General features: G+C 44.1%; 1 protein-coding gene and 2 pseudogenes across 4 annotated transcripts; 1 reads left to right on the top strand and 2 right to left on the bottom strand.

Annotated features, from left to right (window-relative positions):
• Positions 1 to 381: 381 nt before the first annotated feature.
• On the bottom strand, positions 382 to 15,922 carry LOC121584980 (annotated as a pseudogene).
• On the top strand, positions 15,363 to 40,110 carry vdac3 (voltage-dependent anion channel 3). 4 transcript variants are annotated; one of them, XM_041901261.2, is made up of 11 exons: positions 20,431 to 20,535; positions 28,286 to 28,401; positions 29,976 to 30,047; positions 30,561 to 30,610; positions 37,477 to 37,479; positions 38,025 to 38,177; positions 38,585 to 38,637; positions 38,855 to 39,082; positions 39,251 to 39,401; positions 39,534 to 39,591; positions 39,763 to 40,110. In XM_041901261.2, exons 2-11 carry the CDS (start codon positions 28,290 to 28,292, stop codon positions 39,852 to 39,854), a joined length of 972 nt encoding a protein of 323 aa, XP_041757195.1. In that variant the 5' UTR covers positions 20,431 to 20,535; positions 28,286 to 28,289; the 3' UTR covers positions 39,855 to 40,110. The 4 variants fall into 4 exon arrangements, with proteins under 4 accessions (XP_041757197.1, XP_041757196.1, XP_041757195.1 ...); XM_041901263.1 differs by lacking the exons at positions 20,431 to 20,535; positions 28,286 to 28,401 and adding an exon at positions 15,363 to 15,387; XM_041901262.1 differs by lacking the exon at positions 28,286 to 28,401 and having other exon boundaries at positions 20,429 to 20,535.
• A 1,240-nt stretch (positions 40,111 to 41,350) lies between these two features.
• Positions 41,351 to 82,330, bottom strand: LOC121583995 (annotated as a pseudogene).
• Positions 82,331 to 107,732: the final 25,402 nt, after the last annotated feature.

A 107,732-nucleotide genomic window follows, 5' to 3' on the forward strand; every position in this document is an offset into this window, starting at 1 on the left:
AATACTTATGTAAATAAGGTATTTCTATAATTTTCGCTTTGTCATTATGGGGCATTGTATGTAGATTGATGAGGATTATTTTAGAATATGGCTGTAACGTAACAAAATGTGGAAAAAGGGAAGGGGTCTGAATACCTTCCGAAAGCAATGTATTTTTGTTTAAATATGTATACCCCTGTGTATAAAGTAAATGGTTTTGTATACTGTGTTGTAAAGTATGACTGCATATTATGTTATTTGTTAATAAAACAAGTTATAATCACAGTCAGTTAACAGTAGTTTATGAGAAAATAATAATAATAATATGCCATTTAGCAGACGCTTTTATCCAAAGCGACTTACAGTCATGCGTGCATACATTTTTTATTTGTGTATGGGTGGTCCCGGGGTTCGAACACACTACCTTGGTGTTACAAGCGCCGTGCTCTACCAGCTGAGCTACAGAGGACCACAGACAACAAACACGGTTTGGACGGACGTAGGTCAGAAACATCACATTTTAGCCAGTTCCATAGATTAAGTTGATATGATTCCGAGTCAGCTAAGATGGGCATTACACACACACACACCACTACAAACTATCTGACTACAGTGAAGTAGATGTACATTCTCTGCCAACAGAGGTGCTTGGTTTACGGTAGGGCTGCCTATTGTCCTCCTAAAGATGGTCATTGGTTCTGCAGGGGTGTGTCAGAGAGTGATACATTCAGTAGTAGGCCATTAGTAGTCAAGCACCAGTGAATGCATCCTGCTTAGTGTCACAGGGGAAATAATTACTTCATTACAATCTCCCTTTTTGTAAATTCCCATCTGAGACTGATAAGAACTCAAGACTATTTCCCATTAATCTCTCGGACTGTAGGATCTCATTCAGCAGGCACAAATGGGAGAAACGTTTTCAAATGGAAAACAAAAGGAGTTCAAAAAGTGCCTCCCAGACCATTTCAGAACATTTTCTCCCATGATCTTGCCTATTGAACGGGACCCAGGCAGCCCTCCTCTATCTAAGTTAGGAGTCAGTCCTGATGTAGACTTTGTCTCTGGAGAAGATCTTGATGGCCTCCTCCACCTCAGACAACCTGCGGTCCAGCTGAGCACGACGGGAATGGACACCCAGAGAGTCGGCTCTGACTGGAAGTGACAGCACCTCACTCACCAGAGCCTGATGGGCTGGAGGAGGAAAGAGAGGGGTAAAAGAGAGAGAGTGAACAAATTAATGAATGAGAGCATCTTGATCTGAAGGTCAACAGAAATATACACCATCTTTTCTATATATTTCAGCTGATATACACTGCATTCAGAAAGTATTCAGACCCCTTGACTTTTTCCACATTTTGTTACGTTACAGCCTTATTCTAAAATTAATTAAATAAAATAAATGTACACACAATACCCCATAATGACAAAGTGAAAACAGGTTTTTGGAAATGTTTGCAAAATTATTACAAATAAAAAACAGAAATACCTTATTTACTTATGTCCTCAGACCCTTTGCTATGAGACTCGAAATTGAGCTCAGGTGCCTCCTGTTTCCATTGATCATCCTTGAGATGTTTCTACAACTTGATTGGAGTCCACCTTTGGTAAATTCAATTGATTGGACATGATTTGGAAATTCACACACCTGTCTATGTAAGGTCCCAAAGATGACAGTGCATGACCGGACTAAAGAAACATGATATGAAGAAAATGTAGTCTATTTCAGAAGAACAGAATAGCATACTCTGAGTCGTCCTTATGTTAGGCCCTGATCAGGCTATGCCATATGGCTGTGGGCTACACAAGTTCATTTAGCAGACAGGATTTTCTTAGAATTCCGTGGCATTCTTTTATATTATTTTATAGTATGAAGAATACAATTGAACATAGCTGAATAAAATTGAAAGGGTATTTTCTCCAAACGATGAGGGAGTGCGCACATGCGGCTATTCTGTGTTGAGCGGTTAACAAAGAAACAGCTACTCCTATATGCTTAATTTAGAGTTATTTATGTCACTTTAGTTGTGATACAAATGTTGGGATATATGTTTGGATTTTTTATACATTCTAAGGCTGCATGATGCGGCTATAATGATGATTTGAAAAAAGTTGCATGAAAGGCATGAGCTCTGCTTTGTTTTTTTTGCACAGGCTGTACACACTTAATCAGTCTCTCATTCACAATTTGACCAGCACTTAATAATGCTTTGAATTTCCCGGCCGCATCCCCTTTGTGTGGCCGTAATGCCCCCTAAAAAAATCCATGCCTTTTGCGGCCAGTGGCCGTTGTGCCCTTAGGCTGAATATTATAATTATAATTCCCTTCTCCCAGCTGCGTGCCGAAGCACCTCTCACTCACATGGCTCCCAGTCACGTAATCGGGTCTTTCTCACAAGCTACAAGTGACGAGAGACACATTGGGGACGCAACTGCGTGCGTGCTTATCCAATTCCAAGGCGCATATTGAAGATATTGGAAGAACTGTCCACATTTATTTTTCGTCAGCCAACAAGACGCAACCTAACGAACAGCAAAAGCACTAGCCTATGTCAATCTACTATCCCCCATAGTACAAAAGTTGACCTATTCTATTCTGTACGAGAAATAAATATTCCAAACATAGTCCGGGACAGTTGTGGGATGCTAAAGATCCCAAATGAATACAACCACTAGCATCGAAAAACCTGTTTTAAGCAATGAGCCTGACGCAACAGATGAGAACGTTTAGCTTAAAATGTTGATAAACTATTAGGCTACTTCTTCATTATAAGCACAGCAATGCGCACACGGCAGTAGGCTATAAGCGCGAATGTTCCATTTGCAGGAAAACACCATTCTCAAAAGTGACCACAAATGCGATAATGCATGTAATGCTTTTATTATAAAGGTGCATTTTTATTGTGAAAATTATCTTCCCCAAACTTGAAACTCACGCACTGCGTATGTATGCCAGTTAGGCTCTCCACCCGTTGTAAAGCGGATTAATGTGCTTCATTTTAAGAAGTAATTTGGCCACTTTAGTTGTGATACAAACCTTATCAAAACATATAGGTCTATGGGCTAGGCTACATGAGGTGTGCGACAATGATTTGAAAAAGTCACAAAAAAAAGCATGCAATGTTTGCCTTAAGCTGAGCATCATTCACAAGTGATAGGCTAATATTGTCACCCATCACACTATTCTTGATTTAATCTTGTCTTTACATATACTCAATAATATATGTGTGAAATTTGTTTTGATTTAGAATGGACCATTATCATGCACCTGTCTCGAAACAGGGGCAGTGGAAAAAAATACATGTAATCTATGCACTTAAATAGCGAATGGAGGACGCTTTTCCCTTGGTTCATTTTCTTGACAGCCAGGTAGGCTATACTCCTGTTTTAAAGAGAAGCAATGTGCTTAATATTAGGAAAATTGAGAAATAAATACAGTTGAAGTCGGAAGTTTACATTCACTTAGGTTGGAGTCATTAAAACTCATTTTTCAACCACTCCACACATTTCTTGTTAACAAACGATAGTTTTGGCAAGTTGGTTATGACATCTACTAATCTAATTGTTTACAGAGATTATTTCACTTATAATTCACTGTATCACAATTCCAGTGGGTCAGAAGTTTACATACACTAAGTTGACAGTGCCTTTAAACAGCTTGGAGAATTCCAGAAAATGATGTCATGGCTTTAGAAACTTCTGATAGGCTAATTGACATCATTTGAGTCAATTGGAGGTGTACCTGTGGATGTATTTCAAAGCCTACCTTCAAACTCAGTGCCTCTTTGCTTGACATCATGGGAAAATCAAAAGAAATCAGCCAGGACCTCAGAAAAAAATTGTAGACCTCCACAAGTCTGGTTCATCCTTGGGAGCAATTTCCAAACGCCTGAAGGTACCACGTTCATCTGTACAAACAATAGTACGCAAGTATAAACACCATGGGATCACGCAGCCGTCATACCGCAAATCAATCCCAGAACAACAGCAAAGGACCTTGTGAAGATGCTGGAGGAAACAGGTACAAAAGTATCTATATCCACAGTAAAACGAGTCCTTTATCGACATAACCTGAAAGGCCGCTCAGCAAGGAAGAAGCCACTGCTCCAAAACCGCCATAAAAAAGCCAGACTACGGTTTGCAACTGCACATGGGGACAAAGATTGTGCTTTTTGGAGAAATGTCCTCTGGTCTGATGAAACATAATGACCATCGTTATGTTTGGATTAAAAAGGGGGAGGCTTGCAAACCGAAGAACATCATCCCAACCGTGAAGCACAGGGGTGGCAGCATCATGCTGTGGGGGTGCTTTGCTGCAGGAGGGACTGGTGAACTTCACAAAATAGATGGCATCATGAGGAAGGAAAATTATGTGGATATATTGAAGTAACATCAAGACATCAGTCAGGAAGTTAAAGCTTGGTCGCAAATGGGTCTTCCAAATGGACAATGACCCCAAGCATACTTCCAAAGTTGTGGCAAAATGGCTTAAGGACAACAAAGTCAAGGTATTGTAGTGGCCATCCCAAAGCCCTGACCTCATCCTATAGAAAATGTGTGGGCAGAACTGAAAAAGCGTGTGCGAGCAAGGAGGCCTACAAACCTGACTCAGTTACACCAGCTCTGTCAGGAGGAATGGGTCAAAATTCACCCAACTTATTGTGGGAAGCTTGTGGAAGGCTACCCGAAACGTTTGATCCAAGTTAAACAATTTAAAGGCAATGCTACCAAATACTAATTGAGTGTATGTAAACTTCTGACCCACTGGGAATGTGATGAAAGAAATAAAACCTGAAATAAATCATTCTCTCTACTATTATTCTGACATTTCACATTCTTAAAATAAAGTGGTGATCCTAACTGACCTAAGACAGGGAATTTTTACTAGGATTAATGTCAGCAATTGTGAAAAACTGAGTTTAAATGTATTTGGCTAAGGTAAACTTCCGACTTCAACTGTATAGTAGGCCTAGCCTATAGAAAGCTGATGGGATCCTCCTCTTTTTAATAGAGGCCATCACTCTGTTTTCGCACGCAATTGCATAGCCTATAGAAATGTTGCGCAACATGAGCTCATGGGCTCTCATGAAGTGATTGATATGATTTTTTATTACATTTGCATTGATGTCAGAGTGATTAGAGGGACAATAGAGTGCTGAGTACCAGGCAGTTAGCAAGTTTGGTAGGCTACTAATGACCACCAGCAGCATCAGAGCTTGGAGAAAGCTAATTACCGTGACTAAAGGTCAAGTGGAATTTGACTGCCGTCATGACTCGTGACCACCGGTGTGGCGGTAATATGTTCACCATAACAGCCCTAACCACGTCTGGAGGAAACCTGGCACCATCCCTACGGTGAAGTATGGTGGTGGCAGCATCATGCTGTGGGGATGTTTTTCAGGATCGAGGGAAAGATGAACGGAGCAAAGTACAGCGAGATCTTTGATGAAAAACTGCTTATTTTTAATTTGACCCTACTTCCCTCTCCCCTAGTTGGAGGACTTGGTGGAAAACATTTAAAATTCAATATACTGTATATATATATATATATAAAGTGTTCGGCCAATCAACCAATCCCTCTAATCTTAATTCCAACCCTCAGATGTCCACAGACTAATCCATCTTTCCCAGTAATCTACCATTTTACCATTTCCCTTTGCAATGCATCATTCTATTTTACTGTGATGTCTTACGAGGGTCTTGAACCTCTCTATTTGTACCATTTCTACCGAGATTGCATAAATACTTTACCTAAGAGTATAAACATATTTCCCATTGATTGATATAGGTTTTTCAGATCTTCTAATGTTACTGTTTGTAGGTCCATCTGAACACAGACATTATGACTTAACAACCACTCCTGGACCTGACTCCAAAAGCGAGAAACCGAGGGACAGTCCCAAAAGAGATTATCTATTGATTCTGAGCTGACTGTTCAATGCCCCATATATTGAGCAATCTTTTTGTACTAGTCATTTTAAGCCATGCATGGTTTTTCATTGGAGGCAGACAAACCAATTAATTCCTTTCTCATTTGAAAATCAGGTTCATTTTCGGTTCAGAATGAAAGTTAAAAAAAATTCATTTACAGACATTGAAAATACATATTTTTTGGTAATTGATTCTACATCCAAATTTCAACTGCACATACATTCTCAATGAAGTAAGCATTATATCACGATACTTATTTTTACATCTATTTAATAAAGGAAAGAGGAGCCAACTGAAGATTGCAACATAGAACATTTATTATTGCTCCCATCTGTCACATGCACTTATGTTAGCTTTTTCAAAAGCTTTAAAACTGGCAGCGATGATGTTAAAAGTAGTCCAACTGACAATCAGTGTTGCCAACTATTTTTCAGTGAGATCTGCTATTAGCTCCTTGATTTGTCACTAGAAGTCACTAGATTACGTTTTGTCACCGCACCAATTTGCCTTGCTGTGACACAGATGCAGTCCCTGACATAGATTTTCTCCCCCTTTTCCACAGCACACCCCCTTCCCTTGTGATTATATGCCTGTGTGTGCACAGTGATCATCAAGGACATTAACCACCCGAGCCACGGCCTGTTCACCCCGCTATCATTCAGAAGGCGAGGTCAGTACAGGTGGATCAAAGCTGGCACCGAGAGACTGAAAAACAGCTTCTATCTCAAGGCCATCAGACTGTTAAATAGCCATCACTAGCCAGCCTCCACTCAGTACCCTCCCCTGAACTTAGTCACTGTCACTAGCCGGCTACCACCAGTTTACTCAACCCTGCACCTTAGAGGCTGCTGCCCTATGTACATAGATATGGAATCACTGGTCACTTTAACAATGTTTACATACTGTTTTACTAATTTCATATGTATATACTGTATTCTATCAATTCCACTCCAACATTGATTGTCCTAATATTTATATATTTCTTAATTCCATTATTTTACTTTGAGATGTGTGTATTGTTGTGAATCGTTAGATACTACTGCATTGTTGGAGCTAGGAACACAAGCATTTCACTACACCCGCAATAACTGCTAAATGCTAAATATAAATTATTTGATTTTGACTTCTGTTGCACAGACAGTTTCTCCCTCTCTTGTTAGCAGCAGAATTGAGTGGGAAACATCACTAAATGCTATCAAAACCATAGAAACCCTTGGTATCAAAATTCCCCTAATGTAGTCTGAAAAGTAGCTGAATTTCTCGCTAGAATCTTTCACCAATGAAAGTCCCTGGAGGGGTATGAAAACTCGCTAAAAATAACAACAAAGTCGCTAAATTGGCATCACTGGACAGAATAAACCAACAGACCACTTACATTTACATCATTTAGCAGACGCTCTTATCCAGAGCGACTTACAAATTGGTGCATTTAACTTATGATAGCAAGTGGGACAACCACTTTTTTTTCTTCTTTTTTTATGGGGGGTGTGTGGGGGTAGAAGGATTACTTTATACTATTCCAGGTATTCCTTAAAGAGGTAGGGTTTCAAGTGTCTCCGGAAGGTGGTCAGTGACTCCGCTGTCCTGGCGTCGTGGGGGAGCTTGTTCCACCATTGGGGTGCCAGAGCAGCAAATAGCTTTGACTGGGCTGAGCGGGAACTGTGCTCTCGTTTGGGTGTAGGGTCTGATCAGAGCCTGAACGTAAGGAGGTGCCATTCCCCTCACAGCTCCGTAGGCAAGCACCATGGTCACCATGGTCTTGTAGTAGATGCGAGCATCAACTGGAAGCCAGTGGAGTGTGCGGAGGAGCGGGGTGACATGAGAGAACTTGGGAAGGTCGAACACCAGACGGGCTGCGGAGTTCTGGATAAGTTGTAGGGGTTTAATGGCACAGGCAGGGAGCCCAGCCAACAGCGAGTTGCAGTAATCCAGACGGGAGATGACAAGTGCCTGGATTAGGACCTGTGCCGCAGCAGCGGAAGCCGCGGCAGCGGCATCTCCAGTCTCGCCTGAGACAACGCGGGAACCCCGCCTACCACCTCCGGAGCGGTACGATGGACGTCCAGAGGGTTGCAGGGAACTCCTCACCCAGTGTTCCCTGGTATTCAGAGCAGGGCCGGGTGGCCTACATTATCACTCTGTTGACGGGTCGGGCCCTTTCCTGGGCTACCGCGGAGTGGGAGAGCCAAACTCCGGCATGCTCCGACTCCTACCAATTCACCCAGGAGCTACGCAAGGTGTTCGACACCTCTCGGGTGGTGTCGGGGCACGAGGCTGGGAAGCGGCTCACGGCCTGTCGGCAGGGTGATCGTTCGGTGGCTGGCTACTCCGTGGAGTTCCGGACCCGGGCTCGAGAGGCAGGATGGGAGGAGGCCGCCCTGGTCGTCCTTTACGCGCAGGGGCTATCGGAGGGGATGAAGGACAAACTCTCCTTCAGGGAGCAGCCTGAGTGACTGGACGGCCTCGTCGACCTCTCAGTGCGGGTAGACAATCGGCGTCGTGAGAGGGCGCACGAGAGAGGGATGACGCAAGGCGCACTTGTCCAGGATGGAGAAGCAGAGACGTCTGTGCCAGGGACGTTGCCTGTACTGCGGCCAGACAGGTTAACACTGCGACTCATGCCCGGAGAAGCCGGAAAACGGGAGGGCTCGCTAATAGCCGGAACCGAAACCCCAACCCCAGAGACTCCCGGACATTACTCCCCGTCAGGGTTCAGTGGGCCCGCACTGCGCGTCGGGCACATGCACTGGTGGATTCGGGGGCCGCGGGAAACCTGATGGACGTGGGTCTGGCCCAAGGGTGGAGCGTTCCGTTACTCTCCCTCTCTGAGCCGGTCCGGTCATGGGCCTGGACGGCCGGCCGTTGGGGTCGGGCTTCATCACCCGGTGCACTGTCGCCGTGCGTGTCCGGGTGGCAGGGGGGCTATGGGAGGATATCCAGTTTTTCATTGTGGATTCTCCGGAGTGTCCCCTCGTCCTCAGGCACCCCTGGCTCGTCGCCCACAAACCCCGGATACTCATCAGCCCAAACCACCGTCCCAGACCACCTACCAGTCCTCACCTCTTCCCAAGGTCCCCCACTCCGACCCGCCTACCGCCCCAGCGGCAGTTGCCACCGGGAGGACGGCGGTTACAGACTCCATCACCGGCCCAGACCTGGCAGGCGTTCCCCAGGAGTATTGGGATCTGGGGGAGATGTTTAGTAAGAGGCGGCCAAGGGCCTACCTCCTCACAGGCCATACGACTGCGCTATCGATCTCCTGCCGGGCGCCATGCCCACACGAGCGATTGTTTTCCTTGTCCCGGCCGGAGACGCTGGCCATGAGGGAGTATATCGACGAGACACTCGTCGAGGGTCACACCCGCCCATCTACCTCACCCGCGGGCACGGGCTTCTTCTTCGTGGGGAAAAAGGACGGTGGGCAGCGGCCGTGCATTGATTACCAGGCGCTCAACGACATCACTGTTAAGAACCGCTACCCACTCCCCCTGATGACGACGGCATTCGAGTCGCTGCAGGGAGCCCCGGTCTTCACCAAGCTGGACTTACGAAATGCCTACAACCTGGTGAGGATTCGGGAGTGGAAGACGGCTTTTAACACACCCAGTGGGCATTACGAGTACCAAGTCATGCCTTTCAGTCTAGCCAATGCGCCTGCGGTGATCCAGGCGTTGGTCAATAACGTGCTCCGGGACCTCCTCGACTACAGCGTCTTCGTGTATTTGAATGACATCCTAATATTTTCAAAGGACATTAGTGAACACCAGCAGCACGTTCGGCAGGTCCTCCAACGCCTTCTACCTCACCAGCTCTACTTCAAGGTGGAGAAGTGCGTGTTCCACACAGAGACAGTCTCCTTCCTGGGGTTCATCGTCACCCAGGGGGACCTACGGATGCACCCAGCCAAGGTCAGCGCGGTACTGGATTGGCCCAAGCCCTCATCCCTCAAGCAACTACAACGGTTTTTATGTTTTGCTAATTTTTATAGGCTATTTATTCGCAATTTTAGCTCCCTAGCCGCTCCCCTGACAGCCCACACCCAGACGAGCGTGCGCCCCTTCGCCTGGATCCTGGAAGCAGGGAACACATTTGATGTGCTTAAGCGCTGTTTTACATCGCCCCGGTCCTAGGGCATCCTGATCTGTCCCTGCCATTCATTGTGGAGGTGGATGCTTCAGACGTTGTGGTGGGAGCAACCCCTGCGCGTTTTTCTCCCGTCGGCTATCCCCGGCGGAGTGGAATTACGACGTGGGGAACCATGAGCTGCTAGCGGTCAAGCTCGCCATGGGGGAGTGGAGGCATTGGCTAGATGGGGCCACCCATCCATTCGTCGTATGGACTGACCATAAGAACTAAGCCTACATTCAGGGGGCCAAGAGGCTCAACTTGCGCCAGGCCAGGTGGGCGTTGTTCTTCACCAGGTTCCGGTTCACAATCTCATACCGTCCGGGGTCAAAGAACACCAAGCCAGACGCGCTCTCCCGGCAGTTCGGCCCTGTGGACCTGGTGGAGAGGGACAACCCCATTGTCTCAAATGCCCTGATTGCTGCCCCAGTTTCGTGGGGAATCGATAGGCTGGTCAGAGCAGCGCTACGGCGGAGGTCCATCGGGGAGGATGTACGTACCCAAGGCTGCGCGCTCGCGACTGCTTCAGTGGGCGCACACGTCCGACCTCACCAGCCATCCGGGGGGCGCCAGGACGTTGGAGTTCCTGCGTAGGAGGTTCTCGTGGCCATCAGCTGAGAGGGATATGCGCGCCTTCGTGGCGGCTTGCCCGGTGTGTGCGCGCACGAAGAGCTCACGTCAGCCCGCGGCAGGGCTGCTCCGACCCCTGCCTTTCCCCAAGCGCCCCTGGTCCCACATCTCGCTGGATTTCATTTCCGCCCTACCCCCCTCTGATGGATACACAGTCATCCTGGTCGTTGTGGATCGGTTTTCAAAGGCTGCCCACTTCATTTCCCTTCTCAAACTCCCGTCGGCCCGGGAGACAGCTAAGTTGGTGGTGCAGCACGTTTTCCGGGTCCACGGCCTTCCCCAAGATGTGGTGTCGGATCAGGGTCCTCAATTCGCCTCCAGGTTCTGGAAGGCGTTCGCCACCTGCCTCGGCGCCTCCATCAGCTTGTCTTCCGGCTTCCATCCCCAGTCGAATGGGCAGACGGAGCGCATCAACCAGGATCTGGAGCGGGTGCTGAGGTGCAGGAGGGGGTTGCAGTTCCGGAGCGACCCACTAGGTGTCATCCTCCGATAACCTTAGGCACCTCCTCACTCACAGTCTGGACTAATCATTATCCTATTGGTGTCACCTGTGTCTACCTGTTCACCTGTGTATTTCACTTCCCTTTGTTCCCTTGCTCTGTTTTCTCTGCTAGTTTCTCGATGCCAAATTGTACTAATCAGTGTCTGATCGCGAGACGTATGTACAGGTACTTGAGAAGTGTTCTCCGTTTCATTGTTGTTTTCAGTCGTAGTTATTATTTCGTATGTTTCCTGTCAGCCTGTTTTTGGAGACCAATTTGCTCCTCCTTTATTTTATCTTGACAAGTCTGTTATTTTGTATCCTGGTTTTGGGACCACCAGTAAATATCCTTGTTTCACCATCTCTGCCTACTGTCTATCCTGCACCGCACCTGGGTCACACCTCACACCAACCCTTACAGTTAATGCCAGTTGGCTTTTCATAACCAGGCATTCTGAGAATCAAGGTCGAAACAGCAGGTCAGAGCGAGAGAGAGACATTTATGTTCAACATGGTCCTTATTGGAAACAGAGAGTACACAAGACATGCTCAGCCACATTTGGAGGAAAATGGAAGATGAATAATATGCGTCTCTTTGTTATCAAAAACCTTCAGCTGTGGAGGTAGATGTGCCAATACACAGCTAATATCCTCATTGGAGGAATACATGTTTACATTTGAGCTGGAGTCAAAGTCCATCCATTCATTCATTCAATCAGTCAGGCTATTTCAAGGTGCCTATCTCACCTGTAAACCCTGGTTCCCTGAATGGTTTTGGGAGGCTGGACGAAGTGAGGGGGACGGGGACGGGGCACGGCTTCGTCTTGGGGAGGGTGAGAGGGCACGCTTTGGTCTCGGAGGGCCAGCAGAGCCACAGATCACATATGCCTTCAAAAGGTTTTGGTGTGGAAGCCCCCAGTGCACTAAACAAAGGGCTGCCCATCTCCCAGCCCCTTCACCTGTAGCTGGGCCATGACCCTGGAGGGAATGTCCTGGTATTTAGGGGAGCTCCACTGGACTTTGGCGGGGACGGGAGTGCTCGCTCTGTGCCTCCTGCTCTCTGCAGCGTTTCTGGATCTCCCTCAGCCGACGCACGTTCTCTTTTCCGTAGTCACGCACCAGCTGCTCTGTGGGACAAACAGAGAATACATGGAATGTGAGAGAGGGAACACAGTCTAATAGTGTCTGTTTAACCTTTTGAATGTATTTTCCTGTATAGTAAAAGACAACCACCACATTTGCATATAATGTACTACAATGAGATCAAGTCTAACTAGTCTCTACTCTCCCGAGTGGCGCAGTGCTAGCTGTGCCACTAGAGATCCTGGTTCGAATCCAGGCTCTGTCGTAGCCGGCCGCAACCGGGAGACCCATGGGGCGGCGCACAATTGGCCCAGCGTCGTCCAGTGTAGGGGAGGGAATGGCCGGCAGGGATGTAGCTCAGTTGGTAGAGCATGGCGTTTGCAACGCCAGGGTTATGGGTTTGATTCCCACGGGGGGCCAGTATGAAAAAAAATAATGTATGCACTCACTAACTGTAAGTCTGCTAAATGACTAAAATGTAAATGTAGTCTAACCATGCACTCCAACCACATATGTGGCTTTGAATTTGACAAGGAAAGTGGCAGACAGAGTTGACCTGTGGTCACCATGAGACATTAGGCGTTGGACTTACAGTGCTTTGAGGAGTTGGGAAAGAGGGAGATCCCCTCCAGTTTGAGCAGGGCCCCCACCACCCCTCTCTTGCCCCTCTCCAGGATGTGTGTGGCGTTAGGGGTGCTGTAGCAGCCTGAGTACAACACAGGGTCCAAGGTAAGGGGACCAGAGAGAAAGGCTGGAGTCCCATCAGCGTTCCCCTCCAGACGACCCCTAGCTGGGATAAGATTCATCCATAGAAGGATGGGAGTGTAAGGAAGTAAGGAAGACAATGAACAGTAAGACACTGGGTGACATGTTGAACCAACAATTATTGGGATTTTTTAAAAAAGCTGTACATGTTAGCTATCTTACCAGAGACGGGACGTTTGTAGAATTCGGGGAAAAGGGTGTGATCTGGGGGTATGGGCCCAGATATCATGGAGGGACCCTCGCACATCACTGAACACCTGTTGCAAGACAGAGACCAACACAGAAATTCTAAATTGGGTTAGCTAGCTAGATAGATACTCTGAGAGGTTTTTCACTAACTTCACATTTCAGAAAGTAACGTTATCATGTCAGCAAAAAAGTAGCTAGCTAGCCAGCTAGCCAGTTAGAAAAAAAACACACTGACCATGACCTGCTGTTCGAGAAAATGCGGTTGTTAGCTAGCTTCTTAAACGTTAAGTCTGCTATTTAGGAGACTTTGAGGGGTTTTTGTGTACTGAGCACTATGTGAACCGCGCAACATCAATTTATTTAACAGCTATAAGTTAAGAGAGGTGAAATATTATGTCATTTATAATTTGATTGTTACTATATTTAAAAATCATTTCAATCATTACAAGCCCTATTCCACCACTTTAGTTGAATAGGAAAAAAAGAATATATGATTTTTCATATATTATCATATTTGTACCGTGTACTTGAGCTTGTCGTCAAACGTGACTACACCATCCTCAGCAATTTACAGTGGGGCAAAAAAGTATTTAGTCAGCCACCAATTGTGCAAGTTCTCCCACTTAAAAAGATGAGAGAGGCCTGTAATTTTCATTATAGGTACACGTCAACTATGACAGACAAAATGAGAGAAAAAATTTCCAGAAAATCACATTGTAGGATTTTTAATGAATTTATTTGCAAATTATGGTGGAAAATAAGTATTTGGTCACCTACAAACAAGCAAGATTTCTGGCTCTCACAGACCTGTAACTTCTTCTTTAAGAGTCTCCTCTGTCCTCCACTCGTTACCTGTATTAATGGCACCTGTTTGAACTTGTTATCAGTATAAAAGACACCTGTCCACAACCTCAAACAGTCACACTCCAAACTCCACTATGGCCAAGACCAAAGAGCTGTCAAAGGACACCAGAAACAAAATTGTAGACCTGCACCAGGCTGGGAAGACTGAATCTGCAATAGGTAAGCAGCTTGGTTTGAAGAAATCAACTGTGGGAGCAATTATTAGGAAATGGAAGACATACAAGAACACTGATAATCTCCCTCGATCTGGGGCTCCACGCAAGATCTCACTCCGTGGGGTCAAAATGATCACAAGAACGGTGAGCAAAAATCCCAGAACCACACGGGGGGACCTAGTGAATGACCTGCAGAGAGCTGGGACCAAAGTAACAAAGCCTACCATCAGTAACACACTACGCCACCAGGGACTCAAATACTGCAGTGCAAGACGTGTCTCCCTGCTTAAGCCAGTACATGTCCAGGCCCGTCTGAAGTTTGCTAGAGTGCATTTGGATAATCCAGAAGAGGATTGGGAGAATGTGATATGGTCAGATGAAACCAAAATATAACTTTTTGGCAAAAACTCAACTCGTCGTGTTTGGAGGACAAAGAATGCTGAGTTGCATCCAAAGAACACCATACCTACTGTGAAGCATGGGGGTAGAAACATCATGCTTTGGGGCTGTTTTTCTGCAAAGGGACCAGGACGACTGATCCATGTAAAGGAAAGAATGAATGGGGCCATGTATCGTGAGATTTTGAGTGAAAACCTCCTTCCATCAGCAAGGGCATTGAAGATGAAACGTGGCTGGGTCTTTTAGCATGACAATGATCCCAAACACACCACCCGGGCAACGAAGGAGTGGCTTCGTAAGAAGCATTTCAAGGTCCTGGAGTGGCCTAGCCAGTCTCCAGATCTCAACCCCATAGAAAATCTTTGGAGGGAGTTGAAAGTCCGTGTTGCCCAGCGACAGCCCCAAAACATCACTGCTCTAGAGGAGATCTGCATGGAGGAATGGGCCAAAATACCAGCAACAGTGTGTGAAAACCTTGTGAAGACTTACAGAAAACGTTTGACCTGTGTCATTGCCAACAAAGGGAATATAACAAAGTATTGAGAAACTTTTGTTATTGACCAAATACTTATTTTCCACCATAATTTTCAAATAAATTCATTAAAAATCCTACAATGTGATTTTCTGCATTTTTTTTTCTCATTTTGTCTGTCATAGTTGACGTGTACCTATGATGAAAATTACAGGCCTCTCTCATCTTTTTAAGTGGGAGAACTTGCACAATTGGTGGCTGACTAAATACTTTTTTCCCCCACTGTAGCTATTTTTTTGACTATTTTGTCCAGAAAGGTAAGAGATTTTAATATTTCTGGTAGTATAATCATTACTATGTATTGTTTAAGGCCCTCTCATGATAATTAATTACTTTTGCGTATGTCTATTTAGGCAGAAATCTAAATTTTGACATAACATTTCATCTGTAGGCTAATAGCTTGGCTAGTAGCTAGCAACATATATCGAATCATTAATTGACGACTGACTGATAACTAGGCTTACTGTTCCTAAAATACTAAATATAAATAAACACATATTTATGCAAACACAATAGTTACTATCGGTTTTACAGTTTTGTGCCAAATATTACCTTTATAAAATACTCCAGACTTCAAACAAACTGTAGCTAGCCAGCTAGCACTTGCATGCCAGTCAACTACAAGCACGCAGCAGTCAGTGATGACGCAGACAGTGACAACAGTGCTCAAACCAAATCCCCCACCATGGCAACAGTGTAACCATTCCTACTGCAGATAACAAGTAGCTTTAAAGTTTGACAGACAGGGAAAGTGGGTAATCACTAGTGGCAGTGAACGTGGACCTGTCGTCAGTCATCTGTGGTCATCATGAGACGGTAGATGTTGAACAGTTATTTAATGCAGATATATAATTGTGGAAATTTAACAAACATAAAAACTACTAATATATGCTTACAACCAAATATATGCCTATAACAAATATTATAGCATCCACGACATGAGGACAAAAACTGCCAGACAGTGGCATTCTCAAACTCAAAACAAACATAGAGGTTACTTTCGTTTACTTAAAAGAGTAGGTATTTTCGCACAACTATGGAACGGTCATTATGACGTCACTAACGTTTGACGTAACAAGAACATTTATCCTTTAAATGTAATAATAATATAACTGGTGATGGCAGATATTTGCACCCAAGTTTGATACAATGTAGAAAAGGGGGATTTTAATGTGCAAAGAATGGACCATTGTTTATTTTCTGGATTGGAATGGAAAGTAATAGTCTAGTGACCAGATGTAGACATTTTAGTCATTTAGCAGACGCTCTTATCCAGAGCGACTTACAGTTAGTGAGTGCATACATTTTATATTTATTTTCATACTGGCCCCCCGTGGGAACCGAACCCACAACCCTGGCGTTGCAAACACCATGCTCTACCAACTGAGCTACACGGGACCTAGGCCTAGGCTACATTCTTGATATTGGAAAATGTGTGATAGCACCTTATTTTAATATTGTAACGTTATAATGCTTATTATGATAAATAAAGCCAAGACATGAATGAGCAATTGAGGGCTAATATGAGTTTCATATATGTCATATATAATATGAGTGTCATGAGTCTCTGAGATGGAACTGCTGGGATGGATGGAGCAATCCTGGATGTTGGGCAATATAATAGCAATTCCTGTGCCATAAAGATCCAGACCTCTTAATAGAGTCTGTGCATTCAGGGAGGCTTCTACAGATAGCCTCTTCTGTAAGCCTAGGACTAGCCTAAGTGTGAATTTCGCAATATGGGTATAGCCTAAGCAGGGTTGGGTAGGTTACTTTCTAAATGTAATCTGTTACAGTTAGTTACCAGCTACCTGTACAAAATTGTGATCATTAATGTAACTTTTGGATTACCCAATCTCAGTAATGTAATCAGATTACTTTCAGTTACTTTTAGAATTTTACCAATTGAACGACATCTATCGCAGGATAAATATGCACTATGCGCTATGCAGCTGTTGCAAGAGCACATTTTTCACTGGCTGTCCACTGGTCGCAAAAACAATGTTTGATAGGCAGTTTAAACTACTTAAATTCAACCATTATTGGGTTAAAATACGCATATACCTCAATAAGCCCAACATGAACCCACATAAAGCCCAGCATGGCAACCACATGAGGGGCCAAGGTGGATCCTGAGGACAAAACTTTGTGGGTCCTAAGTGGTTATCCTATTTGGGGCCTACGTGTTAAAACCATTCTTCAAACCATGTAGGCTTAAAACTTGTTGCCCCTGTAGGTAAGAGCACATTTTCCCACTAGGGTCCCTCAAGAAGCCCAAAATGAACCCATGCACATAAAGCCCAACATGTCAACCACATGTGGGGCCAACATGGATGCTGAGGACAAAACATTCTGTGTCCCTGTTGGGTTTCCCTCATGGGGCCCGTGGAACAGCCCTTCATTAACCCATGTGGGCCCCACATGGAAATGTTTGCTGGGTACATTTGTAAACAGCCATCCACAACAACCACAATCCGTAAGGCACAAATAGATTAATGAGAGCGCAGCAGTGTGATTCACACCAATGTGCTACAGTGAGGGAAAAAATTATTTGTTATAAATTGATTTGCATTTTAATGAGGGAAATAAGTATTTGACCCCTCTGCAAAACATGACTTAGTACTTGGTGGCAAAACCCTTGTTGGCAATCACAGAGGTCAGACGTTTCTTGTAGTTGGCCACCAGGTTTGCACACATCCCAGGAGGGATTTTGTCCCACTCCTCTTTGCGGATCTTCTCCAAGTCATTAAGGTTTCGAGGCTGACGTTTGGCAACTCGAACCTTCAGCTCCCGCCACAGATTTTCTATGGGATTAAGGTCTGGAGACTGGCTAGGCCACTCCAGGACCTTAATGTGCTTCTTCTTGAGCCACCCCTTTGTTGCCTTGGTCGTGTGTTTTGGGTCATTGTCATGCTGGAATACCCATCCACGACCCATTTTCAATGCCCTGTTTGAGGTTCTCACCCAAGATTTGACGGTACATGCTCCATCGTCCCTTTGATGCGGTGAAGTTGTCCTGTCCCCTTAGCAGAAAAACACCCCCAAAGCATAATGTTTCCACCTCCATGTTTGACGGTGGGGATGGTGTTCTTGGGGTCATAGGCAGAATTCCTCCTCCTCCAAACACGGCAAGTTGAGTTGATGCCAAAGAGCTCCATTTTGGTCTCATCTGACCACAACACTTTCACCCAGTTCTCCTCTGAATCATTCAGATGTTCATTGGCAAACTTCAGACGGGCCTGTATATGTGCTTTCTTGAGCAGGGGGACCTTGCGTGCGCTGCAGGATTTCAGTCCTTCATGGCGTAATGTGTTACCAATTGTTTTCTTGGTGACTATGGTCCCAGCTTCCTTGAGATCATTGACAAGATCCTCCCGTGTAGTTCTGGGCTGATTCCTCACCGTTCTCATGATCATTGCAACTCCACGAGGTGAGATCTTGCATGGAGCCCCAGGCCGAGGGAGATTGACAGTTCTTTTGTGTTTCTTCCATTTGCGAATAATCGCACCAACTGTTGTCACCTTCTCACCAAGCTGCTTGGCGATGGTCTTGTAGCCCATTCCAGCCTTGTGTAGGTCTACAATCTTGTCCCTGACATCCTTGGAGAGCTCTTTGGTCTTGGCCATGGTGGAGAGTTTGGAATCTGATTGATTGATTGCTTCTGTGGACAGGTGTCTTTTATACAGGTAACAAACTGAGATTAGGAGCACTCCCTTTAAGAGTGTGCTCCTAATCTGAGCTCGTTACCTGTATAAAAGACACCTGGGAGCCAGAAATCTTTCTGATTGAGAGGGGGTCAAATACTTATTTCCCTCATTAAAATGCAAATCAATTTATAACATTTCTTTGTCAGTGGGCAAACGTACAAAATCAGCAGGGGATCAAATACTTTTTTCCCTCACTGTATATAGATATCAATAAAAGTGATATCCGTATCGCCCATAGGCTACACCACTGTTGGCGTCCTTACCTCCGAGCGTTTATTCAAGTTGTATAATCTTTGGATGCCGACAACAGTTGCACCACTGGAAAACATAGCTTGGACTGTAGCCTACAAAAGCCTATCTCTGCTCTTTTCCCGCGATCCATTAAACACATTTGGTGTGTCATCATAGTGGTGTCTGACTTGTGGTCAGACTCGCTCAGGGCTGTAGCTACATATGAGGACACCTTTGCAAAAGCTAATGGGATCCAAGTAAACAAATAAACAAATAAATAAAACACAGAGGTTTCGGGGGGGGGGGGACTCAGTCGTGGTCTCAATTTACTGTTGAGAGTTAGAATAATAAAATACACAAAGTGCAATTTCGAAACTTGGTTGTCCATCAGCAGTTTTCCTCTTGTTATATGTCACTCACCGACAGTCACTCAATTAGCCCATTTCAGTAAATTAGTCTAGTTAGTCTAATCATGGCCGAAATACCAACCAGGCACGCAGGGCACATGGGGGCCCCCATTGATTTTGTTAGTCACTCTCACTCAGATATCATATTAACATGGCAATCATGACAAATTGTGTAGAATTGCAGGAAATTAGCTGTAAAACTGCAACAACAACAAATAGTTATGTCAAGCAAACTTATTTGTTTACCTTTTGTTAATAAAATACTTTTTCTGCTAACAGATCCCTCTGTTTTTAATCCCGGTGCTGAGTTAATATGCAGCGGCTAATTGTATAGCTAATAGGCTATGTGTTTGTAGATCAACTGGAGTGAATGAAGCTACAGCAACCAATGTAATAATGGCTAGGATAATTTTTGCTTGTTTTTGTTGTTCTCCAAATATCATTTTAGGGTTTTTAAATTGTATAGGAATGCAGTAAATGAACTTCAACTTTAACTCTGACTAAGGCCCTGGACTCGCTCAGGAGGAATAAACTTTAGCCTTTTTTCAATGCTGATTTGAATGTCATTGAGAAAACAGAAACTTGTCAAAGAAAGGTGCAATATGCAGAAATCGCTCCACCATTTCCTGGTTGCAAAAATTCTAATAGTTAGCCTAATTTCAGTTTATGGGACAAAACAAGCAATGTATATTGTAGAGAATCATTGTACCATCTAAACCGCTGTGAAATGTATTTTCAATAACCAAAATGATTGTATTTTCAGCTGGTTGATGTCGGTTTACAAAACCGAAAGTAAAAGACAAAAAAATGACATTTATGAACGGGAAGCATAGAAATAGTGCACATAGAACATATCTACCGCTTCTTAGACTTGCTTTCAATGAGAATGACAGATCTATAACTCACATTTCTAGGTGATGACAATCACACAGCGACCCAGCCCTTTGTGTCAGAATGATTGCGCCTGCTCAGTCCGCTCCTCTGTGCTTTCTCCTTCACTGTGCCCTATTGCGCGAGACACAGAGCGTTCTGAAACTTCGCGCATCGCCCCGCAAATAAGGTAGGGAATTCATGACACCTTGAGCGATATTTTATTCTAAAAAGCTCTCACGGAGAAGCCTGTCTATTGGATTGATACTGAAAATATATTTGACTCATTTGATTGTTGTTTAGATGGCTCAGACGCGTAAAGTGTGGAAGCTAGAGTACGGTGTGGTAGGCCACAGGATAGTAGCGGCTGCAGGACATACAGGCCTGTCTGTCTAAAAACGGTATATATCAGAGCACTTTAGGGATATTTAATAATTATTCGGACAAATGAGATCCCTATAGCACTAGACTATGCAGGTTTATTATAGGCTATATCGTTTATTATAGGCTATACAACCTATAATAAACAGATTTGATTGCGAACTAGTGAGCATTACGCACAGTATTTCACTTTTAGTGCCAATTACATGTAGTCTCAGAATTTCAGCTGGTTATTAAAATGGTTAGAGTTATTGTCAATTGTATTGTAGATTTAGTGATTTGTAATTCTTTCGAGAGACTCTCTATAGTTCTAGCGCTATTGATTTTTGCAAACTGAGCAATGCATTGAACTATGAACAATGGAGACCTAGGCTAGCCATTTGTCTATTCCAAAGGAAAATATATGTCAGCCCATAAATTACACCCTATATGATAGTGTCCGTGTTTTTGTAAAATGTTTTGTAAATTTGAAGGCCATTAACAGCATGGTTTGTACCCTAAAAACAAGGAGGGTTAGGTTTGTCTTCGGGTTGGCACAGTGGTCTTTACGCACGCTGGTTCTGATGTAACATGCAGCAAATAAATATACCACTCTCGATTGTTAGAGCCACCTCACCATCTACTACGCTCATTCAAGTTTAGACTCGTTAAAATAATGCTGTTAATCACAATCTAGGCAGTGGTGTAAAGTATTTAAGTAAAAATACTTTAAAGTACTACTTAAGTCGTTTGTTTCGTATCTGTACTTTACTATTTATATTTTTGAAAACTTTTACTTTTACTCCACTACATTCCTAAATAAAATAATGTACTTTTTACTCCATACATTTTCCCTGACACCCAAAAGTACTCTTTACATTTTGAATGCTGAACAGGACAGGGCAATTTTTAAATTCACACACTTAAGAGAACATCCCTGGTCATCCCTACTGCCTCTGATGTGGCGAACTCACTAAACATAAATGCTTCATTTGTAAATGATGTCTGAGTGTTGTCCAGGATTCCATTGGCATGATCAGTGGTTTCAAGTTTGTATCCGTCAATTTTTGACAAGCTGATCGTAGCGAAAAAGAAAATACTTCTGCATTTCCCGCTGTGTAAACACATTGCAGACAGGCTCGCAATAACTCCTGATAAAGTTGGGTAGCTGATATTCAGAGCTTAAATAGCCAAATCGATTAGTCACAGGAATCAGGACTAATAAAGCCAATGCAATGGCCTGTTTTACAAACGGTGGGCCTACCACATGAATGAGCATTCATAAAATGTCAGTGTGGGCCAACATGGTAGGCTACACTCCAGTAAGCACGAGTCGATGTCTTTTGGACATCTTTTTTTGGTCCTGTCTGGATGTCGTTTTTTTGTGATACAAACGGTAGGCTTACCACATAAACTCAATTTCAGGCAACCCTGTAGGCTATAATAAGTATATAGGTTGAGAACTTTTGTGAAAGAGCACAGTTTGGGGTATATGGCATGTAGAGGCAAACCGGATGGACATCATGAAAATGATCGGAGAGGTTGAGGGTAGAGGAAGTTCAGGAGTAAAAACAAGCAAAATAGAATTATTGTAAAATTGACTGTGTCCATAAAATGTATATAGTATGTATAAGCTGGAAGTAGAGGCCTAAGCGTTGTTATTCACTAGTTTACTCCAATTAAGGGAGGGGTGGTGGGGTTGGAAAGTAATAAAGGAAAATACATTTTAAAAAATGATATGTGTATGTATGTATATATATGTATTTACAGTGGCTTGCGAAAGTATTCACCCCCCTTGGCATTTTTCCTATTTTGTTTCCTTACAACCTGGAATTAAAATTGATTTTTTGGGGGGGTTGTATCATTTGATTTACACAACATGCCTACCACTTTGAAGATGCAAAATATTTTGTTGTTGTGAAACAAACAAGAAATAAGACAAAAGAACAGAACTTGATCATGCATAACTATTCACCCCCCCCAAAGTCAATACTTTGTAGAGCCACCTTTTGCAGCAATTACAGCTGCAAGTCTCTTGGGGTATGTCTCTATAAGCTTGGCACATCTAGCCACTGGGATTTTTGCCCATTCTTCAAGGCAAAACTGCTCCAGCTCCTTCAAGTTGGATGGGTTCCGCTGGTGTACAGCAATCTTTAAGTCATACCACAGATTCTCAATTGGATTGAGGTCTGGGCTTTGACTAGGCCATTCCAAGACATGTAAATGTTTCCCCTTAAACCACTCAAGTGTTGCTTTAGCAGTATGCTTAGGGTCATTGTCCTGCTGGAAGGTGAACCACCGTCCCAGTCTCAAATCTCTGGAAGACTGAAACAGGTTTCCCTCAAGAATTTCCCTGTATTTAGCGCCATCCATCATTCCTTCAATTCTGACCAGTTTCCCAGTCCCTGCCGATGAAAAACATGAGGGTGTTCTTGGGGTGATGAGAGGTGTTGGGTTTGCGCCAGACATGTTTTCCTTGATGGCCAAAAAGCTCAATTTTAGTCTCATCTGACCAGAGCACCTTCTTCCATATGTTTGGGGAGTCTCCCACATGCCTTTTTGCTTTTTTTTTTTCTATAAGCAATGGTTTTTTTCTGGCTACTCTTCCGTAAAGCCCAGTTCTGTGGAGTTTACGGCTTAAAGTGGTCCTATGGACAGATACTCCAATCTCCACTGTGGAGCTATGCAGCTCCTTCAGGGTTATCTTTGGTCTCTTTGTTGCCTCTGATTAATGCCCTCCTTGCCTGGTCTGTGAGTTTTGGTGGGCGGCCCTCTTGGCAGGTTTGTTGTGGTGCCATATTCTTTCCATTTTTTTATAATGGATTTAATGGTGCTCCGTGGGATGTTCAAAGTTTCAGATATTTTTTTATAACCCAACCCTGATCTGTACTTCTCCACAACTTTGTCCCTGACCTGTTTGGAGAACTACTTGGTCTTCATGGTGCCGCTTGCTTGGTGGTGCCCCTTGCTAAGTGGTGTTGCAGACTCTGGGGCCTTTCAGAACAGGTGTATATATATATACTGAGATCATGTGACATATCATGTGACACTTAGATTGCACACAGGTGGACTTTATTTAACTAATTATGTGACTTCTGAAGGTAGTAATTGGTTGCACCAGATCTTATTTAGGGGCTTCATAGCAAAGGGAGTGAATACATATGCACGCACCACTTTTCCATTATTAGAATTTTTTTAAACAACTTATTTTTTTCATTTCACTTCACCAATTTGGACTATTTTGTGTATGTCCATTACATGAAATCCAAATAAAAATCCATTTAAATTACAGGTTGTAATGCAACAAAATAGGTAAAACGCCAAGGGGATGAATACTAAAAAAAAGAAGAAAAAAAAAGAAAGGGGGATGAATACTTTTGCAAGGCACTGTATATGTACAGTGGGGGAAAAAAGTATTTAGTCAGCCACCAATTGTGCATGTTCTCCTACTTAAAAATATGAGAGAGGCCTGTACTTTTCATCATAGGTACACGTCAACTATAAAATCACATTGTAGGATTTTTTATGAATTTATTTGCAAATTATGGTGGAAAATAAGTATTTGGTCAATAACAAAAGTTTCTCAATACTTTGTTATATACCCTTTGTTGGCAATGACACAGGTCAAACGTTTTCTGTAAGTCTTCACAAGGTTTTCACACACTGTTGCTGGTATTTTGGCCCATTCCTCCATGCAGATCTCCGCTAGAGCAGTGATGTTTTGGGGCTGTCGCTGGGCAACACAGACTTTCAACTCCCTCCAAAGATGTTCTATGGGGTTGAGATCTGGAGACTGGCTAGGCCACTCCAGGACCTTGAAATGCTTCTTACGAAGCCACTCCTTCGTTGCCCGGGCGGTGTGTTTGGGATCGTTGTCATGCTGAAAGACCCAGCCACGTCTCATCTTCAATGCCCTTGCTGATGGAAGGAGGTTTTCACTCAAAATCTCACGATACATGGCCCCATTAATTATTTCCTTTACACGGATCAGTCATCCTGGTCCCTTTGCAGAAAAACAGCCCCAAAGCATGATGTTTCCACCCCCATGCTTCACAGTAGGTATGGTGTTCTTTGGATGCAACTCAGCATTCTTTGTCCTCCAAACACGACGAGTTGAGTTTTTACCAAAAAGTTCTATTTTGGTTTCATCTGACCATATGACATTCTCCCAATCCTCTTCTGGATCATCCAAATGCACTCTAGCAAACTTCAGACGGGCCTGGACATGTACTGGCTTAAGCAGGGGGACACGTCTGGCACTGCAGGATTTGAGTCCCTGGCGGCGTAGTGTGTTACTGATGGTAGGCTTTGTTACTTTGGTCCCAGCTCTCTGCAGGTCATTCACTAGGTCCCCCCCGTGTGGTTCTGGGATTTTTGCTCACCGTTCTTGTGACCATTTTGACCCCACGGGGTGAGATCTTGCGTGGAGCCCCAGATCGAGGGGAGATTATCAGTGGTCTTGTATGTCTTCCATTTCCTAATAATTGCTCCCACAGTTGATTTCTTCAAACCAAGCTGCTTACCTATTGCAGATTCAGTCTTCCCAGCCTGGTGCAGGTCTACAATTTTGTTTCTGGTGTCCTTTGACAGCTCTTTGGTCTTGGCCATAGTGGAGTTTGGAGTGTGACTGTTTGATGTTGTGGACAGGTGTCTTTTATGCTGATAACAAGTTCAAACAGGTGCCATTAATACAGGTAACGAGTGGAGGACAGAGGAGCCTCTTAAAAAAGAAGTTACAGGTCTGTGAGAGCCAGAAATCTTGCTTGTTTGTAGGTGACCAAATACTTATTGTCCACCATAATTTGCAAATAAATTCATTAAAAATCCTACAATGTGATTTTCTGGATTTTTTCTCCTCAATTTGTCTGTCATAGTTGACATGTACCTATGATGAAAATTACAGGCCTCTCTCATTTTTTTAAGTGGGAGAACTTGCACAATTGGTGGCTGACTAAATACTTTTTTCCCCCACTGTATGTATGTGTATATGTATGTATGTATGTATGTATGTATATTTGCAAAAAAACTACATATGGGGGATTGGAAGGGATGCAGACAATTACATTGATGGAAGTTACAATTTATCTGCAATATTAAAGCTGATCTACCCCCTGAAAAAAAAGGACACAAAAATTTATGAAAAAATATTAAAAATTAATACTAAAAGAAAACTAAACAAAAAAGCACTGTAGGCTACACCTCAGTAAGTACGGGCCGACGCTTTTTGGACATCTTTTTTTGGTGCAATTCCGGACCGGCCTTGATTTCCACATCCACGGACATTGGTCTCGCGTATGGCGGCAGAACGGCAAGGACCGGCCCTGGGTAGCCATAGCTAACCCATGCATTCAGGCTATAAATTCACAAGGTGTAACTTGACTTCCCTCGACCTTATCTCACACATTCCAATACCAACATGCCACATAGGCCCGGCCGGGTTACACTGCATGTGAAGATCTGTTTATTAATTACTGAGCATTATTAGCCTACATCATTTGTTAAACATTGGATTAAAAATAGACCAAGGTATAATGGTTTAAAAAACGGTTACTACTGAGTAACAAGCATATAATAATGGTTTGTAAGCCGTTTTATAAGCAGACCTTAAGTAAAGCGTCACCCTCGCCTGTCCCTAGTCAGTCTCCATCACCAAACCAGTGTCTTTGGGCTGGCATGATAATAACTTTTGCAGCTAACTGATCTCCCCAACAATTATGCTTATTTTGTGTGAATGGTATAAAGACCAAGGACTACTATGGTGAATGATGTCTGGTTGGTAACTACATTTCCCAGGATCCCACTGGATGTGTTATGCCCATCTGGTCATTTGGGGCAGCCATGTTATTGTCTGAGTGTGCAGTTGTTTTCCTGTCCTGTGCGTAGCTGATTTATGAATGTCGTTGTGACCCTAGAGCTCAGTGAATGTGTTTTTGACATTGTTTGGGGGACAGGCTAGTGAAGGGGTCAGAGAGGGGGCTGTGCGTGGGGAGTGGAGAACGGGGGTGGGGAGTCAAGGTAGAGAAAAGTAGGGATCAAGGGAGGAGAGAGGAGTGTGTGAGGTTAGGGTTGCAGGAAGTAGAGGAGTAAAGCACCCATTTCAAAATGGCGTGGCCATATGAGGTATGGTGTCGAGTTCACCTGGGTTATTTATAGAACAGAGGTTAAGGGGTAGGAGAGGGTGAGGAAGCTGGGAAGAAGGGACTGAGTAAGGAGGGAAGAAAGGGGGCAGGGTGTGAGTCTGTATGTGTCGGGGGGGGGGGTGTTGACAAAGACAGATCCCACACCATGCTGAGTCTGCAGAATGCCCCCCTTGCATCAGTCAGCTGACTATCATAAAGCCTTTGAGCATAGACAACAGCACTGAGACAGACATAGAGGACAAGAGGTGCGTGCGTGCGTGTGTGTGTTTGTGCGTGTGTGCTAAATTCCCAGTGACACCAGGGTAACCATCACCACGGAAACCAATCATCCACCTCACCGCTCTGTGTCCCCAAATCACCAGATGCTCTCGGTACCACAGTATTGTTTGTGTGTGTGTGTTACCAGATCACAATGTTCTCATAGGTGGGCGTGTGTTTGTCGTCTATACAGCCTATGGCTTTGGGTGATAAACATGTCAGCCAACATGTCAGTCATACGGGCCATAGAGCAGAGTTTTGACATTTTTTATTTATTTATTTATTTATTTTTGTACTTTTTACCCCTTTTTCTCCCCAATTTTTGTGATATCCAATTGGTAGTTACATTCTTGTCCCATCACTGCAACTCCCGTACGGCCTCGGGAGAGGCGAAGGTCGAGAGCCATGCATCCTCCGAAACACGACCCTGCCAAGCCGCACTGCTTCTTGACACACTGCTCACTTAACCCGGAAGCCAGTCGCACCAATGTGTCGGAGGAAACACCGTACAACTGGAGACCGAAGTCAGCGTGCATGCAGAGTCAATAGAGCCCGATGGGACAAGGACATCCCGGCCTGCCAAACCCTCCCCTAACCCGGACGACGCTGGGCCAATTGTGCGCCGCCTCATGGGTCTCCTGGTCGCGGCCGGCTGCGACACAGCCTGGGATCGAACCCGGGTCTGTAGTGATGCCTTAGACCGCTGCGCCACTCGGGAGGCCCCATAGAGCACTGCTTTATCAGTGTAGAGGACACACCCTTTGGTTCAATATTAGCGTAATAGTTGCAGGCCCTGCCCTGGAGACGTGCACATGGGGAACAGAATGTGTTCTGCCAAATGTGAAGAGCTCAGAGGAAAGGGACAGTTGATATTGTATATCTGATAGTTTGATTGCATACGTGGCTTTAGAGTCACAGTGCTGCATGGACTGTGATGATAACCATGCCAGTATAGGGCATGCAACTAAGAGACCACAAACTTAAAGACTGCTTCGGCTATCCTTTCCAAAACCACTTCCAACAAAAGGTAGCACCTAAAACTCAATACAAATTCACAAAGGTGTCCAGTCCAGTTAAGCCGAAGCAGACCAACTACAGAGTACAGACACCACCAGCATTGTTGTGAAAACAGTGAGAGATTGCATGCCAAAGTCTTCTGTCCTTCCTTCCCCACATGTGAAGAGTCATGTCAGACAAAGGAGGAGAGAAGGCGAGCCTGGTGAGGAAGGAGGGGGAGAGTCCAGCAGCACAGGCCAGTCAGAACAAAGGAGCTCCCTGTGTGCCATGTTGCCACAAGGGTGAGTGAGGGAGGTGGGGGAGTGGGGGAGTGTTGGAGGTGGGGGAGATACGGAGTGGGGGAGTGTGGGAGGTGCGGGAGATACGGAGGTGAGGGAGGTGGGGGAGAGAGGGAGGTGGGGGAGACAAAGATGTTATCAGTCTTTCATTCAGATGTTACAGATGTATAGCACTTATTACAAACACACGTGTCAGAGAGTAGGCTTTGTCCTAACAGTCTTAGATTGCCTTGTCCTTGTCTCTATTCCTTCATGACTTCTGATTTGAAAGGACTTGATTAGTAACATGATATGTTCAATATGACAAGCCACTAATCTGAAAGGTAGGAAGGTATGTAGGAGGGTTAGGACACAGCCCCTGGTCACCAGCAAGAGCAGAAAGAGACACACTGCCATGGCAAAGTCACCTTCATACCCAATGCGCACGCACACACACACACACACACTCTCACACACGCCAGTCATTTATCCTAGCAGAGACACAGGGGACCCTGGTGACATTATAAAAGCTAGCATAGTGCAGTGGTGATAGTTGCTGACCAGCCAAACTCTGGTTTAGGCTTACTGTCGCTCAATAGCACATAGTAGAGCGAGTGCTGTGGCATATATACTGTGATTGCTATATGGCATACATCTTCTTCCACTTCACGCTAACAGTTTCATACCCAGGCAGCTAGCTACTAACAATGCTGACTTAGGCAAAAGAAGTGGCAGGATTTTAAAGGCACAGTTCACCTCAAAATCAAACACACTTTAATCTTACCATGGCCCCATTCAGGCTGTGCCTAATATGGTGCCATGTGGTTTCCTATTTAGAGAGATGATTACCTGGTATACCAGTGGTCAATACCATTAAGTTAAACCATGCTAGCTAGCGGTTCGATAATGGACTGAGTTAAACTAATTGGCTGGGCTTGAGTGGAGATGTATGGGGTAGCTAGAGGCAATTTATCACAGGCCCAGTAGACCAGACCAGGCAGGGCTAGTGTAGCTGGCCTGGCCGTCAGTACTTGACAGTACATTGGCTTTACAAAGCACGCCTTAATAAAGGCTTCAACAAAACTTTGGATACTACTTTAGTATGAAGCAATGTATTGACCATTCATACTAAATAGCCTACTATGCTAGTGTGGATATTATTTAGGACACAGTCAAGGAATGTACGAGGGACTTACCAAGGGTAAGGCATTAGTGGGCCTGTAGATCCTCTAGTTAGTAGATGCTGTGTGGTGTGTATGTTGGTGTGTGTTTGCTTCTGTTGAAAACCTTTCTAGAGCAGTGTGTGGTGTGTGTGTGACTGTGAACACATAGATAGATGCTCGGTGGACACTGTGTGTAGGCCTAGATGCTGTGTGTGTTTGCTTCAGTGCAATGCCACTTCACTAGAACACAGCAGTGTTCTGTGTGAAGTCATAGGTAGGTGCTGTGTTGGACCTTTTCTGCATAGAATGAATGTGATGTTTTGCTTGTGTGCTGGAGGTTGCGCTCCATTTGTACAGCCTTTTGCCTCCTGTGAGTCAGAGAAGTGATGTTGTAGTATCAGAGATACACCCAAACCTGTCTATCTCTCTCCACAGTCGCCATGGCTGTTCCTCCTGCATACTCAGACCTGGGAAAAGCCGCCAAAGACATCTTCAGCAAGGGCTATGGTAAGTCAGTAAATCCCCCTGCTCCCCCCCACCACCACCACCACACGCAAGGAGAAAGGGAGGACACAATTACATATTTCATGTGTCTGTAAGCTCTTAGGCTCTCTCTCTCTCTCTCTCTCTCTCTCTGAGACATAAACCTCAGCTGGTCATGAAGGACTCTGTGACCTCTAACCTTATTTACGACCCCAGGGGTCAGCGGATGGGGGCTGGGACTCAGTGTGTGTGTGTTTTTAGACTTGTTTCATGCTCATCTATAGTGAGTCAAACAGTGCCTCTTGTCATCTTTGTTTCATACCATTAGATCTACTTTTCTGCAAATGTTCTTGTTTCACAACTATAAAGCTTTAAAGCTTGGATGACCCTCAATGAAAACCGTCATGTAAATGATGTATACAATAACGAAGGGCTACAGAGAAGTATCCCAAATCAAAATGTGGTCTGCTTCTCTATTTTGTATGAATAGAGACATGATTTTTCTCTTCCTTCTCCTCTTTCTCTTTTCACCTCCAGGCTTTGGAATCGTGAAACTGGACCTAAAGACCAAGGCCCAGAGTGGAGTTGTAAGTACAATCTCTCTCTCTGTCTCTGTCTCTCTCTCTCTCTCGTCTCTCTCTCTCTCATTTCAATTTAAGGGCTTTATTGGCATGGGAAACACATGTTAACATTGCCAAAGCACGTGAAGTAGATAGTAAACAAAAGTGAAAAAAACTATCAATATTAACAGTAAACATTACACTCAGAAGTTCCAAAAGAAAATACATTTCAAATGTCATATTATGTCTATATACATTGTTGTAACAATGTGCAAATAGTTCAAGTACAAATGGGAAAATAAATAAACATAAATATGGGTTGTATTTACAATGGTGTTTGTTCTTCACTGGTTGCCCTTTTCTTGTGGCAACAGGTCACAAATCTTGCTGCTGTGATTGCACACTGTGGTTTTTCACCCAGTAGATAAGGGAGTTTATCAAAATTGGGTTTGTTTTCGAATTCTTTGTGGATCTCTGTAATCTGAAGGAAATATGTGTCTCTAATATGGTCATACATTTGGCAGGAGGTTAGGAAGTGCAGCTCAGTTTACACCTCCATTTTGTGGGCAGTGTGCACATAGCCTGTCTTCTCTTGAGAGCCAGGTCTGCCTACGGCGGCCTTTCTCAATAGCAAGGCTATGCTCACTGAGTCTGTACATAGTCAAAGTTTTCCTTAATTTTGGGTCAGTCACAGTGGTCAGGTATTCTGCCACTGTGTACTCTCTGTTTAGGGCCAAATAGCATTCTAGTTTGCTCTGTTTTTTTGTTAATTCTTTCCAATGTGTCAAGTAATTCTCTTTTTGTTTTCTCATGATTTGGTTGGGTCTAATTGTGTTGTTGTTGTTGTCCTGGGGCTCTGTGGGGTCTGTCTGTGTTTGTGAACAGAGCCCCAGGACCAGCTTACTTAGGGGACTCTTCTCCAAGTTCATCTCTCTGTAGGTGATGACTTTATTATGGAATGTTTGGGAATCGCTTCCTTTTAAGTGGTTATAGAATTTAACGGCTATTTTCTGGACTTTGATAATTAGCGGGTATCGGCCTAATTCTGCTCTGCATGCATTATTCTGTGTTTTTCATTGTACACAGAGGATATTTTTGCAGAATTCTGCATGCAGTCTCAATTTGGTGTTTGTCCCATTTTGTGAATTCTTGGTTGGTGAGCGGACCACAGACCTCACAACCATAAAGGGCAATGGGTTCTATAACTGATTGAAGTATTTTTAGCCAGATCCTAATTGGTATGTCAAATGTTATGTTCCTTTTGATGGCATAGAAGGCCCTTCTTGCCTTGTCTCTCAGATCGTTCACAGCTTTGTGTAAGTTACCTGTGGCGCTGATGTTTAGGCCGAGGTATGTGTAGTTTTTTGTGTGTTCTAGGGCAACGGTGTCTAGATGGAATTTGTATTTCTGGTCCTGGCAACTAGACCTTTTTTGGAACACCATTATTTTTGTCTTACTGAGATTTACTGTCAGGGCCCAGGTCTGACAGAATCTGTGCAGAAGATCTAGGTGCTGCTGTAGGCCCTCCTTGGTTGGTGACAGAAGCACCAGATCATCAGCAAACAGTAGACATTTTACTTCAGATTCTAGTAGGGTGAGGCCGGGTGCGGCAGACTGTTCTAGTGCCCTCGCCAATTCGTTTATATATATGTTGAAGAGGGTGCGGCTTAAACTGCATTCCTGTCTCACCCCACGGCCCTGTGGAAGCCGCACGCTTGTTGTTTGTGTACATGGATTTTATAATGTTGTATGTTTTTCCCCCAACCCCACTTTCCATCAATTGGTATAGCAGACCCTCATGCTAAATTGAGTCAAACACTTTTTTGAAATCAACAAAGCATGAGAAGACTTTGCCTTTGTTTTGGTTTGTTTGTTTGTCAATTAGGGTATGCAGGGTGAATACGTCGTCTGTCGTACGGTAATTTGGTAAAACGCCAATTTGACATTTGCTCAGTACATTGTTTTCACTGAGGAAATGAACTCTCTCTCTCCCCTCCTCCTCCTCCCCCTCCTCTGTTTTATACGATATACCATATGTTTCTTAGAGCTTGGTGCATACAACCTTCCCACAACATTCTGGGAATGGTGCAGGATACCCAGCTAGCACATAACGTTCTGAGAACCAAATGTTTCTTAGGAGGGAATTTCAGAACTTCAGCATAACATTTTCTGCAGGTTTCCTCATGGTTCTATTTAAAGTCATGTTCTCAGAACATTAAGAAAACTTTCCATAAAAACCACAAGAAAACATTAGTAACGTTCAAAGAATGTTCAAAGAATGTTATTTAAAAACATATACATTCTGTTCTCAGCGTCAACAAAACTCTTTCTATCTTCTATCTTGTGTGTTCAGGTGTGTTGGCCGTGCCCACTAATTGGCCACTCCTGATCTTAATGAGTGTTTGTTTCCTTTGAAATTGGGTCTGTTTGAATAGACTAAAATGAACAGCTTTGTATGAGTAAAAAAAACATGGCATGCTAGCTCCATCCTGGTGGCGCAGAGGACTAATTCCATGGATAGAGAACAGAAGATCATAGGTTCTCAGAACGTTATTTAATTACCGTAAAATAACCTATTAATCCGTTAATAAAACTTCCCAGGAACACTTTCAGGGAACCATATTAAAACATTCTCAGAACGTCCCTGCAACCTAAAAATGAACGTTCCCAGAACAGACAACATTTTCACTTCCGTTCTCAGAATGTTTAAAAAACCTTCAGTTTTACCTGTCAGGAAACTTATGGCTTCGTTCCCAGAACCAATGGGAAACCAAAAACCCACAACTTCCCTAGCTGGGAGTAGACTCCTCTGCCTACAGTATTCAGACCCCTTGACTTTTTCCACATTTTGTTACGTTACAGCCTTATTCTAAAATTGATTAAATAAATAAAAATCATTGATTTGATTTGACAATACCCCATAATGTCAAAGAGAAAACAGGTTTTTAGAATTTTTTGCAAATGTATTACAAATAAAAAAACTGAAAAATTACATTGACATAAGTATTCAGACCCTTTGCTATGAGACTCGAAATTGAGCTCAGGTACATTCTGTTTCTGTTGATCATCCTTGAGATGTTTCTACAACTTGATTGGAGTCCACCTGTGGTAAATTCAATTGATTGGACATGATTTGGAAAGGTACACACATCTATATAAGGTCCCACAGTTGACAGTGCATGTCAGAGCAAGAACCAAGCCATGAGGTCGAAGGAATGGTCCGTAGACCTCCGAGACAAGATTGTGTCGAGGCACAGATCTGGGGAAGGGTACCAACAAAATTCTGCAGCATTGAAGATCCCCAAGAGCACAGTGGCCTCCATCATTCTTAAATGGAAGAAGTTTGGAATCACCAAGACTCTTCCTAGAGCTGGCTGCCTGGCCAAACTGAGCAATCGGGGGAGAAGGGCCTTGGTCAGGGAGGTGACCAAGAACCTGATGGTCACTCTGACAGAGCTCTAGAGTTCCTCTGTGGAGATGGGAGAACCTTCCAGAAGGACAACCATCTCTGCAGAACTCCATCAATCAGGCCTTTATGGTAGTGGCCAGACGGAAGCCACTCCTCAGTAAAAGGCACATGGCAGCCCGCTTGGAGTTTGCCAAAAGGCACCTAAAGACTCTCAGACCATGAGAAACAAAATTCTCTGATCTGATGAAACCAAGATTTAACTCTTTGGCCTGAATGCCAAGCCTGGAGGAAATCTGGCACCATCCCTACGATAAAGCATGGGGGTGGAAGCATCATGCTGTGGGGATGTTTTTCAGGGGCAGGGACTGGGAGACTAGTCAGGACGAGTGAAAGATGAACAGAGCAAAGTACAGAGCGATCCTTGATGAAAACCTGCTCCAGAGCGCTCAGGACCTCAGACTGGGGCGAAGGTTCACCTTCAAACAGGACAACGACCCTAAGCACACAGCCAAAACAACGCAGGAGTGGCGTCGGGACAAGTCTCTGAATGTCCTTGAGTGGCCCAGCCAGAGCCCGGACTTGAACCCGATCTAACATCTCTGGAGAGACCTGAAAATAGCTGTGCAGCAACACTCCCCATCGAACCTGACAGAGCTTGAGAGGATCTGCAGAGAGGAATGGGAGAAACTCCCCAAATACAGGTGTGCCAAGCTTGTAGCGACTCAAGGCTGTAATCGCTGCCAAAGATGCTTCAACAAAGTACTGAGTAAAGGGTCTGAATACTTGTGTAAATGTGATTTTTCAGTTTGTTATTTTTAATACATTAGCGAAAAAATTAAAAAAATAAAAAACTTTTTGCTTTGTCATTATGGGCTATTGTTTGTAGATTGATTCCATTTTTTGTATTTTTTTTGGATCCATTTTAGAATAAGGCTATAAAGTAACAAAATGTGGAAAAAGTCAAGGGGTCTGAATACTTTCCGAATGCACTGTATTTATCTGGAATTGTCCTGCAACACTCAGTGATCAGATGTGTAATATTTGAGAAATACTAACACACACGTCCACATTACATTGTGGTGCTGGGAATGAAATAAACCACGTTTTTCAAATCATTTATCACAGATGTGTAACATTCACATTTAGGCCACTCTCGAACAGAGTGTCCCATGCATTAGTCTGTGTGTGTGTGTGTTTGTGTAGTCTAGCCTTATAAGCTGCATGTCTAGACCCTAACCTCAGGGCTGAACAGTAAAAATGTAAAATGTAACAGGAAAGTCAAAATGGCTGACTCACTGTCTGCTGGCAGTGTGTGTGTGTGTGTGTGTGTCTGCCAGAGAGTCTAACAGGCTGTCTAACCCAGTCAGCTTGGCACGTCACTGTCTGACTACAATCTACCTCTACGTTAGAACAAAATGGATACCGCTCATAGCATTGCTGCTTCCTAAAAACTGTGCATTATCTTCTCTTAAAAGGTGTTAGGGGCAACAATACTGTGTGCAGGATTATGTTGTTTTTTGTCATTATCTTCATCTTCATCTTGTTTCGGCCTGTACACATTTTGGATATGGTCGATTCCAGAGTTATGGACATTACATTTGCAAGCAAAATCACAACTTTAATGTCTCACAGAATGGACAAACAAATTATAAATGTTGATGTGTATGTTTATATTACCCCTTGGGGGGAGTGTATAGCCCCCAGCGAACTTTTAAATATTGTCATGTTGGAGAAATAAAGCAAATAAGAGGCTTTATGGATTCTACATGGAATGGACAAGCATTATGGGGAGACGGAACATAATAGCAAAAGTCTGTGAGGTTGTAAGTCAGGTCAAAACATGGATAGCCATTTCGAAGGAAAGGCTTGGCTGAACACAAAAACGATAATTTTGAAAATATTGTCATTTCCATTATTACTTTAGAGAGGAAAAAACGACTTATGGATGTTACACCCTCCATTATGGATGTTACAGAGTCTGAAATAGACATTCAAATCTTAAAGATTTCATTATCAAAATCTATCATAATTTGTTGTCATTTGGATTGTTTTTAAAAGGACAGCAGAAGGCACAGTACTTTAGCATTGCATAATTACAGGTAGCCTGAATAGTATACAAGGCCAGTCACTACACCCTAACATTGTTTGTTCTCCACTTTATATATATCAAAAGTAACCTTTACCAATTGAATGAAGACATAAATATAAGATTATTTTGTATTACAACTTTTCAGAAATATGCAAATTAGACAATATACATGTTCCTATACTGCCAATCCACCTTTATGGACACTGGATAAAGTCGTTATATTTTGGGGGGATTTCATTTGAAGAAGAAAAAAAACACTCCAGGACTATTCACAGATGTTGAAAAACACTCTTTATCATCATTCTATCTAAACCACTGTACTGCCATGGGTGAGAAATGCATTTCAGCATATATTTTCAGAGAGAATCTTAGCTAGAACACATATTTTTCAAGATAAAGAATTGCTTCAGTAAAAGTCTGAAGAATACATCCCAGAACAAGCACACAAAATGTGGTGAATGCACAATCTTCTGAAGCTAAGATATGATACATCAATATCCATCACATCCACAACCGCAATGGATGTTACGGATATCATAATGCTGAAAAAGGATACTGACAATGAAAAGAGAGAAACCAATTATAGACCATATACAACCTTGAAAGTTATCTTTACAGAGAAAGTTTCAAGATGATCCGATGTAAGGTGCATGTTTTACTAAAACATTTCCTTAAAACGTTATGGATGTTACATTGTCTGTGCCATTCACACCCCTATCTTTACAAGACTGTAGAACAAAAAACACAACTCAAGACACTTCAATTTGGTCTGTAGTGCTTCATTAACATCTCATCTTCACAACTAATACTGGGGGACAGCTGTGAGTGGAAAAACAAGCTACTGAGCTCTTTCTAAAAGCCATGAAATATGATTGACTGAAAAGCCTTTTTTGAGACTTGGCCACCTATGCTGTAAATGGTCAAAATTAAACTTTTCAAATAAAGCCTGAACTCCAACAAGACCTTAAGCATAATTATGAACGTGGTTTCATTTGGAAATGACTGACTTTATTTTGGCATGCTCAGGTTGACCTTCCCACGGAATTGCCCATATCATACAGTATATCACCCATTTGGATAACTAATCTACCTCTCCCTGCGACTGAATTGAATCACAAAGATTTCATGAAATACACTTTACTTGGACTTAATATTTTCCCCCAAAAGTCAACCGTATCCTGTAAATTAGAGGAATCTCTATATCTCTGATTCACAGTTCAAACAAGCTGGTGCAGCTTTGGTGTCTCTGGTACATACAGTATGTTAATTAGAATCTTATTTTCTGAAGGAGTGGAAAAGTGATTAATGTGAATATCTGTATGGTTCTGACCTAACTATATCTTCCTCTCTCTTTCTCTGCCTTTTTTCTGCTTCCTCTCTGGACTTCATTGTCAGATGGTAAGGGTGTGTGTGTGTCTGTGTGTGTATGTGGAGCAGGCTTTTCTTGCAGCAGTGTCCCATCTGATTGATTGATACCATTCCCTTTGCACTGCTAAGGCCATAATGACATTAACTCCTATCCCCGGACACACCTTTAGACTGGTCTAACTGGCCCGGTTACTGGTCTACAGGTTACTGGTCTGCCAGTGACCAGATGACTGGCTTGGGCATCTACCACTACTCAAAACGGTAGCTGCTGACTACATTCAGTCATGCAAACCTGAGAGGAATTGCTTGGCAGAGATGTGGTAGGGGTACTTATCTCTTTCCCTGTCTCTTTCTCTTTATCTCTGTATCCCCCGTCTCTTTCTCTCATCAGTGAGGAGTGTGCTCAGCTCTCTTTAACACTTCCCCTTATTTTCTCTTTTCCATTTTCTCTCCCTTGCTCCAGTTTCTTCTGCTGTGCTCTCTTACTTTTTGCAATTAACCATCCATCATTTCCCTCCTTCTTTAACTCCCCTCTCTCCCTCCTCCTAACCTTCCACTCTCCTTCCATCTCTCAGGAGTTTGCGACCTCAGGCTCCAGTAACACTGACACAGGGAAGGCAGCAGGTAACCTGGAGACCAAATATAAGGTGAAGGAGCTGGGCCTGAGCTTCAACCAGAAATGGAACACAGACAACACCCTGACCACCGAGGTCTCTATGGAGGACCAGGTGAGTTTGAAACCAGTTTAGCCCAAAATCAGGTTACACCGCACCAAACCAGCTCCTGACAGCACTTAATGTTAACTCGTTGAACACCAGTATGTAAATGCATCCAATAGACTATGAACATTAAACCCAGAGTTTAGTCAGTAATATTATTACCCTTATTGTTCTCATTGTTCTGTGTCTGCTGTTCACCAATATCTAATTACAGGAGGCTGCTGAGGGGTGGATGGCTCATAATAATAGCCGGAACGGCGCAAATGGAATGGCATCAAACACCTGGAAACCATGTATTTGATACCATTCCACAAATTCCGCTCCAGACATTACCATGAGCCCATCCTCCCCAATTAAGGTGTCACCAACCTCCTGTGTATGAAATGTATCTCCTTCTCTGTCCTGTGTTTCTGTAGTTGGCTAAGGGCTTGAAGCTGGCTCTGGACACATCATTCGTGCCCAACACTGGGTAAGCTAATCACTCACTGGTCAATTTTTACCTCCCTCCATATGCCTTAGTAGTGCACATGAACATGAAGGATTTTGAAATAAACAGCACCAGTAAAGGCAGTAAAACGGTCACTTGGGCAGTTTTTTTCATCCGTTGTCAAATTGGGGCCCATAATGTCACAGTAATCCTGACACCCTCTCTACTTTCCTCCTGTCCCCTTCCCCTCTGTCTGCAGTAAGAAGAGTGCCAAGCTGAAGACTGGTTACAAGCGGGACTTCATCAACCTGGGCTGTGACCTGGTCTTTGACATGGCCGGCCCCACGGTCCACGCTGCTGCCGTGCTGGGCTATGAGGGCTGGCTGGCTGGGTACCAGATGGCCTTCGACACAGCCAAGTCCAAACTGTCCCAGAACAACTTTGCCCTGGGATACAAGGCTGGGGACTTCCAGCTCCACACCAATGTGTGAGTACCACTACACCTAACCCTAACCACTGTCCAGAAGAGTTTGCTTTGTGTTTGCGCAGAGTTGCTTTCTCCATGCGTATTTATTTTTGTCATGATCCACCAGAAGTTGATTTAAGAGCTATGTAGCACCCTACTGATTAAGCCCATGGTGTTTTGTCCTCTCAGTAACGACGGTACAGAGTTTGGTGGCTCCATCTACCAGAAGGTGAACTGCCACCTGGAGACAGCCATCAACCTGGCCTGGACGGCCGGCAGCAACAACACACGCTTCGGCATCGGAGCCAAATACCAGCTGGACAAGGATGCTTCCCTGTCTGTGGGTTCCACAACCACACATACATAACCACACAGAACCACATACCAGTCCATAGTGCCAGAAACAGAACCACACAACCATCCAAATACATGGTTGTCTCACCTCTCTGTGTCTGTCTGTCTCCTCCTGCAGGCCAAAGTCAACAACGCCAGTCTGATTGGAGTTGGCTACACACAGGCCCTCCGGCCAGGTAACTCAAACTGACCTTTACACCAGATACCTAGCTGCATCTGTCTATATCGACACACCTTGCCTATTAGTACCACAGGAGTTGTGTAGAAGAAAGGAAGAGGTGATGTCTATGCTCTATATATGAAAGGAGCAGTACTTTGTGTGTTAAGACTGGTGTCTCTCTCTGTAGGAGTGAAGCTGACTCTCTCAGCTCTGATCGATGGGAAGAACTTCAACACAGGCGGTCACAAGGTTGGCATGGGCTTTGAGCTGGAGGCATAAGGATGGAGGGAAGAGGAGAAGAGGGGGAAGGGTGAAGGAAGGGAAAGATCCCGGATCTGACAAAACCTCAATGATACCTGGACACATCTCCCCCTTTTTATGCCACACACACACACCTCCTGAGTCTTTTGGCCTTAGCACCCTCTGAGACCTCCAGTACTGTATTAAAATGGACAGACTGTCGAGAACCAAGTAGTTTTTTGGATGTTTTTAGGTTCACCATCTCTCTGTATTATCTCCTTAGCAATACCACGACGTAAACAAACATCTGTCATGCCATGGCACTGGAGCAGACAGTCAGTTGGCAAGTCTCAAATGACACCCTATTCACCAGGAGTTTACTAATTCACGTAGGGCTCTGATCAAAAGTGGTGTACATTTTACATTTTAGTCATTTAGCAGATGCTCTTATCCAGAGCGACTTACAGTTAGTGAGTGCATACATTTTCATGCTGGCCCCCCGTGGGAAACGAACCCACAACCCTGGCATTGCAAGCGCCATGCTCTACCAACTGAGCTACAGGGATATGGTGTTATTTGAAACAAACAAGTCTGAAGTCAACCTTTTGTTCCACTTCCTCCCCATAAGCAGACATATTCTCTTTTCTGTGGGAGCACCTTTTTAGTAGGGTTTGATTGTGTAGTATAATTTCACTTTGCCTGAGATCATGTATTTAATCTAATTTTGACTTGTGACAAAAAAAATTGATTGACAGTAGACTTTTGTTTTGTGTATTTGTGGTACATTCTATTGATTCTATCAAAGCCAGTAGGGAGTTGTTTTCAAGGAATAACTTATTTCTAAATGTCATGATGTTCTGTTGTCCCAGACCTTTTACAGACCTTTTTGTGGATGGATGTCCACTTTCAGTGACACATAAACAGGGACACATTGACACGAGCATACTGCAACAAAATGGGCGGCTTAGAACTTTAAATGAGACCGACCGGTTGATTTTCTGTTTCCAAATCAGGGAAAATATCTGTAGTACAGAGAACTTGAAGATTCCACCTTGACAGTAAGATTTGTTGACTGAGTTGTATTCCCATTCCAGAACATAAAGCAATGTAACAATGGCTGAATGATCTGCCCAGAGCCATATATTTAGAAAGTTAGGCCAACATTCTGTTACATAGCATTGTTTAAATATTCCCCATGTAATGTTAATGGGAAGCTAACATGGCTGCCATAGAATGTTTAAGTGTCATGTAAATGCATCATAATGCAGAAACCGCATTGGCCTACTAAATACATGTCTCTGGTTCTGCCTAATGTCCCACTGTTGGCTCAATGTCTCTTGTTACCTCTGTTTTGACAATTTCAACTCTCTGTGTGTAAGTATCTTTGATTGCCAAACTAATACCCCATACATTTCTCAATTCTAATTATCTTATTTTGGTTCAGAGTTTTGAGAAGGCAGAGGCATGGTGGATATCTTCCTTACCTCTTAGTAATTTTTCTTTTTTTGTCTTTTCTTTTCTGAACTCTACCACTATCATGTCATTTTGTGTCTGCTGTGCTTGGAAGAGGGAAGGTTGTCGATAGTTGAAACCTCAAACTGGAATTCATGGAATAAAGAAGAATTTCAAACACTGAGTGTCCTCGTTTCATGCAAATCTTTTCACTTGAGAAATACTGCACCAAACATTTTAGATGTAAGACCTCCTCTGCAAAAACGTCTAAATTAATTACAGATTTCTTGAGTTATTTTAGATTAATTTGGACTATTTTGAGGAAGTGTACTGGCTACGGCGTCAAACAGTAATATTGCTGCTTTTTTCTCGTTTTTCAAGCAAATGTATTTTAAGGGAGAATGCGAGCGCAGACATTCACTTCGCCTAGCTGAATTCTGCTAGGAGCTAACCAAACCTATGTATGCGGACACCTTTACAGTTTGTTACAATATCTGTCAAGCAGATTGCTCCGTGGTGGTTGAAGTTCAATTCAACCAGATACACATACTTACACTTAACAATAATAAGACCACAGTAAAATACAGCAAAATCAAACAACCAATTATTACACTGCAAAACATGTTAACATCAATTATTGAAAAATAAGCAATTAAAATATACAGTATACACAAACACATAGGATATCCTGCATCAGCCTTAGTTACGTAAAGTGCATTAATTCGGAAAGAATATAAAAGCTACAGCTAAAACTTTGGTCAGAGAATATTTTGTGGCAAGCATAAAATTAAATATTTGAAAGATTAGGAATCATCACCAGAGTCCAGACCAGTCCAGACCAAACTTGACCCCTTTAAGGACCTGTACTACCAGGACCTTAGTCAAGAGGACAGTTTTGATCTGACCAGACCATTGGTTTAAATACAGCTATGCCACCTGGTTCAGTAAATACATAGTGGTCAACATCCATTTTCCCCATTCAAATCTACTGGATTACTCCAATGAACCAGGGTGTAGATTACAGGGGTGTTGGCCATGTTAACGTGGACACCCCCATAAACCTTGAAAATATCAATTTTGGATCAGTCCATTATTTTAGGGGCAACCCCAAGAGTCAATATCAATAACAAATGGTGCGATGCACTCTGAAGCAGTAAGTCTTCCCCACCACACAGCTGCAGCAGAGGACCACAGCAGGAAGTCTGGAACGTGACGGCGCTTCTGTTTGACATCAGCTTGAGACAGAAGTGGCCCTTAACCTCGGGTCTAGGATCAGATTACTCTAACACCAATCCTTACCATGACAATTAGGGGGATGACATCATAACTGACCCTGTATCAGTAGCTAGAGGAAACTCCTGCCTCCTCCGTGGGAACCAGTGGAGTCAGGAGAGATCAGAGGAGCAGTCCTGTCCTCCACTCAACCGTCCACTCTCTCAGCAATTAGGAGACAGACAGCCAGAGAGGGTTATACTGTATGCTTTTACAACCCTGTGTGTATGTGTGTGTGTGTGTACCTGCATATCGCTCTCCGACTCCTGGATGGTCTCCTGTAGCAGACTCTGTAGTTGACTCTCAAACATTCTGCTCTCCTCGATCACCAACAGAGACTCATCACAGAAACACAAACTGACATACAAGCAGACACACACATTATTAACACACACACACAAACACCAACTCACTACAGAGAAGAGCACACACACCACATCATTAACACACTATCTATCTGTCCACCAGTCTGTCCACCTGAAAGAGAGATACATGTGCGTGCATGTGTGCATGTGTGTATGTGTGTGCGTCTGTGTGTGTGTACTCACGGCTGCTGTAGGCTGGGTCTGGGGGTCAGTAGAGGGGGAACAGAGGAGGAAGAGCGGCCCCCATCCACAGGACTCTTACTCACAGGGCTGCGCAACTTACTCTGAATAACAACGAAGGATACACACTGATCAGGAGAGTGTGTGTGTGTGTGTGTGTTTCTATATGTATTTGTGAGTGTACTTACACAGGCTACTTTGAGAGCAGGTTCCATAGTTCCCTCTGTTGTCTCTCCTGTAGATTCATCAGGACCTGTTCACTCTCAGCCATCCTCTGTACCAGGCCCTCTACACGGAGTAGCAGCTCCATTACACGCTGGTCTGGAGGAAGTGAGGGAGAGGGAGGGAGGGAGGGGGAGGGAGGGTGGGAAGTGAGAGTGACCTCTCAGCTTCCCTATCAAATAAAAAAATTCAAACTGAAAACCCAAGAAAATTAACAACAATGACAAATGGTTTGATGATGAATGCAAAAACCTAAGAAAGAAATTGAGAAACCTATCCAACCAAAAACATAGAGACCCAGAAAACCTGAGCCTACACCTTCACTATGGTGAATCACTAAAACAATACGGAAATACACTACGAAAAAAGAAGGAACAGCACGTCAGAAATCAGCTCAATGTAATTGAAGAATCCATAGACTCTACCCACTTCTGGGAAAATTGGAAAACAAACAACAACACGAAGAGTTATCTATCCAAAACAGAGATGTATGGGTAAACCACTTCTCCAATCTTTTTGGCCCTATAACAAAGAACAAACAGCAAAAAACATATACATCAAATACACATTTTAGAATCAACTATTAAAGACTACCAGAACCCACTGGATTCTCCAATTACATTGAATGAACTACAGGACAAAATACAAACCCTCCAACCCCAAAAGGCCTGTGGTGTTGATGGTATCCTCAATGAAATGATAAAATATAAAGACCTCCAATTCCAATTGGCTATACTTAAACTCTTTAACATCATCCTTAGCTCTGGCATCTTCCCCAATATTTGGAACAAAGGACTGATCACCCCAATCCACAAAAGTGGAGACAAATTTGACCCCAATATCTACCGCCAAGAGCAACCTTGGGAAAGTCCTCTGCATTATCACTAACAGCAGACTCATACATTTCCTCAGTGAAAACAATGTACTGAGCAAATGTCAAATTGGCTTTTTATCAAATTACCGTACGACAGACCACGTATTCACCCTGCACACCCCAATTGACAAACAAACAAAACAAAACAAAGGCAAAGTCTTCTCATGCTTTGTTGATTTCAAAAAAGCTTTTGACTCAATTTGGCCTGAGGGTCTGCTTTACAAAATGAATGGAAAGCGGTGTTGGGGAAAAAACATTAAACATTTTAAAATCTATGTACACAAACAACAAGTGTGCGGTAAAAATTGGCAAAAAACCCACACATTTATTTCCACAGGGCCGTGGGGTGAGACAGGGATACCGCTTAAGCCCCACCCTCTTCAACATATATATCAACGAATTGGCGAGGATACTAGAACAGTCTGCAGCATCCGACTAGAATCTGAAGTCAAATGTCTACTGTTTGCTGATGATCTGGTGCTTCTGTCTCCAACCATGGAGGGCCTACAGCAGCACCTAGATCTTCTGCACAGATTCTGTCAGACCTGGGCCCTGACAGTAAATCTCAGTAAGACAAAAATAATGGTGTTCCAAAAAAGGTCCAGTTGCCAGGACCACAAATACAAATTTCATCTAGACACCGTTGCCCTAGAGCACACAAAAAACTATAGATACCTCGGCCTAAACATTAGCTCCACAGGTAACTTCCACAAAGTTGTGAACAATCTGAGAGACAAGGCAAGAAGGGCCTTCTATGCCATCAAAAGGAACATAACATTTGACATACCAATTAGGATCTGGCTAAAAATACTTGGATCAGTTACAGAACCCATTGCCCTTTATGGTTGTGAGGTCTGGGGTCCGCTCACCAACCAAGAATTCACTAAATGGGACAAACACCAAATTGAGACTGCATGCAGAATTCTGCAAAAATATCCTCCATGTACAACGTAAAACACCAAATAATGCATGCAGAGCAGAATTAGGCCGATACCCACTAATGATCATAATCTAGAAAAGAGCTGTTAAATTCTACAACCACCTAAAAGGAAGTGATTCCCAAACCTTCCATAACAAAGCCATCACCTACAGAGAGATGAACCTGGAGAAGAGTCCCCTAAGCAAGCTGGTCCTGGGACTCTGTTCACAAACACAAACAGACCCCACAGAGCCCCAGGATAGCAACACAATTAGACCCAACCAAATCATGAGAAAACAAAAAGAGAATTACTTGACACATTGGAAAGAATTAACAAAAAAACTGAGCAAACTACAATGCTATTTGGCCCTAAACAGAGAGTACACAGTGGCAGAATACTTGACCACTGTGACTGACCCAAACTTAAGGAAAGCTTTGACAATGTACAGACTCAGTGAGCATAGCCTTGCTATTGAGAAAGGCCACCATAGGCAGACCTGGCTCTCAAGAGAAGACTGGCTTTGTATACACTGCCCACAAAATGAGTTGGAAACTGAGCTGCACTTCCTAACCTCCTGCCAAATGTATGACCATATTAGAGACACATATTTCCCTCAGATTACACATACCCACAAAGAATTCGAAAACAAATCCAATTTTGATCATCTCCCATATCTATTGGGTGAGATACCACAGTGTGCCATCACAGCAGCAATATTTGTGACCTGTTGCAACAAGAAAAGGGCAACCAGTGAAGAACAAACACCATTGTAAATACAACCCATATTTATGTTTATTTATCTTCCCTTTTGTACTTTTAACTATTTGCACATATTATTACATTTGAAATGTCTTTATTCTTTTGGAACTTTTGTGAGTGCAATGTTTACTGTTAATTTTGTATTGTTTATTTCACTTTTGTTTATTATCTACTTCACTTGCTTTGGCAATGTTAACATATGTTTCCCATGCCAATAAAGCCCTAAAATTGAAATATAATTGAGAGAGAGGGGAGATAAAAAGAGAGAGAGATGGAGGGAGGGAGAGGGGAGAGAGCGGGAGAGCGAGAGGAAGAGAGAGAGAGGTCGTCTTCCAGTCTATAATGACATGTTCTCAGAATCACAAATAGACATCAGGTGTCTATAATGTATATGACGGTAAATGGTCATGAAGGGAGAAGTGGTAAACCAAACCTCTGGGTTTCTCTCTGAGTTTGCGGAACAACTACATGGCCTTCCCCTCACTGTGGCCCGAAAGAGGAGAGAAGAGAGAATGAACAGTTACAGTTTTAGCTCACTAAAGGCCAGGCATCAGTTGACATGATGAAACTGGTTAGATGTATTTATAGATCTTATTCTGAGTTAACTGGACTGTTGAGATGTTTCTGTCTGTCTCTTACAGTGTGTCCAGGGCCTCTACACTCCTCCACAGTTGTCTCTGGAGCTCCACGATGTCTGTCTGGTGGAGCATCATCTCCTCTTCCAGCTCTGTCATCCTCTCTGCCTGCAACACAAACAAACATATTTACTTACAAGCACAAACAAAACACACGCATGTACACACACACAAACACACACACATGCATACACGCACAAGTAGACACACACACACACACACACACACACACTTACCTGGCCACAGCTGTCTGCAGTTTGCTCCATCTCCCGCCACACACCCAGCAGCTTTTCAGAGGCTAGAGACTGTTTCTGTTTTTAAATTGTAATAAATGTGCAAATATTTCAAAAAAACTGTTTTTGCTTTGTCATTATGGGGTATTGTGTGTAGATTGATGAGCATTTATTTTTATTTAATCCATTTTAGAATAAGGCTGTAAAGTAACAAAATGTGGAAAAAGTCAAGGGGTCTGAATACTTTCTGAATGCTGGCTGTAATCTAGTCCTGATATCTCCAGTGGGCACCCCCATACAGTACACTACAGTACCTCTGTATTATGGAAAAAGCTATTCCAGTTGCCTACCTATCCCTGTAGCTCTCTGTTCCTGGTATATGTTAATGTCTACGTGCAGGCTGGTAGAGAATACGTTTAGTTTGGCCGTCAGCCTCTGGTTCATAGAGATCATCTCATTCTTCTGCAGGGAGCTGTTGTGTCTCAGCAGACTCATGCTGACTGAGAGAGAGAGAGAGAGAGAGAGAGAGAGAGAGAGAGAGAGAGAGAGAGAGAGAGAGAGAGACAGTGAGAGAAAGAGACAGTGAGAGAGAGAAACAGTGAGAGAGAGAGAGACAGCAGGAAAGGGTGGCCACAGCACTAAATGGAGTGACAGTAAAAGCTCCCCAACGCACAAGTGGTTATCTCCACCCTGCTACCATACAGCAGGTAAACGCAAGTATTTCCCGTGACTGTGACTCAAAACCAAATGTCTACCTGGCCCACCACTCCAACTCGACATGAAAGTCACACATACGCCCAGGCCGTGAGCAGGCAAACAGGCCCAACCTCCACTCTGGGTATGTACATAGTCAATGGTAGGCTTCGAGGAGACTCCTATGGTAGGTACACCTATAGCTCATCTCTTGGCAGTAGTACTGTAGACTACTTTATCACTGACCTCAACCCAGAGTCTCTCAGAGCGTTCACAGTCAGCCCACTGACACCCCTACCAGATCACAGCAAAATCACAGTCTACTTGAACAGAGCAATACTCAATCATGAGGCATCAGAGCCAAAGGAACTGAATAATATTAAGATATGCTATAGATGGAAGGAAAGTAGTGTAGAAACCTACCAAAAACAATTAGGCAACAACAAATTCAATCCCTTTTAGACAACTTCCAGGACAAAACGTTTCTCTGTAATAGTGAAGGTGTAAACTTTGCAGTAGAAAACTTAAACAGTATATTTGACCTCTCAGCTTCCCTATCAAATCTAAAAATGTCTAACAGAAAACCTAAGAAAATTAACAACAATGACAAATGGTTTGATGAAGAATGCAAAAACCTAAGAAAGAAATTGAGAAACCTATCCAACCAAAAACATAGAGACCCAGAAAACCTGAGCCTACACCTTCACTATGGTGAATCACTAAAACAATACGGAAATACACTACGAAAAAAGAAGGAACAGCATGTCAGAAATCAGCTCAATGTAATTGAAGAATCCATAGACTCTAACCACTTCTGGGAAAATTGGAAAACACTAAACAAACAACAACACGAAGTCAATTGGAGGTGTACTTGTGGATGTATTTCAAGGCCTACCTTCAAACTCAGTGCCTCCTTGCTTGACATCATGGGAAAATCAAAAGAAATCAACCAAGACCTCAGAAGAAAATGTGTAGACCTCCACAAGTCTGGTTCATCCTTGGGAGCAATTTCCAAACGCCTGAAGGTACCACGTTCATCTGTACAAACAATAGTACGCAAGTATAACACCATGGGACCACGCAGCCGTCATACCGCTCAGGAAGGAGACACGTTCTGTCTCCTAGAGATGAATGTACTTTGGTGCGAAAAGTGCAAATCAATCCCAGAACAACAGCAAAGGACCTTGTGAAGATGCTGGAGGAAACAGGTACAAAAGTATCTATATCCACAGTAAAATGAGTCCTATATCGACATAACCTGAAAGGCTCCCGAGTGGCGCAGTGCCACTAGAGATCCTGGTTCGAATCCAGGCTCTGTCGTAGCCGTCCGCGACCGGGAGACCCATGGGGTGGCGTACAATTGGCCCAGGGTAGGGGAGGGAATGGCCGGCAGGGATGTAGCTCAGTTGGTAGAGCATGGCGTTTGCAACGCCAGGGTTGTGGGTTCGATTCCCACGGGGGGCCAGTATGATTTGTTAAAATAAAAAATTATAATGTATGTGTAACAGTCTTGCTTCCGTCCCTCTCCTCGCCCCTACCTGGGCTTGAACCAGGGACCCTCTGCACACATCGACAACAGTCACCCTCAAAGCACTGTTACCCGTCGCTCCACAAAAGCCGCGGCGTCGTGACGTCACTCGCTCTGAGACCTTGAAGTAGTTGTTTCCCTTGCTCTGCAAGGCCGCGGCTTTTGTGGAGCGACGGGTAACGGTGCTTCGAGGGTGAAATGCTACTAGCGCGCACCGCTAACTAGCTAGCCATTTCACACCGGTTACACTCACCCCCCTTTGACCTCCTTCTTTTCCGCAGCAACCAGTGATCCGGGTCAACAGCATCAATGTAACAGTTTTGCTTCCGTCCCTCTCCTCGCCCCTACCTGGGCTTGAACCAGGGACCCTCTGCACACATCGACAACAGTCACCCTCGAAGCACCGTTACCCGTCGCTCCACAAAAGCCGCGGCCCTTGCAGAGCAAGGGAAACAACTACTTCAAGGTCTCAGAGCATCACCGATTGAAATGCTACTAGCGCGCACCGCTAACTAGCTAGCCATTTCACACCGGTTACATATGCACTCACTAACTCTGGATAAGAGCGTCTGCTAAATGACTAAAATGTAAATGTAAAGGCTGCTCAGCAAGGAAGAAGCCACTGCTCCAAAACCGCCATAAAAAAGCCAGACTACGGTTTGCAACTGCACATGAGGACAAAGATCGTACTTTTTGGAGAAATGTTCTCTGGTCTGATGAAACAAAAATAGAACGGTTTGCCATAATGACCATGTTTGGAGGAAAAAGGGGGAGTTGCAAGCGAAAGAACACCATCCCAACCGTGAAGCACGGGGGTGGCAGCATCATACTGTGGGGGTGCTTTGTTGCAGGAGGGCCTTGTGCACTTCACAAAATAGCTGGCATCATGAGGAAGGAAAATTATGTGGATATATTGAAGCAACATCTCAAGACATCAGTCAGGAAGTTAAAGCTTGGTCGCAAATGGGTCTTCAAAATGGACAATGACCCCAAGCATACTTCCAAAGTTGTGGCAAAATGGCTTAAGGACAACAAAGTCAAGGTATTGGCGTGGCCATCACAAAGCCCTGACCTCAATCCTATAGAACATTTCTGGGCAGAACTGAAAAAGCGTGTGCGAGCAAGGAGGCCTACAAACCTGACTCAGTTACACCAGCTCTGTCAGGAGGAATGGGCCAAAATTCACCCAACTTATTGTGGGAAGCTTGTGGAAGGCTACCTGAAACGTTTGACCCAAGTTAAACAATTTAAAGGCAATGCTACCAAGTTTCAATTGAGTGTATGTAAACTTCTGACCCACTGGGAATGTGATGAAAGAAATAAAAGCTGAAATAAATCATTCTCTCTACTATTATTCTGACATTTCCCATTCTTACAATAAAGTGGTGATCCTAACTGACCTAAGACCGGGAATTTTTACTAGGATTAAATGTCAGGAATTGTGAAAAACTGAGTTTAAATGTATTTGGCTAAGGTGTATGTAAACTTCCGACTTCAACTGTATGTCAAATTGGCTTTTTACCAAATTACCATACGACAGACCACGTATTCACCCTGCACACCCTAATTGACAAACAAACTAAAACAAAGGCAAAGTCTTCTCATGCTTTGTTTATTTCAAAAAAGTTTTGACTCAATTTGGCATGAGGGTCTGCTATACAAATTGATGGAAAGTGGTGTTGGGGGAAAAACATACGACATTATAAAATCTATGTACACAAACAACAAGTGTGCGGTTAAAACTGGCAAAAAACACACACATTTAATTCCACAGGGCCGTGGGGTGAGACAGGGATACCGCTTAAGCCCCACCCTCTTCAACATATACAGTGGGGAAAAAAAGTATTTAGTCAGCCACCAATTGTGCAAGTTCTCCCACTTAAAAAGATGAGAGAGGCCTGTAATTTTCATCATAGGTACACGTCAACTATGACAGACAAATTGAGGAAAAAAAATCCAGAAAATCCCATTGTAGAATTTTTAATGAATTTATTTGCAAATTATGGTGGAAAATAAGTATTTGGTCACCTACAAACAAGCAAGATTTCTGGCTCTCACAGACCTGTAACTTCTTCTTTCAGAGGCTCCTCTGTCCTCCACTCGTTACCTGTATTAATGGCACCTGTTTGAACTTGTTATCAGTATAAAATACACCTGTCCACAACCTCAAACAGTCACACTCCAAACTTCACAATGGCCAAGACCAAAGAGCTGTCAAAGGACACCAAAAACAAAATTGTAGACCTGCACCAGGCTGGCAAGACTGAATCTGCAATAGGTAAGCAGCTTGGTTTGAAGAAATCAACTGTGGGAGCAATTATTAGGAAATGGAAGACATACAAGACCACTGATAATCTCCCTCGATCTGGGGCTCCACGCAAGATCTCACCCCGTGGGGGTCAAAATGATCACAAGAACGGTGAGCAAAAATCCCAGAACCACACGGGGGGACCTAGTGAATGACCTGCAGAGAGCTGGGACCAAAGTAACAAAGCCAACCATCAGTAACACACTACGCCGCCAGGGACTCAAATCCTGCAGTGCGAGACGTGTCCCCCTGCTTAAGCCAGTACATGTCCAGGCCCGTCTGAAGTGCATTTGGATGATCCAGAAGAGGATTGGGAGAATGTCATATGGTCAGATGAAACCAAAATATAACTTTTTTGGTAAAAACTCAACTCGTCATGTTTGGAGGACAAAGAATGCTGAGTTGCATCCAAAGAACACCATACCTACTGTGAAGCATGGGGTTGGAAACATCATGCTTTGGGGCTGTTTTTCTGCAAAGGGACCAGGACGACTGATCCGTGTAAAGGAAAGAATGAATGGGGCCATGTATCGTGAGATTTTGAGTGAAACCCTCCTTCCATCAGCAAGGGCATTGAAGATGAAACGTGGCTGGGTCTTTCAGCATGACAATGATCCCAAACACACCGCCCGGGCAACGAAGGAGTGGCTTCGTAAAAAGCATTTCAAGGTCCTGGAGTGGCCTAGCCAGTCTCCAGATCTCAACCCCATAGAAAATCTTTGGAGGGAGTTGAAAGTCTGTGTTGCCCAGCGACAGCCCCAAAACATCACTGCTCTAGAGGAGATCTGCATGGAGGAATGGGCCAAAATACCAGCAACAGTGTGTGAAAACCTTGTGAAGACTTACAGAAAACGTTTGACCTGTGTCATTGCCAACAAAGGGTATATAACAAAGTATTGAGAAACTTTTGTTATTGACCAAATACTTATTTTCCACCATCATATGCCAATAAATTCATTAAAAATCCTACAATGTGATTTTCTGGATTTTTTTTTCTCATTTTGTCTGTCATAGTTGATGTGTACCTATGATGAAAATTACAGGCCTCTCTCATCTTTTTAAGTGGGAGAACTTGCACAATTGGTGGCTGACTAAATACTTTTTTTCCCCACTGTATATCAACGAATTGGCGAGGGCACTAGAACAGTCTGCAGCACCCGGCCTCACCCTACTAGAATCTGAAGTCAAATGTCTACTGTTTGCTGATGATCTGGTGCTTCTGTCCCCAACCAAGGAGGGCCTACAGCAGCACCTAGATCTTCTGCACATATTCTGTCAGACCTGGGCCCTGACAGTAAATCTCAGTAAGACAAAAATAACGATGTTCCAAAACAGGTTCCGTTGCCAGGACCACAAATACAAATGTAATCTAGACACCGTTGCCCTAGAGCACACAAAAAACTATAGATACCTCTGCCTAAACATCAGCTCCACATGTAACTTCCACAAAGCTGTGAACAATCTGAGAGACAAGGCAAGTAGGAGTTGTGGGACAACATTTCACAGAAGCAACAGAGACTTCACGGAGCAGCCTGTTAATTACAAACAAAACAGCGAAAGCAACTTCGTATTAAAGTGGGATCGTGCATTTTCCAACTCATGATTACATTTTAAGTCGTCATGGGAAAGATGCATCGTTAAAAACATTTGTAAACAACTGGTTGCAGTTCAGATCCAACCTGGATACTAAGGAGATCCTGAGGGAAATCGACGAGTATAAACAGCTTTATGCTATGGAGTAACAACATACTCCATCGTGGAAAGATCCGGCTACCTCACAAAAAAACTGTAACTCAACAAAAAAATTAAAGACAGATTCATCTACAGACACGGACGATTTACTTACCGTTGAAGTAGAGGCTAGTGCTCTTGCTAGAATCCATGCAACACTTGAAAAGTTGTGTGAGGAGGTAGAAGGGCTGAGGGGGAGTTTGGAGTTTAGCCAAGGCACTCACAGCCAAGGTAAAAACCCTCAATTCCAACATGGATTGTCTACTCAGGGAAAACAGGGTGATGAGGGAGTCGCTACTAGACATACAAATCTGTAGCATGCGTGAAAATATTTTCTGGGATTCCTGAGGACGCATCCAATAATCCAGAGGGTGCGATCAGAGAGTTCATGCAATCCGCCTTGAAACTTCCTCTAGAGACTGTAAACAAGGTGGCTTTCCACCAAGTGCACAGACTTGGATCTCGGAGCGACAAGACCAAGGGTCCCTGACCTATCATCGCAAGATTTGAACACTACCAAGAAAAGGACCTGATCAAAAACAGGGGAAAGGAGCTTAAAGGGACCAAATTCTGTTTCAGTGACCAATTTCCCCGGGAGATAAACAAACGTTGCAAGAGGCTGTGTCCTGTACAGAGGCAACAGAGGGAGAGGGGTAAGCGTGCCTTTCTCATTGTGGACAAACTTTTTATAGATGGACAGCTCTTCCGAGACAGCTCCATAACACCATGGCTGTACTAAATTCTACGGGGATGTCAGGTTACGGAAAAACAAAATATGGGAACTGTAAAAATATCTGAACACTATGAAGTTGATATGAACACACACACACTCAATTACATGCTCGCTCACACATACAGATTTATACATACACACTTGATCTCTCTCTCTTCTCCTCTCCCTCTCTCCCCTCTCTCCCTATTGTCGAGAACTTTTCTATAATTTAATATGTTTTTTGTTTGTCTATCTTTTCTATGTCGTTGTCTACATGTTATTCTATGTTTACAACAAGCAAGGGGAAGATATCAGAACAGGGACATTAGGGAATAATAACATATTGTACGGGATACATTTGTACTGTAGTAAAGCCGTCTCTAAAGTAATGTAAGGTCTCTTTCATGATCATGTGAAACGTCAATTGCTATGGAAATGCTGGGATGTGTTTTTCTATGAAAATTATGTTTAAGGTCATTATGATGCAACTATGATGCAACTATGATGGTGATACGATATGGATTACAATTATCATCCTGAATATTAAGGCTATACTCACTTCATGTTACACACATAGACACTCAACCATGCAAATTGTCTGGGTTATTATTTATTTGGACATCACACATTATAGTCTTACTCTTATCCAGACATCATACACACTCTCACTAAATCACATCTAATATCATACATATCAACCTACTCAGATTTACTACACACATAATATCTTGACTCAATTTTCTAACATCTGTAGCATTGGCTCACAGGCAAACAGGCAAGGGAATAAAACAAATATTGCTAGTTCTAAATATCAGACATTCGAAATCTTAAATTTTGACCTTCATATAACCTCTTATGGCAGTAACTTTACAAGCACTAATTATGGTCAATTTAGACTGAGAATAGTATCTAGTTATGATAAGGGGTGAAATAAGTATAGCCAGTTATAATTGTAACGGTTTAGCAGATTATAAAAAAAGATGATCAGTCTTTACATGGCTAAAATAAAAGGAATATAACATATACTGTTTACAGGAAGCTCACTCTACATCCTTAGATGAAGTTGCGTGGAAAAGGGGGTGGTGAAATAATTTTCTGTCATGGACATAGGAATTCAAAAGGTGTGAAGATATTAATTAACAAAAATGTCGATCTGAATGTGCAAATAGTCAGGAATGATTCGCAAGGAAGGTGGATCTTTTTGAATATGAAAGTGGATGAAAAACAGATTTGTCTCATTAATCTATATGGTCCAAATCAGGATGATCCATACTTCTTCTAAAATATTTATACAAATTTATTGAACTTACAGGCAACAAATGATCAAATCATTATGGTGGGAGACTATAACACGGTGTTAAGTACCTCAATGGACCGTAAAGGGAATCACTCTACAAACTATCATCAACGTGCCCTTAAGGAAATCACAAATATTATGGACACATTAGAAATACTGGATATTTGGAGACTAAAAAACCCCGACCTAGTGAGATATACATGGAGGAGACTTAATCAAGCTAGTCGTCTTGACTACTTTCTTGTCTCTTTCTATCTTGCATCAAAGGTTAAAAAAGTTCTAATAAGAGATAGAATGTGATCAGATCATCATCTAATTGGCCTTCACATAACTCTTATAGAATTTCCACGTGGACGGGGATATTGGACATTTTATCAAAGTTTACTGGAGGACAATTTATTTTTAACTAAGACAAAATTATTTATAATGTAATTTTTCCAGTACAATATAGGTATCACGTTTCAGGAGAAGACCCAGATGCAGACAGTGTCGAAGTAACAAAAGTTTATTACAAAAACAGGGGGCAGGCAAATGACAGGTCAAGGGCAGGCAGAGGTCAATAATCCAGGGTGGTGTAACAAGGTACAGAACAGCAGGTAGGCTCAGGGTCAGGGCAGGCTGAATGGTCAAATCCGGGAGAACTAGAAAACAGGAACTTGAGAAAGACAGGAGCAAGGGGAAAAACGCTGGTAGGCTTGACAAAACAAAACAAACTGGCAATAGACAAACAGAGAACACAGGTATAAATACACCATGCTGCACCATGAGCTGGGCCGTCTCTTTGGCGGAGGGTAGCTTGCGAAGTGACCCGGGCCTTACTGAGCACCTCCCAGAGGTCCTGGTACTCCGCGGGAATGGTGGAGAGGTCCGAGGCAACTTCTGAGCCCCCAGGAAGACGTCCCGGGGCAGGCTGCGCTGACTTCAGGCAATGAGCGTGGCAGAACGGGCTCCAGCCCATGATGGCACCAGTAGACCAGTCAATAAAGGGGTTGTGTCGCTGGAGTCAAGAGAAACCCAATACCACGGGAACCTGAGGAGACTTAATTAGCAGGAATTGGAACGTCTCGCTGTGGTTCCCTGATACTCGTAGGTTGATGGGGGTGGTATTGTGGGTGCCCCGGCTTATAGATCGCCCGTCCAGCGCTCTAACGTCCATGGGAATGGAGAGGGGCTGAGTGGGGATGCCCAGCTCAGATGCCAGGGTAGCGTCCATAAAGCTCTCATCGGCCCCAGAGTCGATGAGTACCCGGAAAGATTTCGACTGGTTCCCCCACAGCAAGATGGCATGAAAGGGGGTGCGAGTAAGGGAAGAGGAAAAGTTATCCGTATGGCCCACCAGAGTACTCGCTCCTACTGGTGAGCCTGGTCTTTTAGTGGACAGGTGGACATAAACTGACCAGTAGTACCGCAATACAGGCAACTCTTTGTGTGATGCCTGTATTGCCGTTCGGCTGGAGACAGCCTAGCTCTGCCTAGTTGCATCGGCTCGGGAAGAGGTGAATCGGCAGACTTCGGAGACTCTCGGGGGAACTCGGGTAGCATCGGTTTCTCTCGGCAACGGAGCCGTCGGGGACTTCCGGGATAATCCTTGGGCGGGCGAGTGGAATCGGACTTCCTCTCCTTCCTTCGTTCCCGTAGTCGCCCATCGATCCGAATGGTCAAGGCGATGAGCGAGTCGAGATCCGTCGGTAGTTCCTGGGCTGCAAGCTCGTCCTTTACTTCCTCCAATACTCCGTGCAGGAACGTGTCGAACAGCGCTTCCGGGTTCCAGGCACACGCAGCTGCCAACGTGCGGAAATCCACTGCATAGTCTGCCACACTGCAGGATTCTTGCCGAAGCTGGAGTAACTTCCAGACAGCCTCTCTCCTGGACAATGGAGCACCGAAAACCTTATTTACCTCCTGCATGAACTCCTCCAGACTGAAGCATACGCCCAACTGTTGTTCCCACACTGCCGTAGCCCAGGCGAGAGCCCTCCCAGACATCAGCGTGATGAGGTATGCTATCTTAGAGCGGTCCGAGGGGAAGGAGGATAGCTACAGCTCGATGATGAGCGAACACTGAGCGAGAAATGCCCGACAGGTTCCCGACTCTCCGGCGAAGCGTTCCGGGGGAGGTAAGCTGGGTTAATGAGGTGCTGAGAGGTTACCATCGTGGTAGGCTGCCTAACAGACAAACCACGGAATTGCTCCAGCAATGTGTTAAACACACGGTCATGGCGTTCGGCCAAGGTCTGGAACCCTTCCATGAGAACACGAAGCATCTCCTTGTGCCTTCCAATGGTGGCTCCTTGGGAGGAGATGGAGTTGCGGAGCTGGTCCGAGTCTGCTGGGTCAGTCATGGCCAGTTCGTACTATCACGTTTCAGGAGACCCAGATGCAGACAGTGTCGCAGTAACAAAAGTTTATTACAAAAACAGGGGGCAGGCAAATGACAGGTCAAGGGCAGGCAGAAGTCAGTAATCCAGATCAGAGTCCAAAAGGTACAGAACGGCATGCAGTCTCAGAGTCAGGGCAGGCAGAGGTCAATAATCCAGGATGGTGTGACAAGGTACAGAACGGCAGGCAGGCAGGCTCAGGGTCAAGGCAGGCAGAATGGTCAAAACCGGGAAAACTAGAACTTGAGAAAGACAGGAGCAAGGGGGAAAATGCTGGTAGGCTTGACGAAACAAAACGAACTGGCAACAGACAAACAGAGAACAGGAATAAATACACTGGGGATAATGGGGAAGATTGTCTCCACCCCCCTCCAGGTGTCACCCATCACAAAGACAGGTGAAACAGATCAGGGTGTGACAATAGGTTCGGCAAATCCCCTTATTGTTTGGGATACCTTTAAATGCACCTTAAGAGGTCATTCAATTCAATATTCATCAATAATAAAAAGCAGTTTCTGGCTAAAGAGACAAGGCTAACAAGGGAAATACATGAACTAGTAGTACAGGCAATAAAAACGATACTACAGAGATACAAAATAAGTTAGAGGAAAAACAAAAAGAACTGGAGGAACTTATTCAAGAATGATCTAATGTAATCTATTACAAAAATAAAGCAAACTGGATGGAATATGGAGAAAAATTCACCAAATTCTTCCTGAATCTCCAACACAGAAACGCTAATAAAAATAATTTGCAGAAACTCGTTACAGAAGACGGAGTCATCTATGATTCTCCTAATTATATTTTAAAAGAGGAAGCTAAATATTTTAAGCAGATGTTCTCTTTTCCGTCTCATCCTCACCCACTGAATGATGAATGACATCAGGTGTCTATAATGTATATGACGGTAAATGGTCATGAAGGGAGAAGTGGTAAACCAACCTCTGGGTTTCTCTCTGAGTTTGCGGAACAACTCCATGGCCTTCCCCTCACTGTGGCCCGAAAGAGGAGAGAAGAGAGAATGAACAGTTACAGTTTTAGCTCACTAAAGGCCAGGCATCAGCTGACACGATGAAACTGGTTAGATGTATTTTATTTTACTCCCCGTATCTTTCGGTCTTACAGGGCAGCTTTCTGTCCTTGCTGTAGCCTCTGCCAGTCTTCCTTCAGGGTGTGGATGGTGTCCCAGGCCTGGCCTCAGGTCCTCCTCAGAGGGCTTTAGGACAACACGTGCTTAGGGTCCATCTCTGAGAGGGAGAAAGAGAGAGCGAAAGGGAGGGAGGGAGAAGGAGAGAGAGTTCCAGTGTATCAAATCAAATTGTATTTGTCACATGCGCCGAATACAACAGGTGTAGACCTTACTGTGAAATGCTTACTTACAAGCCCTTAAACAACAATGCAGTTTTAAATAAATAGCAAATAACCAAATATTTACTAAATAAACTAAAGTAAAAAATAACAACATTAAAAGTAACACAATAAAATACCAATAACGAGGCTATATACAGGGGGTACCGGTACCGAGTCAATGTGCAGGGGTACAGGTTAGTCGATGTACAGTCTAAGTCAGAAGTTTACATACACTTAGGTTGGAGTCATTAAAACCCATTTTTCAACCACTCCACAAATTTCTTGTTAACAAACTATCATTTTGGCAAGTCGGTTAGGACATCTACTTTGTGCATGACACAAGTAATTTTTCCAACAATTGTTTACAGACAGATTATTTCACTTAGAATTCACTGTATCACAATTCCAGTGGGTCAGAAGTTTACTGTACCTTTGAACAGCTTGGAAAATTCAAGAAAATGATGTCATGGCTTTAGAAGCTTCTGATAGGCTAATTGACATCATTTGAGTCAATTGGAGGTGTACCTGTGGATGTATTTCAAGGCCTACCTTCAAACTCAGTGCCTCTTTGCTTGACATCATGGGAAAATCAAAATAGATCTGCCAAGACCTCCGAATTTTTTTCTCCAAACGCCTGAAAGTACCACGGTAATCTGTACAAACAATAGTACGTAAGTATAAACACCATGGGACCACGCAGCCGTCATACCGCAAATCAATCCCAGAACAACAGCAAAGGACCTTGTGAAGATGCTGGAGGAAACAGGTACAAAAGTATCTATATCCACAGTAAAACAAGTCCTATATCGACATAACCTGAAAGGCCGCTCAGCAAGGAAGAAGCCACTGCTCCAAAACCGCCATAGAAAAGCCAGACTACGGTTTGCAACTGCACATGGGGACAAAGATCGTACTTTTTGGAGAAATGTCCTCTGGTCTGATGAAACAAAAATAGAACTGTTTGGCCATAATGACCATCGTTATGTTTGGAGGAAAAAGGGGATGCCTTGCAAGCCGAAGAACACCATCCCAAACGTGAAGCACGGGGGTGGCAGCATCATGCTGTGGGGTTGCTTTGCTGCAGAAGGGACTGGTGCACTTCACAAAATAGATGGCATCATGAGGAAGGAAAATTATGTGGATATATTGAAGCAACATCTCAAGACATCAGTCAGGAAGTTAAAGCTTGGTCGCAAATAGGTCTTCCAAATGGACAATGACCCCAAGCATACTTCCAAAGTTGTGGCAAAATGGCTTAAGGACAACAAAGTCAAGGTATTGGAGTGGCCATCACAAAGCCCTGTCCTCAATCCTATAGAACATTTGTGGGCAGAACTGAAAAAGTGTGTGCGAGCAAAGAGGCCTACAAACCTGACTCAGTTACACCAGCTCTGCCAGGTGGAATGGGCCAAAATTCACCCAACTTATTGTGGGAAGCTTGTGGAAGGCTACCCGAAACGTTTGACCAAAGTTAAACAATTTAAAGGCAATGCTACCAAATACTAATTGAGTGTATGTAAACTTCTGACCCACTGGGAATGTGATGAAATAAATAAAATCTGAATAATTCATTCTCTCTACTATTATTCTGACATTTCACATTCTTAAAATAAAGTGGTGACCCTACATTTTTATTAGGATTAAATATCAGGAATTGTGAAAAACTGAGTTTAAATGTATTTGGCTAAGGTGTATGTAAACTTCCGACTTCAACTGTAATTTGTACATGTAGGTAGGGGTAAAGTGACTATGCATAGATAATAAACAGCGAGTAGCACCAGTGTAAAAACAAAGGGGGGTCAATGCAAATAGTCCGGGTGGCCATTTTATTAATTGTTCAGCAGTCTTATGGCTTGGGGGTAGAAGCTGTTAAGGAGCCTTCTGGACCTAGACTTGGCGCTCCGGTACCGCTTGCCGTGCGGTAGCAGAGGGAACAGTCTATGTCTTGGGTGACTGGAGTCTTTGACAATTTTTGGGGCCTTCCTCTGACACCGCCTAGTATATAGGTCCTGGGTGGCAGGACGCTTGGCCCCAGTGATGTACTGGGCTGTACGCACTACCCTCTGTAGCACCTTACAGTCGGATGCAGAGCAGTTGCCATACCAGGCAGTGATGCAACCGGTCAGGATGCTCTCGATGGTGAAGCTGTAGAACTTTTTGAGGATCTGGGGACCCATGCCAAATCTTTTCAGTCTCCTGAGGGGGAAAAGGCGTTGTCGTGCCCTCGTCATGACTGTCTTGGTGTGTTTGGACCATGATAGTTTGTTGGTGATGTGGACACCAAGGAACTTGAAACTCTCGACCCGCTCCTCTACAGCCCTGTTGATGTGAATGGGGGCGTGTTCGGCCCTTCTTTTCCTGTAGTCCACGATCAGCTCCTTTGTCTTGCTATGGTAGATGTGGCAGATGTGTTGTTGCCTACCCTGAGCACCTGGGGGCGGCCCGTCAGTAAATCCAGGATCCAGTTGCAGAGGGAGGTGTTTAGTCCCAGGGTCCTTAGCTTAGTGATGAGCTTTGTGGGCACTATGGTGTTGAATGCTGAGCTGTAGTCAATGAACAGCATTCACTGACTACAGCTTTTGTCCAGGTGGGAAAGGGCAGTGTGGAGTGCGATTGAGATTGCGTCATCTGTGGATTTGTTGGGGCGGTATGCGAATTGGACTGGGTCTAGGGCAGGGGTGTCAAACTCATTTTAGCTCAAGGGCCACATGGAGGAAAATCTATTCCCAAGTGGGCCGGACCGGAAAAATCATGGTATATATCACTTAAAAACAACAACTTCAGATTGTTTTCTTTGTTTTAATACGATCAACATACAACATAAAGCTGGAGCCTGAGGACAGTGTGTCCAAAATAGTACAAGCACTTGCCAAACTATAGTTTGTTAACAAGAAAAGTGTGGAGTGGTTGAAAAACAAGTTTTCATGACTCCAACCTAAGTGTATGTAAACTTCCAACTTCAACTGTGTATATATATATATATATATATATATATATATATATATATATATATATATATATATATATACACATACATACACACACACATATCCTTTTTTTAAATTATATTTCCCTTCATTACTTTCCAACCCCACCACCCCTTACCCAATTGGAGTAAACTAGTGAACAACAACACTTAGAACTCTACTTCCAGCCCATACATACTATATAAATGTTATGGACACAGTCAAATTCTACAATAATTATATTTTGTTTGTTTTTACTCCTGAACTTCCTCCGATCATTTTCATGATGTCCATCTGGTTTGCTTCTATATGCCATATTTTTCTAACTGTGCTCTTTCACAAAAGCTCTCAACCTATAACCTATGGGGAGAACAAGTATTTGATACACTGCCGATTTTGCAGGTTTTCCTACTTACAAAGCATGTAGAGGTCTGTAATTTTTATCATAGGTACACTTCAACTGTGAGAGACGGAATCTAAAACAAAAATCCAGAAAATCTAATTGTATGATTTTTAAGTAATTCATTTGCATTTTATTGCATGACACAAGTATTTGATCACCTACCAACCAGTAAGAATTCCGGCTCTCACAGACCTGTTCGTTTTTCTTTAAGAAGCCCTCCTGTTCTCCACTCATTACCTGTATTAACTGCACCTGTTTGAACACGTTACCTGTATAAAAGACACCTGTCCACACACTCAATCAAACAGACTCCAACCTCTCCACAATGGCCAAGACCAGAGAGCTGTGTAAGGACATCAGGGATAAAATTGTAGACCTGCACAAGGCTGGGATGGGCTACAGGACAATAGGCAAGCAACTTGGTGAGAAGGCAACAACTGTTGGCGCAATTATTAGAAAATGGAAGAAGTTCAAGATGACGGTCAATCATCCTCGGTCTGGGGCTCCATGCAAGATCTCCCCTCGTGGGGCATCAATGAACATAAGGAAGGTGAGGGATCAGCCCAGAACTACACGGCAGGACCTGGTCAATGACCTGAAGAGAGCTGGGACCACAGTCTCAAAGAAAACCATTAGTACCACACTACGCCGTCATGGATTAAAATCCTGCAGCGCACGCAAGGTCCCCCTGCTCAAGCCAGCGCATGTCCAGGCCCTTCTGAAGTTTGCCAATGACCATCTGGATGATCCAGAGGAGGAATGGGAGAAGGTAATGTGGTCTGATGAGACAAAAATAGAGCTTTTTGGTCTCGCCGTGTTTGGAGGAAGAAGAAGGATGAGTACAACCCCAAGAACACCATCCCAACCGTGAAGCATGGAGGTGGAAACATCATTCTTTGGGGATGCTTTTATGCAAAGGGAACAGGACGACTGCACCGTATTGAGGGGAGGATGGATGGGGCCATGTATCGCGAGATCTTGGCCAACAACCTCCTTCCCTCAGTAAGAGCATTGAAGATGGGTCGTGGCTGGGTCTTCCAGCATGACAACGACCCGAAACACACAGCCAGGGCAACTAAGGAGTGGCTCCATAAGAAGCATCTCAAGGTCCTGGAGTGGCCTAGCCAGTCTCCAGACCTTAACCCAATAGAACATCTTTGGAGGGAGCTGAAAGTCTGTATTGCCCAGCGACAGCCCCGAAACCTGAAGGATCTGGAGAAGGTCTGTATGGAGGAGTGGGCCAAAATCCCTGCTGCAGTGTGTGCAAACCTGGTCAAGACCTACAGGAAACGTATGATCTCTGTAATTGCAAACAAAGGTTTCTGTACCAAATATTAAGTTCTGCTTTTCTGATGTATCAAATACTTATGTCATGCAATAAAATGCAAATTAATTACTTAAAAATCATACAATGTGATTTTCTGGATTTTTGTTTTAGATTCCGTCTCTCACAGTTGAAGTGTACCTATGATAAAAATTACAGACCTCTACATGCTTTGTAAGTAGGAAAACCTGCAAAATCGGCAGTGTATCAAATACTTGTTCTCCCCACTGTACTTATTATGGACACAGTATGCTTTACATTAGTTATCTTGTTGTCATTAGTTGTTGTTATTAGTCCCATCCTTCAGCTCCATTCAACACCTCCCATCTATCTCCTAACACCATCCATATTGGATGTCTATTTGCCATATATTTTTCAACTGTACTGTGATGTTTTACAAAAGTTCTGAACCTTTCTCTTCTCATTGTTTCTACAGATCGTAAATTGAAAATAAACATTTTTGCTAAAAGTATTATTATATTATTGATAGATTGACCATGACTTTTCAGATCACCCAGTAGTGCTATCTGCAGGGTTAGCTCCAGGTAAATATTGCAATCCTTTAGCCATTCCTGGACCTATGTCCAAAAACAAGCTACAAATGGACAGTACCAAAACAAATGATCTAATGATTCTGTCTCTTCGCAGCAAAATCTGCAGAGCTGGGAAGATTGTATCCCCCATATAAATAACATTCTGTTGGTAGCAATAATTGTATATAATAATTTATATTGAAAAATTATACGTTTTGAATCCGGCGTCATTTTGCGTATCAATTCATAAACACTATGCCATGTAATCGGTACGTCAAAAATCTCTTCCCAACTATTTTGCATTCTATATGGGACGGCTGTCAATCCTTTGGTCCTTAAATGAAACTGGTATACTTTTTTATTTATCACAATTTTCTTTAACCAATTATATTCTTTAATGCAAGGCCGACAGACAAGTTCCTTACTTTTTCCCCCTTCCACTTTCCTTTTCCATTTTTGCGGTAATGCTGCAATTATTTGGTTATAATTTTGGGTAGAGCAGACGTTTCCATATGTTTTTGTTAGCTGCATGTGCGACATAACTCCACCAGTCCTACCAATAATATCATTTACGAAGATTATACCTTTTTTAAATTTTTTTATCAATTAGTATATTTGAGTTTAACCACAATATTTGTTGCATTATTTGTTCTGTCATTTCTGGAGGATTAAATTGAAATTGCAACCAACTTTCTATGGCTTGTTTTAGAAATAGTGATATTTGGGAGATTATTTCCTTTTCAAATAACTAAAAGTGAGAGGTTGTAATCTGAATAAAGGGAAAAAGGCCATTCTTGAACATTGGGTGAGACAATCTTACTAATTTGCTACAGAACCAGTTCGGATTTAAGTATAACTTTTGTATGACTGAAGCTTTTAGTGATAGGTCTAATGCTTTAATATTTAATAATTTCTGTCCTCCGAATTCATATTCATTATATAAATAGGCCCGTTTAATTTTGCCTGGCTTGCCGTTCCAAATAAAATGGAATATTTTTTTCTCATATAATTTAAAAAACTGTTCGCTAGTCGTAGGCAAGACCATAAGCAAATAGGTAAACTGGGATAATATTAAAGAGTTAATCAGGGTGATTTTTCCACAAATTGACAGGTTTCCATGGTAGCAAGATTTATTTTTGCTAACTTTCTATTAAAATGTATTGGAGTGAGATCATTTATTTCATTTGGGATATGTATTCCGAGTGTATCCACATCACCATCAGACCATTTTATTGGTAAACTACATGGTAATGTAAAAATTGTATTTTTTTGTGATCCAATATGTAATATAGTACATTTATCATAATTTGGTTCTAATCCAGAGTGGTTAGAAAATGTATCTACAGTGGGGAAAAAAAGTCTTTAGTCAGCCACCAATTGTGCAAGTTCTCCCACTTAAAAAGATGAGAGAGGCCTGTAATTTTCATCATAGGTACACGTCAACTATGACATACAAAATTAGAAAAAGAAATCCAGAAAATCACATTGTAGGATTTTTTATGAATTTATTTGCAAATGATGGTGGAAAATAAGTATTTGGTCAATAACAAAAGTTTCTCAATACTTTGTTATATACCCTTTGTTGGCAATGACACAGGTCAAACGTTTTCTGTAAGCCTTCACAAGGTTTTCACACACTGTTGCTGGTTTTTTGGCCCATTCCTCCATGCAGATCTCCTCTAGAGCAGTGATGTTTTGGGGCTGTCGCTGGGCAACACGGACTTTCAACTCCCTCCAAAGATTTTCTATGGGGTTGAGATCTGGAGACTGGCTAGGCCACTCCAGGACCTTGAAATGCTTCTTACGAAGCCACTCCTTCGTTGCCCGCGCGGTGTGTTTGGGATCATTGTCATGCTGAAAGACCCAGCCACCTTTCATCTTCAATGCCCTTACTGATGGAAGGAGGTTTTCACTCAAAATCTCACGATACATGGCCCCATTCATTCTTTCCTTTACATGGATCAGTCGTCCTGGTCCCTTTGCAGAAAAACAGCCCCAAAGCATGATGTTTCCACCCCCATGCTTCACAGTAGGTATGGTGTTCTTTGGATGCAACTCAGCATTCTTTGAGTTTTGACCAAAAAGTTCTATTTTGGTTTCATCTGACCATATGACATTCTCCCAATCCTCTTCTGGATCATCCAAATGCACTCTAGCAAATTTCAGACGGGCCTGGACATGTTCTGGCTTAAGCAGGGGGACACGTCTGGCACTGCAGGATTTGAGTCCCTGGCGGCGTAGTGTGTTACTGATGGTAGGCTTTGTTACTTTGGTCCCAGCTCTCTGCAGGTCATTCACTAGGTCCCCCCGTGTGGTTCTGGGATTTTTGCTCACCGTTCTTGTGATCATTTTGACCCCACGGGGTGAGATCTTGCGTGGAGCCCCCAGATCGAGGGAGATTATCAGTGGTCTTGTATGTCTTCCATTTCCTAATAATTGCTCCCACAGTTGATTTCTTCAAACCAAGCTGCTTACCTATTTCAGATTCAGTCTTCCCAGCCTGGTGCAGGTCTACAATTTTGTTTCTGGTGTCCTTTGACAGCTCTTTGGTCTTGGCCATAGTGGAGTTTGGAGTGTGACTGTTTGAGGTTGTGGACAGGTGTCTTTTATACTGATAACAAGTTCAAACAGGTGCCATTAATACAGGTAACGAGTGGAGGACAGAGGAGCCTCTTAAAGAAGAAGTTACAGGTCTGTGAGAACCAGAAGTCTTGCTTGTTTGTAGGTGACCAAATACTTATTTTCCACCATAATTAGCTAATAAATTCATAAAAAATCCTACAATGTGATTTTCTGGATTTTTTTTCCTCAATTTGTCTGTCATAGTTGACGTGTACCTATGATGAAAATTACAGGCCTCTCTCATCTTTTTAAGTGGGAGAACTTGCACAATTGGTGGCTGACTAAATACTTTTTTTCCCCACTGTAACATCTCGATGGCAATAATAAATAGATATGCCAATAGTGGACAACCTTGTTTCACTCCTCTTGACAGTTTAAAACTTTCTGAGAAATAGCCATTATTTACTATTTTACACCTATGGTTACTATACATGATTTTAACCCAATTTATAAGAGATTGTCCAAAATTGAAATGCTCCAGGCATTTATATATAAACCCCAGTCGTACTTTATCAAATGCCTTTTCGAAGTCTGCTACGAATAGTAGGCCTGGTTTCCCAGATTTTTCATAGTGTTCTATTGTTTCCAGTACTTGCCTTATATTATCTCCAATGTATCGCCCATGTTAAAAAACCTGTCTGATTAGAATAAATAATGTCCGACAATACCTTTTTTATTCTATGTGTTATACATTTTGCTAGAATTTTTGCATCACAACACTGATGTGTAAGGGGCCTCCAATTATTTTAATGGACTGGATCTTCATATTTTCCACTTGTATCCTCTTTCAGTAATAATTAAATCAGACCTTCTTCTTGAGTGTCTGATAATCTACCATTTACATAGGAGTGGTTAAAACATGCTAATAACGGTCCTCTGAGTATATCAAAAAAGGTTTGGTATACCTCGACTGGTATGCCATCCAACCCTGGAGTTTTCCCGGACTTAAAGTCTTTAATTGCATCCAGAAGTTCCTCCTCTGTAATTTCACCTTCACATGAGTCTTTCTGTATGGCTGTTAATTTTACATTATCAATAGAAAAAAAATCTCTACAATTTGCTTCAGTTAGAGGAGATGGAGGCAACTGAAATGAAAACATATGCTTAAAGTACTTTGTTTCTTCCTTCAAAATATAATTAGGTGAATCATGGGTGACTCCGTCATTTGTAACCAGTTTCAATAAATTATTTTTGGTAGCATTCCTATGTTGAAGATTAAAAAATAATTTGGTGCATTTTTCCCCATATTCCATCCAGTTTGCTTTATTTATATAATATATTACACTTGATCTTTCTTGAATAAGTTTCTCCATTTCTTTTTGTTTTTCCTCTAATTTATTCTGAGCCTCTATGTTACAGTTTTTATTGCTATCTATCTGTTCTGTTAGACCTTCTATTTCCTTTGTTAGTGTGGACTATTTTGACCTAAATTGCTTTTATTTTTGAGATGAGTACTGAATTGCATGGCCTCTAAAGGCACATTTAAAGGTGTCCCATACAATAAGGGGATTTGCTGTACCTATGTTATGTCGGAAAAAATCAATTATAAATTCCTCTGTCCTAGTTAAAAACAAGTTATCATCCAATAGGCTTTGATTCAATTTCCAATATCCTCGCCCACATGGAAATTCAGTAAGAGTAATGTATATGCCAATTATATGATGGTCCGACCGCATTCTGTCCCATCAGCGCCACAGGTAACTTCCACAAAGCTGTGAATGATCTGAGAGACAAGGCAAGAAGGGCCTTCTATGCCATCAAAAGGAACATAAAATTCGACATACCAATTAGGCTCTGGCAAAAACATACTTGAATCAGTCATAGAACCCATTTCATTTTAGTCATTTAGCAGATGCTCTTATCCAGAGCGACTTACAGTTAGTGAGTGCATACATTATTCTTTTATTTTTCATACTGGCCCCCTGTGGGAATCGAACCCACAACCCTGGCGTTGCAAACGCCATGCTCTACCATCTGAGCTACATCCCTGCCGGCCATTCCCTCCATCTATCCTGGACGACGCTGGGCCAATTGTGCGCCGCCCCATGGGTCTCCTGGTCGCGGCCGGCTACGACAGAGCCTGGATTCGAACCAGGATCTCTAGTGGCACAGCTAGCACTGCGATGCAGTGCCTTAGACCACTGCGCCACTCAGGAGGTAGTGGCGGGATTTCCCTTAACGGTTGTGAGGTCCGGGGTCCGCTCACCAACCAAGACTTCACAAAATGAGACAAACACCAAATTGAGACTCTGCATGCAGAATTCTGCAAAAATATCCTCCCTGTACAATGTAAAACCAAATAATGCATGCAGAGCAGAATTAGGCCGATACCCGCTAATAATCAAAATCCAGAAAAGAGCCGTTAAATTCTACAACCACCTAAAAGGAAGCGATTCCCAAACTTTCCATAACAAAGCCATCACCTACAGAGAGATTAACCTGGAGGACAATCCCCTAAGCAAGCTGGTCCTGGGGCTCTGTTCACAAACACAAACTGACACCACAGAGCCCCAGGACAGCAACACAATTAGACCCAACCAAATCATGAGAAAACAAAAAGATAATTACTTGACACATTGGAAAGAATTAACAAAAAAACAGAGCAAACTAGAATGCTATATGGCCCTAAATAGAGAGTACCTGACCACTATGACTGTCCCAAAATTAAGGTACAGACCATGTGAGCATAGCCTTGCTATTGAGAAAGGCCGCCGTAGGCAGACCTGGCTCTCAAGAGAACACAGGCTAAGTGCACACTACCCACAAACTGAGTTGGAAACCGAGCTTCACTTCCTAACTTCCTGCCAAATATATGACCATATTAGAGACATACTTCCCTCAGATTACACAGACCCACAAAGAATTTGAAAAAACTAATTCAATTTTGATAAACTCCCATATCTATTGGGTGAAATACCACAGTGTGTAATCATAGCAGGAAGATTTGTGACCTGTTGCCACAAGAAAAGGGCAACCAGTGAAGCACACACATCATTGTAAATACAACCCATATGTGTTTATTTATTTTCCCTTTTGTACTTTAACTATTTGCACATAATATTATTTTGGAACGTTTGTGAGTGTAATGTTTACTGTTCCTTTTTGTTTGTTTCACTTTTGTTTATTATCTACTTCACCTGCTTTGGCAATGTTAACAAATGTTTCCCATGCCAATAAAGCCCTTAAATTGAATTGAAATTGAATTGAGAGAGAGAGAGAGACAGAGAGAGAGAAATAGAGTGAAGATCTGTGAAGATTTCTCAGAGATTTCTTATTAGCCTTTACCCGTGCAATATCATGTGTGCAATATCCCGTGCAATATCCGTGCAATATCCGTGCAATATCATGTGTGCAATATCAAGATGTGCTCCACCATCTTGTCCCTATATTGTTATTTAATTTGCTCTTTTGCACCCCAGTATCTCTATTTGCACATAATCTCTTGCACATCTAGCATTCCAGTGTTAATACTATTGTAATTATTCTGCACTATAGCCTATTTATTGCCTTACCTCCATAACTTGCTACATTTGCACACACTGTATATATATTTTCTGTTGTATTTCTGACTTTATGTTTTTTTTTTTACCCCATATGTAACTCTGTGTTGTTTTTGTTGCACTACTTTGCTTTGTCTTGGCCAGGTCGCAGTTGTAAATGAGAACCTGTTCTCAACTGGCTTACCTGGTTAAATAAAGGTGAAATAAAAAAAATAAAAAAATAAAAAAATCATGACTGCTCTATATGAAACACATTTAGATTAGGTATAACATCAGATAGATTAGTGTAGTCGTTGGCACACTGCAGGGCTAGTCCCGCCTCCAACAGTAGCTCTTGATTGGTTGGAGAGATGTTGGTGTCACACGTGATTCGCTGCTGCAGATCAGCCACGTTCTCATTGGCCGAGACAGAGTAGGTGAAGATCTTAGCAGACACCATGTTCACAGAATGGGACTGCTGAAGCACGTAAAAAATTGTCTGTCCTCGGTTACAACACTCACTACCGAGTTCGAAACTGCCTCTGGAAGCAACGTCTGCACAATAACTGTTTGTCGAGAGCTTCATGAAATGAGTTTCCATGGCCAAGCAGCCGCACACAAGCCCAAGATCACCATGCGCAATGCCAGGCGTCAGCTAGAGTGGTGTAAAGCTCGCCACCATTGGACTCTGGAGCAGTGGAAACGCGTTCTCTGGAGTGATGAATCACGCTCCACCATCTTGTCAGTCTGACGGACAAATCTGAATTTGTATTTTTTGCATTAACATGTGTTAACGTGCATCTATAGGTACAGTGTGGCCATATTTCAATGCAAAAACAACAACAAAATCTCAAAACCATTAAAGACTGATGTAATGAGTCTAAATACAACATCTTTGAGAATTAGCGTTACATATGCAAAGAATGAGTTATTAATAGTTTCCTTGTTTTAAAAAAAATATCAATTCCAAATTCAGTGTGGTTCATCTTAGGGTTGTCCATGATAGCGGTGACAAGTTTCAAGTTGATAGGCCACTGTGGAGTGGATTGACAGAGGTTTGACAAGTAAAATCAGATTTTTTACTACATTAAGACATGTACCATGGGCCTACATTTCACATTTGGTGTCACTTGGTCTTATGGTTCATGAGAAGAAGATTGTTGAAGATTTTTTTGGGCATATTTTTGCATATTATCGTATGTGCTAATATGCATCTACAGGTATAGTGTGGCCATCTTTGAATACATCAACGTTATTTTCTCAAACTCTTTAGGGACTATTGTGATGAGTCAAAAGACCACATTTGGAGTGAATCTGATTTTTTATCCATTAGTAGATTTTTAAAGATGATTTTAAGCATGAAATAGTCAAAAAAGTAAATTGTTAATATTTTCCTTATTTTAAGATATGCCTAACTTAACATGGTTCATCATGATCATGTCTTTGATGACCCTAAACAGTTTAAAGTTGATAGGCCATTGTGGAGTGCATTCACAAAGGATTTTAAAATGGACACGTAAAATCTGATTAACCAATCCCATATATTTTCTCAAACTAAATGAAGAGATGTACCATGACCTACACACCAAATGTTGTATTATTTCGATGTATGGTTAATGAGAATAAGTTATTCAAAGCTTTGCAAAAATGTCCAAGATGGAGGAAAATCTTTCCTGACGGACCTTATGGGTCTTGAAGGCAAATTTGTTCAGCATGAGGAAAGACACCTACATACAAAGTTTAAAGTCTCTAGGTCAAACGGGACGACTGATATGAAGGTTTAAGTGAGACTTTTTTTTTCTCTGTTTTCCATTAAAACAATAAGAAAACATCTAAAAATTCCACTTTAATTCACTATGCAGCTGCGCTGCTACCAGCAACAGTTTGTGTCTCACGGTGGGTCCCTTTCAGATGGTTAAGCATTGCACTTGTATTACCACTACGGATTACTGTACCTCAATTCCACCTCGCAAAATTTACATTTCCTTCTCATTTAACTTCTCAAAGTATTGCCATACAGGACTTCCCTGCTGTCACTTGCCTTTCTCTAACATTTTTACAACTGTTAACGACGATGATGTAGGTGGTAGAGAGTTTTCACTCCCATTTCTGAGAATCAAGATTCGATTCCGCTAGGAATCGACTCTTAAAATTAAGTATTTTGGAACGGAGGAGACCGATAAATTGCCGTTTGTAACGGAGGAGACTGATAAATTGCCGTTCTTCCGAGAACACTCGCATCTTTTCATAACGAGCTAGCGAGGGACAGAGAGAGAGGGGAGGGGCACAGTATACATTTACATTTACGTTTAAGTCATTTAGCAGACGCTCTTATCCAGAGCGATTTACAAATTGGATAGACAGGTAGGCACCAGGCAGACAGTCTGAACCAGGGCAGGTCCTTGCCTAGACCAAAACTAGAATTGTCCCAGTAAGCAAAATGACGTTGAAAAGACGTCTAAAAGACGGCTTTCCAGACGTTGAAGTTAGGTTCAATTTAGGTTCTGAATTAAATGTGAAAAGGTATTTTCCTTATGTTTAAAATATATTTTTTCAGGATGTTGAAAAGGTATATTTTCCGGACGTTGAAAAATACGTATTTTCCAGATGTTGAAATCAGGCTTATTTTTGGTTCTGAATGAAAGTAGAAAATAAGTCATTTCTAAACGTCTATGTTTGGGCTAAATCAAGGCTGGTCCAGACCGGACGCAATCTGAACCAAACATAGATGTCTATGATTGGTTCAGATTTGGTCCGGACTGGACCAAAATTCTATGTCTGTGGATGTTGAAATCAAGGCCGGTCTGGATGGCACCAAATCCGAACCAAACATGATTGGTTCAGACTTCCAAAAGGTGTCGGCGTTGGTCCGTGCTTACTGAGGTGTAGCCTACAGTGTTGTCTGAAATTGAATTTTATGAATGCCATCTATGTGGTAAGCCTACCGTTTGTAAAACACTAAATAAAGACGTCTGGACAGGACCAAAAAAATATAAATAACAATAACGAGGCTATATACAGGGGGTACTGAATCCAGGTGAAAGCTATGATCCCTTACTGATTTCACCTGTTAAATCCACTTCAATCAGTGTAAATGAAGGGGAGAAGACAGGTTAAATAAGGATTTTTAAGCCTTGAGACAATTGAGACATGGATTGTGTATATGTGCCATTCAGGGGTGAATGGGCAAGACAAAATATTTAAGTGCCTTTGAACGGGGTATGGTAGTAGGTTCCAGGTGCACCGGTTTGAGTGTGTCAAGAACTGCAACACCGCTAGGTTTTTTACGCTCAATAGATTCCCGTGTGCATCAAGAATGGACCACCACCCAAAAGACATCCAGCCAACTTGACACAACTCTGGGAAGCATAGGAGTCAACATGGGCCAGCATCCCTGTGGAATGCTTTCGGCACCTTGTAGAGTCCATGCCCCAATGAATTGAGGCTGTTCTGATGGCAAAAGGGGGTGCAACTCAATATTAGGAAGGTGTTCCTAATGTTTTGTACACTCAGTGTACATTTAAACAGGGCTGAAAGTGACTGGTAGCAGGAATATATAAATCCTTATGCTGATATACTAATGGTAATAGAGTATAAGCATGTAAACAGGAGTAATAGTGACCAGTAGCAGGATTAATAGATACTGTAGATACTAATGGTAATGGCAATAAATAATGAACAGCAGCTTAATGGTAGGAATACATCTAACCAATAATCATTTTACCAGCAGCATAGGTGTGAGGGGGTGTGTGCATGTGGGTGTTAGTATGTGACGTCAGTAATGAGTGTGTGTGTGTGTGTGTGTGTGCGTGTGAGTAAGAGTGACAGTGAAGGATTGTGTGTCTGAGTGGGTAGAGACCTGTGGATAGTCTGTGGAAGAGGGAGAGCAGTAGTTGTTAGCCATTTAACAGTATTATGGCCAGGGGATAGAAGCTGTTAAGGAGTCTGTTGGTCTGAGCCTCTGGCAATTTTTCGGGCCTTTCTCAGACACCGCTTGGCATGTACGTCCTGGATGGCTGGGAGCTCACCTCCAGTGATGCGCTGGGCCGTCCGCACCACCCTCTGTAGAGACTTCCGGTCAAGGGCGGTGCAGTTGCCATACCCCCGTTTCCTGTAGTCCACAATCAGCTCCTTGGTCTTGCTGACGTTGAGGGAGAGGTTGTTGTCCTGGCACCCCACTGCCAAGTCTCTGACCTCCTCCCTGTAGGCTGACTCATCGCTGTCGGTGATCAGGCCTACCACCGTCGTGACATCAGCAAACTTGATGATGGAGTTGGAGTCGTGCGTGGCCACGCAGTCATGGGTCGTGGGTAAACAGGGAGTACAGGAGGGGGCTAAGCACGGGAGGCCCCAGTGTTGAGGGTCAGCATGGCGGAGGAGTTGTTGCCTACTCTCACCATCTGGGGTCAGCCTGTCAGGAAGTCCAGGATCCAGTTGCAGAGGGAGGTGTTCATTCCCTGTGACCCAAGCTTGATGACGAACTTGGAGGGCACTATGGTGTTGAACACTGAGCTGTAGTCAATGAACAGCATTCTCACATAGGTATTCCTGTTGTCCAGGTGGGAGAGGGCAGTGTGGAGTGCAATTGAGAGTGCATCGTCTGTAGATCTGTTGGGGTGGTATGCAAATTTGGACTGGGTCTAGGGCCCTCATGTACGGCTTAGTGTTCTTTTTGTGGAAGCGTGCATAAAATGCATTGTGTTAAACTGGTAGATAGTTATCGTTTGGTAGATCACAGCTAGGTCTTCTTTTGTAATCTGTATTGGACTGTAGCTCCTGCCACATGTGTCAAGTGTCGGAGCCGGTGTAATAGGATTCCACTTTATTCCTATATTGTCCTTTTGCCTGTTCGATCGCTTTGTGGAGGTCGTAGCGGGACTTCTTGTACACATTTGTGTCCTCAGCCGTAGACACGGGGTTGGCTGCGATCGCTCTGTGTGTGATAGTTCTGTCGTTTGTGCTTAGTGCGTACCTTATGTTAATCCAGGGCTTTTGATTGGGGAAGCATCAAACCTTCACTGTGGGGATGGATGTGGTTAGCTCGTCGATGCTATCGGCGGAGTCCCAGAACATATTCCAGTCAGCGCTACATATTCCAGTGTGTGTGTGTGTGTGTGTGTGTGTAAGAATAACACACCTTCCTCAAGTCTCCTCCTTGGCAGTACTCTATGGCCAGTAGAGGCAGATCGTTGATGCCTAAAGAGGACTGCAGTCCTTCGGGACCATCCCTCGCTGCTACCACAGTCACATGGTCCAGTCTGAGAGAAAGAAAAAGCGAGAGAGAGAGAGAGAGAGAGAGAGAAAGAGAGAGAGAAAGAGAGAAAGAGAGAGAGAGAGAGAGAGAGAGAGAGAGAGAGAGAGAGAGAGAGAGAGAGAGAGAGAGAGAGAGAGAGAGAAGTAGAAAAGGGACGAGAGAGACAGTTATGTACTGTTGCATAACTCTACAATGTATAAATGTGTTTTGGATTGTCGCAGGCTGAACTGTCCTAAAACTGTCCAAGCCTGTAAAAACCCATTAAACTAAGAACTTAATTGGTTCCAGATTCTACAGGCAAAACAATAACATTGGAACATTATGAACAATACCACTGTATAATGTTTAACTATCAAACTGTACTTAATATGGAACAATAACACTGTATAATGTTTAACTATAGTACTATACTGTACCTAATATGCAAGTGGTTAGGCAGTACAGATGATAGTAATCATTAGAATAACAAATAGTCATGAGGTCATCATCGGTCAGCAGAGAATATACAGTCAGTCTGTGTTTTTGTCACATAATCGTAGTCTGAGAAGTAACTGATTGCTAACCTAAACACGATCAGAATATAATAACAACCCATTCACCATTGGAAACTGTGTGACACAGTAAAGTGAAAAATGTATAACTGGATATGGAAAGCATCTCCCTCTTCTCCGTAGTGACTTTAAGGTTAGCCAGGGGCGAAAGTAGATTTAATTTCTTCCTATGGTATATTTTTATTTCTTAATTTCTTCTTCTACGGTATATGTGCAGTACCTCCTATGTGTGCATACGCTTGCCCGTGCAAGAACATTTTTGGGGGGGCTAAACATAGAATTATATATAGAATTCCTATTAATTTAATACAATCTCTGTGGGCCTAATAGTAAAGATTTATCGTTTAACTTTTAAAATGTATTACCTTTCAGTGTGACAAAAACATAACCACCCAGCTAGCACATAACGTTCTGAGAACCATATGTTTCTTAGAGCTTGTTGACAGCGTGGTTGTCCTATGGTTATTTTGCATACAACCTTCCCACAACTTTGGAATGGTGCAGGATAGTTGCTTGGCTTTGAATAATTATGAGCATATTTAAGGAACTTGACAAGAAAACAAACATTATTTTATTACTTTAACAGAACGTTTCCTAAAAGTTAAAACATGGTTACACTTCAATTTTTGTAATGTTTTAGGAACGATTTCCAACTGGTTTGACATTGGAAATGTTCTCAAAATGTTCAGAGAACATTAAGAAACAATTTTCTTCTGTGGGAATTTCAGTACTACAGCAAAACATTTTCTACAGGTTTCCTCATGGTTCTATTTAAAGTAAGGTTCTCAGAACGTTCAGAGAACGTTAAGAAACAACGCTCTTCTGTGCGAATTTTGGTACTTCAGCATAATGTTTTCTGCAGGTTTCCTCATGTTTCTATTTAAAGTCATGATCTCAGAACATTACGAAAACTTTCCATAAAAAACATAAGAAAACATTAGTAACGTTTTAATAATGTTATTTAAAAACATATACATTCCGTTCTCAGCGTCAACAAAACTCTCTCTATCCTCTATTAGTGTGTTCAGGTGTGTTGGCCGCACCCACTAATTAGCCACACCTGATCTTAATGAGTGTTTGTTTCCTTTGAAATGGGGTCTGTTTGAATAGACAAAAATGAAAAACTTTGTATGAGTTAAAAGAACATGACATGCTAGCTCCATCCTAGTGCCGTTGTGGGCTAATTCCATTGATAGAGAACAGAAGATTGTAGGTTTGAATCTCACTGATGCCGTGCCACAATAAATACAAAAAATGTGTTTGCGTGATTAATGCCTAAGCAAATTAATTTACATGTGTTCTATCTGTGCTTGGAGTTCAAAACAGTTAACCTAAGCTAGCAGTGTTATTAAAGTGTTAATGAAACGTTAAGGAAGTTATTCAAAACCTCCAAAAAACCTGTACATTTCGTTCAAAACATTCACAACATTTAGAGAATATTCTCAGAATGTTATTTAATTACCTTCAAATAACCTAGAATTTCCGTTTGTCACGCCCTAACCTTAGAGATCACCTGTATTCTCTGTTTGGTTAGGTCAGGGTGTGATTTGGATAGAATCTAGTTTATTCTATTTCTATGTTGGCCGGGTGTGGTTCCCAATCAAAGGCAGCTGTCGATCGTTGTCTCTGATTGGGGATCATACTTAGGCAGCCATTTTGCCTACCTTTAGTTGTGGGATCTTGTTTTGGTTTGTTGCTGTTAGCGTTTAGACCTTCACGTTCAGTTGCTTTTGTTATTTTGTCAAGTGTTTATTTAAATATTAAACATGTACCCATACCACGCTGCACCTTGGTCCAATCCTTTATACAACGAACGTGACACCGTTCTCAGAACGTTAAATAAAACCTCCCAGGAAAACCTTCAGGGAGCCATAGTAAAACATTCTCAGAACCTCCCTGCAACCTAAAAATGTACATTCCCAGAACAGGCAGTGTTATTAAAAGTAACACTGCATGTGTTATTAAAAGTCTTATTGAAACATTCAGTGAAAGTTTTAAGGAAGTTATTCAAAAACCTCAAAATAACCTTTAAAACCTTCAAAACATTCCCAGCATTTAGAGAATGCTCTCAGAACCTTATTTAATTACCTTAAAATAACCTAGAATTTCCATTCTTAGAACATTAATAAAACCTCCCAGGAAAACGTTCAGGGAACCATAGTAAAATGTTCTCAGCACTTCCCTGCAACCTACACATTTGGAGTGTTTTCAAGTCCATTCGCTAATTACTCACGCGGGTGACATGATTTAATGATAAATAATAGTGTAATAGCCTACAGTTTTCTTGGCATCTTTTTTTCAATCACTGTGATAGGCTCATGTTCAACCAGTACAGTGTATTCTACCCCACTATTTATTTTACCCCTGAGGTTAGCTGACGTCCGCTGGGCAGTGTGTGTGAAGTTATGGGGGTGTCTGTAAGTGTATGATATCGTGGGGTGTGTATCAGGTATTATAATGTGTCTGTGAAAGTGTGACTCAATCAAAGGCTTTCATGCCACACACACAAAACCTGAATCTGAAGCTGACTTTGGCTCAACATTGAAGGGCTGATTAAGAAAAATAAATCCTATTCTAATAAGGCAAATATTTATGTTGTACAGTTGACTTTGGCTGCAAATCTGATATTATTACATTTATACGATAACAACCTGGGTTTATACTCTGCATGGACACGACGATGTGTGTGTGTGTGTGTGTTTGTGTAAGTGTGTGTAAGTGTGTCCTGAGGTTTAGCAGTACGTGGGTGCCGGAGAGGGTTGTGGTTGAACCCAAGTCTGTCTGACAACAACACAGTCGTTAAAGCATGACCTGAAAACAAGAAAGCCTCACACCCATTCTCTCTCTCACAAACACACAAAAGCACACACTGACAAATTACCTCTCCACACCCACACCGAGCTTGACACCAAGAATTAGCCCCACCGCCTACACATTCAATCTGACACCAATCAGAAACAATTGTCACACCCCCACACACTGCCACTTGCCAACAGGCTACCACTGGCACCACAGTGAAGATGAGCTGGTGGAACACTACCTATCCTGTGCCAAATGACCAACACAGAACCCACATACTGAAATAGCCACAGCTTTCAGGTCATTTTTTCTACTACTGCGGAATCTAAAAATGGCTGCGTCTTAGTTTTTTTCCTGCCCCAATGTGGACTGCAAAAAAACTAATTAGGGAACATAACAAGTGAGAATGTCATCAGAGAATCATGGAATGCGCCGTGACATCTTATGTGACCTGAAAGATGAAAGATGTGAGTAATTTAAGCGTCCTAGAATTTGGTAATAAACCTTATCTGTCAGGTTCAAAGTGACACCTTCCTGTCTTACACTACTACCTAGCTACCCCTAGATCTGATGCAAACAGATACTTTTTGTCATGTAGTGTATGTGGACACCTGCTTGCCGAACATCTCATTCCAAAATCATGGGCATTAATATGGAGTTGGTTCCCCCTTTGCTTCTATAACAGCCTCCACTCTTCTGAGAAGGCTTTCCACTAGATGTTGGAACATTGCTGCAGGGACTTGCTTCCATTCAGCCACAAGAGCATTAGTGAGGTCGGGCACTGATGTTGGGCGATTAGGCCTGGCTCGCAGTCGGCGTTCCAATTCATCCCAAAGGTGTTTGATGAGGTTGAGGTCAGGGCTCTGTGCAGGCCAGTCAAGTTCTTCCACACCGATCACGACAAACCATTTCTGCATGGACCTCGCTTCGCGCACGGGGGCATTGTCATGCTGAAAGAGGAAAGGGCCTTCCCCAAACTGTTGCCACAAAGTTGGAAGACCAGAATCGTCTAGAATGTCATTGTATGCTGTAGTTCACTGGAACTAAGGGGACTAGCCCGAACCATGAAAAACAGCCCCAGACCATTATTCCTCCTCCACCAAACTTTACAGTTGGCACTATGCATTCGGGCAGGTAGTGTTCTCCTGGCATCCGCCAAACCCAGATTTGTCCGTCGGGTTGACAAGATGGTGAAGCGTGATTCATCACTCCAGAGAACGCGTTTCCACTGCTCCAGAGTCCAATGGCGAGGAGTTTTACACCACTCCAGCCAACGCTTGGCATTACGCATGGTGATCTTAGACTTGTGTGCGGCTGCTCGGCCATGTAAACCCATTTCATGAAGCTCCCGACAAGTTCCTGTGCTGACGTTGCTTCCAGAGGCTGTTTGGAACTCTGTAGTGAGTGTTGCAACCGAGGACAGACAATTTTCAGCACTCGCCGGAACCCGTTTCTGTGAGCTTGTGTGGCCTGTCACTTCGCAGATGAGCCGTTGTTTCTCCTAGACTTATCCACTTCACAATAACAGCACTTACAGTTCACCAGGGAAGTTCTAGCAGGGCAGAAATCTGACAAACTGACTTGTTGGAAAGGTGGCATCCTATGACCGTTCCACGTTGAAAGTCACTGAGCTCTTCAGTAAGGCCATTCTACTGCCAATGTTTGTCTATGGAGATTGCATGGCGGTGTGCTTGATTTTATACGCCTGTCAGCAACAGGTGTGGCTGAAATAGCCAAATCCACTAATTTGAAGGGGTGTCCCCCTACTTTTGTATATATGGTGTAGGTGTACAGCTCCCCTAAACCCATTGTAAACTAGGTGAAGCCAATACCATATTGCTAACACCTATGCAAGTCCCTTGAGATCGGTAAGAAAAAAAGTTTTTCAAAAGAAACATTTCTCTCACCTCATCAAGATCTGTATCTCCAGACACCAGCGCTCTCTGTTCCTCTCATTCAGCTCCTGACAACACTGCTTGATGGCTATCTGCTCCTCTGTGTCCTACACAACAACACACACACGTAGGATTAGACACAGACACACACACTAACACTATTACAACACATTACAATACATACATTATACACACAGAAAGAGACGTAAAGCCTGTCTGACGTAAAGCCTGTCTGACGTAAAGCCTGTCTGATGTAAAGCCTGTCTAAAGTACAATAGCCACATAAATCAATTAACACTTAAATTATGAGCAACACATAATGAGCTGTACGACCCGTTCTCATCGCTTATTTTGGGTATTACGATGTCATTATCAACAATCCAGGAAGTAACGGATGGCATCATCACCAATGATTCAGGAAGTAGCAGAGGATGTTCCATTAACAATATGCCAGTGGGAGGGGCTGGCAGCGCCCTCACGTCTTTCCCTCCACCTCATTTACACTTCCTATGACCCACCAAAGTTACGTGGAAGTAGCACTGATGGTTACTGTACATGTCGTTTTTACCATCTGTCCTTTCTACAAAGGTGCACTTTCTAACCACAAATGCATTTTTTACATCAATCATCAACCCCGACCTTGTCCTTAACCTTTGATTAAGGACATTGATCATGTAGCCTACTTTGTCATTCAGTTCTGATGCTTGGTATCCTTTCTAGCTATCTGGCGACTACCCTGATTGCTTACAGGATGAGTGAGTGTTCTACAGACAGTGTCATCAGTCCCCAGAGAAAGGGATCACGCCCTACGCTGGGCCAAAATCCAGCCAGCACACAGACATGGCCCTCCAGGAGTGGAGTGAGCAGTTCTGGACAATAAGCAGTGGAGACCATAGACTGAAAGGTGTCTGAAGGGCCAGAGCATGAGATCCTCAGAGATCACAGAGAGAGGAAGGTCATTGGATCTACCTGAATAGTGACGTTATATAAAGGACCATTTAGGATTCAGAGAGAAAGGTCTAATGCTCACATACATTAACTTCCTTTTCATAACTTTGATAATATTATATGACAATGAAGCATGTTAAGTATCAGCCAGCAAAGGGATTTGATACCATACTTACAGGCACTGTCATTACCACTGACCTACATAGTTGGTGGGGGTCCACACAGTACTACCACTGTGCCCTCTAAGCTGAATTCACTTGAGACTACACTAAGCAGCATTTCCAGTAAATGAAGTGGTGCAGACAGACAGACAGACAGACAGTGGAGGGAAGGTCTAACTGAATGGGTGTGGACCAGTTCCCATGGTGTGATCTATAATAATGTACATCTACGTCCCTCTCATCCGGTGACTAGGTGTGTTGTCATAGGCCAGCAAGGATGTAGAGTTCTATGGGCCGGGTGAAAAGATAAAGCTGAGTGCATTTCCTGTAAGTTACATTTAAAGCATTCACCCTATGTAGAGAGGGACTGAGGGAATTGAATGTTACATCCAATATGACTGTGCAGCAGCATAGCTTGTAGGCTATCTGATGACAGTAAGAAGCATAAAGGTTTATGCCATCACTGAGGAAGCTCATACATAATAGCATCTTTGCAAACACACAAAATATGGTTAAAGTTAAAGGTAACAAAATACACACATGAATGGTGTGCTACTGTTAAAGTTCTGTACCTTGTTCGGCCATCTGGTGACGTTCCCGAAGCCCCCAGTCCCCAGGCGTTCCTTCAGCTCCCAAGAGCCACAGCTCTGCTGCTGCTGCAGACGACTCATGGTCCTCAAATAGTCCTTACCTCAGCCACACCAACACAGAATCTGAAAAAAGGTTCATTACAGCATTATTAGCCTATCATGTATATAGGCCTAAGCATGCCTGGACATTTTGGGCACAGGAGGGAGCAGGTTTCTACGGCTACTACTTGCCCTATAATGACAGGGCTACTAGCTCAAGATCCATAGCTGTTCCCTCTTAATACATACACTAACAGTCCAAAGTTTGGACACACCTACTCATTCAAGGGTTTTTCTTTATTTTTACTATTTTTTACATTGTAGAATCATAGTGAAGACATCAAAACTGTGAAATAACACATATGGAATCATGTAGTAACCAAATAAGTGTTAAACAAATCAAAATATATTTGAGATTTGAGATTCTTCAAATAGCCACCCTTTGCCTTGATGACAGCTTTGACCACTCTTGGCATTCTCTCAACCAGCTTCATGAGATAGTCACCTGGAATGCATTTCAATTAACAGGTGTGCCTTCTTAAATTTGTGGAATTTCTTTCCTTCTTAATGTGTTTTATCCAATCAGTTGTATTGTGACAAGGTAGTGGGGGTATACAGACGATAGCCCTATTTGGTAAAAGACCAAGTCCATATTATGGCAAGAACAGCTCAAATAAGCAAAGAGAAACAACAGTCCATCATTACTTTAAGACATGAAGGTCAGTCAATACGGAACATTTGAAGAACTTTGAACGTTTCTTCAAGTGCAGTCACAAAAACCATCAAGCTCTATGGTGAGGACCGCCACAGGAATGGAAGACCCAGAGTTACCACTGCTGCAGAGGATAAGTTCATTAGAGTTACCAGCCTCAGAAATTGCAGCCCAAATAAATGCTTCACAGAGTTCAAGTCACAGACACATCTCAACATCAACTGTTCAGATGGGACTGTGTGAATAAGGCCTTCATGGTCGAATTGCTGCAAAGAAACCACTATTAAAGGACACCAATAAGAAGAAGATACCTACTTGGGCCAAGAAACACAAGCAATGGACATTAGACCGGTGGAAATGTGTCCTTTGGTCCAAATTGGAGATTTTTGGTTCCAACCGCTGTGTCTTTGTGAGACGCGGTGTGGGTGAACGGATGATCTCTGCATGTGTAGTTCCCACCGTAAAGCATGGAGGAGGAGGTGTTATGGTGTGGGGGTGCTTTGCTGGTGACACTGTCTGTGATTTATTTAGAATTCAAGGCACACTTAACAAGCATGGCTACCACAGCATTCTGCAGCGATACGCCATCCCAACTGGTTTGGGCTTAGTGGGACTATCATTTGTTTTGCAACAGGACAATGATCCAACACACCTCCAGACTGTGTAAGGGCTATTTTACCAAGAAGGAGAGTGATGGAATGCTGCATCAGATGACCTGGCCTCCACAATCTCCTGACCTCAACCCAATTGAGATGGTTTGAGATGAGTCGGACGGCAGAGTGAAGGAAAAACAGCCAACAAGTGCTCAGCATATGTGGGAACTCCTTCAAGACTGTTGGAAAAGCATTCCAGGTGAAGCTGGTTGAGAGAATGCCAAGAGTGTGCAAAACTGTCATCAAGGCAAAGGGTGGCTATTTGAAAAATCTGAAATATAACATATATTTTGATTTGTTTAACACTTTTTTTGGATACTACATGATTCCATATGTGTTATTTCATAGTTTTGATGTCTTCACTATTACTCTATAATGTAGAAAATAATACAAATAAAGAAAACCCCTGGAATTAGTAGGTGTGTCCAAACTTTTGACTGGTACTGTACATTATTGGGCTACATTATGACAACACTGAAATGACAACATTGATGCTGTATTGTATTGTCAGCAGGCTACAGGACGACAACATCAAATGTATTATTTATAAAGCAACAGCCAGCATCACAGCAGTATTATGTGTAGCTTTGAGACACAACATCGGGAGTGTGTATTAAGCCCCACAGTGGAGGTGTCATAATACCCATAAAACCTAGCGGTCAAACAGGGAAATGGTTCCAATACTTTTTCCACCATTCATTTATCCCATAGCGGATTTTCAAAACAATTTAAATAAGTGCTGTGTTTCGTGTAGGCTTACCCTGGCGTGACGTTCTGATAACCATGTAAATCTCTCTCGGACAACGTGGCTTTTATCAATATACTCCGCTCTATTTACTCTCAGATTCGAAAGTAGACATCATGCAAAAATACAAATCCCTGCAAGCTCCTGCAAGTCATCTCTAGCTGACACCTTTGCTAACAGGTATGGTGTCAATTTAAAACTTGCACAAGACTGTTCACAGAATTGTCCTTTTAAAGAAATGTAGCCAATTTATTCATTACTACATTTAGCTAACATTAGATAGTTAATCCTCGATTCGGCAGTCTCGTCCAGATCATTATGGCATTTGTAGTCCTTTATTATAGCCATATTAGCAGCTAATTAGCATTTCATTTTTGTGGGGTAAATACAGGCAAATATATTGATAAAAGTCACCTTGTCTTAGAGAGATTGACACAGTTATCAAAACTGTCACGGTTTACTAAGCCAGAACCCAGAAGCAGACCAGGACAAGGTAAGTGGTGTCAAAGGTGAGTGTTTATTTAACTGATCCACGAGTGCAGCTGAATAATCCAGGGAACAGAGCGGGCGGCGTGGATGAGTTGTTGAGGGTGCAGTAGTTGGTCCAATGATGGCTCGGCAGCCGCCGACCATCAGGCAGAGGTTGGGTGAAGGTTCCGGACGAGTGACTGCAGGGAGAACAAAACGGAGGTAAGCATACAACAAGCAAACAAGGTGCAAAACAACAAAACTAATGCTCTAAGCTCTAAGACTAGATCCGCTGATAAACATACTGTTCATGGCTAACGATCCGGCAGGGAATGGATGTTAGGCCAGAGCCTAAGAAGGGTGATGATCAGGACCAGGTGTGCAGATTGCTGATGGGATGCAGGTGCGGAAATCAAGAGAGCTCCCGCCTAGCAACGTTGCCCGGCAACCAGGCAGGGAGCGTTCCAGAACCCTCGGGAAACTGGAGATCACGAGCAGAAAGACTAGTACACAGACAGGACCCGACTCAGACTGCCGGGATCGTTACAAAAACATCACCAGGGTAAGCCTACACGAAATTTTAAGTGTTTCTAAAATCCCCTATGGGAAAAATGAATGGTGGAAAAACGATTGTAATCATTTCCTTGTTTGACTGCTAGGTTTTATAGGTATTATGACTCATACTGTGGTACTCAATGATTTGGACTCCCTGAGTTGTGCATCTATTTGGTGGTTGGCGACTGAAAATAACGCTTCCACAATATAGCTGGCTTCACCCCAAAAAAACGTTCCTGTCAACAAAAGCATATAATCTCTAGGAACTCTACTTACCAGACATAAAGTGAAATGTGTCCCTCGCTATCAAATAAACGTCTGAATCCAACTTTTGTCCAAACCGCACCATATTCCTGTTATAGATTTTGTGTTATGAAGTCTCGCTTGAAGTGCGTGGTCCGCTCGCCAGGAATATGGTGCTTTTGTTGACAGGAAAGTTACAGTGAGGGACAAAAGTATTTGATCCCCTGCTGATTTTGTATGTTTGCCCACTGACAAAGACATGATCAGTCTATAATTTTAATGGTAGGTTTATTTGAACAGTGAGAGACAGAATAACAACAACAAAATCCAGAAAAACGCATGTCAAAAATTTTATAAATTGATTTGCATTTTAATGAGGGAAATAAGTATTTGACCCCTCTGCAAAACATGACTTAGTACTTGGTGGCAAAACCCTTGTTGGCAATCACAGAGGTCAGACATTTCTTGTAGTTGGCCACCAGGTTTGCACACATCTCAGGAGGGATATTGTCCCACTCCTCTTTGCAGATCTTCTCCAAGTCATTAAGGTTTCGAGCCTGATGTTTGGCAACTCGAACCTTCAGCTCCCTCCACAGATTTTCTATGGGATTAAGGTCTGGAGACTGGCTAGGCCACTCCAGGACCTTAATGTGCTTCTTCTTGAGCCACTACTTTGTTGCCTTGGTCGTGTGTTTTGGGTCATTGTCATGTTGGAATACCCATCCACGACCCATTTTCAATGCCCTGGCTGAGGGAAGGAGGTTCTCACCCAAGATTTGACGGTACATGGCCCCGTCCATCGTCCCTTTGATGCGATGAAGTTGTCCTGTCCCCTTAGCAGAAAAACACCCCCAAAGCATAATGTTTCCACCTCCATGTTTGACGGTGGGGATGGTGTTCTTGGGGTCATAGGCAGCATTCCTCCTCCTCCAAACACGGCGAGTTGAGTTGATGCCAAAGAGCTCGATTTTGGTCTCATCTGACCACAACACTTTCACCCAGTTCTCCTCTGAATCATTCAGATGTTCATTGGCAAACTTCAGACGGGCCTGTATATGTGCTTTCTTGAGCAGGGGGACCTTGCAGGCGCTGCAGGATTTCAGTCCTTCACGGCGTAGTGTGTTACCAATTGTTTTCTTGGTGACTATGGTCCCAGCTGCCTTGAGATCATTCACAAGATCCTCCCGTGTAGTTCTGGGCTGATTCCTCACCGTTCTCATGATCATTGCAACTCCACGAGGTGAGATCTTGCATGGAGCCCCAGGCCGAGGGAGATTGACAGTTCTTTTGTGTTTCTTCCATTTGAGAATAATCGCACCAACTGTTGTCACCTTCTCACCAAGCTGCTTGGCGATGGTCTTGTAGCCCATTCCAGCCTTGTGTAGGTCTACAATCTTGTCCCTGACATCCTTGGAGAGCTCTTTGGTCTTGGCCATGGTGGAGAGTTTGGAATCTGATTGATTGATTGCTTCTGTGGACAGGTGTCTTTTATACAGGTAACAAACTGAGATTAGGAGCACTCCCTTTAAGAGTGTGCTCCTAATCTGAGCTCGTTACCTGTATAAAAGACACCTGAGAGCCAGAAATCTTTCTGATTGAGAGGGGGTCAAATACCTATTTCCCTCATTAAAATGCAAATCAATTTATAACATTTTTGACATGCGTTTTTCTGCATTTTGTTGTTGTTATTCTGTTATATAGACTGATCATTTCTTTGTCGGTGGCAAACATACAAAATCAGCAGGGGATCAAATACTTTTTTCCCTCACTGTATGTAATGACACGACAATCGATGAACCGGGGTTGGGGGGTTCAGAATAGCCCTCAAGTGTCCTTGAATCTTGATGTGTGTGCTGCAATAACCTCCTCCATGCTGGATGTTGGGATGGGGGCTATGTTGACAGCCAGGCGACAGCCTCTTCCACTGGGATTTTGGCTCCCAGTATTTCACTGATTTGTGCATGCGTCTCTGCAGGACGCACTCCATCAGGTAATTCCTGAATTTTTGAGTGGTGGGCTGGTAGCCTAGCTGTTAAGAACGTCAGGCCAGTAACTGAAAGGTCGCTGGTTCGAATTCCCTTGGCCGGCAAGATTGAAAAATCTGCTGTTAATCCCCAACAACAAGGCAGTTAACCCCCAACAACAACTGCTCCCCGGGCGTCGATGACGTGGACGTCGATTAAGGCAACCTCCTGCACCTCTCTGATTCAGAGCGGATGGGTTAAATGCGGAAGACACGTTTCAGTTGAATGCATTCTGTTGTACAACTGACTAGGTATCCCCCTTTCCCTTCTCTGATATATTGGCTGGGCAATCCACTGCTTTGATTGTTTAGGGTAAACAATGTATCGGAGTGCCTGAAATTAGGAAGGAAAAGAACATAAACCAGTGACTACAATACAAACACAAGCACACTTCTTGGTTTCCTACATTGCAGTCAGGCTGGATGCAAATGATCAGATAAGTGTAGTGGAGATAGTCAGGCCCCACACCCCCCACAGAGAAAAAAGGGTGCCTATGAGCACAATTGAAAGGAGCACCCCCCCCCACACTTTCCCCAAGTCAACCAAATTATCCTGGAGGGGAAATTACCTGTCCTTTTGTTAGAATTTATCTGTATGGACAGGCCAATGATTGCATTAGCATCCCAATGAGTCTGGTGCCAAATAGATATTATGTGCTAAGTATTTTGCTTGTGAACACCTACACACAAATCAGAGCACACTAATAATAGGATTCTAAGAAAGCATTTCTCAACTGTGAAAAGGAGAGGTTATACTGTATGTGTTTCCTGAGTGGCGCAGTGGTCTAAGGCACTGCATCGCAGTGCTAACTGTGCCACTAGAGATCCTGGTTCGAATCCAGGCTCTGTCGCAGCCGGCCGCGACCGGGAGACTCATGGGCGGTGCACAATTGGCCCAGCGTCGTCCAGGGTAGGGGAGGGAATGGCCGGCAGGGATGTAGCTCAGTTGATAGAGCATGGCGTTTGCAACGCCAGGGTTGTGGGTTCGATTCCCACGGGTGGCCAGTATAAAAAAATATTTATTCACTAACTGTAAGTCGCTCTGGATAAGAGCGTCTGCTAAATGACTAAAATGTAATGTAAATTTGATATACATGCTAATTCAATGGGGAACACACCTGCTTGCTTGAACAGTGCCATCTGATCAAGATAATTCTGCAGGCATTTGTCCATGACCAGAGAGTGCAGGACTTTGTTGGTTGGTGAATCTTCCTGTAGCCACCTCTTCTTCCTCTGTTAGACATTTTACATTTACGTCATTTAGCAGACGCTCTTATCCAGAGCGACTTACAAATTGGTGCATTCACCCTATAGCCAATGGGTTAACCACTTTACAAATATATATATATATATATATATATATATTTTTTTTTAAGGGGGGGGGGGGGTAGAAGGATTACTTTATCCTATCCCAGGTATTCCTTAAAGAGGTGGGGTTTCAAATGTCTCCGGAAGGTGGTGAGTGACTCCGCTGTCCTGGCGTCGTGAGGGAGCTTGTTCCACCATTGGGGTGCCAGAGCAGCGAATAGTTTTGACTGGGCTGAGCGGGAACTATGCTTCCGCAGAGGAAGGGGAGCCAGCAGGCCAGAGGTGGATGAACGCAATGCCCTCGTTTGGGTGTAGGGACTGATCAGAGCCTGAAGGTACAGAGGTGCCGTTCCCCTCACAGCTCCATAGGCAAGCACCATGGTCTTGTAACAGATGCGAGCTTCAACTGGAAGCCAGTGGAGTGTGCGGAGGAGCGGGGTGACGTGAGAGAACTTGGGAAGGTTGAACACCAGACGGGCTGCGGCATTCTGGATGAGTTGTAGGGGTTTAATGGCACAGGCAGGGAGCCCAGCCAACAGCGAGTTGCAGTAATCCAGACGGGGAGATGACAAGTGCCTGGATTAGGACCTGTGCCGCTTCCTGTGTAAGGCAGGGTCGTACTCTCCGAATGTTGTAGAGCATGAACCTGCAGGATCGGGTCACCGCCTTGATGTTAGCGGAGAACGACAGGGTGTTGTCCAGGGTCACGCCAAGGCTCTTCGCACTCTGGGAGGAGGACACAACGGAGTTGTCAACCGTGATGGCGAGATCATGGAACGGGCAGTCCTTCCCCGGGAGGAAGAGCAGCTCCGTCTTTCCAAGGTTCAGCTTGAGGTGGTGATCCGTCATCCATACTGATATGTCTGCCAGACATGCAGAGATGCGATTCGCCACCTGGTTATCAGAAGGGGGAAAGGAGAAGATTAGTTGTGTATTGTCAGCGTAGCAATGATAGGAGAGGCCATGTGAGGATATGACAGAGCCAAGTGAGTTGGTGTATAGGGAGAATAGGAGAGGGCCTAGAACTGAGCCCTGGGGGACACCAGTGGTGAGAGCACGTGGTGCGGAGACAGCTTCTCGCCACGCCACTTGGTAGGAGCGACCGGTCACGTAGGACGCAATCCAGGAGTGAGCCGCGCCGGAGATGCCCAGCTCGGAGAGGGTGGAGAGGAGGATCTGATGGTTCACAGTATCAAAGGCAGCAGACAGGTCTAGAAGGACAAGAGCAGAGGAGAGAGAGTTAGCTTTAGCAGTGCGGAGAGCCTCCGTGACACAGAGAAGAGCAGTCTCAGTTGAATGACCAGTCCTGAAACATGACTGGTTTGGATCAAGAAGGTCATTCTGAGAGAGATAGCAAGAGAGTTGGCTAAAGACGGCACGCTCAATAGTTTTGGAAAGAAAAGAAAGAAGGGATACTGGTCTGTAGTTGTTGACATCAGTGGGATCGAGTGTTGGTTTTTTGAGAAGGGGTGCAACTCTCGCTCTCTTGAAGACGGAAGGGACATAGCCAGCGGTCAAGGATGAGTTGATCAGCGAGGTGAGGTAGGGGAGAAGGTCACCGGAGATGGTCTGGAGAAGAGAGGAGGGGATGGGGTCAAGCGGGCAGGTTGTTGGGCGGCCTGCAGTCACAAGTCGCAAGATTTTATCTGGAGAGAGAGGGGAGAAAGAAGTCAAAGCATAGGGTAGGGCAGTGTGAGCAGGACCAGCAGTGTCATTAGACTTAACAAACGAGGATCGGATGTCGTCAACCTTCTTTTCAAAGTGGTTGACGAAGTCATCCACAGAGAGAGAGGAGGGGGGAGGAGGATTCAGCAGGGAGGAGAATGTGGCAAAGAGCTTCCTAGGGTTAGAGGCAGATGCTTGGAATTTAGAGTGGTAGAAAGTGGCCTTAGCAGCAGAAACAGATGAAGAAAATGTAGAGAGGAGGGAGTGAAAAGATGCCAGGTCGGCAGGGAGTTTAGTTTTCTTCCATTTCCGCTCCGCTGCCCGGAGCTCTGTTCTGTGAGCTCGCAATGAGTCATCAAGCCACGGAGCTGGAGGGGAGGACCGAGGCCGGCCGGGAGGATAGGGGACACAGAGAGTCAAAGGATGCAGAAAGGGAGGAGAGGAGGGTTGAGGAGGCAGAATCAGGAGATTGGAGGGAGAAGGTTTGAGCAGAGGGAAGAGATGATAGGATGGAAGAGGAGAGAGTAGTGGGAGAGAGAGAGCGAAGGTTGCGGCGGCGCATTACCATCTGTGTAGGGGCAGAGTGAGTAGTGTTGGAGGAGAGCGAGAGAGAAAAAGGATACAAAGTAGTGGTCGGAGACATGGAGGGAGTTGCAGTGAGATTAGTAGAAGAGCAGCATCTAGTAAAGATGAGGTCAAGCGTATTGCCTGCCTTGTGAGTAGGGGGGGACGGTGAGAGGGTGAGGTCAAAAGAGGATAGGAGTGGAAAGAAGGAGGCAGAGAGAAATGAGTCAAATGTAGACGTAGGGAGATTGAAATTCCCCAAAACTGTGAGGGGTGAGCCATCCTCAGGAAAGGAACTTATCAAGGCGTCAAGCTCATTGATGAACTCTCCAAGGGAACCTGGAGGGCGATAGATGACAAGGATATTAAGCTTAAATGGGCTAGTGACTGTGACAGCATGGAATTCAAATGAGGAGATAGACAGATGGGTTAGGGGAAAAATTGAGAATGTCCACTTGGGAGAGATGAGGATTCCTGTGCCACCACCCCTCTGACCAGATGCTCTCGGGGTATGCGAGAACACATGGTCAGACGAGGAGAGAGCAGTAGGAGTAGCAGTGTTTTCAGTGGTAATCCATGTTTCCGTCAGCGCCAGGAAGTCGAGGGACTGGAGGGTAGCATAGGCTGGGATGAAGTCAGCCTTGTTGGCAGCAGAACGGCAGTTCCAGAGGCTGCCTGAGACCTGGAACTCCAGGTGTGTGGTGAGTGCAGGGACCACCAGGTTAGAGAGGCAGCAGCCACGCGGTGTGAGGCGTTTGTGTAGCCTGTGCGGAGAGGAGAGAACAGGGATAGGCAGAGGCATAGTTGACAGGCTGTAGCAAAAGGCTACAATAATGCAGAGGAGATCGGAATGAAATTAACTAAACATCTGGGAAAGGAGAGAATAGGGCCTCCCTCACCAAAACTCCCAAATATAACTCTCCCAACTTCCACCTCAGAAATTATAATTGTTTCACTGAACCACCCGAATAAAACTCTCCCAACTTCCACTTTAGAAATTAGAATTGTTGTAAACTACAGCGGTTCAATGTTTCAAGGAATAGACTCAACTTACTTTATTCAGCTAGCTAACTATGACGCCATAGCTAACTAGCATGCTAGCATCCAATAACACACAGTTTAGCACCAATACTTGGTTACAACAAACTACCAATAGTGTGTTAACACACTAAACAGATAATTCGTGTCCGTGTCTAGTTCCTTTCATAACGCAGCAATAATTAAACGTTGGCTAGCTAGCACAAATATATTGTATTTAGCTGCTACAGTACAGCTAGCTGGTCGTGTTGGCTAGCTAGCAATGGCTGCTGTGTTGACTTTGTTTTGAAAAACGGCGGCGCTGCGAACAAATGTAGCTGGCTAAAAGGATATTGTATTTAGTTGCTACCATTGCTAATAGCTACTCGCCAGCTAGTCCAGGAGGTGAGTTAGCTAGCTAGCTAGCTAGCTTCGTGCTACACCCGGCACCGCCGAATACAATGCTAACCTACAATAATTACATGCAATAACTACCCACAACAACCCACGATGCCTACCTACAATACCTAACTACAATCTAAATACATAGTTTAAGCCTTACTCGACAAAGCCCAAGCTATGTATAAAGCCAAACTTACCCGACGCCAGCTGTCTGGGTGGCAGACAAGAAGACATTGGTCTTTTGCAATCAGTAGCTGTAATTAAGTACAGTAGCTACTAACTACCTAACGTTAATGCCTCAGATAATGAGGTTAGAAAAACAGCTGAATGGTAGGTAGCTAGCTGGCTTAATTACAGGTACTCTTAAGCGTGAAATAACATTGGAAACAACTATCCACAGTTGTTAAAAGTTACCAGTAGATACCCGCTAGCTAGCTAGCTTTATTGGTCCAGGTAGTGGGTTAGCTAGCCTCGTGCTAGCCTCGTGCTTCACCGGGCACCGCCGAATACAATACTTACCTACAATAATTACCTACAATAATTTACAATAACTACCTAAATAAACTACCTACAATACCTAACTACAATACCTACCTACAATCTAAATACATGGTTTAAGCTTTACTCAACACCATATAAGAAGCCAAGCTTACCTCCTGCTAGAGAAAACACAACCTCTCCCGACCTCCCGACCTCCTCCTTGCTCTCCATGTTAACAGCGGTGTTCCACTCCATCCTTTTCCCAGCGATGGACCCCACTGATGTGATGGAGCACTGACTTGAACTCCTGAAAATGACATTTGATCCCTGTTGCTTGTCAACAGACAAGCAACGGGGGATGGGTGAGACTGTCACAAACACTTCAAGGTGGTCTGAGACCAGCTAAGGGGAGTGAGACATAAGTGGGGTTGTTTTTCTGGGTAAGTCTCTAAGAGCTTTCCACAACTGGATTGTGCAACATTTGCCCATTATTCTTTTAAAAATTCTTCAAGCTCTGTCAATTTGGTTGTTGATCATTGCTAGACAACCATTTTTAGGTCTTGCCATAGATTTTCAAATATATTTAAGCCTAAACTGTAACTCGGCCACTCAGGAACATTCATTGTCTTCTTGGTAAGCAACTCTAGTGTAGATTTGGCCTTGTGATTTAGGTTATTGTCCTGCTGAAAGGTAAATTAATCCCCCAGTGTGTCACGGTTCAGACAGACGACAAGAGGACCACAATTGCGTCACACCAGAAAGTTTATTAAAACTTAAGGGAGAAGGGAAGTAGGGAGTGAGTGAAGGCTCCAGGGGTATCCCGTCCAATGTGCTGGGTCTGTGCCCCCCCCCAGTGGCAGCGGTGCGTCCGATGACGCCGGTGGTTGGTGGTCCAGAAGTCCGGGGGTCGAAGAGTAGTCAGGAGTCGTAATGGCAGAAAGCAGGTCTGGTTTTCCTGGGGCAGAAGAGTATCCAAGAATCAGGCAGGTCCGGGGTCACAAAACAAGGGTGAGCCAGAAGCGCGAGCACACAGGTTCGGGTGTGAGCTTTGCAGACGATCTGACAAAGGAGAGCTGAGAGACGGGACTTTAAATACTGGGAGAGGTTAGTGGGTAATGCAGCGCAGCTGGCAGAGTAATTAGAGCCGAGCAGAGCAGGGACAGGTGGAGCTCGTTAGGCTGAGTAGAGAGAGAGAGATGAGCAGAGTGGAAGATAGTGGAAACACATTAAGGTGGTAACCCGGTGGAGTGAGAGGGCTCATGACAGAACCCCCCCAAGGGACGGCCCCAGAAGTCCCAAGAGCAACACCACGCCGGGCGGGAGGAGGGGAGCCGGAGGAGGGCTAGAACTCCTCCGAACGGTCCGAGCGAACGCCCTCATCCTCGGAGGAAGCCGGAGGGCCGTGGTCGGGAGATGGGACAGGTCCCGAGACAGGATCAGGCACAGGACAGGAAGCCGAGCGGGCAGGACGGTTAGGGATCCCTCTGGGGCGGCCCCTACGGATTGCAGGTTGATCAGGATGCCGTTGGTGGAAGGCGGTGATGAGAGTCCTATCCACAATCCGACTAGCTGGCACCCAGGTCCTTTCCTCAGGTCCATAGCCCTCCCAGTCAATGAGGTACTGGAGACCCCTACCCCTCCGTCTGGACCGAAGCAGGCGGCGGGACGGTGTAAACCAGACCACCATCGACGAGCCGTGGAGGAGGAGGACAAGGCGCAGCAGGGACCAGCGGACTCTCATGAATGGGCTTAATCTTAGACACATGGAAAGTGGGGTGCACCCTCATGGAATTAGGCAGTTGGAGCCGGACAGCAGTTGGGCTAATCACTCTTATGATAGGGAATGGGCCAATGAACCGAGGTGCCAACTTCTGCGACTCCACCCTGAGTGGCAGGTTCCTTGACGACAACCACACCCCTTTGACCAACATGGTAGGTGGGAGCAGGGATTCTCCGACGGTTGGCCCCGGTAGTGTAGCTGGCAACGGATCTGAGAAGTGTGGCTCGGGCCTGTGACCAGGTGCGGCGACATCGACGGGCAAACGCAAGTGCAGATGGGCAAGTAACCTCCCCTTCCTGACTGGCAAATAGAGGAGGCTGGTATCCATAAACACATTGGAAAGGGGACATACCGATGGCAGAGCAGGTCAGAGAATTGTGTGCGTACTCCACCCATGTCAATTGCTGCGACCAGGAGTGGGGGTTGCGTGAAGTCATGCATCGCAGTGCCTTCTCGAGCTCCTGATTTGCCCGCTCTGACTGCCCATTGGATTGGGGATGGAATCCGGAAGTCAGACTGACTGTGGCTCCCAGCAGGTGACAGAACTCCTTCCAAAAAGCGGAGGAGAATTGTGGACCACGGTCAGAAACTACATCCTTTGGCAGTCCGTGGATCCGGAAGACGTGTTCCAGGACCACCTGGGCGGTCTCCTTGGCGGTTGGGAGCTTGGGGAGGGGAATGAAGTGTGCCATCTTGCTGAATCGGTCAACTATGGTGAGAATGACGGTCTTGCCCCTTGAAGGGGGCAGCCCCGTGACAAAGTCAAGGGCGATGTGAGACCAGGGACGTCTGGGCACAGGCAGGGGCTGCAGCAATCCGGCTGGGGGCTGGCAGGACGACTTGTGTTGGTTGCAGATGGGGCAGGCTTGGGACGAATTCCCGTACATCCTTTCTCAGAGCGGGCCACCAGAACCTCTGGGCGAGCAGGTTGTAAGTGCGGGTGGAGCCAGGGTGACAAGCTAGGCGGGAGTCATGTCCCCACTGAACGACCTGGGACCTTAGGTTTTCGGGGACAAAAAGGCGGTCAGCTGGGCAAGTGCTGGGACCGGGCTGGTTACGGAGAGCTTCCAGCACCTGTTCCTCAACAGCCCAGGTCAGAGCTGCTACGATGCAGGGACTTGGCAGAATCGACACAGGATCCTTGGAGGGGTTGTCATCCTTCTGGAATTGACGGGAGAGGGCGTCTGGCTTGGTGTTGCGTGATCCAGGCCGGTATGACAGAGTGAAATTAAACCTGGTGAAGAACAGGGCCCAGCGGGACTGCCTGGAGTTCAACCGTTTGGCCGTGCGGATGTACTCCAAGTTCTTATGATCGGTCCAAACGAGAAATGGAATGGTGGACCCCTCCAGCCAGTGACGCCACTCCTCCAAGGCAAGCTTCACAGCCAGCAGCTCTCGGTTCCCTATGTCGTAATTGCACTCAGAGGGGGACAACCGACGTGAGAAAAAGGCACAGGGATGGAGCTTCCTATCCTCCGCAGCCCACTGAGAAATCACAGCACCAACTCCCACATCCGAGGCGTCCACCTCCACAATGAATTGCCGGTCCACGTCAGGCATCTGGAGGATGGGAGCGGAGGTGAACCTTACCTTGAGGGTACTGAAGGCCTTGTCGGCTGCTGGGGTCCAGGTGAAGGGTTGCTTGGTGCTGGTTAGAGCAGTGAGAGGGGCAGCAACGGTACTGTAGTTCCGGATAAACTTTCTATAGAAGTTAGCAAACCCCAGAAACTGTTGCAGCTTCTTTCTGTTCTCCGGAACTGGCCATGACGTGACTGCTGATACTTTGGCAGGATCCATTTGGATACTTCCCTCTGCCACTATGTACCCCAGGAAGGCCACTGTCTTGACGTGAAACTCACACTTCTCTGCCTTGGCGTAGAGGGAATTCTCCAGAAGACGATGAAGGACTTGCTGGACATGGCGGGTGTGTTCAGACAGGTTTCTGGAGTAGATTAAGATGTCATCCAGGTAAACGAAGACAAACTTGTTTAACATGTCCCGCAGTACATCATTCACTAGAGCCTGGAACACAGCAGGAGCATTGGTGAGGCCAAAAGGCATAACCAGATACTCGTAGTGGCCTGTTGGTGTATTGAATGCGGTCTTCCATTCATCTCCCTCCCGGATCCGCACTAGGTGGTAAGCGTTTCTGAGATCCAACTTGGTAAAAACAGTGGCTCCCTGGAGCAACTCAAAAGCAGAGGTGAGCAGAGGGAGAGGGTAACGGTTTTTCACTGTGATGTCGTTGAGTCCCCTGTAGTCGATGCAGGGGCGAAGAGATCCGTCCCTCTTCCCCACAAAGAAGAAGCCAGCACCAGCCGGAGATGAAGATGAACGGATCAATCCTGTGGACAGAGAGTCATTGATGTAGTCCTCCATGGACCTTCTTTCAGGAGCAGACAACGAATAAAGACGGCCCCTTGGAGGGGCTGTTCCAGGGAGGAGGTCGATGGCACAGTCGTACGGTCGGTGAGGGGGCAGAGATGTGGCTCTTGCTTTGTTAAACACTTCTCTGAGACCATGGTAGCATTCTGGGACATGGGAGAGGTCAGGGGCGGAGTTAGTAGGTACTGGCCGACCTGAAGCAGAGAGGTGATGTCGCCGCTCATGCGGCCTAGCTCTCTCTCAGTGTGTTCCAGGCGTAGCATGGCGGTGGGTTGCTCAGGTTCTTCGGTTTCCATGTCGGGGGAAGTGTGCGCTGAGTCCATGAGGGTCAGATCGTACTGTCACGGTTCAGACAGACGACAAGAGGACCACAATTGCGTCACACCAGAAAGTTTATTAAAACTTAAGGGAGAAGGGAAGTAGGGAGTGAGTGAAGGCTCCAGGGGTATCCCGTCCAATGTGCTGGGTCTGTGCCCCCCCCCAGTGGCAGCGGTGCGTCCGATGACGCCGGTGGTTGGTGGTCCAGAAGTCCGGGGTCGAAGAGTAGTCAGGAGTCGTAATGGCAGAAAGCAGGTCTGGTTTTCCTGGGGCAGAAGAGTATCCAAGAATCAGGCAGGTCCGGGGTCACAAAACAAGGGTGAGCCAGAAGCGCGAGCACACAGGTTCCGGGTGTGAGCTTTGCAGACGATCTGACAAAGGAGAGCTGAGAGACGGGACTTTAAATACTGGGAGAGGTTAGTGGGTAATGCAGCGCAGCTGGCAGAGTAATTAGAGCCGAGCAGAGCAGGGACAGGTGGAGCTCGTTAGGCTGAGTAGAGAGAGAGAGATGAGCAGAGTGGAAGATAGTGGAAACACATTAAGGTGGTAACCCGGTGGAGTGAGAGGGCTCATGACACAGTGTCTGGTGGAAAGCAGACTGAACCCGTTTTTCCTCTAGGATTTTGCCTGTGCTTATCTCTATTCCATTTATTTTTATCCTAAAAAACATCCTAGTCCTTGCCAATGACAAGCATACCCATAACATGATGCAGCCACCACTATGCTTGAGAATATTAAGAGTTGTGAGAATGTGATTTGAAGGAGTCAGGCGCAGGAGGGTAAATCCCTGAATACAGAGTTTATTCCGTAGGACACAGTTACGCTGGATAGCATCAACAAAGTACAGGCACACAGGGAACAATATCCCCGGAAATACAAGGTACGGGTAGCTCAACCGAGCTACACTCAACTCACAAATAACAATCACCCACAAGGACAAGGGGGGCAGAGGGAACACTTATACATGTACTAATGAGGGGATTTGAACCAGGTGTGTGTAATTGACAAGACAAGACAAATGGAATGATGAGATGTGGAGCGGCAGTGGCTAGTAGGCCGGTGATGACGAACGCCGAAGCCTGCCCAAACAAGGAGGGGAGGCAGCTTCGGAGGAAGTCGTGACAGTACCCCCCTTTGACGCGCAGCTCCAGCAGCGCGCCGACCCGGCCTCAGGGACGGCCAGGAGGACGCGGAGCAGGGCGAGCCGGATGGCGACAGTGGAAATCCCGCAACAGGGAGGAATCAAGGATATCCCTCACCGGGACCCTGCACCGTTCCTCCGGACCATACCCCTCGCACTCCACGAGGTACTGAAGGCCCCCCACCCGACGCCTCGAATCCAGGATGGAACGGACGGAGTACGCCGGGGCCCCCTCGATGTCCAGAGGAGGTGGAGGGACCTCCCGCACCTCAGACTCCTGGAGCGGACCAGCCACCACCGGCCTGAGGAGAGACACATGAAACAAGGGGTTAATACGGTAATCGGGGGGAAGTAATAACCTTAGGTGACCTCGTTGATTCTCCTCAGGACTTTAAATGGCCCCACAAACCGCGGGCTCAGCTTCCGGCAGGGCAGGCGGAGTGGCAGATTCCGGGTCGAGAGCCAGACCCGATCACCCGGTACGAAGACCGGGGCCTCACTGCGGTGGCGGTCAGCATTGGCCTTCTGACTACGCACGGCGCATTGGAGGTGGACGTGGGCAGCGTCCCACGTCTCCTCCATGCACCGAAACCAGTCATCCACCGCAGGAGCCTCGGTCTGGCTCTGGTGCCAGAACCGGTTGTTAACCCAACACACATTGAAATGGCGTTAGGTTAGTGGAGGAGTGCCGGAGAGAGTTCTGGGCATATTCGGCCCATGGCAAGAACCTGGCAGTAGGACCGCAGGAACCTACCCACATCCTGATTTACCCGTTCCACCTGCTCATTAGACTCGGGGTGGAACCCAGAGGTCAGGCTGACCGAGACCCCCAGATGTTCCATGAACGCCTTCCAGACCTTGGATGTGAACTGGGGACCTCGGTCAGACACAATATCCTCTGGTACCCCATAGTGCCGGAAGACGTGTGTAAACAGGGCCTCCGCAGTTTGCAGGGCCGTGGGGAGACCGGGCAGAGGAAGGAGGCGGCAGGCCTTGGAAAAGCGGTCCACAACGACCAGGATGGTGGTGTTACCTTGGGAGAGGGGAAGATCAGTCAGGAAATCAACACTTAGATGAGAACATGGTCGTTGTGGAATTGGTAAAGGTTGTAACTTACCCGCTGGGAGGTGCCTAGGTGCCTTACTCTGGGCGCACACCGAGCAGGAGGAGACATACACACTCACGTCCTTAGCCAAGGTAGGCCACCAGTACTTTCTGGTCAGGCAGTGCACTGTACGACCAATACCTGGGTGACAAGAGGAGGGTGACGTGTGTGCCCAGTAGATCAGACGATCACGGATAAGAGCAGGCATGTACCGCAGCCCAGCTGGACACTGAGGTGGAGATGGATCTGTGCATAATACCTGCTCTATATCCGCGTCCATCGCCCATACTACCGGTGCCACAATGCAGGAAGCCGGGAGTATGGGGGTGTTGTCTCTGGGCCTCTCCTCTGTGTCATACAGCCGTGACAATGAATCTCCCTTCACGTTCTTCGTACCTGGGATGTATGATAGTGTAAAATCGAATCGGGTGAAGAATAGGGCCCACCTGGCCTGGCGAGGATTCAGCCTCCTCACTGCCCGGATGTACTCCAGGTTACGGTAGTCCATCCAGACGAGGAAAGGGTGTTTCACCCCCTCGAGCCAATGCCTCCACACGGTCAAAGCTCGGACAACAGCCAACAGCTCCCGATCACCACCAAAGTCGTAGTACTGCTCCGCCGGGCTGCGCTTCTTAGAGAAAAAGGCACAGGGGCGGAGCTTGGGTGGCGTGCCCGAGTGTTGAGAAAGGACAGCGCCTATCCCTACCTCGGACGCATCCACCTCCACTACGAACGGTAGTGATGGATTGGGGTGGACCAGTACCAGACCCCTCAGTTTCCTGAAGGCCAGGTCAGCCTCAGCAGACCAGCGGAGCCGGGATGGCCCACCCTTCAACAGAGATGTAATGGGAGCTGCAACCTTGCCAAAGCCCCGGATAAACCTCCGATAGTAGTTGGCAAAGCCCAGAAAGCACTGCACCTCCTTAACCGTGGTGGGAGTTGGCCAATTATGCACGGCTGAAATGCGATCCCCCTCCATCTCCACCCCTGAGGTGGTAATGCGGTATCCGAGGAAGGAGACGAACTGCTGGAAAAACATACACTTCTCTGCCTTGGCATAAAGGTCATTTTCCAACAGTCAGGCCAGCACTTTGCGAACCATGGACATATGCTCGGCGCGCGTAGCGGAATACACCAGAATGTCATCGATGTAGACCACTCCACCGTGACCAAGCATGTCCCGAAACACCTCGTTCACAAAGGACTGGAAGACGGATGGAGCATTCATTAAACCGTAGGGCATCACCAGGTATTCATAATGCCCTGTGGTTGTGCTGAATGCTGTCTTCCACTCATCCCCCTCCCGAACACGCACCAGGTTGTACGCACTCCTGAGATCTAATTGGTGAAGAAGCGCGCCCCATGCATTGACTCGATCACTGACGGAATGAGGGGGAGAGGATAACTAAACCTGATCGTCTCCTTGTTCAGTGGTCGATAATAAATGCAAGGGCGCAGACCACCGTCTTTCTTCTTCACAAAGAAGAAACTTGAGGAGGCGGGTGAAGTGGAGGGACGTATATACCCCGGGGGTATGTTTCCTTAGCCGCCGTTTCAGCCTGCGACAGAAGGGGTACACATGACTCCTGTAATTGTCTTGTAATTGACAAGACAAATGGAATGATGAGATATGGAGCGGCAGTGGCTAGTAGGCCGGTGACGACGAACGCCGAAGCCTGCCCAAACAAGGAGGGGAGGCAGCTTCGGAGGAAGTCGTGACAAGAGTGGTACTCAGTGGTGTGTTGTTAGATTTGCCCCAAGCATAATGCTTTGTATTTATGAGATAAAGTAAATTTCTTTGCCACAGTTTTTGCAGTTTTACTTTAATGCCTTATTGCAAACAGGATGCATGACTTGGAATATTTTTATTCTGTACAGGCTTCCTCCTTTTCACTCTGTCAATTAGGTTAGTATCGTGGAATAACTACAATGTTGTTGATCCATCATCAGTTTCTCCTATCACAGCCATTAAACTCTAACTATTTTAAAGTCACCATTGGCATCATGGTGAAATCCCTGAGCGGTTTCAAATAAAATAAAATAAAATCCTTCCTCTCCGGCAACTGAGTTAGGAAGGACGCCTGTATCTTTGTAGTGACTGGGTGTATAGATACACCATCCAAAGTGTAATTAATAACTTCACCATGCTCAAAGGGATATTCAATGTCTGCTTTTTTAAAAAGTATTATTATTATAGTTTTTTTAATTCTACCAATAGGTGACCTTAATTGGGAGGCATTGGAACATCTTCCTGGTCTTTGTGGTTGAATCTGTGTTTGAAATTCACTGCTTGACTGAGGACCTTACAGATAATTGTATGTGTGGTGTACAGAAATTAGGTATTAATTCAAAAATGATGTTAAACACTTTTTTGCATACAGAGTGAGTCCATGCGACTTATTATGTGACTTGTTAAGCACATTTTTACTCCTGAACCTATTTAGGCTTGCCATAACAATGGGGTTGAATACTTATTGACTCAAGATATTTCAGCTTTTCATCTTTAATTAATTTTGAAAAATTTCTAAAAACATAATTCCACTTTCACATTATTTACATTTACATTTACGTCATTTAGCAGACGCTCTTATCCAGAGCGACTTACAAATAGGTGCATTGACCTTATAGCCAGTGGGATAACCACTTTACAATGTATATATATATATATATATATATATATATTTTTTTTTGGGGGGGCTGGGTTGGGGTAAGGGGGGGGTAGAAGGATTACTTTATCCTATCCCACGTATTCCTTAAAGAGGTGGGGTTTCAAATGTCTCCGGAAGGTGGTGAGTGACTCCGCTGTCCTGGCGTTGTGAGGGAGCTTGTTCCACCATTGGGGTGCCAGAGCAGCGAGCAGTTTTGACTGGGCTGAGCGGGAACTATGCTTCCGCAGAGGTAGGGAAGCCAGCAGGCCAGAGGTGGTTGAACGCAATGCCCTCGTTTGGGTGTAGGGACTGATCAGAGCCTGAAGGTACGGAGGTGCCGTTCCCCTCACAGCTCCGTAGGCAAGCACCATGGTCTTGTAGCAGATGCGAGCTTCAACTGGAAGCCAGTGGAGTGTGCGGACGAGCGGGGTGACGTGAGAGAACTTGGGAAGGTTGAACACCAGACGGGCTGCGGCATTCTGGATGAGTTGTAGGGGTTTAATGGCACAGGCAGGGAGCCCAGCCAACAGCGAGTTGCAGTAATCCAGACGGGAGATGACAAGTGCCTGGATTAGGACCTGTGCCGCTTCCTGTGTAAGGCAGGGTCGTACTCTCCGAATGTTGTAGAGCAGGGGTGTCAAACGTCCGGCCCACGGGCCGGATCAGGCCCGCAAACGGGTTTAATCCGGCCCATGAGATGATTTTGATTTTTTTTTCCAATAAACTGCTGTTCCAATTGCGTCCACTGGATGGCGCAATTGTGTTAAGCAAGCAAACTGTTTATACCGGGGCAGAGCAAGTAGGTCAAGCACGTGCAGCCAATGAGCTACTTTGTTTTGCCCGCGATATTTATTACGGCTTCTACTTTTAACATTATGTGCTTTGGCACCCTCATTGCCCCAATATGTCTCTGTCAAAAAAGAGAAAAGTGGACGCAGAGTGCAGAGTGTTCCAAGAAAAATGGTCATCCTATTTATTCACGGAATTGAATGGGAAAGCTGTATGTTTGGTGTGTTCAGAGCATGTTGCAGTGCTGAAAGAATATAACCTTCGTCGCCACTATGTGAGTCTTCATGCCGACAAATATGACAACTTTCAAGGACAGCGGAGATGAGAGAAGGTGAATGAACTGTTGGCGGGTCTGAAGAAACAGCAGTCTGTGTTTACTCACAGCCGAGACATCAGTGACGCTGCAGTGAAAGCTAGCTACCTCATTGCTAATGAAATCGCAGTGGCTTCAAAACCATTTAGTGAGGGTGAATTTGTAAAAACATGCATGATGAAGGCAGCGGAGATTGTGTGCCCTGAAAAGCGGCAGGCTTTTGCAAATATCAGCCTGACAAGAAACACAGTTGCAGACAGGATTTCCGATCTTTCAGTGGATTTGGACAGACAGTTGAAGCAAAAAGTAAAGTCATTTATTGCGTTTTCGGTTGCAATTGATGAAAGCACGGACATTACAGATGTTGCACAACTGACCATTTTCATCCGCGGAGTTGATGACACATTGACCGTCACCGAGGAGTTCGTGGAGTTGGTGCCGATGACAGATACAACGACAGCAGCTGATATTTTTACCGCACTCGTCGGGCGCGCTGGACAGGGTCGGAGTGGACTGGTCCCGCGCTGTCAGCCTGGCTACAGATGGTGCGCCCTCAATGATCGGGAAAAAAAGCAGGCGTTGTGACAAAGTTCAGAGAGAAAGTGCAATCTGCAAATGGAGGACGTGATTTTTTGACTTTTCACTGTATTTTTGCACCAGGAGGCTTTGTGTTGCAAGTCATTAAAGATGGATAACGTCATGAAGGTGGTCATCCAAACTGTTAATTTCATCCGATCCAGAAGCCTGAATCACCGTCAGTTTGACAGCCTTCTCAGAGAGAAAGACCACATCTATGGCCTGCCATACCACACTGAGGTAAGATGGTTAAGCCAAGGTGCTGTGCTGAGGCGTTTCTTTGATTTACGAGAAGAAATTGAACAGTTCATGGAAGAAAAGGGCAAACCAGTGTTAGAATTTCATTCCGCAGAATGGATGCAGGACCTTGCATTTATGGTGGATGTTACAGAGCACCTGAATAACTTGAACAAACAGCTGCAAGGGCGCAACAAAGTTGTCACACAGTATTATGACAGCATACGTTCTTTCAAGTTGAAGCTGTCATTGCGGGAGACGCAACTTGCCGGTGGTGATGCAGCTCACTTCCTCTGTCTGAAAAATGTGTGCGCGACCCAACATGTGGCAGACATGAAGCGGTTCAAAGATAAAATAACGGGACTGTTACAGGAGTTTGAGCAACGCTTTCAGATTTATGTTTATATGTTTTTATGTTGATGTGCTATTGTTTTTAATTGATTTTATTTTATTTGTATATTTAACCTATTCTTGACTCTGGGGTTCTTGCACTTGTTTGGGGAACAGGATTTCATTATTTTTATCTACATTTCTGCCTGAGAAATGACACCCTGATATAGTTCTGTGATCTGTGATATACTTCTGTGAATCACTGAGGCATTGTGTGTTTGTGTGTTCTTTGTCCTCAGAACTTTCAAATAACTTGAGGTGTTTCATGATTAATAGTGATGTTGTGCTTTTGGACACTGTCCTCAGGCTCCAGCTTTATGTTTATATGTTTTTATGTTGATGTGCTATTGTTTTTAATTGATTTTATTTTATTTGTATATTTAACCTATTCTTGACTCTGTGGTTCTTGCACTTGTTTGGGGAACAGGATTTCATTATTTTTATCTACATTTCGGCCTGAGAAATGACACCCTGATATAGTTCTGTGATCTGTGAAACAGTTCTGTTAATCACTGAGGCATTGTGTGTTTGTGTGTTCTTTGTCCTCAGAACTTTCAAATAACTTGAGGTGTTTTATGATTAATAGTGATGTTGTGCTTTTGGACACTGTCCTCAGGCTCCAGCTTTATGTTTATATGTTTTTATGTTGATGTGCTATTGTTTTTAATTGATTTTATTTTATTTGTATATTTAACCTATTCTTGACTCTGTGGTACTTGCACTTGTTTGGGGAACAGGATTTCATTATTTTTATCTACATTTCTGCCTGAGAAATGACACCCTGATATAGTTCTGTGATCTGTGAAACAGTTCTGTTAATCACTGAGGCATTGTGTGTTTGTGTGTTCTTTTTCTTTAGAATTTTCAAATAAACTTGACGTGTTTTATGATTAATAGTGATGTTGTGCTTGTACTATTTTGGACACACTGTCCTCAGGCTCCAGCTTTATGTTGTATGTTGATCGTATTAAAACAAAGAAAACAATCTGAAGTTGTTGTTTTTAAGTGATATATACCATGATTTTTCCGGTCCGGCCCACTTGGGAATAGATTTTCTTCCATGTGGCCCCTGAGCTAAAATGAGTTTGACACCCCTGTTGTAGAGCATGAACCTACAGGATCGGGTCACCGCCTTGATGTTAGCGGAGTACGACAGGGTGTTGTCCAGGGTCACGCCAAGGCTCTTCGCACTCTGGGAGGAGGACACAACGGAGTTGTCAACCGTGATGGCAAGATCATGGAACAGGCAGTCCTTCCCCGGGAGGAAGAGCAGCTCCGTCTTTCCAAGGTTCAGCTTGAGGTGGTGATCCGTCATCCATACTGATATGTCTGCCAGACATGCAGAGATGTGATTCGCCACCTGGTTATCAGAAGGGGGAAAGGAGAAGATTAGTTGTGTATTATGGGGTATTTTGTGTAGGCCAGTGACAAAAATAAATCTAAATTTAGGATGTAACGCAACAACATGTTGAAAAGGTAAATGGGTGTGAATACTTTCTGAAGCCACTGTAGCTAGCTACGTGGTCTAACGTAAGCTAGCGAATAGCTTGAAAATACTTCCAGCAGTGTCAACAATCTTCAGTCACGGTTGCGAGGTAAAAATATTGCTTTGGACGAGTCTGTTGATGTACTTTTCCCACACTTTGCTTACTTCCCTTACAAATAAAAATTGTAGTACACTGAAGTAAAACTGCAATTACTGCGCCAAAATACCACAGTCGACTGCAGTTACTGCACTTTTCCTGCAGTTTCAAAACGGCAATATTTTTTTGTAAGGGTTGATATCTAGTGAACTTGTTCAAAACTGCTGCTGTCCTGCTGTGTCAGTTGGTCAACTGTGTTTACACTCGAGCACAGCTTATCCTTGCGCCCACCATCACAGCGGGTGAATGAAATGCTCAGCAAAAAAAAAGCAAGCTTTAAAAACAACTATAATTTAAATATTATAATCTAAGACAGGGTTCTTCAATTCCGGTCCTGGAGGGCCGAAACACTTCTGTTTTTTATTTCTACCTGGTAGTTAATTACACTCACCTGGTGTCCCAGGTCTGAATTAGCCCCTGATTAGAAGGAGAGGATGAAAAACAGAGGTGTTTCGGCCCTCCAGGACCGGAATTGAAGAACCCTGATCTAAGATATACTTGTAAAGAATACTGAGTGTGCAAAGTGCTAGCCACACAGCTTTGGATTTGTTAGAATGTCTATTTCCCTGCTTTTGAGAGGAGCTGGCTAGTACATACATTACCAATTGACTTTCAGCATTTGCCCTAAGCTAACGATTTGCTACCTTCAACTTCCTTCAAACTGCAGAGACATAAAAATGGTATCCATGAGTTCGTCTAACCCCTAACCCTAGCCTAGCTAACATTATCCACTTAGCTAATGTTAGCGTTAGCCACCTACCTAACATTAGCCACAACAAATTGGAATTCGTTACATATCATACATTTAGCAAATTCTGAACATATTGTATGAATTGCAATTCGTAACATATCATACGAAATGGATGATGGACATCCACATATTTAACATTTTAGTCATTTAGCAGACGCTCTTATCCAGAGCGACTTACAGTTAGTGAGTGCATACATTTTCATACTGGCCCCCCGTGGGAAACGAACCCACAACCCTGGCGTTGCAAGTGCCTTGCTTTACCAACTGAGCTACAGGGGACATATTAATACATACCATATGAAACGTAACATGTCATACTAATTGGAGTCCCCCGGATTTACATTTACTATGCTACGTCTACCCCTGAGTCCAGGTTGACCAAAAGCGTTCTACCTGGAACCAGAAAGGGTTCTTCAAAGGATTCTCCTATGGGACAGCTGAAAAACCCTTTTATGTTCTAGATAGCAGCTTTTTTTTTTCTAAGAGTGTAACGTGGGGGGCTAAGTAATCCTGGTAAAATCCAGTGGTAACAT

The sequence above is a fragment of the Coregonus clupeaformis genome, chromosome 16 (genome assembly GCF_020615455.1).
Source record: "Coregonus clupeaformis isolate EN_2021a chromosome 16, ASM2061545v1, whole genome shotgun sequence".
Taxonomy (NCBI): domain Eukaryota; kingdom Metazoa; phylum Chordata; class Actinopteri; order Salmoniformes; family Salmonidae; genus Coregonus; species Coregonus clupeaformis.

What these genes read in the sequence shown, in the direction of transcription:
- vdac3 (XM_041901261.2), top strand. Translation starts at nt 28,290, where the DNA reads ATGTCAGACAAAGGAGGAGAGAAGGCGAGCCTGGTGAGGAAGGAGGGG. An exon ending in TCATTCGTGCCCAACACTGG is followed by an intron (nt 38,638 to 38,854) that starts GTAAGCTAATCA and finishes CTCTGTCTGCAG; the next exon opens with TAAGAAGAGTGCCAAGCTGA. An exon ending in TTCCAGCTCCACACCAATGT is followed by an intron (nt 39,083 to 39,250) that starts GTGAGTACCACT and finishes TTGTCCTCTCAG; the next exon opens with TAACGACGGTACAGAGTTTG.